The sequence below is a fragment of the Monodon monoceros genome, unplaced genomic scaffold, assembly GCF_005190385.1.
Source record: "Monodon monoceros isolate NGI ecotype Baffin Bay Population unplaced genomic scaffold, NGI_Narwhal_1 Super_Scaffold_3, whole genome shotgun sequence".
NCBI classification, from domain to species: domain Eukaryota; kingdom Metazoa; phylum Chordata; class Mammalia; order Artiodactyla; family Monodontidae; genus Monodon; species Monodon monoceros.
In genome coordinates, this window is record NW_021703780.1 from 63,435,747 (window position 1) to 63,550,641 (window position 114,895).

At 53.3% G+C, this 114,895-nt stretch overlaps 5 protein-coding genes and 1 non-coding gene across 12 annotated transcripts in view; 1 reads left to right on the top strand and 5 right to left on the bottom strand.

Moving 5' to 3' along the window:
- The window catches only part of SHISA5 (shisa family member 5), an 18,937-nt gene extending 7,451 nt beyond the window's left edge, over nt 1–11,486 (bottom strand). Inside the window, exons 1-2 of the mRNA XM_029243240.1 lie at nt 11,346–11,486; nt 7,742–7,898 (exon numbers count right to left, since the gene is read on the bottom strand). Of these exons, the coding sequence (XP_029099073.1) occupies nt 7,742–7,898; nt 11,346–11,415 (227 nt within the window). The 5' untranslated portion in view covers nt 11,416–11,486. The remainder of the gene's footprint in view (nt 1–7,741; nt 7,899–11,345) is intronic.
- A 9,660-nt stretch (nt 11,487–21,146) lies between these two features.
- On the bottom strand, nt 21,147–58,122 carry PFKFB4 (6-phosphofructo-2-kinase/fructose-2,6-biphosphatase 4). Of its 4 annotated transcripts, XM_029243888.1 has the most exons (14): nt 57,978–58,122; nt 52,273–52,389; nt 52,017–52,113; nt 45,915–45,981; nt 43,195–43,269; nt 42,777–42,833; nt 42,240–42,361; nt 40,329–40,536; nt 39,636–39,782; nt 28,258–28,362; nt 26,424–26,553; nt 26,256–26,318; nt 25,310–25,374; nt 21,147–23,513 (listed from the first exon to the last, which is right to left on the bottom strand). In XM_029243888.1, the coding sequence occupies exons 1-14, from the start codon at nt 58,072–58,074 to the stop codon at nt 23,454–23,456; spliced, it is 1,410 nt and encodes a 469-aa protein (XP_029099721.1). In that variant the 5' UTR covers nt 58,075–58,122; the 3' UTR covers nt 21,147–23,453. The 4 variants fall into 4 exon arrangements, 3 of the variants coding, with proteins under 3 accessions (XP_029099721.1, XP_029099718.1, XP_029099720.1); XM_029243885.1 differs by having other exon boundaries at nt 21,147–25,374; nt 57,978–58,120; XR_003796794.1 differs by having other exon boundaries at nt 23,497–23,513; nt 25,310–26,318; nt 57,978–58,120.
- A 5,248-nt stretch (nt 58,123–63,370) lies between these two features.
- UCN2 (urocortin 2) lies at nt 63,371–63,709 on the bottom strand. The gene has a single exon (XM_029241732.1). The coding sequence runs from the start codon at nt 63,707–63,709 to the stop codon at nt 63,371–63,373; it is 339 nt and encodes a 112-aa protein (XP_029097565.1).
- Nucleotides 63,710–64,987: 1,278 nt separating this feature from the next.
- On the bottom strand, nt 64,988–96,861 carry COL7A1 (collagen type VII alpha 1 chain). Of its 2 annotated transcripts, XM_029243631.1 has the most exons (119): nt 96,740–96,861; nt 96,558–96,643; nt 95,911–96,091; nt 95,100–95,259; nt 94,921–95,014; nt 94,668–94,829; nt 94,339–94,502; nt 94,132–94,261; nt 93,913–94,029; nt 93,664–93,810; nt 93,462–93,578; nt 93,237–93,386; nt 93,026–93,154; nt 91,878–92,021; nt 91,664–91,789; nt 91,419–91,562; nt 90,693–90,812; nt 90,394–90,537; nt 89,907–90,032; nt 89,660–89,806; nt 89,275–89,400; nt 88,781–88,927; nt 88,420–88,554; nt 88,188–88,334; nt 87,970–88,106; nt 87,566–87,692; nt 87,334–87,480; nt 87,074–87,246; nt 86,941–86,976; nt 86,830–86,856; nt 86,691–86,735; nt 86,555–86,617; nt 86,043–86,114; nt 85,912–85,947; nt 85,732–85,767; nt 85,478–85,549; nt 85,299–85,376; nt 85,024–85,050; nt 84,888–84,941; nt 84,684–84,746; nt 84,533–84,592; nt 84,380–84,415; nt 84,136–84,180; nt 84,021–84,056; nt 83,619–83,663; nt 83,502–83,537; nt 83,348–83,380; nt 82,965–82,997; nt 82,740–82,793; nt 82,604–82,663; nt 82,473–82,508; nt 82,295–82,375; nt 82,159–82,194; nt 81,917–81,961; nt 81,606–81,677; nt 81,317–81,361; nt 81,019–81,045; nt 80,803–80,832; nt 80,592–80,672; nt 80,480–80,515; nt 80,369–80,404; nt 80,206–80,286; nt 79,913–79,948; nt 79,441–79,503; nt 79,133–79,177; nt 78,475–78,510; nt 78,367–78,402; nt 78,160–78,255; nt 78,016–78,051; nt 77,895–77,930; nt 77,731–77,778; nt 77,364–77,399; nt 77,110–77,232; nt 76,832–77,032; nt 76,707–76,742; nt 76,573–76,626; nt 76,321–76,389; nt 76,201–76,245; nt 76,023–76,085; nt 75,830–75,874; nt 75,468–75,503; nt 75,297–75,332; nt 75,105–75,149; nt 74,855–74,887; nt 74,715–74,777; nt 74,589–74,624; nt 74,429–74,509; nt 74,221–74,289; nt 74,043–74,078; nt 73,922–73,963; nt 73,722–73,766; nt 73,588–73,632; nt 73,023–73,058; nt 72,880–72,939; nt 72,631–72,738; nt 72,380–72,451; nt 72,190–72,225; nt 71,914–71,973; nt 71,747–71,791; nt 71,480–71,515; nt 71,337–71,372; nt 71,206–71,262; nt 70,998–71,069; nt 70,369–70,440; nt 70,090–70,125; nt 69,720–69,800; nt 69,417–69,470; nt 69,275–69,328; nt 69,138–69,200; nt 68,042–68,104; nt 67,821–67,937; nt 67,559–67,636; nt 67,415–67,468; nt 67,196–67,244; nt 66,483–66,515; nt 66,248–66,334; nt 65,931–66,020; nt 65,645–65,848; nt 64,988–65,333 (listed from the first exon to the last, which is right to left on the bottom strand). In XM_029243631.1, the coding sequence occupies exons 1-119, from the start codon at nt 96,859–96,861 to the stop codon at nt 65,308–65,310; spliced, it is 8,952 nt and encodes a 2,983-aa protein (XP_029099464.1). In that variant the 3' UTR covers nt 64,988–65,307. The 2 variants fall into 2 exon arrangements, with proteins under 2 accessions (XP_029099464.1, XP_029099465.1); XM_029243632.1 differs by lacking the exon at nt 65,931–66,020.
- Nucleotides 96,862–100,852: 3,991 nt separating this feature from the next.
- Nucleotides 100,853–109,510, bottom strand: LOC114908133 (cytochrome b-c1 complex subunit 1, mitochondrial). Of its 3 annotated transcripts, none has more exons than XM_029244458.1 (13): nt 109,397–109,510; nt 109,003–109,146; nt 107,364–107,450; nt 106,129–106,258; nt 105,739–105,937; nt 105,078–105,157; nt 103,372–103,487; nt 102,990–103,133; nt 102,689–102,849; nt 102,481–102,566; nt 101,908–101,996; nt 101,486–101,561; nt 100,853–101,045 (listed from the first exon to the last, which is right to left on the bottom strand). In XM_029244458.1, exons 1-13 carry the CDS (start codon nt 109,463–109,465, stop codon nt 100,981–100,983), a joined length of 1,446 nt encoding a protein of 481 aa, XP_029100291.1. In that variant the 5' UTR covers nt 109,466–109,510; the 3' UTR covers nt 100,853–100,980. The 3 variants fall into 3 exon arrangements, with proteins under 3 accessions (XP_029100291.1, XP_029100292.1, XP_029100293.1); XM_029244459.1 differs by having other exon boundaries at nt 109,003–109,143; nt 109,397–109,506; XM_029244460.1 differs by having other exon boundaries at nt 109,415–109,480.
- Nucleotides 109,511–112,117: 2,607 nt separating this feature from the next.
- TRNAE-UUC lies at nt 112,118–112,189 on the top strand. Its single transcript has one exon. It is a non-coding gene; the product is annotated as a tRNA-Glu (tRNA).
- The last annotated feature ends 2,706 nt before the right edge of the window (nt 112,190–114,895 follow it).

A 114,895-nucleotide genomic window follows, 5' to 3' on the forward strand; every position in this document is an offset into this window, starting at 1 on the left:
CAGCCCCATACTGGGCCAGAGAAGTAGCCCCGGGGGCCTCTGGAGGACAGATATCACACACACCAAGATCTCAGGCTACAAAGCCACACATCCTTCTAAAGTGCACATCGAACATTCTCTAGGACAGACCACATGTGAGGCCACAAAACCAGTCTCAAGAGATCTGAAAAGACAGTTATCATACAAAGTATCTTCAATCACAATGGGATGAAGTTATAAATCAGTAACAAAAGACACACGCTACAAAGTTAAAGAAAAAAATCCCAAAAAAACCCCCTCATACCTTGGGAAACTAACATATTACAGCAACAACAACAACAAAAGAGCTGTGGCTTAAATAAGAAATCATAGAGGAAATTAAGAAATCTGTAAAACTGAATGATAATAAAAATACCACTGGTCAAAATTTGTGAAACACAGCTAAAGGGTTCTTAGAGGGAAATTATAGCTTTAATACTGAGATGGTAGTAAACTGAAGAAGATGGGGAAAATGTAATAGAACAAACCCTCCAAATAAGGAAGGAATTAATAAAGATAACTGCAAAAATAAAAGAGAATAGCAGCCGTGGAAAATAAGAGAAGATTAACAGAACCAAAGCTGGTGGACCTCTGGCAAGACAAATCAAGAAAAGGAGAAAAGACGCAAAAAGATAAAAATACAGAATGAAAAGGGGTAAACTACAGACACAAGAGAGATTTTAAAAATAATAACTGTCTGGGAATTCTCTGGTGGTCCAGTGATTAGGACTTGGCGCTCTCACTGCCGAGGCCTGGGTCCAATCCCTGGTCAGGGAGCTAAGATCCCACAAGCCTCATGGTGCGGCCCCCCTCCCCAAAATGATAATAACTGTTTGAATTGAACAAACCACCTGTGAAAAGGCATTTTTGAAACAAATGGAGGCAACTGAAGACAGACTAGTACAGAAAGCTATTAATGAACTGCTGTTAATTGTGCCAAGTGTGTTCCTGATATATAATTATATTTCTTTTTAAAGGACTCACTTCTGCAGATAACTAATATTTAAGGAGAAATTTTTATGCCTGGGATGGGTTTTAAAATAATCCAGAAAACAAAAGTAGTGGGAGGTATATGGAACACTAATGTCAGAGTATTGATAACTATGAGAGCAGGTGATGGATATATTATTCTCTCTGCTTTTGTATGTATTTGAAAATTCTCAAAATAAATTCTCAACAAATTAACAAAATAAAATTCAAGAAACAAAGAAAAAAATGCAAGAGCATTAGGAACAACTATACGGTACTAAATCTGAAGGACAAGTAAAGCTGAGAAGAAAATATTCTTTAAAACTTCAGTGTGTGTGCTTTGGCAAGCAATAACAAGAGTAAAGCACACCAAGCTGGGATGCAGGGAGGGCGGGGGGAGTGTGTGGCTGGGAAGAGACTTCCATGGAGGTGGGCCTGGCATCTGAAGCCCCTTTTCTCCTGGGGGCATTAGCCTATTTCAGAGGGGCAGCTGAGAGCAGCATTTCTGAAAACCTCAGGTGGCAGAAATTATATCCAGAGGCCAGCAGGTGGGCAAGCCCTGATGATTCCCACTCACTTGGGCTGGGTCCTGAAAAGCAAGGAGAAACTCAGCATGAGTTTCTCAGCTCAGCTCTGCAATTAGGCCAAGGTGACCTTAGAGTGCTCATGTCCCTGGCAAAAGCAATATCAATCCTCCCTGGAGGAAGTCCTAAGGTCCAAATGTCTACAATCAATTTTGCAAATGCAATGTTTGGCACACAACTGAAGATTTTCAGGAACACTAGGACACTAGACAACATGACTAGAAAACAACAGAAACAACTGAAATATCCACAAGGGCTTTAAATATTGAAGTTATCACACCCTAACATTAAAACAAAACATACTTTAAGATAACTAATAAGAACCTGCTTTATAAAAATGAAATTAAGTTTAAAAAAAATACTTTGGGACTTCCCTGGTGGCACAGTGGATAAGATTCTGTGCTCTCAATGCAGGAGGCCCTCATCAGGGAACTAGATCCCACACACATGCTACAACTAAGAGTTCGCATGCCACAACTAAGGAGCCCGTGTGCCTCAAATAAGAAGCTCACATGCCACAACTAAGGAGCCCACCTGCTGCAACTAAGGAGCCAGCGAGCTGCAACTAAGTAGCCCACCTGCCACAACTAAGACCCAGTGCAACCAAATAAGTAAATAAATATTAAAAAAAAAAACAAAACATACTTTGTTCAAGGAGATGAAAGGAAAAAAATTAAGCAGTTTAGGAGAACTTGAAATATAAAAAAGAAACAAAAATTCTAGAACTAAAAAATTACACAAAAAAATAGTAATTTATGGGCTTCCCTGGTGGCACAGTGGTTGAGAGTCCACCTGCCGATGCAGGGGACGCAGGTTCGTGCCCCGGTCCCGGAAGATCCCACATGCTGTGGAGCGGCTGAGCCTGTGCGTCCAGAGCCTGTGCTCTGCAACAGGAGAGGCCACAACAGTGAGAGGCCCGCGTACCGCAAAAAATAATAATAAAATAAAATAATAATAATAATTTATTAGACACAGTGCAAGATATAATTAAACAACTGGAGGATAGGCCCAAACAAATATATGTACACTAAAGCCTGGAGACACAAAAAGATGGTAAATGTAAATACAAAAGAGAGTAGGTAAAATACGAAATACAATTTACAAAAGGTCTTACAGGTGTGTAACTAGAGTCCTAGAGGGAGAAGTGTGAGAATGGGGCAGAAGCAATATTTAAAAAGATGATGGCTGGAGTTACTCAGTTTTCCTGGATATCTCCCATAAATGCAGGAGATATACATGCTATTAAAATTGTTTGTTTTTCTCCTAGCAAAAACAAAAACAAAAAAAACAAGCCAACAATTCCAGAAGTACTGTGAACCCCAAGCAGCAAAAATTCAAAGAAAAGCACACTTAGGCACATCATAGTAAAACTGCTGAAAACCAAATACAAAGAGGAAAAACTTAAAAATTAGTCAGAGAAAAGATATGTTGCTTGCAAAGGAGCAATAATAAAGCCATCAGCTGATTACTCACCAGGACTTAATGGAATGAGGGAACTTCCCTTGTGGTCCAGTGGCTAAGACTCTGCCTTCCCAATGCAGTGGGCCTGGTCAGGGAACTACATCCCATATGCCACAACTAAAAGATCCCACACGCCACAATGAAGACCCGACGCAGCCAAATAAATAAATAAATATTTTTTTTAAAAAAAAGAAGACAATGGAATGAAAGCTTCAAAGTGCTGAACTTTGGGGCTTCCCTGGTGGTGCAGTGGTTAAGAATCTGCCTGCCAATGCAGGGTACATGGGTTTGAGCCCTGGTCCGGGAAGATCCCACATGCCACAGAGCAACTAAGCCTGTGTGCCACAAATACTAAGCCTGCACTCTAGAGCCCGCGAGCGACAACTACTGAGCCTGCACGCCTAGAACCCATGCTCCACAACAAGAGAAGCCACCATAATGAGAAGCCCACAGACTGCAACGAAGAGTAGCCCCCGCTCGCCACAACTAGAGAAAGCCCGCGTGCAGCAACGAAGACCCAATGCCGCCAAAAATAAATAAATAAATTTATAAAAAACAAATAAATAAATTGATCTTTAAAAAAAAAGTGCTGAAATTTGATAACTTCAAAGTGCTGAAAGTTAATAACTGCCAACCTAGAAATCTATAACGAGGAAAAATATCCTTTAAGAAAGAATGTAGGACTTCTCTGGTGACTCAGTGATTAAGAATCCGCCTGCCAGGGCTTCCTTGGTGGCGCAGTGGTTAAGAATCCTCCTGTCAATGCAGGGGACATGGGTTTGAGCCCTGGTCCAGGAAGATCCCACATGCCACAGAGCAACTAAGCCTGGGCACCACAACTACTGAGCCTGAGCTTTAGAGCCCGCAAGCCACAACTACTGAAGCTTGTATGCCTAGAGCCTGTGCTCCGCAACAAGAGAAGCCACCGCAATGAGAAGCCCGCGCACCGCAATGAAGAGTAGCCCTGGCTCGCTGCAACTAGAGAAAGCCCACACACAGCAACGAAGACCCAACGCAGCCAAAAATAAATTAATTAATTAATTTTTTAAAAAATCACTTAGACAATATTGAAGAATATCAAAGATTATTATAAAGACACAGTAATTGAGTCTGCTTTAGCCCAGGGATAGACAAACAGACCAATGTAACATAATAGAGAACCTAGAGACAGACACGCATATGTGGACACTCAATCTGTAACAAACTTGGCACTGTAGAGTGACAGAAAAAAAGGATAGTTTTCTCAATAAGTGGCACTGGGTCAACTGAATACCCAAATTAAAAAATGAAATTTGATCTCTACTTACATGCACTACTACTACTAGGCATACTTAAAAGAAATCCATATACATGTGCACTAAAAGATATGTACAAAGATGCTCAAAGCAGCATTATTTGTTATAGTGAAAGGAAGGAAGGAAGGAAGGAAGGAAGGAAGGAAGGAAGTGAGGGAGGGAGGGAGGGAGGGAGGGAGGAAAGGAAGAAACAATCCAGATGTCCATCAACATTAAAATGGATCAACTGTGGTATAAAACTTAACATACACCAATGGAAATGAACAGACAACACAACATGGATGAAACTCACATGTTGAGAGAAAGAAACCAGATAGGAAATAGATGTATGATGTCATGTGTATGTCTGTGTGTGTGTGTGTTTGTCTGTGTGTGTGTGTGTGTGTTTAACAGGTATAGCAGTTTAATGGTTACCTTTGGGGATAACAGAGGGAATACTGATTGGTAAGTAACATGAGGGGGCTTCTGGGATGCTGTGATGTGCTAATTCTTGCCCTGGATAGGTGGTGGTTACGTGGATGTGGATGTGTTTACTCTGCAGTAATTCACTGAACTGTACACTTTATATTTGTGTACTTTTATGTATGTATGATATATACTGCCCCCAACCCCAATAAAAAAACTAAACTATAGAACTTAGGGATGCATGTTTGGGTATTACAGCTCTAAAGAAAAGCAAGGCTATATAAAAGTTAAGAATTATCACTATCTTAGTGGGATGAGAGGAGAGACAGTGATTGGGAGTAAGCTCAACAGGACTTCTGATGTCTTGACCTGCATAGTGGTCATGCAGATATTTGCTTTGTGATAAATCACTGAGTTGTACATTTATTTTAATGCAGTTTTCTGTATGTGAATTATATGTTACAACATAACAGAACATAAAACAATCTCAAGGAATGAGTTTAACAGCAGATTAGACACTTGAAGAATTGAATGAACTGAAAGGTTAGAAGACATTATCCAGAATGCAGCCGAGAGATGAAAATATGGAAGAGAGACTAGGAGATGTGGACACTGGAGGAGAAGATGCAGCATGTATAAATGGAGTCCCAGAAGGAAAGGAGAAGGAGGAAGGGCAATACTTAAAGAATAGCAGATTATTTTCTAGAACTAATGAAAGACACTAAACCACAGACTTAAGAAGCTCAAACATAACATCATAAATTTTGAAAAATCTATACCTAGATATATCATAGTGTAACTGAAGAATACCAAAGACAAGAAAAGAAAAATCTTAAAAAGCTGTCATAAGGAAAGAAAAAGATTTCTTTTAAATGATGGACAACTGACTATTGAGCTGATGTCTCAACAGAGATAATGGAAGTCAGAGAAAATAACCATCAACTTAAGTCCTGCTCAGATAAAATATTCTTTAAGAATGAGATCAATATAATTTACCATATTAACAGAATAAAAATAGAAAAATCATCCAATTATCTCTAAAGATGCAGGAAAAATATTTGACAAAATTCAAGATCCCTTCATGATTAAAACTCCAAGCAAACTGGGAACAGAAGGGAACTTCCTCAACCCAATAAAGGGCACCTATGAAAAAGCTACAGCTAACATCATACCTAATAGTGAATGCTTTCTCCCTAAAATTGAGAACAAGACAGGGATGTCTGTTCTCACCATTTCTATTCATTATACTGGAGGTTCTGGCCAGTGTGATGAGACAAGAAAAAATAAAAGTATACAGATTGAAAAAGAAGTAAACATGGGACTTCCCTGGTGGTGTAGTCATTAAGAATCTGCCTGCCAATGCAGGGGACACGGGTTCAAGCCCTGGTCCGAGAAGATCCCACATGCCTCAGAGCAACTAAGCCCATGGGCCACAACTACTGAGCCTGCGGTCTAGAGCCCACAAGCCACAACTACTGAGCCCACATGCCACAACTACTGAGCCCACATGCCACAACTACTGAAGCCCATGCACCTAGAGCCCGTGCTTCACAACAAGAGAAGCCACCGCAATGAGAAGCCCGCAAACCTCAAAGAAGAGCAGCCCCCACTTGCCGCAACTAAAGAAAGCTCGCACGCAGCAACAAAGACCCAATGCAGCCAATAAATAAATAAAGAAAACGAAGTAAACAACAGAAGAAAAAAATGGAATGAAAACAAACCAAAACAATACAGTAAGTGAAAAAGAAAGAAATATAGAACAAGAGAGACAAATATAAAGCACAAAACAAGATAGCAAATATTGAATGTAATCCCAGAAATACCAATAATTACATTAAACTTAAATGGAATAAATCCTCCTGTTTTTTAAAGCTACCAGAATAATTTTTTTTAAAAAAAAGAAAGAAAGAAGACACTTATAAAATGTAAAGACAGCAAAAGGGTAGCAGTAAAACGGTAGAATATGATCCATCAGGCATACAGCCTGGTGTCGCCATTCCCCAGGGAACTTTGCAACTCCTTAGTCAGTAACTACATGCATGTCTCTGACCTGGCAATTCGCTCCACTGTACTTGGCAAGAAATTCTCACATGGCTCTGTAAAGGAGGAAGTATATGAGGATGCCCACCACAGTAATCTATGACAGCAAGTTCTGGACTCACACCACAAAGAATACATGGCAGTGATGGGCACAGGCCAGGTGTACACACAGCAATGTGGATGCGTCTTACGAACACTGCACTGACTGCAAAAAGTAAGAGGGTTCACTGTGCCCACAGAATATAAACTTTGCAACACAAATAATCGAAAGAATACAACAGACTGACTGGTTGCCTACAGAATAAGAGGGGAATGGAATGGTCATGGTAGATTAAAATAACATGGTGTAAGATGGTGGAGGGCTGGTCTTGCCCAGACCAATGATGGTCACCTGCCATGAGCTGAGCAGTGTGACTACCTCAACCCTCTATACCTGTGGCCGAACACAAACAAAACACACAGTGTGGCAAAGGGAGACACACACAGGGTCCTAGAACCTTGGTTCCAGCCTATGAAACAGTTTAAACCCAAGATGCAGTGTAAATCCACGGGCCATGGCAAGAGGACAAAGGCATGGCCCACAGTGGGCTACACACCCATGCACTATGCCCTCCAGGGTCCACAAGATGATACCTGCACAAATCACGTACAACCCCCCACCAGGTGCACACACACACTGCGAGGTACACTCATGCCAAGGTGTCCACCCTGAGGACACGTTGGTACAAGTACACGCCCAGGGGTGAGCCACAGGGCCCGCTGAGGCCACCAACCCCTGAGAAACCTGCTCAGCCCTCGAGAGTGGGGGAGAGAGGAACAAGGGACTACCTGAGCAGGGTCTGGGGAGTCCAGCCCAGGACAAGGACTCCCCAGTCCCCCACCCTCAGTGATCTGCCACCATCTCGAGAGGGCTGAGAGGAAAGATGGGCAGGCTCAGGCTGCCTACCTTGTGACCTCCGATGCACCCACCTGGCCTCCGGAACACCACATTCTTCCCCATTCCACACAAATTTCTTCAGCACATCAGAGCAGCAGTACTGGTCATAACAGGTGCCACAGCAGAAATCAGGACAGAACTTGGGGAAGAGGTTGTGTCCAGCGGAAACCATACACACCTCACTGTGGGCTGAAACAGAGAAACACACCGTTCATCTGTGGCCATGGGGCCAGGCCTCCGCCCTGTCCCAGTCAATACAGCCCCTTCCCCAGCAAGGCCAGCAGGTCCCAGCATACCAAGCCATCTCTGAGCCATCCCACTCATTGGCCACCTCTGGCCACTGCCCCAACCAGCCTTTCCCTCTCCCCTGGGCCACAGCAGAGGTGCCAACCTGGGCTCCCTGCCTCTCCCACCAGTCCACTTGCCCTCCAGATGGGACAGTGAACTTTCTACGTGTGAGTCTGACTGGGCCACTCCCCACTCTCAGGCCATGGGATCAAGCCCAGAGTCCACAAAGCAGGGTCCAGACTACAAAGGACCTTGAAGGTCACCCCCTTCTCTGCCAGTATTCTACCTGTTTCCCATCCTCCACCTTCAAATCTACCTACCCATCAAGGCCTTACTCCAGGCCCCCTCCTACAGAAGCCACCCAAGCCCAGCAGTCCCAGTTGCTGGGGACCAGGCCCTGGACTGACCTGTTCTTTTTATTTTTTTTGGCCACACTGCATGGCATGCGGGATCTTAGTTCCCCCCTATATTGGGAGCGCGAAGTGGACTGACCCGTTCTTTTTTTTTTAATATTTTTTTTATTAATTTATTTTATTTACTATTTTTTATTTTTGGTTGCATTGGGTCTTTGTTGCTGTGCACGGGCTTTCTCTAGTTGCGATGAGCGGGGGCTACTCTTCGTTGCAGTGTGCGGGCTTACTGTGGTGCCTTCTCTTGTGGAGCACGGGCTACAGAAGCACAGGCTTCAGTAGTTGTGGCTCGTGGGCTCAGTAGTTGTGGCTTGAGGGTTCTAGAGTGCAGGCTCAGTAGTTGTGGCGCACGGGCTTAGTTGCTCCACGGCATGTGGGATCTTCCCGGACCAGGGCTCGAGCCCGTGTCCCCTGCATTGGCAGGTGGGCTCTTAACCACTGCGCCACCAGGCGAGCCCAGACTGACCCATTCTTAATCCTCACTCCCTGTCCCTACCGCTCAGCCGCAGCAGCCTCAGTCCCTGCTGGACACTACGACTTCAGGAGCCGGCCCTCACAGACTATAGCTTTACAGCAGGCTGCCTCCTGACCAATTCACCATGGGCCACAGTCACTCCCACCACAGAAGTGTCCATGCGGTACTTAGCCCTGGGCTGGGCCTGCAGTAGGCACCTAAGAAATGTTTGTGCCCTCAGAGGCCAGGGCTCTGAGGCAATGGCACCATGTGGAGCCCCAGAACCATCACAAGGCTCTTAGTCAGAGGTGGGGTCTAAGTATACCTGGCTGACAAGTGTGGAAAATGACCACAAAGTTTGCAAACTTCCAGGAAGATGTTACGGCCAAATGTTCCCACGCATCCTTTGGCTACATTAGCACAGATCTAGTGCCCACCAGCAGGAAAGAATGGTCCTGGATTCTGCCTAGACAGGCCCCAGATGGAACACCCAGTCCAGGAAGGCCCAGATGACTATGGTAGGCTGGGGATAGTCCTGATAAACCCTGAGGTAGAAAGTCCTGGCACAGCACTGGGACTCTAAAGACCCAGCCTGGTCATGCCCCCAGGGCAGTGGGCAGTGTCTAGAGACCCAGCCTGGTTGGTATATTGAAAGGGAAAATTTGTCACCCCTAAATATTTCTCTTTGGGGACTTCCCTGGCAATCCACTGTTAAGACTTCGCCTTCCAATGCAGGGGTGTGGGTTCGATCCCTGATCGGGGAGCTAAGATCCTACAGGCCTCGTGGCCAAAAAACCAACACACAAAACAGAAGCAATATTGTAATAAATTCAATAAAGACTTTAAAATTGGTCCACATCCAAATAAATAACTAAATAAATATTCCTCTTTGGCCTAGGGATTATTTTAAGCAGATTAGTTTTAAGAAACTGCAGACATAGGAGAAGCTCTGAAAACTAAGAAGTTACCCTTTTGCAATAGACATTTGTAAGTATAAAGGAAATCTCCATTTGTAAGTGTATCTCCTCGCTGTACTAGGAAGAGGGGGTTGACCTTATCTCTAGAATCAATGCTGAAGGCATAGATTTAAATCTGCATAACAACCTTACCCTTGTTTACTGGGCTATTCCTGGTAACTTCCCATAACTGACCCCCAATATCCTTTTTTGCCTTTAGCTCAAGATGGTACTTAAGGTGAGGGCTTCCACCATTTGGGGGAGTTACTTAGTTTTCCTGTGTCTCTCTCATGCATACAGGAGGTATGCAGTTAAACTTTTGTTTTTCTCCTGTTAATCTGTCTTACATCAATTTAATTATTAGACCAGTCAAAGAACCTAGATGGCAAGAAGGGAAAATGTTTCCTCCCCCACAGTATCATGCACCCTGGGGCCACTGACAGAGCAAGGTCCAAAGACAGAGGCACTGACTGACCTCCTTGAGAAGGGACAACCAGGAACGGGGTGGTTGGTGGGGGAGATGCTTTATTCCTGGCAGCTCCAGGCAGAACCCTGCTCTGGGCAAAGCTGCAGGGCAGAGCATGGGACCACCAACAGGCCCAATGTAGCCAGCTGTCCACCTGCCAGCAGGTACGCTCAGCATAGCCCATGCTACTGGGAGGCTCGGGCAACCTACCTCCAGCAGGGCCATTACAGCCTTTACAGCCACAGCCCAGCCCAAGCGTCTAAGCTGGGCCTGAAGATACATACAGGTGAGTCTGTTTGAGCCAAAAGCCCATGACACAAATGTTCTTCTGATGCCCAGACGCTCTGAACCAGGCTGTCCAGACCTCCCTGGACCAGAGAACAGGGCTCTACCTTCTCACTTTCCCAGGTCCTCCAGATTCGTCCACAGTCCCAAGGAAATAAAGTCCTTCCCTTGGAGGAAACCACCCACCCCAGAAGGATTTTTGGCTTCCTATGGAGGTGGGTGGGGGCAGTGCGCTTTTCCAATCCCTACCCCTGAAAGGCCCCCAGCCTTGCTTCCGCCGTCTGTGATTCATCCGTCTACAATCAACACACACAGTTAGTGTGTCTCCTCCAACCCTGGGGGCCAGCTTCAGCAGTCTCCAGGAATACCAGGGCCATGGAGGCAGAGTGTGGAGGTTCCCAGCCAATAAACAGAGGCTGAGGGAAGGCCTCTGATGGAGAGGCCAGGCCTCCCTGCTGCCACCATGCCCCGCTAAGGGCAGGCAGGGAATCCTACCCACCCCCTTGGAACACTCTAGGACAGACACCCCCACCCTCCCCATTCTAGGACAGAACAATGATGGCAGCTGCCTGGGGTCTGGGCAGTGTCAGTGCTGACGGGAGGGAGGCTGAAGTGGAGGAGAGACCAGTCGTGGGGTCCGCTAACTGCCTCGAAGTTATTAGGGCTCGTTTGGGGTCACTGCGGGGACGGCGCTGCCCGGGCTCCTACCAGGGACGGCGCGGACGTGGCCACCCCCCATGCCTGCCAGGGATAAACTCCCCCACCGCCAAGACTCACCACCCGGAGGCGCTGGTAGCAGCAACAGCAACAGCAGCAGGATCCGAGGCGCTGGGGCCGGCGCGGCCATGGCTGGGCGGGTGGGCGGACGGACTGACGGTCGTAGCGCGACCGTAGCCTCAGCGACCCGCGCGGCCACCCGCTTCCTCGCCTCGCCTCGCCTCGCCCCGCCCCGCCCCGCCCCTGCCCGGCCCGGCCGTTCCGGGAACCCCGCCCGGGAAGGAGGGGGGGGGGGAGGGCGAGAGAGGGTAAGCGGACACCCCTCCCAGCCTCGGGGCTAGGCACGGTCCGGTGTCGGCTCCTCGGTACCGGCTCTCAGACACAGGCGACCACCGAAGTTGACTTCGACTCTCGGGGCCCTGTCCGCCCACAACCCCAGTCCCCACCCTGGGGCCCGGAGGGGGTCTCTGAGGGGATCTGCTTCCTAGCACTTGAGTGCCTGTTGGGTCCTGCTGGCAGGCGGGACACAGCCCCTCCCCGCTCCTGGGGTTCCTCACTTGCCCCGGGCATCCTCACTCCCCGGGAGGTACCCGAGGACCAAGTGGGGTGGCTGGGGGACAGCGCCCAGAGCAGACCTCCGCACACAGTAGGCCCCTAACAGACGCTGGTTCCCTTCTGAAAGCCTAGTTTGGAGGCTTCGGGGACCCCATCTCTGAAGACACTCTATCACCCTGCCTCCTGCCACGACACCCACGACACCCCTAGCCCCGTGGTCACTCTACCCTGAGTCCAGGCAGGCTCACTCCTGCCTCAGGGCAAGTCTGGCTCCCATGGCCTGGTCTGAGGGAAAGGAACTGGCAGTTTCCAGACACACATTAAACCATCACCTGGCTCAGGATTGGGCCAGCAGGATTGGGCCATCCTTGTCTGCTGCCAGAGCAGGGTTCTCACAAGGCACCCTGAGATGCGGCCACGGCTAACAGGCCTCCACTGCCCCCTCACTGTGGGTCAGGGCATAAGGGAGCAGGACCCTATGGGGACTTCCCTGGACAGACCCCTCCCCCATATCCTCTGCTGTAGCTCCTCTCAGAAGTACCTAATCAGAAGTATCTGATGCACATTTCCTGAGTTGTTTTATAGATGCTAAAACTACCAACAAATGGAAGAAATTAACTACTTGATGATCATGAGCACCTAGCCCCAGGATTGATAATGTTAACACCTGTGACATGGCCCTGTTACTTCACCATCAACCAATCAGAGAATTGTGCACATGCTGATCACATACCCTGTGACTCCCCTCCTTCACCTGGCCTTTAAAAACACTTTGTCGAAACCCATGGGGAGTTGGGGTGTTTTTTTTTAAGTTTTTTAAAAAAATATTTATTTATTTTTGGCTGCATTGTATCTTAGTTGTGGCACACAGGCTTCTCTCTAGTTGTGGTGTGGGCTCAGTAGTTGTGGCACACAGGCTTAGTTGCTCTGTGGCATGTGGGATCTTAGTTCCCCGATCAGGGATTGAACCCATGTCCCCTGTATTGGAGGGCAGATTCTTAACCATTGGACCACCAGGGAAGTCCCACTTGGGGTGTTTTGAGCACTAGCTGCCCTGGACTCCTTGCTTGGTGCCCTGCAATAAACGCTGCACTTTCCTTCACCACAGTCAGTAGACTGGCTTTACTGCACTCAAGTCAGCAGACCCAAGTTTGGTTCTCAGTAACGAGTCCCCACAGAGTCAGGGATGGGGAGATGGACTACTGTCTTAGTCCCTTGGGGCAGCTATAACAAAACATCATAGATTCAGTTATAAATGACAAACATTTGTTTCTCTCAGTTCTGTAGGTTGGGAATTCCAAAATCAAGGTATCAGCTCATCTGTGTCCATTTAGAGCCTACTTCCTACCTAGTTCACAGATGACTTCTTTTCCCTGTGTTCTCAGGTGGCAGAAGAGGCAAAGGAGCTCACTGGGGCCTCTTTTATGAGTGCACCAATCCCATTCATGAGGGCTCCACCCTCATGGTCTAGTCACTTCCCCAAGGCACCAACTCCAAATACCACCACCTTGGGAGTCAGCAGTTGAACATGTGAATCTGGAGGGACACAAATATCCAGTCTATGGCAAGCATTCTTTTTTTGCCCAGAGTTTCTGACCTGCTGCCCACTCTGCACCTGCCACAGTTAAACTCATTACACTTAAGGCAGAAAACATGAAGTATCACACTAACCAGGCCCCTGAGCCAGTGTGTACATCCGGCATGCCACCACGTTTCTCACCTGAGGGCGGGGGCTTCACGTAACAAGGAGTGAGGCCCAAGGAGACAACTCGGGATGTCCTCAGTGCAGTTTCCCAGACCTAGGAGGCTAGGGTCCTCCTCTGGGCCTGGGTCCTCCATGGTCCCCCTCACCACTGGCCAGAGGGACTCAAGACTCAGCATGCTGTGCTGGGCACACTGTGGGGGCAGAGGGGTGACTGCCCCCAGGCAGGATGAGGGGCCCTCCCTGACACAGCCCAGCCTCATCCCAACCGGCTGCCTCTGCCCCCTCAGCTCCACAGTCTGAAGCTGAACACCGCCCAGGTCCCCCTTCCCCACGCACAGTGGCCACCACACACTCCCCTCCATGTCCACCTCGCCAGCCACCTTCTGAGGCCTGTTCCACACCATGGGTGCCCCGCCTTCTGCCTCCCACAGACTTGGTTTCGTTTCATAACTCAGTCCCTGCCCCCAGTCAAACTCCTAAGAGTTGTCCTTTTTTTTCTTCTAATTTTTACTGGGGGACTTCCCTGGCTGTCCAATGGTTAAGACTCCATGCTTCCACTGCAGGGGGTGCGGGTTCAATCCCTGGTCAGGGAACTAGGCTGCCGCATGCCACGTGGCCTAAATAAATAAATAAATTTGTATTGGAGTATAGTTGATTTACAAATGTTGTTTTAGTTTCAGGTGTACAGCAAAGTGAATCAGTTATACATATATCCACTTTTTTTAAGATTCTTTTCCCATATAGGCCATTACAGCTAAGAGTTGTCCTTTCTCACCTCCCATCACATGCCTTTGGCCTCTCATCCCCATCTAGGGGCTTCGCTCCTGGCCTAGTCCTCCCTGACTTTTTCAGTATTGGGTTCCCTCATGCCCCCTCATCTTCCCACACCTCAAAGACACCTGTGTTAAACCTTCATGGTTGAGCATAGTGGTGGCTCCAGGACCCACCCAGAGCTGTGCATGTGCAGGAGGGGGTGAGGCCAGGAAAACCCAGCGGCTTGGAAGTCACAGCCATACATCCAGCATGCATGTGCCCATGTGTGTGTTCCGGGGGAGGGGGGGAGGGGGGGGCAGAAACAGGCAGGGGTCCTTGTGAACAAGGCCTGTGAACTGGAAACTGTCACTTCCACAGGTTGCCTGAGGAAATCTGCTTCTCCCGGACAGAAACCAATCTCCCTGTGCCAAACTTTGGGGTCTCAACAAGACTAAGGAGTCCCACGTCCATTTAAGGACCCAGACCAGCTGGACTAGCTCAGCAAAACCATGCCAGGCCACAGGCGAGGGGCCGGCAGCTGGGGACCTTTGTGCTTGGCTCCACCCCCTCAGACAACCTTTCTTATCAGCCCCCGCCCCACCCCCTTTCATTCCAGTAGGTGCCCTCCCCTCCTGCTTGAGGCAGACCCTGCCTTAAATTCTGCCCCTTCCCCATCTGGCCTACCTGAAAGGCTCACACTTTATCTCAGGGCACAGCCCCCTGTGCCTCTTGTCGTCCTGTCCCAGGCCGGTGGCACCTCAGGCCCTCCCCTATGTCCTCACCCTCTCCCTCTGTACTTCTCCCTCACACTGCGTGCTGATGTCCTGGACCATCTGTTTGTCACCTTCCTTACCTCCCACCCACACCTCTCCTCTGGCCCTCCCCACTGCTCACATGCTCACCACCCACCAGCATCCCAAGGCACAGTGGACCCTGCCCTGTCCTCCCTCCCAGCCCTTTTGGCCTCCAAGAGTCTGCGCCCATCCACCACCATACTTGCCCTGAGGACTCCCAGAACTCCATCTCCAAAGACCTCCTCGGCTTCCACGGGCAACTCACTGTCCCCAAACCTCTGTCCCCATCTCTGCCTGGTCACCCAGGCATGCTGCCCAACTCTCTCCACGCTCTGCCACTTTCACCTCCAGAACATTCGTTTACCCACCACTGACCCAGCTCTGAACTCACCTGCTCCCCCCAATGCTTCCTGTGTGGATCTCCCTAGAGTACAAATCAGTCACACACCCTCGCTCTAAACCCTGCAATGGCTCCCTGTATCTCTTAAGACAAAGTCCTGATTTCAGTCCCATAGCACTGAATGGGGCTCCTTGTGCTTCCTTGCTCTCAGCACGCACCACGTGAATTCCGCCACCCTTTCTGGCTCCCAACTTAAACACCTCCTCCTCCAGGAAGCCTCTCAAGATGCCAAGTCTGGGTTAGGGCTCCCCTCAGTGTTCCCACAGCCCTTGTGAACCCCCAGCCCAGCACCAAACCTTGGGTTATGTGGGTGTCTTCTGCTACTTTGCGGGCTAAGTGAGGCTGGGACTATGTTTTCTGTATCCAGCACAGGGCCATGCACACAGCAGGTGCTAGATAATAACTGGAAAAGGAAATAAAGGATCTCCTTTAGCCCATTGACCACTTTCCCCTGAGCACCAGCCCGGAAACCACTCCCCCTGGGGGATGGGCTGCCTCAGCCTCCCCAGTCCCCTCTGTGGGTTCCACCCCACCCCCCACTCCCACTGCCCTAGCACGCATTATGCTGGACTATAGCTGTCTGTGCATCTACCTCCCTACCAACCACATCAACCTTAGTGCTGATGCCCATAGTAGATGCCTGTCCAGGCCCATCTTCTACTTTTCCCTCCACATCCACCCCCTATCCCACTCTGTCCTGGGGTTCCCTCTTTCTCTTTCTCCCTTCTCGTAGTCAGTCGTCAGGCTTAGTCAACAGAAGGCAGTTAAGTTGCAGGAGATCCGTCAGAGGGTGGGAGGAGAGTGCATGAATGGCACTGTTCCTTCCCTATTCCTTCCCCAAAGCTCCTGTGGGCCTTCAGACACACCACATCCCACCGCCAACACCACCCGCTCCACCTTCACAGCCACAGCTCGCCAGTCCCTCCATTCAGGGCCATAATGCTGAGAAATTATCTTGAGAGCCCCAGGGAGTGACTGATTTAAGAGATCCCTCTGGTAGACAGATTACAGTAGAAACTGAACAGGAGTGGGGGTCGGGGGTTGGGTTCCACCAGGTTCCACTAACCCTTCCCCTCCTGGGCCTTGACCCTGTGGGTTGTGGACAGGGAATGTTGCCTGACTTTCCTGTAAACAAAGAATGTTGCCCGCTATCCCAGTTCTACAAGAATCAAGCCATTAGCTACTGCAGCAACCCACGGATGGTGCACCTGAGGGGAATTCAGGATGGAGAAAAACAGGAAGCGTTCTGTGCTTTGGATACTGACCCTAGATAGTTAAGATGCATATCAAAGGAATAATTTCAATGAACCCAGGTCATTGCATGTTCCCATACATAGAAAAACATTAACTTGTCTGTTCTTTGTGATTAGTAATCTTGGTGTTCAACTACATATTTTTGTTTTTGTAGATCCTGGCTCCTCCCTTATCTCTTCAGAGCAATTCCTCAGAGCTTTCTGAGAGGCTGTCTTCTGGGCTTTAGTCCTCAGTAAGGTCCCACACAACTTTTAGGTTGTGCATTTTTCTTTAGTTCACAAGGCCTAGGGAAGGAAAGTGCTCCCAATGTTAGCCCCAGGTGCTGACACCCGAATTCACCCACGGCCCTTTTATTGGACTCTCCTCAAATACGCATAGTGTTAATAATGACTCTTTTCTGGGACTTCCCTGGTGGCTCAGTGGCCAAGACTGCGCTCCCAGTGCAGGGGTCCCAGGTTCGATTCCTGGTCAGGGAACTAGATCCCACATGCATGCCTCAGCTAAGAGTTCGCATGCCACAACTAAGGAGCCAGTGAGCCGCAACTAAGGAGCCCACCTGCCACAACTAAGACCCAGTGCAACCAAATAAATAAGTAAATATTTTTTTAAAAGACTATTTTCTGCTGGGACCTTTATGTGGCAGTCAAGCTGCATATGGGAACTCTGCATGGGGCCAAAGCAATACCCAATGATGCTCAGAAAGCCCAGTGTCCCACGGTGTGGGTGGCAGGGTGTGGGTGACATCAGCCCAGGACTGACCCACAGGGCCAGGAGTGTGTGAGCTAAGTAGAGCACAGCTCTCCTGCCATTCCTCTTCACCAGCACCTGGGCTCCCTTCCTCCATTTCAGAAGGCAGAAATGCCAGACATCCACTTCCCAGCTTCCTTTGCCCAAGGCCCAGCCAATCAGATGTACCCTCCTTGGAATCAGATGTACCTTCCCTAGAGTCAGACATACCTTCCCTGGAGTGTGCCTAGTGGGCTGGTGACCAGAGCCTCTGCAGTGGTGGGGGTCACAGCAGCCGGGTAGCAGCATGCAGTGTCTGCCAAAGCAGAACTGTGACTTGGGCATGGCCTCTTTGTCTTGTCCTCCTGTGCCCTTGGTGGTTCTGGGAGCTACACAAGTTCATTTTCATAAATTCCATTTCTGATTATGTTGGGCAGAGTCAGTTTCCTCCAACTGATAAAGTTGTCAGCAGGTGACCAGGGAAATGGGGGTGCATCCGGAGTGGACGTTTGCCTGGTTGGAGTTAAAGGCAGTGGAAATCCAGCCAGGATGAAGGGAAAGCCTTTGGCAACCCCAGCAGGCTGAGGAGACAGAGCTAGTACAGCCATCACTGGTGGTGTGGTACAGATCTTCCACGACTTACGATGGGGTTACTGATAAATCCCCTGTAAGCTGAAAATATCGTAAGTTGAAAATGTATTTAATACATCCAGGACATTGGTCGCCTCCTCAGTGAGGACTTCATACAACCCTGAACCACGCCCTCGGCTCTGTCCCAGCACCCTCTAATACACTACTTACCTCTTTACTGTGTCTTCCACCACTAGAATGTCAGCTCTGTGAGGGAGGGAGTTTGCCCCTGTGCTTACTGCTATATTCCTCCTGCTTAGCACATGGTAGGCACTTAATGTGTTGTTAATGAATTAAGTGAAATGAAGATGCATATGAAAGAATTAGAGGAATCAGATTGCAACCAACCTCCAGCCCTTCTCCACCTCCCTTGCCCACTGAAGCAAGGTGTCCTCCCATAAGACCTCGTGAGGGAGTTACTTTGCAAGGGGAGTCAACTCTTCTAATGCCCCTCCTCCCCAACTCCTTAAACTAGAGATGGATACCAGCATGTCTGGAGACCTTATTACAAAGTCAGACCCAGAGGGGATGGCTTATGTATCAAAAGAATTTAAGACTTTGGTATTTTACATTAGCTAAAATATACACACTATGTGGTGGGGGGGGGGGGAGACTGAGGCCCTAGACCATGGAGATAAGAACATCAGCTTAGTTAGGTTGGACTTCATCAATGCAGGTGAGCTTGCCAGGAACTTTGGATTCAATGTGCAGGCTTAAGCTACTGGGGGTTGTTCTGCCTGTCTGTTTGGTTGGCTGAAATGAAAACTGGGTCTCACTAAATGCAGTTGAGATGCCAAATGCTCCCTGGTGTAATGTAGAGGAAAGAACCCAAGGCCTCAGGAAGATTCACTCATTCATTCAAAACAAGTGTTGGACTGAATTTATCAGGGACAACTCACCTTCTCCCTGAGTCCCTGGAGACGACCCAGAACATAGTCCTTCACCAAGGCCCTAGGAAGTTCATCGCTGAGAAGTTTCCATTTGTCAGGGCTGCTGTAACAAAGTACCACACCCTGAGCGGCTCAAACAACAGAAACTTACTGTCTCATAGTTCTGGAGGCTGGAAGCCAGGATGTCAGCAGGATCCATGCTGTCTCTGAAGTTGCTGGGGAATTTTGGATTAGGGGCACACCCTACTCCAGTATGACTTCATCTTAATTTATGACACCTGCAACCACCCTATTTCTACACAAGGTCACATTATGAGGTACCGGGGGTTAGGTCTTCAATGTATTAATTTGGGGGACACAATTTGACCCATAAGTACCATAGTCACAGCTGTCCATGAGTCAGAGATTCTGGTTGGAGACACTATAGTTGAAATGCCTCCTTGATTTCAATGCAGATACCAGGATCTTTGGCAGGATCACCAGGCCCCTAATACAAAAACTGATGGGGAGGCCAGCAGAGCCCTACTGGATGTGTATGACAAAAGAACTAGAGGGCTGACCACCAGAGACCTGACTGCAGAGGATAGGATCTCTCACCAATTTTCCAGATAAGATCAGTTCACAAACCCAGGGGCCCTTGACGGAAGTGGGGTGGGTGCCCTTTAAGGTGGGCCCTGTGAAGACAGCCCAGCTTCATGCTGGTACTTTCCCCACAACCCTTCCCAAAGAGACCTGTGGCCATTAGCCAGGGTTTGACAGGTACCACTTCTGGTCTACCCCATTTTCCACTTTTAATAGAACAGTTTTTGTTTAAACAACAATGTGCCCAGTCCCAGGGGATGAATAATGATTGGTCTAAACCAAACATGGCAACTCGCCTTTACAGGTGATAATTATATTTTATTAATATATAATATACAACCATATTATAAATATAATTCAAATGTTGCTGAAACCTATGTCTTTGTAACAATATTTCATTCTATCCAAATATCCTCTGATCCTACCTGATGGCCACTGTTTCCTAGCAACCCAAAATGCTACAAAATTCTTCAGCCTAACCATATATAATCGCTCTTTCTAGGTTGTGGTAGAACAGTGAACCTGAAGAAAAATTCTGATAGTGTTATATTTCATTCCTTCTGTTGTTGCTTTGCTGTTGAAATCTTCAAAACCTTCTTCAGAAAGTGCAAGGAAGCCTCTAAGGAAGTCAGGTATCCACTCCAGGAACTCTGCCCGGAGACAGGGTGGGGACCATTCAGCGGTCCCCCAACCTCACCTACCAGGAAGACAGTCATAGCTGATACTACTCTGAGCCTGGGGATGAAGCCCAAGGGGTTCCTGTCATCCACTGTGACACAGCCACCCTCTGCCCTGACACACTAGGAAAGGCAAATGCCAGCAATGTTATGTCCATGGACGAAGACCCCTGCAACACCCCAGCCCCACGGCAGAAGGTGTAGAAAAGTCCAACAAAATTCTGAGGCATGGGGAGGAGGAGGGATAAATTAGAAGCTTCGGATTAACATATACATACTACTATATATAAAATAGATGACAAGGACCTACTGTATAGCACAGGGAACTCTACTCAATATTCTGTGATCACCTATATGGGAAAAGAATCTGAAAAAGAATGAATACATGTATACGTATAACTGAATCACTATGCTGTACACCTGAAACTAACACAACATTGTAAATCAACTATACTCCAATAGGACACGGGTTCGAGCCCTGGTCTGGGAAGATCCCACACGCCGTGGAGCAACTAAGTCCATGCACCACAACTACTGAGGTTGTGCTCTAGAGCCCATGAGCCACAACTACTGAGCCCGTGAGCCACAACTACTGAGCCCACATGCCACAACTACTGAAGCCCGTGCGCCTAGAGCCCGTGATCTGCACCAAGAGAAGCCACGGCAATGAGAAGCCCACGCACCACAAGGAAAAGTAGCCCCCGCTCACCACAACTAGAGAAAGCCTGCGCATAGCAACAAAGACCCAACACAGCCAAAATTAAAAATAAATAAATAAATAAATTTATTTTAAAAAAAACAACTATACTTCAATAAAATTTTTTTTTAAATGCAAAAGGAAAAAAAAATTCTGAGGCATAGGAAAGGGTGTCTCTTGTCACCACCTTCCCCACGCCAGAAGTAACAAAGAACACCAGAGAATCAGCCAGCACGCTCCACCCACAGCCTTATGCAGGCCCTCCATCCTCGACCCAGCCTCTGGTTCCCCTCTCCAGGGATGCCAGTATTTGGGACCCACATTTCCAGGGACCCCAGATCCCCCCCTATGTCTGTTTCTGTCTCAGTGGTGAGGGCCCAGCAACCTTGGTCAGCCCAGAGAAAACCCGGGCCCTGCCCAGGGCTCACTCCAGGGCAAGACAGTTTCCGCTCCAGGGATGGGTAGTCATGGGGGTGGGAGCTGGACCAAGGGTCCATACAGACCTGTTGGGAGGGAGCACAGCACAGGGGTTTGCAGAGCCGCTGGAAAGAACCTCACCAGTGGCGAGCTGGCCACACAACACCTTAGATTGTTCTTTTTTAAAAAAGTATTTATTGCAAAGAATGTTGGACACAGTGTGATATGTGGCTGAGATCCAACAACATCCATTCCAGGGCGAGCAGGAAACATGTCTGCAACAGGAGCACATCAACCGTCCCGGCTACAACCGGGCAGCCAGCCAGGTGGATGGCTGCCCATGCAGAGCTGGCTCCGGGTGAGCCCTGCTGGGATCCCAGACTTCCCTCTGCCCCATCCCAGTCCTTGTGACACATCTCCAGTAGCTCCTGGCTGCCCTCTGGACAGAGAGAAAAGGCCTCGCTGGTCTCACCTCAGCTAGCCTGAGGTCTTGGAGAGGTGGTGACATCTAGATGTACGTGCCGCTGACCAAAGGGACCTGCTATGGCCAACAACTGAGCATGACCAAAAGTCATCAATACTCTGGCGGACATGGAAGCAAAGGCTGCAGTCCCCACATCCCAAAGGCAGTAGCGTGGTCCTCTGGCCCTGGGTCTAAGGGGCCTGGGGCTCTGACAGGAGATAAGTCCAGAAGGAGGGTACTGCCACGGCTCTGTCCTGGATCTCTCTCCACCCATGTCTGTCCGTAACTGCTGTGGCACTCGAGGCCGAGAGATCATCAGCCTGGGCCAGGGACACAGGATCCTGGGGCCTGACTTCACCAAGGACCACCACCTGTGGACAGCAGCGCATCCAACTACAAATCCACACACTTCCTCACCCAGCCTCACAACTTGCTGGCCAGCCTGTTCTCCCAGCTACAAAATGGAGCCGGAACCCGCGGCCCAGCACAACTCCCTGGGCCCAAAAAAACTCAGGGGCGTGACAGATGGCAGGCTTCCCGAGGTCGTTTTCATCAGGCTCCTGTGTACAAGAATCAGAAGCTGGGAAATTCCTGCCCTGGCCGGAGGCTGCCTCCAGCTCTGGGCTTTCCCGTGCTTAGTTCCGTGGGTAGAGGTCAACAAACGCCAGGACAGGCTTTGCAGGACCATGCAAGCTTTTCCGAATCCTTCACAGCAAATGCAGGTCCCTGCCACCAGTGTACACTCTTGTGTGGACACAGGCAGCAGCGGGCAAGGTAGCCCAGTGGCATGGCTGGGAGAGGAAGACGGGAGGGCAGCCTCTCCCTCGAGCACTGGGAAGGGCGACTCATACAACTGTCCCGTCTTCACGTCTTTCTTTACGTGTTGCACCATGAGAGCAGTTGGAGAGGGGTGGCCTTGGCTGCCAGCTCCCACGAGTATTCCAGTGTAGGCATAATTGGGAAGGGGTAATCGCAAACACCCCGCTCCCTGCATGTTTCTGTGCATTCCCATGTGCTGAAGTGAACACACTGCTTTCCTGAGCATCCACAAATGCAGACGCACGGACTCAAGGGTCTGGCCAGTGGAGGTGGCTGCCTTGGCGGAAGCTCTTCAGCTCCTGGCGAGGCAGGATGGGGATGGCTCTTTCCCGCTTACTGAGGCAGCAGCAGCTCATGAACACCTTGCCTCTGGCTCAGGAAGTGGCCAAAGAGAGGGCAGCAGAGCCCTGGCAGGGGTCCCCAGGTCTACCCAGGCAGCTCGGCCTCAGTGGGTGGAAACATCACAGCAAGTGCTTTCCGTTTCACATTTTTGGGTTTCATACTTCACAAAGCCCACCAGCCCGGTGAGAGAGAACAGAAGGATCAGGGGCTGGGAAACCTCTCACCGGCCCGGTGCAGACGCAGTCAGGCCAAGTGGTTTATAGCAGCAGGTTGGGCACCGCATACAACCCTGACACTGTCAACAAGGAAACAGGTGGGCTGGGACTGGGATTCTGGGTGCCACCAGCCATGCATGGCTTTGAGGGTGTTCCTGTGTGGTGACTGTCACACAGACCAGAGGGCCTGGAATGACCTCGTCCACAGAGATCAACACCTGCCCGGGGGTTGCAGTGGACGACACACGGTCACTGGTGAGCAGGCACCGTGACAAGGGCTTCCTCCGGAGGCCGAGAGATGTCTACATTCTGCACAAAATTAAACACACAGAACACTGACCATTTGCCAAGGACAGACAGTCACCACTACCTGCTTCGCTCATCGCTATAGCCGCTGGACTCACATTCTCAGCCCGAGGAGCCCCGGCCACAGGACTTAGACCCCGACCTTTCCTAAGAGCCAGGGGTCAAGAGTTTCTTGACACGTGGTGGGTGACAAACACCAGAACAAAGGTGGGGGATGGAGGACACCTCCGGTTCCTGCTTGCTCCTTGCAGGCAGGTCAGACATTACCCAGAGTGAGGCCATCCCCGCCTCCTGCCTCAGGTCTGGGTCAGGTGGGGAGAAACAGCTGGCTGGGAAGGGGACCAGCTCCTGAGGGTGCCCTCCTCCCGGCTATGTCGGTGTGTCGGTGGACAGGTGTCAGATATGGCCCCAGCTGCCTGTGGACACCTCCTGTGTCTGAGAGCTGGGGCACCAGGCCCCTTGCACCTCCCGAACAGCACCCCTCCCCTGCCTCAGCTGCAGAGCCCAGTTCTGTCCATAGCTGGCTGAGTTCAGGGCATCTCAGGCCTAAGGGATGGGGGTCAGAGACTCCCCTCAACTCTGTAAGACTATGTGATCCTATGTGATCCCTGATCTTGGTGGCCCAATGGAGCAGGTCACCAATGACCTGGGCCACAGCCCAGATCTTCAGGGAGGGAATCATGTCCCCTATGGCCACACTCCTGAGTTCACAGGGCTGGCCACTGGAATTGTAGGGGCAGGTGCAATTCTCACTGGGGGCAGGCTTCCCAAGGGCCCCTTTCTCACCACAACCTGTCCCCAAGGATGGGCCAGGACCTGGAGATCCTGCCCACCTTAAAAGGAACCATCCCAGAACCTCTGGCCAACAGAAGTTTGCCTCTCAGAAGTGCCTACCCAGAGGCAGGCAGGGTGCCTGCCAACTACCCCATGGCCATGTTGGCTCCTGCAAATGGACCGGGGCACCAGCCCCTGATGCTTGCTGGGTCCAGGGGCCTCTTTCACCATCACCCCGTCAGTGCTGGGGGCCCAACACCTTCTGGGCTTTCCTCAGTATGAGGGGCCTGTTGGGACATCTTCCCCTGAGACCTGTGTGTGCCAGACTGGGCCTTCATCGGACTCTCAGGGCAAACAGGGAAGAGGTTTACACAATGACTGGTTCTGGTGAGGGGAAGCAGCCTTAGGAAATAGGAGGACACATCCACACACCTCAGCCTGTGGGGCCCAAGGCCTGCACCCTGGGCAGGGACCCAAGGCCCAGCACGTCCCACTGTGGGTGGCAGCAGGCATGACTAAGGTCCCAGGAGCCTTCCTGGTGCAACAGACTCTGGGAATGGGGCCCAGAGGGGCGGTCCTGCTCTTGGCCTTAGTGGGAGAGGAAACCAACATGGCAGAAGGATCCCACACGGGCATGAAGTGCTTCTGGGCAACACTTCAAGGAGCTTCTATCTTTAACGCTGGGGGAACACAGAACAGAGACGTGTCCTTCTGCAGGAAGGTCTCTACGCAGCACCGAGACACCCTCAGCCTCTGCATGGCCCTTTCCACAACAAAGCAGGACATTTTTCATTTTTACTTTTTAAAGGTGCTCAAGTTGGACAGGTGCTCATGAGGCCTGGGCTGGTGGGACATGGAAGCGCCTGCCCCCTGTAGGCCTCTAGCCTCTGTTCTGGCCACAGCGTCACCCTGACAGAGAACTCAAGCTCACTCAGTAGATGCCCCAGCTGGGCCTGGCCCTGGTGGTTGCTGTGTCTGGACCCCCAGGAACGTGCCCACCACCCCAGCAGTGACCCGGCTGCTACCTGAGGCCTGTCTCGGTGCGTGTTCACGGCCGCCACATTCAGGAATATGGACTCCACTTTACAACCTGCCAAAGGGAAGATGCAAATCCATTCCCCCTCCTGAAAGGCAGCAGAGCCACAGGGGTAGAAGCTTCTCCCAGGAGGAGGCTTTCGGTGCTGTGGGGCTGAGCAGACGCCTCAGCCTCACTCCAGTCTTCCCACCTTGGGCAGCTCCGGAGGCCCCGTGAGGAAGCACTAGGCAGCGTGTCAGGCCCGAGCCTCTGGGCCACTGCCCAGCGCAGGCTCGCCAAGGAGCCCGGGCACCAGGCAGAGCCACAGTGAGGATGAGCAGCCCACCTCGGGGGCTGAGGGCGGTCTGAGAAGCAACAAGCCTAGCTCAGTGAGGGGTCACTACACTGAGCAGACCCTCACCCAGCCCTGTCTCACACACGAGGCGGGATCACCATGGTGCCAGGCGCTCAGTGCAAAGGGGGACGAGGCGATTAACATGCACTGGGATGACTTCAGCTGCCACTGAGCTATACAGTTATTGTCCCGAGGGCACAACCATGTGAGAGTGCCTCGTCCAGTGTTGAAGGGGAGGAGTCGGGACCCAGGAGGTTAGGAAGTTGCGTGAGGCCTCTGCTGGCAGAGCCCAAGGCAGAGGCACATATTTTCAGGTCCAGGTCCTGGGGGCCGTGAGGCTTTCTGGGGGATTTTGGAGAAACCAGTAGAAAAGCCCCTCATGTGGGTGGGTGATGGTTAAGGAAGGATCATTGGGGAGGCTTCCTGTGGCCACAGGAATTAAAACAAAAAAAATTTTAAAGCAAATTGGGAAAGGTGGTGGGGTGGAAGGAGGAGGAATGAGCCTCTAATGAAATTTTCAAGGGAGGGGTTTGCAGAAAACCACAGAACCCTGCAGACAGCCAGTCTGGCAACCAGGTAAGCATGCGGGAAGCTTCTTTACCATAAGCCACGGGGGTCAGCTTCAGGACCGTGTGCAGCGGACACTTGAGGTAAGGCAGCTGTTCTGTGGACACAGGCAGAGAGGGTTGGCACCAGGGATGCCCAGGTGACAGTCCCCTTCGATCTCTCTCACACACACATCCCACCTCCCCAGGGGCAGCGTCCGCACCTGCTGCCTTGTCAAGGAAGTAGGCCAGGAGGCAGCGCATCACAGCCTGGTGGCAGATGACCAGCACGTTCTCTTGCCGCTCCAGCTCCATGATGACAGGCTCGAGTCGCTGGACCAGGTCCTCATAGGACTGCAAGGGCAAGTGGGAAGCGTCCTCAACCCAGCTCTGGGGGTAGGGATGGAGACCTTCTGGGTGGTGGGCTACCTTCTCCTGAACTCCTCACCATTCTGGGAGGTTGGTGAGGACTGGCAGTCTGACAAAGGGATCACCTCCCCTATCCCAGGGCCAGGTCCCAGTAGGACCGCGAGGGCAGGGCTGGGGCTTAGGTTGCATCCAAGGGGCCGCCTCCATGCCCATCCTGGGCCCTTTGCTGAACCCTCAGCTGCTGGAATTCACATGCTGGCAACTGATGACAGGTGGAGAAGACACGGCTCCCTTCCTACCCGCCACACGTGGAGTACACAGAACGAGGCTTGTAGGGAGGGGAAGCAAAAACCTCCCAAACTTCCCAGCGTGCAAACTGTCAGAATGCCTGAGCTCCCAGGAAGGATCCTCACAGTCGGCCTGCCCTGTACGTCCCCTGGGTGCCGTGAGGGAGCCCTTGGACCAACCCCGGTGACTGGCAGGTCTAGAGCTTTTCACTGGGAGACCCAGCCCTGGGGGTTCACCCCTGTTTGCACACAGTGAGCCGTCCTTCAGAAAAAAAAAAAAAGGCCTCAAGCTTGGAGCTGAGTTTGCCCCATGATTTGGTTGGGAGTAAAACCAACATGACTTGTGCTAGCCCCTGGTATTTCTGGGGAAATCCTAGATTGCCTCTTTTGGCAACTACCTTCCCTACCAATTTCCCCCCTGTATTCTCAAGTTTGAGCAGCCAGCTGCTTTGTTTCTTTTTACTGTTATCTGGTTTGGTTCTAAATCTGGGTTCTCCCTCACAGTATGACGTGGGGAAATATCAATGCTACCCGAAGCTGTCCTATTCCCGAGGACAGCACAGCATAGGCACCTGTGAGCCTGGCATTTGGGCGGGGGGTTTTGACATGTGTACGTGTATGTGTGTACGCAAACCTGTGTGTCTGTGGGAGGTATTTTTATTTGGCCACTGCCTCAGGTCACATCCTAGAATTGGGAGATACATGAGTCAAAGGTGACACTGGGGGCTTCCCTGGTAGCGCAGTGGTTGAGAGTCCACCTGCCGATGCAGGGGACACAGGTTCGTGCCCCGGTCCGGGAGGATCCCACGTGCCACGGAGCGGCTGGGCCCGTGAGCCATGGCCGCTGGGCCTGTGTGTGCGGAGCCTGTGCTCCGCAATGGGAGAGGCCACAACAGTGAGAGGCCCGCGTACCGCAAAAAAAAAAAAAAAGGTGACACTGTTTCTACCCGGGGCCTGGGCTGAGGCGAGAGCCAGTCTGAGGGGAGGTGACAGTGCAGGTGACTTATGGTAGTCACGACTCACCTGGGGAAAATGAATCCCTAGGTCTGGATTCAGGGCTAGGGATGGTGTCTGGAGCCACAGGGAGGATGGGGTCACCCTATGACACTCCCAGGGATGGGGAAAGTAAAGATGGGGAGTGATGGGAAACAGGGCTCCAGTAGGCCTCAGGGTTGGGATTCCTGGGCAGCACTGCTCACCCACCACCCAAGGAGGGGCCTGCAGCCTGGGCCACGGCTGAGAAGTGGTGGAGGTGACACACACACCCAGCCTGCCTACCTCTGAGGCCAGGCCCCTCCTGCTGCCCACGGAGCCTCTGCAGAGCCCCTCAGGGCCCTCAGTCACAGGCGGTCCTCCCAGGCAGGCAGCAGTGGCTGGGATTAAGCCCCCATATCCCACCTACCTCCCCCTTGGGGTACCGGTACCGGTACTTGTCCTGGTCTCGCAGGGCAAATTCCAGTGGATAATGATCCTGAATTTCCTCGTAAGTCATTTCCTCACAGACGCCCTAGGGAGACACCGCAGTCATCACACCACCCACATCAGGCCCAGGGATCAGCCCTGTGTCAGGGGGAGGGCATTTGCTGGGCCACAAGGCCTCTCCCAGCTGGGAAGAGCAGGCACCCTGGGAACACTAAGCAGGGGCAGCCTCACATTTGGAAAAAGCTATCACACGTCTTTTCCACCCACCCATCATCCATCCATCCAGTTTATGCCATAAAATTAAACACAGAAATGTTAACTATGTGTCTTTTCTAATGTGTCTTTTTGTCTTCTGTGCTATGGAAATACTACAGCAGAGTATGTATTATTGTACAGGCTATAAAGTAAGAGTTCCCTCATGTCATTCAGGATACACACACACGCACAGCACAGAGTATTGTACACAAATGCCATTTTAAAACAAAACAAAAGAGCCCAGGACAATGTGTGGACTGACCAGTGTCAGTCCTTCCAAGGCTCAAGCCAAGAACCAGCACACAGGAGGTGCCCAGAGAGGAAGCAATAAAACGCCCATAATAAAAAGCTGCTGGACTATTTACAATAGCCAGGTCATGGAAGCAACTGAAATGCCCATCAACAGACGAATGGATAAAGAAGATGTGGTACATATATACAATGGAATATTACTCAGCCACAAAAAGGAATGAAACTGGGTCATTTGTAGAGACGTGGATAGATCTAGAGACTGTCGTACAGAGTGAAGTAAGTCAGAAAGAGAAAAACAAATATCGTACATTAACGCATATATGTGGAACCTAGAAAATGGTACAGATGAACCGGTTTGCAGGGCAGAAATTGAGACACAGATGTAGAGAACAAACGTATGGACACCAAGGGGGGAAAGCGGCGGGGTGGTGGTGGTGGTGGTGTGATGAATTGAGCGATTGGGATTGACATGTATACACTGATGTGTATAAAACTGATGATTAATAAGGACCTGCTGTATAAAAAAATAAATAAAATAGGGCTTCCCTGGTGGCGCAGTGGTTGAGAGTCCGCCTGCCGATGCAGGGGACATGGGTTCGTGCCCCGGTCCGGGAAGATCCCACATGCCGTGGAGCGGCTGGGCCATCGCGCCATGGCCACTGAGCCTGCGCGTCCGGAGCCTGTGCTCCACAACGGGAGAGGCCACAACAGTGAGAGTCCCGCGTACCGCAAAAATAAATGAATAAATAAATAAATAAAATAAAATTCAAAACAAAGATGTGAGAAACTATAAAGTGGGGGTCAGGAGAACAAACTGTGACACTACAATTCATAACACACACAATAAACAAATTATTCTGAAAAATAAAAAAGAAAAGAAAAGAAAAAATAAAAAGCTGCTGGTTTCTACCTTTGTCCTCAGGGTTTTTTTCCTAGACAAAGCCTTGGGGGCAAAGTTGTCTATTAAAAAGGAAAGATGATGAGGAAAATTTAAACCTATAAATGCCTATATAAAAAAAAAAAAGATCTCATATCACTAATCCAATCTTCTACCTTAAGATATTGGAGGGACTTCCCTGGTGGCACAGTGGTTAAGAATCCGCCTGCCAATGTAGGGGACAAGGGTTCGATCTCTGGTCCAGGAAGATCCCACATGCCGCAGAGCAACTAAGCCTGCATGCCACAACTACTGAGCCCACGTGCCACAACTACTGAAGCCCGCGTGCCTAGAGCCTGCACTCCACAACAAGAGAAGCCACCACAGTGAGAAGCCCACACACTGCAACAAAGAGTAGCCCCTACTCACTACAACTAGAGAAAGTCCACCCACAGCAACAAAGACCCAACACAGCCAAAACTAACTAAATAAATAAATTTATTAAAAAAAAAAGTTACTGGAAGAAGAACAAATTAAACCCAAAGCAAGCAGAAGTAAGGAAATAATGCAAATTAGAACACAAATTCATTAAATAGAAAAAAGCAACGAAATCAAAAGTTGGTTCTTTGGAAAGATCAACAGAATTCACAAAACTTTTGCTAGACTGACAGGAAAAAGGAAAGCTCAAATTATTAAACCAGGAATGAAAGGGGGATATCACTACAAAGCTTACAGAAATAAAAAAGATTATAAGGGAATACTATACACAATTATATGCCAACAAATAAGACAACTTAGGTGAAATAGGAAAATTCCTACAAAGACACAAACTACCTGTTGTGAGTTGAATACTTCCCCCCAAAAGATACGCTGAAGTCCTAACCCCTGGGGACTGTGAATGTGACCTTATGTGGAAATAGTCTTTGCAGATATAATCAAGTAGATGAGGTCCAATGACTGATGCCCTTTTAAGAAGGCCATGTAAAGACATAGAGAGACACACACAGGGAAGAAGCCCATGTAATGAGGGAGACAGGGATTGCAGTGATGCACCTATAAGCCAAGGAATGTTGGCAGCCACCAGGAACCTGCTAAAAATATGGGCATTAAAAGGGATTGGGGGCAGGGGCTTCCCTGGTGGCGCAGGGGTTGAGAGTCCTCCTGCCAATGCAGGGGACACGGGTTCGAGCCCTCTCCGGGAGGATCCCACATGCCGTGGAGCAGCTAAGCCTGTGTGCCACAACTACTGAGCCTGCGCTCTGGAGCCCATGAGCCACAACTACTGAGCCCACGTGCCACAAATGCTGAGCCTGTGCGCCTGGAGCCTGTGCTCCGCAATACGAGAGGCCACTGCAGTGAGAAGCCCACGCACTGCAACGAAGAGCAGCCCCCGCTCTCTGCAACTGGAGAAAGCCTGTGCGCAGCAACACAGCCAAAAGATAAATAAATAAATTTATAAAATAAACGTGATTGGGGGGGACTTTCCTGGTGGCACAGTGGTTAGGAATCCACCTGCCAATGCAGGGGACACGGGTTCAAGCCCTGGTCCAGGAAGGTTCCACATGCCACAGAGCAACTAAGCCCGTGTGCCACAGCTACTGAAGCCCATGTGTGCCTAGAGCCCGTGCTCCACCACAAGAGAAGCCACCTCAATGAGAAGGCCACACACCACAATGAAGAGTAGCCCAAAGCCTGTGTGCAGCAACCAAGACCCAACGCAGCCAAAAATAAATTAATTAACTAAAAAAAAAAAGATTGGGGGATTCCCTGGCGGTCCAGTGGTTAGAACCAAATGCTTTCACTGCTGAGAGCCTGGGTTCAATCCCTGGTCGGGGAACTAAGATCCCACAAGCCACAGTGTGGCCAAAAAAAAAATGATTAGGGTGATGGCTCAGAAGGAAGTGAAGGACAGTAGAGCAAGCCTCTGTTGCCTTAGAGAATACGTATATTATCATGAACAGAATGTTGCTAGAAATATGAATGTTTAGGGACTCCTCTGGGGGTCCAGTGGTTAGGACTCCGTGCTTTCACTGCCATGGCCCCAGGTTCAATCCTTGGTCAGGGAACTAAGATCACGCAAGATGTGTGGCGCGGCCAGAAAAAAAAGAGAGAGAGAAAAGGCAATCTTTATCATAAAGCAGCAGAGAACTTGGCTGAACTGTGTTCTAGTGTGGGCAGCTATAACAAAAAAGGCAGATAGGGGCTTCCCTGGTGGTGCAGTGTTTGAGAGTCCGCCTGCCGATGCAGGGGACACGGGTTCGTGCCCCGGTCTGGGAAGATCCCACATGCCGCGGAGCTGCTGGGCCCGTGAGCCATGGCCACTGAGCCTGCGCGTCTGGAGCCTGTGCTCCACAATGGGAGAGGCCACAACAGTGAGAGGCCCGCGTACCGCAAAAAAATAAAGGCAGATAATGACAAGTGATAAGGAGGATGCAGAGAAATCAGAACCCTCACACACTGCTGGTGGGAATGTAAAATGGTGCGGCCACTTTGACAAACAGCCTGGCAGTTTCTAACAAGCTTAAATGGAGTTAACATGGGGGACTCCCTGGTGTCCCAGTGGTTGGGACTCTGTGCTTTCACTGCCAAGGGCCTGGGTTCAATCCCTGGTCAGGGAGCTAAGATCCCACAGGTCACACGGCACAGCCAAAATAAAAAAACAAACAAAAAAACGTAGAGTTAACATATGACCTAGCAATTCCACTCCTGGCTATCTACCCAAGAGAAATGAAAACATGTCCACACAAATCTTGTACATTCAGAGCAACATCATTCCTAAAGCCAAAAAATGGCAACTACCCAAATGCCCATCGACTGGTGAATGGATAAATAACATGTGGTATATCCATACAATGGGATATTATTCGGCAATATACAGGAACAAAATACTGATACATTCTACCACAGGAGGAATGAAATGTCCAGAATAGGCCAATCTATAGAGACAGAAAACAGATTGGTGGTAGCCTAGGGCTGGGGGGAAGGACTGGAAGGAAATGGGGGTATGGGTACAGGGTTGCTTTTTGGAACAACAAAAATGTTCTAAAATTGATTGTGGTGATGGTTGCATAACTCTGTGAATATACTAAAAACGATTGAATCATACAATTTAAACAGGTGAACTGTATCATGTGTGAATCATATCTCGATAAAGCTGTTGTTTTCAAAAAAGGAAAAATAAGACAGTAAATTGTGGATTGGGCTAAGAAAAAAATCACAACGTTAAAATAGAAGACTAGCCCAAGGCTGTTTACCAGAACAGAGGAAAGAACAAAGATAAACATGGAAAGATGACTAACAGATCATAGATACTAGAATAGTTTCCAAACTAAAGAAAAAGAAGGGAATCCAGTGTATCTAGGAAAATAATCGGATTAACCTCAAAAAAAAAAAAGATCAGGGCTGCCAAGGCTTCTCTGAGAAACCAAATGCTCCAGCCATATCCATGCCCTTGGAAGGCAGACACCAGACCCCTAACCTGCGTCAGGGAGCTGCTATCTGCACGAGAAAGAAATCAGGGCTGGAAACCTCCTGTAACTCCCACCAGCCACAGCTGATGAAAGCCCACAAAATGGGTTAAATGAGCTATAAAACGGGTCACAGAAATTGCTTACTCTTTTGAAAGAGTTCATCAGTTCTAAAGAAGAGCTACAACAGATAAAAAAAAAAAAGACATGATGCTATACTCTGCCCAATTACAGTAAAAAAAAAAAAAAAGGGCAGAAAGGAAACAAATGGAAATAACACATCCTCATAATTCCCAACAGAATCAAGAATTATTTTCCTGTTACTAATTTTGATAAGTATATTTTAGTTATTCCTTTATTTACAAGCATTCTCCTTAAGAATGTTTTTGAAAAGCTGTAAGGTAATGACTACTGGAATAAAAACACTGCTTGCCTTCCAAATCACAGAAAAGATGATGTTTATACAGAAAAAAAAAAAAATGAGATGAAAAGAAATCTGCAAGGTACTGGGGAAAAAAAAGGACAAAGATAGCGATTGTAATAATAAATATGAATGGGTTTAGATTCCTAAATGAAAAAAGCTCTCAGGCCAAAAAATAAACCAAAGATATGTTCCTTTCATCTAAAGAAATGACAGAAAAAGGTTAAAAATAAAAGGGAGTAGGCATAACAAAAAAAAAATGGACAAAAAGCAAGGATGGCAAATTAAAGCCAAAGTGAGATACCACCTCACACTCATTAGAATGGCTACTGTAAAAAAAAACAAAAAACAGAAAAATAACAAGTGTTGGCACAGATGTGGAGAAATCAGAACACTCGTGCACTGTTGGTAGGAAAGTATAATGGTGCAGTTGCTATGGAAAAAAGCATAGCGGTTCCTCAAAAAAATAAAAATAGAATTACCATATGATCCAACAATTCCACTTCTACATAGGTACCAAAAAGAAATGAAAGAAGTGTTTCAAAGAGAGATTTATATACCCATGTTCATAGCAGCCCGATGCACAATAGCTAAAAGGTGGAAGCAACCCAAATGTCCATAGATAAATGAATGGATAAGCAAAATGTGGTATATACATAAATGGAACCATATTCAAGCTTAAAAATATGATTCTGACATATGCTACAACATGGATGGACCTTGAGGACATTATGATAAGTGAAATAAACCAGTCACAAAAAGACAAATGCTGTATGATTCCACTTATGTGACATACTTAGAGACAGAAAAATCATACAGACAGAATCAAAGAGACAGAAAGTAAAATGGTAGTTGTCAGAGGCTGGGTGGGGAGGAGAAATGGGGGTTATTGTTTAATGGGTATAGAGTTTCCATTTTATAAGGCGAAAAGAGTTCTGGAGATGGGGACTTCCCTGATGGTCCAGTGGGTAAGACTCCGCACTCCCAATGCAGGGGGCCCAGGTTCAATCCCTGGTCAGGGAACTAGATCCCACATGCATGAAGTAAAGAAGATCCCACGTGCCACAACTAAGACCCCACACAGCCAAACATAAAGTAAATAAATAAATAAATAAATAAATAAATAAATAAATAAATAAATAAATCTGCATGCCACGACTAAGGGTGCGCATGCCGCAACAAAGATCCCACATGCCGCAACTAAGACCCGGTGCAACCTAAATAAATATTTAAAAAGTAAATAAATTTATAAACATTAACATGGTTACAAAAATAAAACTATTAAAAAAAAGAGTTCTGGAGATGGATGGTGATGATGACTGCACATTCTGAACGTATTTAATACCCCTGAACTGTGCACGTAAAAATGGTTGTTAAGATGATAAATTTTATGTTATGTGCATTTTACAAAAAAAAAAATTGGAAAAAGAAAAGCAGGGATGATAATATTCAAATTCGTCAAAGTATAAATCCACACAAAAAGTGTTTTATATTGAAACAGGAAACATCCAAAATGAAGGCTGAGCCACAGTGGAGTAACTGGTACCAGATTTGCTCTCGGCCCAACATAAACAATTCAAAAGAACTAGACAAAATGTATGCAACAATTGTTTGTAGACACTAGACAACAGGCAGAGCAGGGTTGTGATCCTCCAGAAGGGACACAAGGAGTCTACGACTGCAGCAATTTACTGCAGGCACTTCCTGGACTGCAGAGCATCACAAGAAAAGAAGAAGACATAAAAAAGAACAAAACTGAACCCCTAGAGCTTAAAAACATAACGCCTGAAATATAAAGTTCACTGGATGCTGGATGAGTTGAACAAAAACAGCAGTAAAGATAAGTGAGCTTGAAGATATAGCAATAGAAACTAGCCAAACAGAAACTTGGAAAGAACAAAAGACTGAGAAACAATGAACAGAAGCTCAGTGACCTGTGGGATTATCCCATAGGTTCTATACACTATACCAAACAGTCTAACATACAAGAAGTTGGAGTCCAGGGTAGGAGACAGGGTAGCAGAAAATATATTTAAAGAAATGATATCTTAAATTTTTTTTCAAACTCATATTTAGAAACCCAGAAATCCAAGAATCTCAATGAACTCCAAGCAGGATAAACATAAAGTAAAACATACCAAAGCACATCATAATCCAATTGCTTAAAATCAATAATAAAGAGAAAATAGAGGAAAAGAAGATACATTATATACAAAACGAAGATAAGAATGACAGAAAACTCCTTGCTAGAAAACAGTGTGACCCAGAAGACAATAGAGGTGGTCCAATGGTGGTCCAGTGGTTAAGAATCCGCCTTCCAATGCAGGGGACAAGGGTTTGATCCCTTGTTGGTGAACGAAGATCCCACATGCCACGGGGCAACTAAGCCCATGCACCACAACTAGAGAGAAGCCCACGCACCACAACTACTGAGCCCGTGGCCCTTAGAGCCCGCGCGCCACAACTAGAGAAGCCCACATGCCGAAACTAGAGAAAAGCCCGCATGCTAAAATGAAGAGCCTGCGCACCACAGTGAAGACCCAGTGCAGCCAAAAAAAAAAAAAAGAAGAAGAAGAAGAAGACAACAATGGAACAGCATTTTTACATGCTGAAACAGAAGGAAGTCTGTGCTGTTTCCTCTCATTTGCCCCTCCATATCCTTCTGCTTCTCCACCTGCTCTCTGCCCCAGGAGGTTGACCTTTGTGCATGCATCTACAAGGCTCCCATGGCTACTAATGTCTTGTTGGGCTAGGCCATGGGGAACACTGGCAGGAGGTCACAGGGAGGGAGGAGAGTGAGGTAGAGATGTTTATTCTGACTCCCTCCTGAAGAAGTTGCTTTCAGTGGTCTAGGCCCTCACCCAAGGTTCCATCCCACCAGGCTGCCCTTTACTCACTGCTCCCTGTCCCCAGGTTCCTATATCCTCTCTCTCCTCTGCCCAAGGGAAGCAATGGTCCCTGTTGTTACGAGGTCCCTATATCCTGCCCATTATCTTTGAAAAAAGGTCCTTTTATAAATCCTCATTGAATTAACCTAATTGGAGTGGCCATCTGTTTCCTTTTATGTCCCACAAATTCCTAAGTCATGAACTTTACTTTATAATAAAACATCAAAATATGTGAAGAAAAAAAGGTAAAATAATGCAAAATTCTTGAAAATGCAAGAAAAATCAACAAAATTATAATTAGAGTGTATTTAACATTCAACTATTGATTTATGATGATCAAACAGAAAAAAAAGACAAAATTTGAATGATACAATTAAAGTTGAAATTAATGAGATACACAAACTTTTTCTTTTGAAAATTTTCAACCATATAGAAAAGTACAGGGCTTCCCTTGTGGTGCAGTGGTTGAGAATCCACCTGCCAACGCAGGGGACACAGGTTCGAGCCCTGGTCAGGGAAGACCCCACATGCTGCAGAGCCACTAAGCCTGTGCGCCACAACTACTGAGCCTGCGCTCTAGAGCCTGCGTGCCACAACTACTGAGCCCACACGCTTAGAGCCCATGCTCCACAACAAGAGAAGCCACTGCAATGAAAAGCTCACTCACCGCAACGAAGAGTAGCCACCACTCACCACAACTAGAGAAAGCCCGCGTGCAGCAACAAGGACCCAATGCAGTCAAAAAATAATCATAATTAATAAATAATAAATAGACTTTCTAAAAAAAAAAAAGAATATACAACAGAAACACAAGGCACTTAAACTGGGGAGGTAACAACTGGATTATCCTTATTTCAGAAGATATGACAGCTCCCTGAGATAAAGCTAAGATAATCAACTGAAAAAGTACTAGAGCAAATAAAAGAATGGTCACAGGTTTTCTGTGGACCAGCAATAACCAGACGGGGGACAAGATCTTATTCACAAAGAGGCTTCCTCCATGAGGCCAGGTGGCCCAAGCTCCCAAGGGACCCTCTGGAGATGTCCCTGGTTAACAGCCCACTGTCAGCCTTCCTGGCCTGGCTCCCTACATGAATGCTGTGCCTGTGGCCCCTCCCATCTCATAATGCCATGGACGCCCCCTTTCCCTTCCCCAATCTTTTCCAGCGGGGATGGATTCCATGGCATGCGGCTTCATCATCTTCCTCCCTACTCCTCACCTCCTCTGTCCAACTTGATTCCATCTCATCCATAGGGACACAACTGAACAAGCTCGCGAGCTGAATGAGTGTCTACCTTTTCCACAGCTGCATCCATCTGCTGGGGGTGGAGGATCGCCCCCAGAACACAGACAAGGGGGCACAGAAGACTCCTGGTCTCCAGACAAGCCAACTCTTCCCCTTTGCTTAACGCCCACTGGAAACTCCTCCTTCCTTTCACTCTTGAGTGAAACCTCCATGAAGTTCTGAGACACAGTACTCTATAGCCACCTGCACCCCTCTCCTCTACTGATACCCTGGAATCTGGGCCTCCGCCACCACTCGGGGCCTCCTGTCGTCTCATCCTCTCCCTTTCTACCAGCCCCTCACCACATCAGCTTACACACGACCAAGTCTCCCTTGACTCTGAGTCCCTTGCCCCCCACTCACTTCCCCACCCATTCCCACCGGGCACTAACCCAATAGGCTCATGCCAAGAATCCCAGTGGTCTTATGACATCCCAATGGTCAGTTTGGAGCCTGGCCTCACTCCCCCTCCCTATGGTATCTCACCCCACTGACCACTGCCTCCTCCTCTCTGCCTTGACTCCCATGACCCCATCAGCCTGGTTTCCCTTCCACCTCACCAGACACCTGTCCATAGCTTCCTCCACAGCCCCTTAAATGCCAGGGTTCCCCTGGGTTCTGTCCTGGGTCCTACTTTGCCTCCCTCAGCCACCTGATCCATTCCACAGCTTCAAGCACCATGTCTGTGGGGGGGATGCCCAAGCCCCACCTCTCTTTGGAGATCGGATTGGCTCCTGGGTATCTGCTCTTGAACATCTCCCGGGAACGTCTTCCTTTCATTCACTACATATTTACTGAGCACTTACGATGTGGTGAACAAAATAGATTAGTTCCTGCCCTCAGCTGAGCTCATCACCTTCCTTGCCCCAGAACCCTTCCCGGTGGCTGGAAATCTGGAGCCATCCTAGATCCTTTTTAGATCCCTGGTTGGGCATCAACAGCCTCTATCCTTTCATTAGGATCTTGGTCCCCAGCACCTGGCCCAGTTCCTAGCACAGAGTAGCCTCACATAAATACGTGATAAATAAATGAAGAAACATCCCTCAAGTCCATCTACTCCTTTTTCACTGCCGCCACCCAAGTTCCAGATGTCATCACCTCACCAGGCCATTGCAAGGACCTCTAACTAGTCTCCCTTCTCCGGCTTGTCCCCCCACCTCATCCCAACAAAACAATTCTATCAGTTGGGGTGATCTTTGTAGGATTCAAATCTGATCTCGAGACTTCCATATCAGGCAATGGTAGACTAGCTTGTTTTAGACTAACACTCCACTGAGAGCTACTAGAAAAGCCAAACCGAAATAAATAAATAATCTGTTTGCTATCACCCTAGAGCCACAAGGCAGAGAAGACCTGAGGGGCCAAGATCCTGAAGTGAAGGGAAGCCCAAGGAGGTGAACCTGGTATATGGCATCATTTTTCCCTTTGAGGTTTTGTTGATTTGAAAGTGGCAGTTAAAAGCATGACAAGCCAGCTGGTAGGCAAAATGGCTGAAGAGGGTCAAAAGGTATAAACTTCCAGTTATAAGATAAATAAGCCCTGGGGATGTAATGTACAGCATGGTGATTATAATTAACACCAAATTGAAAATTGCTAAGAGAGTATGTCTTGAAAGTTCTCATCACAAGAAAACTAAAATTTGTAACTATGTGGTGATGGATGTTAACTAAACTTATTGTGATAATTATTTCGCAATACATACATACATCAAATCATCACTTTGTACACCTAGATAGTTATATACAAAAGAAGGGAAGGAGGGAGGCAGGGAAGGAGGGAGGGATGAATCAGAACCCTAAACAATAATGAAATGTTAAAGAGAAAGCTCTCCCTGACCCACTTCAACACTGTCACCCTGGGTGAGTGCAGCTGTGCCCAGAGCTGGGCAGGGGAGGGAAGAGATGGTGATTACCGCATCAATCTCGTTGAGAACTTTCCACTGCTCATAAGGCACACCCAGGGCCTCAGCCGTCTGGATTGTCCTCTTCATCTGGCTTGTCCAAACCTTTAGGTCCTTGATGTTCTGATCCCTGATGAACTGGGCCAGACTCCTGGCAAACTGAAACACATCACAAGCAAATTCAGATGCACAGGTCCTGGGCTGCCCTCAAAGGGTCCATGGGGCCCAGCCTTAGAGAAAACAGTTTTGGTAAAAAACACGAACTAACTCTCGATGACACCGACACCCACACCCACAAGTGCTGTCCCTGTGCATTCTTCCGAGATCCTCAGTGTAGTTCCAGCTGTGGCTCATCAGGTCCCCTGCCAGTGCTCACCCCCCGACCATGTGCCCTAGGCTGTATGACCTTCCCACTGAGGTTTCAGTATCTCCCCTGGACTGTGGCACAGCATCAGCTACACTGTAGGGACTCAGCTCACTCCCAGAATGGCATGCCTCTCCAGGGAAAGGGAACCAGCTGGTGAGAGCTCGCGTGCAAGCCAGAGATTCAGGCATCTGCCGGGTGACCTTCCCTATAGAATGGGAACATTCCAGACTGAATGAGGTCATCCACCTGGATTGCATGTTAGCTGGAGTCCAGCATCAGCACACGCACATGCACACAGAAATAAACACACACACACACACACACACACACACGCTGACCTCCCTGCCCCGGGCGGACAGTCCTGGGTCCCCGCCAATCCGGCCCTTGAGGTTGAGTTCGCTTTCCCCGTGCCGGCAGAGGTAGATGGAGCGGGGCGTCACATGGATGTTCATGAGGTAATATACAATGCGGCTCTGGATGTGGTCAGCCACACGGTTCACGATGTAGCTCTGCCCCACGTCCATGATCTTGATGTAGGACAGATCCCTTTCCAGAGAGGGTAGAGAGAAGCCTGTGAGTATGACCGGGGTCCTTGAGGCCACGCCCTGCCAGCTCCAGGAACCATCCTCAGAGCCTTGCTTCTCTGACCCCACCAGGCTTGAGACCACAACACACAGGTCTGCCAGCTGGTACGCGAGTGATGGGGGTGAGGTGGGAGCAACACGACACGCATGACATACAGACAAACCCCGTGAGAGGTGCTCCACACTCATCATGCTCCCAAAAGGTGACATTCAAAGCGAGGGGTCAGTCCTACCACATCGGGACCTTCATCGCTGCTCTATGTCCCCCGGGCCCCTCTTGCCTACCTATGAGCTCTCAACGTACTATCTGTAAGGTGAACAAGAGACAGTTTTTCCAGGATTGACCTGGGAGTAGTTGGCAAACGCGCTTCCCCTCCAGTCTTCCTGGTCAGCCATCCATGGGCCTGGCCTTTCCTTCCCCCAGCGAACCCTCCCCCAAGAACCCAGCCCGGGTCATGTGTGTGTGCCGAGTGGTTGCCATGTCCCACACCAGGCAGCAGGTGGACGAGACAAGAAGCACAGGAGGATGGTGCTGGTGGCAGCAGCCAATAAGCCCAGCTCCGCCGCTTTCCCTGCTTTGGACCAGTGCAGCCCTGCAGCGTGGAGAACAGAGCCACAAGGAGCAATGCCATGCTGGGGGGAGACCAGGAGAAACACAGAGGCCGGGGCAGCAGCACCGGATCAGTGCCAGCCTCGCTGAGGGGACTCAGTCCAGGGACTGTCCCTCAAACAACCCAGAAAACATCCCCCCAGCAGTCACTTGACTTCTTTCGTTCGTAACTATATATTCATACGTAATTATAAACAACCCAAGTACAAGTTCATATTCCACCCTTTTCACTTAATGCTACATAACATACACTTTCCCATGTCTCTTCAGCATGATTTATAAGGACTGTGTAATACTTTATTCAGTTATTAAAGTTAACTTAATTACTTAAGCGTTAACTTAATTACTTAAGTGTTATTCACTTAACCACTGCCCCCATTTCTGCTATAATATAGGAGTTGGCAAACTATGGCCAGCAAGTCAAACTCAGCCTGGTTTTGTAAATACAGTTTTATGGGAACACAATCATGCTTATTTACTTACGTATCGTCTATGTTCCTTTAGTACTAAATGGCAAAGTTAAGTAGCTGCAACAGAGACTGTATGCCCCCAAAGCCTAAAATATCTACCACCTGAGCCTTTACGGAAAGAGCTTGCCGGTGGCTGGCTGCTGTCCCCACCCAGCACTCAGTCCCACAGATCCCTGTTCCAGAGGGAGGCGGGCGGGGCTCACAAGCACTGGTTACTGCTAGCTGTTAGTAGGCAGGGTCTGGGCACCCCTTCCCCTTCTCAAAATACAGACCACCCACTGAAAGAAGAGCATGTACTGTCTGCAAAAGCCTTGTGGGAAGACCCTCTGAATAGAAAACAGGCTTGATTTTCTGATGAAATAGCAGAAAACTGTGACTCACAGAGCTCCAGATAAAGCAGCTACGGTTCTGCAAGTCACCCCTGGGCCATGATTTCCACCCCGAGGAAAGAAACAAAAAAGGACAGACCATCTCTGCCCGCGGAGGTGGTCCCTCAGCCACCACCTTGAGGAGCCACAGGAGGCAGCCGAGTGGACCCCACCTACCACCCACCGCAGCCAAGGACACAGTGCTGCCCTGCCTCACCTGTCCAGGTCCTCGTCCAGCGACTCATATGAATTCTCATAGCACTCGATGCGCCTCATGAAATCCTCCGTGGCCTCATCGCTATCGTGGTTGACATAGTCAGGGCTGCCCAGTTTCACTTGCTGCCGGGGTCAGGCACAGAGCAAGGACACATCAGGGCCAGAGGCCAAGCAGGTCGGAGACCAAGGAGGATGCTGGGTTGGGGGGAGGCTGGGCAGGAGGATTGGCCTCCCAGGGGCACTGGTCCCATTAGGAAGAGCCCAGTGGCTCCCTGGTCCCAGCTCCCATACCAGTGCTAAGAGAGTATTACTGAACATCCTGTGATCGCAGTCCCTCATCTTTGGGGGATGAGGGACTGTGATCGGGTGGGCAGTTCCCACCCGACCCAGAGATCTACCGCCTTCCCCCCTACCCACAATGTTCAAGAAGACCAAGTTAAGGTCGGCCCAGGCACCAGCTTAACCTGGAGATGGACCTCACTGTCACAGGCCATCTTGGCTGTATTACTGCTCCCACAAGGTCAGATGCACCACTCACCACGATGTTGGCAGCTATAACCTCAGGATCCACACAGATGGACTCAACAAAAAAGGTCTGCAGCAAAGACCAGGGTGGGCAGGAGGGAAGGAACCAGAGACACATTTAGGGCCCTGAGCCTGGCTCCCCGGAGCTCCCTACCCACTGAGGGCCATGCTGCCCAGAGGCCCTTCTTCAGGGGGTGGGGTCAGGTCAAGGAGCACAGAACCAAAGCAGGTGCCGCCCTATGAAGGACTCTCCCCCCAAGACCCCCACTTCCTCAGAAAGATAACTCCAGGTGGAGAGAAAATCAATATCCCAAATCCACTCAGGAGCCCACCTGCCTGAGGCCAGTGGGCCTCAGGAGGCCGAGAAAGTGGCCCCAGAGGGCCCGAACGTGCCACAGCCCAACCAAGGAGGTAAGCCAAGGAGGCCTCACCTTGTAGCCATTCTGTTCCCCAAAATTAAAGATGGTCGCTCTCCGTTCTCGGGTGGTATTTGTTGCATCAAAAACCTAGGACCAAAATGGGGTTAACTCAGCCTCTGGTCCTGGAGAGGGTGGGAGGCCACCCGACAGCTGTAGCACAGGGACTGGATTTCTCATCAGGACCAGTTGCCGTTCGGCCATCCGCCTGGCCAATCTCCTTCAGACCTGCAATGGCTGGGCTGGTCCTCCCCTTCCTTGGGGAGCACCCCAAGGAAGCTGGAAGCAGGGCAGCAGGCACTCACTCACAAGACTTCCAGTGAAACTAGTTAAACTTGTAGAACTAAACCCATGTTTACTTCCACTCCATCCTGTCACCCCAGTAAAATGGGAACAGGAGAGGAGAGGAGATGGGAAATGTCAACACAGTTTTTTAAGATAGACACATGGTAACTGGCTCAGAGAAACAGAGAAAACCAAACACAAACCTACACCAACCAGAGAACACCTGCTTGTGCAGAACCACGGTAGTCAGGAACAGGACACAGGCATCTCTGAAAAAAGGGACAAGTGTGCAGAAGAAACGGGAGGACTGGCTGGTGGTGCAAGTGGAGCCCCAGGCCCCCTCCTTGCCTCCTCCAGGCAGGCTGTGACCCCCCCTGGGGCCTGCCCAGCACTCAGGGGCAGCCCACCCAAGCAGCTTTTAGAGAGTAACTTTTTACAAAGGGCATTTGACCAGGGCTCACTGGATGCTCCAGCAAAACCTCTAACATGAAAAACAAAGACTAAATCAAACAGAATAAAAGGAACTTCAAGAAATGAGGACAGGGAGGGACTTCCATGGTGGTGCAGTGGTTAAGAATCTGCCTGCCAATGCAGGGGACACAGGTTCGATCCCTGGTCCGGGAAGATCACACATGCCACGGAGCAACTAAGCCTGTGCACCACAACTACTGAGCCTGCACTCTAGACCCTGCGAGCCACAACTACTGAGCCTGCGCTCTAGACCCTGAGAGCCACAACTACTGAAGCCTGCAACCTTAGAGCCCGTGCTCCACAACAAGAGAAGCCACCACAAAGAGAAGCATGCGCACCAAAATGAAGAGTAGCCCCCGCTCACCACAACTAGAGAAAGCCTGCGTGCAGCAATGAAGACCCAATGCAGCCAAAAATAAATAAAAAATAAATAAATTCATTTTTTTTAAAAAAAGAAGAAGATGGGAGGGGAGTGGGGACTCAGTTGTGAGAAAGCAGCGGGGGTGGTTTAACAAAGTAAAATATATGACATTTCTCTGAGCTGCTGGAGAGGCGTTTCCTGATGGAAAGGGTCCCCCAAAGGACCCAGCATTGTGGAGAAGACCCACCATAAAGCACATCACCTTGAAGACCCCTAAAAGCTTCCCCAGAGGAAGGGGCATGAGAAGCCCCCAGTTTCCCCTAGGAAATAAAACTTTTCTTTTTTTTTTTTTTTTTTTGCGGTACGCGGGCCTCTCACTGTTGTGGCCTCTCCCATTGCGGAGCACAGGCTCCGGACGCGCAGGCTCAGCGGACATGGCTCACGGGCCCAGCCGCTCCGCGGCATGTGGGATCTCCCCGGACCGGGACACGAACCCGTGTCCCCTGCATTGGCAGGCAGACTCTCAACCACTGCGCCACCAGGGAAGCCCTTTTCTTTCTTTTTTTTTTAACGTCTTTTTGCCCGCAATGTGCAGCTTGTGGGATCTTAGTTCCCTGACCAGGGATTGAACCTAGGCCCTCAGCAGAAAGAGCATGGAGTCCTAACAACTGGACTGCCGGGGAATTCCCTAGGGAAAAAAAACTTTTAAGGAGGATCAGCAAATCAGAATGACATCAGACTTTCCCACAGCCACTCTAGAAGCCATAATACAATGGAGCAATGTCATGAAAATTCTAAAGGAAACGTTCTTTCCACCCATCCATCAAATGTGAGGATAAAGAAAAGACATTTCTAGACATGCAAAGTCTCACAAAATTTACTTCCCAAGTACCTTTCTCAGAAAGCTATTAGAGGATGTGCTCCAACAAAACAAGTCAGTAAAGCAAGGAAAAGCAAGACATGGGATCCAAGAGCAGGGCATTCAACTCAGGAGGGAAGAGAAGGAAATTCCCAGGGTGACAGCTGTGCCACAGACAGACCTAGAGGGCAACTGATCTAGATGGGGCTGGGGGACAGAGCTCCAGGATGCATGCCTTCAAAAGGAAAAAGGAAGGAAAAAATAGCCCGTGTTTGACTACATAGGGTTGGGGTAGGGCCCTTTCCTGCAGACACCCTTGCTCAGCCTTGTCCCACCTGTCCGTCTGACTGGAGGGGCCAACACAGAGGGGGAATTCCCTTGCCCAGCATTCAACTGATTCCTGGAATAGCCACCAAATGTTGAGCTGGATGCTCTCCATACCAGGAGAAATCACATTTGCTAAAGACTTAGGTAACATGACACCTCTAACTTGTGGAGTGGCCAAGAATGTGAGTATTCAGAGGGAAGTCCAGCAGGGTCAAACACAACCACAAGCCCAGAGGGAAATTCCTGGCCCACATCTGGCCTCTGGCTTCTTCCAGCACAGCAGCTGCAGACTTCTTCCCAGGGGCTGGCACCCAGGGGTATCTAGGGCCACATACACCCTGCCTTCCCCTCCAGATGCCTGATAAGTAAAGGGGCAGAAGTATGTGGGCTCCCATATGTCACTCCCAGATACCACCAGGGTGTTATACTCACCGCCACATGCCCCCCCTCCTCACTAAGGAACCGCCGAACATCTCGGAGGGCTGCCAGGGCACACTGCCTTCAGAAAAGAAAACACAGGTCAGCCAAGCACCTGACTTGTTGCTGCAGGGCAGTAGGTCAGGGATATATCCTATGCCAGATAGGAGACGGGGCAGCCCCTGGGCCCCCTTCTCTCTTCTCAAGGTTTCTCTTTCCTTGGGAAGATTTTCAGTGTTTGGCAACCCTGCTCCTGTAGGTGGAAGGCTCTGTGTTTCTGGCCATCAGGAACTTTTTTTTTTTTTTTTTAATTGGAGTATAGTTGCTTTACAACATTGTGTTAGTTTATACTGCACAGCAAAGTGAATAAGCTATACGTATACATATATCACCTGTTTTTGGATTTCCTTCTCATTTAGGTCACCACAGAGCATTGAGTAGAGTTCCCTGTGCTATACCAGTGGGTTCTCATTAGTTATCTATTTTATACATAGTATCAATAGTGTATATATGTCAATCCCAACATCCCAACTCATCCCACCACCCCCTTTCCCCCTTGGTATACATACAGGAATACTTTTTGAAATACCACTTTTCTGTACTTTCCTTCTTCATCTCATCATGTACAAATCCAGCCTACCATTTTGCCATATTCATGATTTCTAAGTGTCATGCATTTCCCCTGACTATCAAAATAAGCGCTTTTAAAACCAGACACTCCCTTGTGTGTGTGTTGGGGGCAAAGCAGGCGGTGCAGGTGGTGGGAAAGGAGAGACAGTACTGCTGGCCCCCAAGGCAGCATTAAGCTTAATGTTCAATTTTCCTTTCTAGAAGGGAGATGCGGACTAAGAATGCCACCTGGTGTATCAGCAAACAAAGGGTGTTGCAGCCATCAAGCTATCAGCCACTGCAGCCACCCCCAAAGGGGCCCCCTCAGGGGACTCAGAATGGGAAAGAACAGGACACTGGCCCCAGAGAGCTGAGGTGCATATCAAAGGAATGATTTCAATGAGCCCACACATGGCACCTACCTTACCTCTGCAGAGCAGTCCCTCAGTTATCTGAGAGGCTGTCTTCTAGGCTTAAGTCCTCAGTTTTGTTCACTGAATAAAACATAAGTCTCAACTTTTAGGCTGTTCATTTCTTTCAGTGGACCAAGAACGCCCTACATGATCCCTTCTGGAGGAGGGTGCCGTGTCTCTGCCTCTCGCACCCGGGTCCACAGGTGCTCTGGAAGGGCAAAACCCTCACCATGACTGACCACTGACTACACTGTCTGTCCTCAGACATCTCAGCCTTTCCGTTTATTGCTGCAAAATGGATTGCCACATATAAGGATCTTTCTGACTTTATCCATTTCCCCTATAAGGTCCGAAGATAGATAAATCACTTTGACTTTTTATCTATGCAGGGGAGCAGAATTTGCCACCCAAAATATGTCTCTTTGGCATAAGGATTATTTTAGGCTGATTATTTTTAAGACACTGCAGACACGGGAGCAGCTCTGAAAACATGAGTAGAAGTTACCCTTTTTTGAGAGACATTTACAAGTATAAGGGAAATCTCCATTTGTAAGGGGGTCTCCATCGCTGTACCAGGAGGAGGGAGATGATCTTTATCTCTAGAAACTATTATCACTCCTGAAGGCGCAGATTGAGTGACTGATTGATTTAGGCCATGCCAGACGTCTTGCAGAATCTTAGTTCCCAGCGATTGAACCCAGGCCCCCGACAGTGGAAGCTCCAAGTCCACAGCCAGGGAATTCCCTGAAGGCATAGATTTAAATCTGCATAACAACCTTACCCTCGTTTACTGAGCTTTTCCGGGTAAATTCTCCTGACTCCTCACCCCCAACATCTTCTTTTCTCTTCAGCTGAAGACGGTATTTAAGGGGAGGGCTTCCCAGGTCTCTCACATGTGTGTAGGAGGTATACGTGCTATTAAACTTTTTTTCTGTCCTGTTAATCTGTGTCATGTCAATTTAATTATTAGACCAGCCAAAGAACCTAGAAGGTAAGAAGGGAAAATTTTTCCTCCCAAACACTATTACCTGTACTTTTTTGATGTAAAAGTTAGATCTCCCATTTGTTTGATCTTGGGATTTTGTGTGTAAACCCCTAGTGCATCAAAGGACTGTGCCAGGCCAAGCCAGGCCAGTGTGCCCAAGCATGGAAACAGAGGCCGACCAGACTGCTGGGGTCATGAGGAAACTGGGGGCAGAGCTGAGTCCAGGTCACTGGAAGGAGCTCTGCTCTTATGCCTCCTTGTGACCCTTCTGTGCTCTATTAGGCCTTTCAATTAAGACCCCAAAGTGCTTTCTTCTGCCAAAAAACGTGAATTCTGAAAGTCCAGGAAGCTGGCATTGATAAGGACAGAGTAAAGGGACAAAGTAGGTGACTAGTTAATCCCACTAAGGGATCATAAGGAAAAAGTATGGGAGACCTCTATAAGAAAATGATCACTCAAGAAAGCAGGTTTGCTTAACCACAAAACCATGCAACAGAAGCATGAGACATGCCCCCAGACAATAAAACAATGGTGGAATGAAACCCACCTCCTGCTCAGTGGTAAGTTAATGATTCCTAGGACATGCTCCTTTGTGCTCACTAAAAACAAAAGTATAAGGAAAGGGTGACATTATACTGAAACCTGAGCTGATTTACCATGTTTTAGTATATATTACCACCTTTTTGCTCGTTTCCATTGCGCCATGACAGTCCCAGTTTGACCACTAGGGACAAGAAAACTCCGCCCCCCACCCCCACGTGGAGGAAGAGCTGATGATGGAAGCCTGATGTCTACTCAAGGATGAGGAAGCAGGTGGTCTTCTCCCCCTCCTCACTCTCCCTTTGATTATAAAACTGTAGCCTACTAAGTTCTGGGCACAGTGCCCTCCTGCCCACCCACTTGTAAACCTCACAAGTGTCCTATTCTAATAAATCACTTATCTATCACTTTGTCTCTCGCTGAATTCTTTCTGCACTGAGACATAAAGAACCAGAGCTTCTCAGAGCCCCCCACATCCCCGAGACACATTTCTACAGTTTCAGCATGGCTGGGGCCATTTCTTGCCACCCACATTTAGAGCCCCATGTTCTGGGCTAAGATCTCTGTGGGCTGCTCTGGCTGAGGCTGCACCAAGTAGGAGGGACCTCAGGGCCCAGGTGGAGATGCTTGGGGAACAGCCTGGGAGCCTGCACACGTGTGGGTGTGAGTGTGGATGGGCACACACGTGCATGCACGGGTGGATATGTGTATGTGTAAGTCTGTGAGTGAGCACCTGTGAGCATTCCTTGGGCCCCTGTGGAAGTGCAGCTGTGCACATACAAGAGGGTGTATGTGGTTTGATAAATACATTTGGTCTTTGTCCTGGGTTCTTGGCAGAGCTCCTAAGACCCCTGGAATTTCTTAAGTGATAGGAGTGATTTTTGTCATTCACAAGGAGCCCCTTCCAATCACACCTGAGTTGATGCTAATGTAGCGACTCAGGCTGGGGCCCCTAGACAGCCTCAGCATGGGGCTGATCACCAGAAAGTGATGAAAGGGTTGGAACATTCAGCCCTGCCACCATCCTCCAGGAAGGGAGGTGGGGGCTGAAGATGAATTGAATGATGAGATGAGAGTTGAAGAGCTTCCAGGTTGACGAGATGAGGTGCTGGGAGGGTGCCAGACCCCGAGACGGCTGGAAGCTCCCCGCACTGCCCCCTTCCTTGCCTGTGCACCTCTTCCACTTGGCTGTTCCCGAGTTGTATCCTTTATAATAAACCAGTAAACACAACTCAAGTATGTTCCTGAGCTCTGTGAGCTGGAACAGTAACCTGCAGAAGAGGGGGTTGTGGGAACCCCCAATTTATAGCCAGTTAGAAGTACGGGTGCCCCCCGCTGAGACTTGTCACTGATGTGTGAAGTGGGGTCAGTCTTGAGGGACTGAGTCCTTAACCTGTGGGAACTGATGCTAACTGCAGGTAGACAGGGTCAGAATTGAATTGAATTGAACTGTTGGACACCAGTTGGTGTCAGGAGGATATGCACGTGTGTGAACGCCCACGTGTGTACATACGGTATGTGTACACACCTTCCTGCAGTATGTGACTGTGTGCACATATATGAGGGTGCCTGGTGTGTATTTACACACATACCCATGTGTACATAAAGAGGGAGCACCTGCACATGTACAGATGGCTGTACATGCCCTCTTCTAGATCTTCCACTGTGCCCAGTGTTAGGGACAGACCTCCACATTGTGTAGCTCTAGGAAGCTCAACAATGTGTACGTACCTGGGCCTCTGGGAAATGCAGGCTTCTCTTCCCAGGTTTCCCATTTTTAAAAAGTCTGATCTTTCTATTTTGCCAATTATCTGTGGGACATTTGGGGCTGGTTAATGGGAAATGGCCCCATGGCCCAGGGGCCAGACCCAGGCTTTGGATACACGAGGGAGACTTTCTAGGAACAGCCAGAGGGTGTGCCTACAGAGAGGCACACGTGAATCTGCCCCCAGCTTCTACTGCTGGGGCCTCTGTTCCAGCTGGGTAACCCTAGACCAGCTTCCTTACCTCTTCTGAGTCTGGGTTTCGCCATGAGAATTAATCCCAATGTTCCTACCTTCAATGGGCAGTCTAAGCAGAATGACCAGCGAGCTCTGGGAAGGCTAGCTTCCTTCTTCTCCCCACAAACACTCTGGATTCAGACAGGCCTGGCTTCAAATCAAACCCTGAGGGATCCCAGACAATACCACCACTTCCTGACCTCAGTCTCAGCATCTAGGGGAGTGAGGCACCACAGCCCACTGTAGGGAAGATCAAAGCAGCTAATGAGTGCCCACAGCTTGAGGTTGTTGCAGAATTTGCATCTGATGCAACCTTTGATCTACAAATTGACTACTTCCGGAATGATGGACGGACAGTTTTTAGTGGTACATGGGGTTAGATTTAAGTCTGGACTCTGTGAAGTTACTTGGGATCTTGTGTGAGACTGCTGAGCCTCAATTTCCTCATCTTTAAGTTGGTGGGCAGGGGGCGGCAATGGGCATCACACACACACAGCACACAGTAGGTTCAAATATCAGTACCCTCACTTTTGTCTGGGTCGTTATCACAGAGGGCCCCCCCTTGAGTTTTACCCACAATTCACAGTTCGGCCCCAGAGGCCTGAATGTCAGACTCCACTTCCCTTCTTGGTGCAGCAGCCCGCCCTGCCCCATTGACCCAACAGCAGAGGCACGGAAGGGCCAAGCCCCACGATGGGGAACTCCTGCCCCCTGGTGGCCAGAGAGGGAGCAGGTCAACCACGGCAATAACCAGGGGCTTCTGGCCTGGGGCTTGATTTGGGAAGGTCACTAGAGCTGGGCCAACCTCTGCTCAAAGCCCTCCCACAACGGCTGGGCCCAGAACAAGGGCAGGAAGCTTCTTGATCCCTCAGTTGACACCTGCCGAGTACAGCATAGCATAGCTCCTCAGACCACAGCTGGTGCTCAGTTTTTCTGGAGAAAGCAATCAATTCAAGTCTGAATGGAGAGGGAAAGTGGGTATCATATGCAAATTTCCATCTCGTCACCCAGCAACACTGAGGCAACTTCAAAGGAAAGCCAAGGCCTACCCAACACATGCCAAGAACATGACAAGCTGCCTCCAAATATCAGTAGGAGGCTTATCCTGGGGCAAGGGAGGAAACGCCCCAGTTCTGGGTCTGGTCCTTCTGGCTTTGCGAGAAGGTGTCAGGAGGTAGTCCCAGTCCCACTCTGCCATACCCCTGAGGCCTGTATCTCTGCTTCACCTAGGGCTCCCCTCCCTATCAGAGCCCATCCCCATGGATGGCCTGGGGTAAGCCAACAGGCCCTGGCTAAGCCTCCACCATCTCCCTGAAGCTCCACGCTCCCCTCCCACAGACATCCCACAGGGCAGGGCAGGGCGAGCCACCAAGGGGCTAAATACCCACTCCCTTTGTCCCCAAACCCAGCACATCCTCACCCCCACCACATCCTGAGAGGTCAAGAAACCAGCCCTGTTACAGCCCACAGGGTAGGGCAAGGCTGGGTCTCAGGAACAGCTTGGTCATCACTAGCAACTGGGCTCCAGGGCCTTCTTCATAAACAAACACACATACGCACACAAACTCACTTCCTGATTTTCAGGCCCTCTTCATTGTCTGGAAGGAAAAACTCAAAAGACTTGTATGTCTTGACCATGTCCCGGCGATACTGGCCAACGTTGAATTCTGGGGGAAGGGAGAGGCTCAGTTTTCACACAACAGCATCCCTCCCCAACCCCTGACCTTGACCCACCCCCAGGCCCTGTGGCAGTCCAGCCTTCTCACTCCTCCCCGCTCCCCCACAAAGTCCCAAAGCCCCCTTGGAAAGCCAAGGCTGAGTCTCACCCCGCGTGGGCACGCCAATCCAGTTCAGGTAGCGGGTCAGCTTCTTAGAGATGTAGGTCTTGCCCCTGGCAGGCAGCCCCACCATGACAATGAGCGTCGGGCAGTTGGTCATGCAAACTGAAAGGCAAGGAGCAGTGTCTGAGAAGGCCGGACCCCTCCCAGTGGGCCCCTCCTTCCAGGCCCAGCATCAGATGTGCCTTCCCAGGCTCCTGGCAGCAGAGAGCTCCCTGGGCACCCACAGACCGTGGTCTCTAACCAGCGCTGGCATGTCCAGTTCCCTAGGCCTGTCAGTGCTCAGGGAGGCGCCGCGGGATCTCGCCAGCATTTACCCTGATGTGCACCATCAGATATAAAGCTGGAGCTGCCACGGCCCTGGCTAAACTCTGCGGGGGAATTCCCCTGGCAGGTGGGACAGCGCCAAAACCCAGTGGGGTATTCAATGCCTGCCTGTCATCCAGGAACCCGTCATTCAGCATTCCTGCTCACACAGCACCACTGCTTCCGCTCCCCAGGGAGAATTTCTCTTCATCTACAAAGCCCGGAAGCAGCTTCTGCAGTGAGTCCTTCCTCCAAGGCACCTGCATGCCCACCTGCTGCGCTCTCTCCCTCAACCCAGTCATCTCACCAATGAGTCTGCTCTCCACAACCGATTACTTGGGGTGAAAGCAGCCCTGCAGTGTCTGAGCCATTCAGGATCCTGAGCCCTGGCAGATTTGGTGCTCAAAAATTGTGGGCAGGGAAGGAGACGGAGGCACCTCAAAACCCACCAGGGTGAGGGCCACAGGGGGCTGAGACCAGAGATCCAGGCCAATGCCACAAGGGCGGTCCCTCTGATAGCCAGCCACTGCCATCCCATGTGCCACCAGGTCGGTGTGCCAAAAAGAGAAGCTGCCAAGGCTAGAGGCGGGGAAGAGTCTGCACCCAGCCCCCAAATCCATGGCCCGCTAAGACAGACACCAAGGCAGCAGAACTGCCAGACTATGGGATCCAGCTCCACTTTCAGTGTGGTCTCACCTCAGAAGCCTCAGGAAGCTTCCCTTTCATCGTCCTCAGGACCTGGGCCAAGTAAAACCACAGCAGACAGATGGACAGAGGTGGGGACCTGTCACTACCCCTCCTCTGCCCACATGGCTCTGCAAGTGCTTTCACCTGGTAGCCCTCCTCAGACAGACTGCTGGACCCCACCCTTCAACCTGTCTCCCTCACTGGAGATGGAGTGCAGAGGTGGTCAGAGTCAGTCAGGCCTGGGTTCCTATCTTGACTCTGACACTTACTGGCAGCTCTGAGCCTTGGTGTCCTCACCTGTAAAATGGGATGATAATCCCTCAGCGACGCCTAGCAATATCCCCATGTAAGAGCTGGAACACTTCCAGGAAGCTGTGCCCTCTGCCTGGACTTGGCAGCCCGCCTGGCTAAGGACACAGATGTATCTCAGGACTGCCCTTGGGACTTGGGGTGCAGAGGCAACTGTCTGTCTCCAGGCAGGCCCCGAATAGAAGTAAAAGACCCTGCTTGCCAGTGGGGGCTCCGTCACTCCTGTGCATGACTTTTGGGCAAATGTGACCCATTCTGCAAGTCCCAGGGGAGAGAAGGAGGGGATCCTGCAGACACAGCCTGATGGTGAGTAAGAGTGAGGAAACTTGCAGAAAAACCTCAGCGTTGGGACTTCCCTGGTGGCGCAAGTGGTTAAGAATCCGCCTGCCAATGCAGGGGACACGGGTGCAAGCCCTGGCCCGGGAAGATCCCACATGCTGCGGAGCAACTAAGCCCGTGTGCCACCACTACTGAGCCTGCGCCATAGAGCCCGCGTGCCACAACTACTGAAGCCTGTGCGACTAGAGCCTGTGCTCCACAACAAGAGAAGCCAGCACAATGAGAAGCCTGCACACCCAACGAAGAGTAGCCCCCGCTCACTGCAACTAGAGAAAGCCCACATGCAGCAACAAAGACCCAATGCAGCCAAAAATAAATTTATTTTTTAAAAAAACAAAAACTTCAGCATTGGCTAAGCTGAGAGAAAAACAAGGGCCTGAGGGCCAGGCCAGTGCTGCTGAGTCCTGGGCTGTTTGCACAATTTCTGGCCGGTTGGTCAGGGCTCCCAAGCAACCATAGCGCAGTGCATCAGCTACTCACTGTGGGGAAAACCTGCGCCCAGCCTGCTCCCTCTGATGAGGCCACCCCTTCCCATTGCTCCCTGAAGGGCTCTCCCACGACCCCAGGGCTGAGGTTCTGCATCACCTCTTCACAGCTTCCATCTTCCCAGAGATGTCCCTGGCCTCCTCCCACAGCGTTTGGTGACAGCATCCCCCCGCCCCATGCACAGCCATGGTGGGCAGTCAGGGCAGCAAATCAGGGCTGGGCACAAAACGAGAGCAATAAATTACCTATCACCTCTGCTCCTCAAGATAAGGTCCCAAGTCAATGATACAAAAGAAAATTCAAAGTACAAGTATATTCACACCCGCCCTGCTTGCAACAGCAAAACACTGGGGAAGTTCCAGCAATGGAGAAATTGCAAACCGAGGCCCACACGGAGGAAACACACTTGAACCAAGGGCAGGTAGACCAGGTGAGTGGGGGCGTGCAGTTGGAGCTGCAGATCTGGGCCCTCAGGACCTCAACATTGAGCAAAAGGACAGCAGAACACACAGTTCAGGACATGGGGCATGTGCGGAAGGAAATCTGAAGATATGTCAACTCAGCTTTTCTCACTAGTTCCTGTAAATTATCTGTAAATTTGCTCAAGGCCACAGGAGCCCAAGGAGTCGAGAGGCTGAGACAAGCCTGGTGCTGGTGACTACTTTCTGGTGGTACCTCCGCAGGGGCAGCCACAAGTCCCTGGAGTGGGTTCTAGAACTAAGTCTTGAACTGCACCTGCCCCGACTTCCGTGGGCCGGGCTGGGGAAGGGAGAGTTATTTAAAATAAAGCAAACTGGCATTACTGTCCTGTTCAGAGGGGAGAGAAAGTTGTCTCTCCTACTGTCCTGTGCACACACCAGTCGTAGCCTTACCCAGGCAGTCTTGCCACCTTTTGGCTAAGAAAAGCTATCAAATACTGTCCTTTCTGCCATGTTCCCCGAGTCCCCTTTCCATCTCCTACCCCATCTGCCCCCAGAGCTCCTCCAGGTCAATGACCAGAAAGGTAACAGCTTCCAGGCCCTCTGTGTAGCCCTGAATTCTATCAAAAGGAGGAAGAATTGCTCATGAAGAGTGGGGGAGGAGAAGGCAGGGAACATCCCTCAGCCAACCAGCCTCTGTTGCCCTGAGGAGCTCAGACTAGACCCCAAAGACAACCCACCACACAGCACAGACTAGGGTCCCTCCTCATCCTCTTCTCTATAAAGCCCTGTGATCAAGTCAACTTCCACCCACCTTGACCCTCAGGTTCCCACCTGTCCTTGTGGTCCTCCAATCTAGTTAGAAGCCCACTACGCAAAGGGTAAGATGCTGCATGAATACGGGCTTGGGACCTGAGGTGCTGGTTCCTTGTTCATTCCCTGCTTACTGCCTCCTTGCTGTGAACTGTGAGACCCTAGCCTGTGGTCCAAACCCCCACACGATTTGCAGGTCTCATCTTTAGCCTCTTGGGTGCTACCTCCAGGAAGCCCTCCTGTGCCAGGCCAGCTCACAGTCCCACCCACTGCAACACCCTGAGGCAGTGCCATGGCACGAGCCCCTCTGCTCAGGCCAGAGCCACATTTTAGTTGCATACCTGGAGCTTGGAGAAACACAGGCCTGCCCCAGGGGTAGTTAGACCTGGGCAAGTCCCCTCCCATTGGGCCTCAACTCCTTTGCCACCTGAAAGGGGGTTGGCTTGGAGCTTCAATCCCTGACTTTGAGGTATGGAGAAGCAAAGAAACAACAGTGATGATAAATTACAAAATTACCTGCTACCATTTATCAAGCACTTATCAAGAGGCTCACAGGACTTCCCTGGTGCCAATGCAGGGGACATGGGTTCGAGCCCTGGGCCAGGAAGATCCCACATGCCATGGAGCAACTAAGCCCATGCGCCGCAACTACTGAGCCTGCGTGCGGCAACTACTGAAGACCACACGCCTAGAGCCTGTGCTCCACAACAAGAGAAGCCACCGCAATGAGAAGCCCGTGCACCGCAACAAAGAGTAAACCCCGCTCGCCACAACTAGAGAAAGCCCGCAAGCAGCAACAAAGACCCAATGCAGTCATAAATAAATATATATATATATATATATATAAACTTTAAAAAAAGAGGCTCACAGCAGCTTCACAGTGCAAGGATGATGACTGTCTCAGTCTCACAGATAAGGAACCTAGAGGGTCAGCTCTTTGCCCAAGGTCACCCAGCTGAACCACGACGCAGCTTGAGTGCTCCTGCCTCCAAAGTCCATGTTCTCACTCCTTCTCCTTTATGTAACAACGGAGGCCACCCCCTAGTTAGGACAATACAGCCCTAACACGGACTGACTAGAAGCACAAGAGAAAGGGGCCTAGCCCTCCACATCTCCAGAAGTCTAGAAGGAAAACTGGCTAGGGTGTAGCCATAGTCCCTTAGGACTGAATACTGACTGGAAAGCCATGGCCCCAGGGCTAAAAGCAGGTTCACAGTTTCAGCAGCCCACCAGGACCTACATTATGGTCAGAGTAACGACCCACCAGAATGTCTGGTCAAAACCACGGCCACCCCTACCAGGTTCCACAGTGTGCTAAGAGATGCACACACTCCTCACCTAGGACTCACATCCTGGTCAAAGCCAAGGCCCCCAGGATACCCTCAAAGCAAGACAAGCACCAAGCACTCTCTCCTCTCCTATCATGCCCAAGCAGAGGTCAGGAGTGCAGGGAGACCCCAGCACATAACACAATCTCCTGACCTCCATTTCCAAATCTGTATCAGAAGCTGGACTAGATGTTCTCTGAGGACCTTGCCAACTTCCAAATTTATTACAACATTTCAGTTACTCCTAAAATAAATCTTTGTTTTTCTTGGTAATAAAAAAGTTGCAGACTCATTTAAGGACAAGCAGAAAATCAATGAAGTGGGTTTAACACCTAGGACCACAGGAAAAGTAATCCCCTTAACGATTCCTTGAATTTCAGCATATGTTCTAGATGTTTCCACCCTCCAGTTTTACCAGTCACCCACAACCCCACCTGGATGCTTACACACCCATGGACACAAAGACAGGCCCATATAACAAAGTGGTCTCACTGTCTCTATCCTGAACACATGTGCACTTCCCTGAAATTCCTCCCAAAACTCGATTTCAGGCCCAGAGATGGGCCTTCCTCCCCGCCTTGGGCCTTTGAAAGTTCTGGGCTCAGAGAGACCAAGCGAATCTCCTAGGGCCAACACAGCTCAGACCCCGGCCTGACCACCCGGCCCACGCTCTCTGGCCAGCTGAGAGGGCAGGACCGAGGCTCCAAGTCCTCCCCTGACCTGAGGCGGTGGGGACAGAGTGGTGTGGGAAGGGTCCTAAGCCCTCCCCTAGGTGATGGCGGCCAGAACTAGCTCCCGCTGAGCCGAGACGTCGCAACACACCTGTCCCCGCCTCCCGCTCTGCCACACCTGTCCCAGGCCTCCCACCTGTTCCTGTTCCCCTCCCACCAGTCACGGCTGCCTCACCTGTCCCCGGTTCCCCACCTGTTCCCGGCTCCCTCTCCACGTAAGACCAATACCCATGCCCATGCACCGCCCTCCCCCTTCCCCGCGGACCCCGCCTCACCACCGCGCTGGCAGGCGTGCAGAGCAGGCCGCCCATTGCTGTACGGCATCCAGATCTTCTTCAGGGGGTTCTGGGTCAGTTCCCGTGGGGACGCCATCCTGGGGCTAGAATGAGTCGGACTGCGCTGCTTCCAACCCAGCAGCCCGGCCACCTCGGGCCACTCGATGCCCCGCCCCCCAGTTCTGCCCCTCAGCCCCGCCCCTCCTGAAGCCGCGATGACGCCCTTCCAACTCCCCGCAGGCCCCGCCCCGGAACGAGTAGGCTCCACCCCAACTGAAGAGCGCCTGGCCTCCTACCACGCATGCTCAGCTCGCCTACTAGCGTACTTGCGCGTTTTGGACCAAGCGGGCCCGCCCTGCATGCCAGGATGGGGGAAGCGCATGCCCAGCTCCCCAGTTTCCAGGCTTGGATGGTGCAGGCCCCGCCCTGGATGCCGGAGCCCAGCACACCCAACGCGACCCTGATGATTTGCATAGACCTCACCCACGGCTTCGCCCTGGGCGTGCCAGGCTTGCCCCCAGGACACCCGAGGTCCCGCTTCCCGCTCTGCGTGACCTCAGGGCCCCCAGGAGGAGGGGTTTGCATGCGTTGGGGTAGGCCTGCGTGACGCGCAGAGCTTAGTTGGTCAGGACCAGCCTGGCGGCCTCTGCGTAACTCTCATCACTGGCCCGGTTGTCAACTCCGCCGCGCCCCACCGGCCTTGTGCCCCGACCCTCTCTTCTGCTCCGAGTCCCGGGACTCTCCACTGCCCACAGGAGCAGCCTGCTCAACCACGCTGAAAAAGCTCCTTTATCTCATGGACAGGGACAGAGGACAAATCTCAAAATTAATCGTGTTTCTCTCTTTGCCTTAGCTGCTGGGGAGCTCGGGCTAAACCCCAGCCCACCTGGAGCACGTGAGCGGCACCTAGTAACCAAGGTCCCTGGGGACTCCCCAAACCCTGACAGTATCTTACTTCTCCTTCCAGGATTTCATTTTTACCAATTAAATTTTAAATCATAAGTTTACACATTTTTTTCTTTAATGAGCCTCTGCTTCTTCATCAGGAAAATGGAATACACACTGTCACGGATCTTACAAGATTCTGGTATGTGTTAAAAGTGTCAGTGTCTGAGAAATCCATTCTAAAGCACATTAATGTTATCATTTATTATGTTATTTCTCTTCCTCCTGTCTCTAAAAATGCAGTGGAGGCAAGGGGAAAGGGAGAGAGCCTGAGTTCGGGAACACTTGGCCTACCTCCTGTCTCCTCAGCCCAACCTCTTAAGCTTTGTACACTTTCTGCCCCCGACCTTAGCTGACACTGCTCGAGTCTGGGTCACACTGCCCTCTAGCGATGTCCTCCACCACATCCCCTGGCAGGATCACTGCATCCCCAAGTTCTCTCTGCTTAATGTGTGCCCAGCCAGGATCCAGGGGCTGGGGCATGGAGAAAAGTCTCCACCCAGTGTTCCACAGGGGCAGCACCCCTCCCTCTGCCCTCCTTGTCACACCCCTGCCTTGAGTCAGTCCTCCAAGTCACAGCCCAGCCCTTCAGAGCCTGGCAAGGACCCTTAAGATGACTGATACAGATGTCTTGCCCACTTCACAGGAAATGAAGGTTAAGGAGGTCCACGTGCTAGAAGCCCACGCAGAACTTCCCTGGAAGCAGCTCAAGCTGCCTCCCCAGGAAATGCCCTGCCTCAGACAGAGTCGACCACTTCCTCCTTCTTCAACCTCCCTCTTCAGTGTCCACCGTCCACGTCCTTCCGCACCTCATGCCCAGCAGCTGGCACACCCATAGGCAGCTCCTGATGAGCAGGATGCCCCTAGTGACCTTCCACCCACTTCCTACTTCTCCAAAGCCACTCATTCTGTTCCTGACAAGTCAGCCCTCCTGTCTGTCTCCTGGCCACTACCAAGGCCATCCTGGGGCCACCCTAGCCTCAGAGACCTTGTCACCACATACCCACACCCTGTCCAACCCCCAGCAGTCATTGCAAAGTCTACCTCATCTAACATCCACAGACACCCTGCACCTTCTCAGGCCTGCCATTCTCTCCAACCCTCTCGGAATGTTAGTCAAAGGCTGGGGGTAGGGGACAGCCAGGGCAGGGCAGGAGGCCAGGGCCATGTCTGGGAAGCCATCCTCACCTCCAGAAGTCTGAGTCTGGCTTCCCAGGAAAATCAGTGGCTCTGTACCTCCCACTCTTCCTGTCTGACCCTGGGCTGACCCAGACATACCTTCCCAAGTCTCTTTATCCAGTGTGAGGCCACATGTCAACAGCAGGAGGAGCCTGGAGCCCCTCCCCAAGGCCAGGGTCTACATCTGCTCTGAGGATACTCCTCTCCCATGGCCCCATTTCTCAGGTAGGAAATTGAGGAAGGGGAGAAGGGCCCAGTGTCACCGAACCGCCAGCCCACAGTGCAGGATGGACTCAGCTCAGCTCCCAGCCCTTCAGAACCTCACCTCCCACACCTTGTACTATAACCACACATCCCACCTCCACACTTGCACTCTTGCATGTTCCCTCCATTGAAATGCTCTCCTGACTTTCTGCTCCCTCAGCGCCAATATGTCCAATAGAATAACTGGCCCTCATGGCTTTCCCTCCTTCGGGCCATCCCAGAGTGAGCCAGCTCTCCTGGCCCAAGGGTGGGAGGTGTACTAGGATGTCATTGTGCACTTGTGTGTGAACACATCCTGCTCAGCTTTTCCTCGCCGTGAACCTGCCTGGCCTGGCTCCTGTGGTGCCCTCTGCACTGACCACTGGACCTCCTCCCAGTGTTCCAGACTACAAGCTGTGGGGTGTCCTCAGTCTTCAGTCCTCAATGCTCAAACTCTTCCCAGTCCACGTATCTGCTGGCCAGACCTGGCCAAACCGACAGCCACCCTGTGCAGCATATGGGCCCAGGGACCTCAGTGCATCCCACACAGACCCACACACCACTGCACGAAAGCATGGTATGCACACAGCCACTGGTGCACACACACTAACAGGCCCTGCACCCAGGCTGGTGCAGAGACAGGCCAGCTGCAGTGAGGCCTGCTGCTCTCTGCTGTCTTCCTTCCCCTTTATTCCCTCCTCCTCTCCCCTCTGCTGTCACTGGGACGTTGGGGAGTTCCTAGGAGTTCCAGCTTCCTCTGGCCATTTCTAGCCAAGGATCATCCTGTGTCTCCCTGGGTCCAGAGCTCACACAGGGTGTGAGGTTCCAACTTGGGGGTAGAGAGCCGTGTAACCGAGCAGCCCGTGAACCCTGGTCGGCACTTGCTGATTCCAGCCTGGCACAAGGCACACAGTAGGTGCTCAAAGTGACTCAGGACCAGCCAGAGCACACAGTAAGGTGCTCAGAGAGGTTCCTGACTGGGACAGAGCACACAGTAGGTGCTTAGAGCAGCTCAGGACCGGCACAAGGCACACAGTAGTTGCCCTAGAAATGCTGGTTTAAGGGCTAAAGTAACATCACATGAAAAACTTCCCAAATGAGCCTCTGGATATGACCCCTGAGGGGGGACCTGGATAAACATGACCCCTTGGAGGCCACCAAAGGGCAGAGCAGGAGGCCCCCTGGGAAGCTCCAGCTGACTGTCCCTCCCCCTGGGCTGGTGGAAGAAGCTATTTATAGTTCCCCCTTGGCCCAGCTCCTTCTCCCCGGCAAGACGCCAGTGTTCCCCCTCCTCCATGCCACTGACAGACTGATGCCCCTAAGAGCACCCCTATTCCTGGAGAGACCCCCAACACTCTCACATCCCTTCTAGCACCACCTCCACTTTGCCCAGGTCTTTTCCCAATCCCCCCACCCTGTCCACCCTGCCCCGTGCCTACCCTGTCTGCTGCTCCCTGACCAGGGGTCCGTCAAGGAGCTGCCTCCTTCCTTGCCTCTGTTCATCCTGCAACCAAACTGGCCTGGGCCGCCGCCCCCTGCAGCTCGGAGTCGGGCAGCCCCGCCCTCCAGGCTCCGGAGAGAGCCCAGCAGGCCGGGTGGCCCCGCCTCTCCAGCCCCGCCTTGGGCCCAACCCCCAGGGCTGCTGACAACTGTGAGATCTCCGTCAGTGACCCCGGCCCTGGGCAGCCACACTTCCGACAGTGCTATCTCTTTCTCCAGCCCTCGTCTCCAGCTGGAGTTGTCTACACTACCCAGAACACCTGCCTCATCTGCAGGCAAGCCTGACCACACTCTCCAGAAGGTCAGTCCCATCCCAGCACAGCAATGGAGTTGGGGTTCTGAGATTAGGCAAAATATACGCCCTGCACACCAAGGGACAGGTCAGTGAAATTGGGGCGGGAGGAGCGGGGAGAGGAGCAGCGTAGCCAGCTATGACTCCGCCCTCGTGTGTCACTGCCTGGGTGCACACGACTGTGTGATTCTTGTCTATCCCATTCTCCGGTCACTACATGTATTGAGCGCTTTCTGCGTGCCAGAACCTTCATGTACGTTACATCACTCAGTGCTCACAAGAAGCTTGGTGGCATCACTCTGCTTTACAGAGGAGAAAACAGGCTTGGAAAGGTGAGGAGGTTTGCTCAGGACAATTCGATGAAGGAGGGGCAGTTGGGCCAGAGCCCCAGCAGCCTGAGCTCCCTCTCCCCTGAGCCATGTGTGTCCAAGGGCAGAGGCTGTGTATGCAGGGGTGTGGGTAAGACAGTCCCTGGCTATGTGTTGAGCGTGCTTCATGTAGGTTTGGGGGACAAGCTCCTGTTCCTCCCAGCTCCCTCATATGGCCTCACCTTGCTCACACGTACTCACAGCTGTTAGATACACAGAGATGCAGCCACACATGCGTGCACACCCCCCCCCCACACACACACAGGGCAAGGCTGCCACGGCCACAGACCTCCCACGTACGACCATCTCACTCTGCCTAGAGATGCCCCTGATAGCCCCATCCATCTGGGGTGGGTGCTGTCTCATGCATGTGACCCTCCGCCAGCATTTCTCTGTGTGGTGACCCGTGGGAGGACAGGGCAGACCTGTGGGTCTGGTCTTAGGTGGGCTGGTCTCCGATGCAGTGATGGTCTCTTGTGTTGAGGTGCCTGAAAGTAGCATTACAGTGACCACATGTGATGGTGTCCAGATGCTCTGTGACTGGACACAAGTGGGACCCAGACATGATAAGACTCCACGCGGTAGTGACCTTCAATGGTAGTGTCCAAGCTGTCCAGACATACTGTAAGCCTGTGGGGCTCCTAGGAGTGGCAAGACTCCACTTGGCAACCTGACACAGCAACATCCAGGCTGTCCAGACACACTGTGACTCTGTGAGGCACTCTGATATGACACCACATGGCAGTGACCCCACGTGGCGGAGTCCTGATGCACCGTGCCCAGATGTAGCACCGTCCAGCTCTGCTGCTGCCTTGCAGGTCTCCCCATCCACACTGGCTCCATCATTGTGATCCTCTCCCTCAGGCTCAGCGGCGGCCAACATGGGCCAGGATGTGGGTACTGGCAGCAGCTTGCTCCCTCACTGCCCTGGCCCGGGCCTGCTCCAGTAAGATCCGCAGGAGGCAAAGGGGGACATCCAGCGAGAGGGTGATGCGGGGGCCACGGCGGAAGCCAGGGCCGGGGCGGCCCCAAGCAGTGGAGGGGCCTGTGGTGCTGGCTGAAAGGCTCTCCGAGGTCACAGGGCGGGGAGTAGCCTGGGGAAAGTTCTGAGGGAGAAGCTGGAAGCCTGGGATAGGGGTTGCTGGGACAAGCAGAGTCCTGCCCAATGTCAGGACCATCAGCACCAGCAGAGCCCACCTGCTCATCGTGTGGTCAGGCTGCGAGGAGAAAACAGGTTCAGGGCAGGGGCCCTGGTCAGCTATGGCCCATAGACAGAGACAGATGGGGAAAGCAGAGAGACAGAGAGCGGCCAGGCCAGGGACAGAGAGAGACAGAAACAGAGATGAAGGAACAAGAAGAGAGCCAGAGTGAGACACAGATAACAGACAGAGCCAGGCAGAGAAGGGGTCAGAGGGACAGAAAGAGTGAGAAAGTGAGTGAGAGAGACAGAGATATACAAAGTGATGGAGAAACCCAGAGACAGAGAGCCACAGGTACATCTAGATATGGATATATTTTATAGAGAGAGAGATGGGGGGGAGGGAGGAAGAACAAGAACAAGAAGAAGAAAGGGAGGGAGGGAGGAGAGAGGGAGAGGGAGAAAGAGATGGAAATGAATGAGAGGGAGGCGGAGCAAATGGAGAGTGGAAGAAAAAAGAGACAGAGGGCTTCCCTGGTGGCGCAGTGGTTGAGAGTCCGCCTGCCGATGCAGGGGACACGGGTTCATGCCCCGGTCTGGGAAGATCCCATGTGCCGCGGAGCGGCTGGGCCCATGAGCCATGGCCGCTGAGCCTGTGCATCCGGAGCCTGTGCTCTGCAGTGGGAGAGGCCACAACAGTGAGAGGCCCGCGTACCGCAAAAAACAAACAAACAAAAAAAAAGAGACAGAAACTGCCCCAGAGACAGTGTGATGGAAATAAGGACGCAAAGAGAGAGAAACACAGAGGGACCAAAGGGGAGCCTGAGGTCTGAGCGAGAAAGCTTGTAGTAGATCCAGGGCAAAGAAAGGCAGGAATGGGGGTCCTTGAGGCAGAGAAGCAGCCAGAGATCCCAGGGCACCTCAGGTTCAGAGACCTCCACTGACCCAAATCCCAGATCCATTCAACCCCAAAGGCCCTGCCCACCCCCCTTGACCCCAGTCCTACCAGTAGCAGCCTCCTCTAGGATAAGCTAGGGCCAGGCAGTGCTGTGCTGTGGTCTGCCTCTCTGCCCTCTTCAGGGCCCATTTATCTCCCTCAGCCCCTGGGCTGACAGCTGGGCCCTGTCTCCTGGCTTGAGGCAGCCCCCCACCTATGATTCATCCCCTCCTGGGGAGCAGTGAGGACATATCCTCGGCCCCTACCCTGTCTTGTTTCTGGGGACAAGTTGGAGACTGAGGGTCACAGGACAGTGACCACGGCTGGACAGAGGGACTCTGTACCCACTTGGGATGGTACTGCCCCCCTGACACCCACACCTCCCCAAACAGTCACAACAGGGGCCTTAAACAGCAGCTTTAATGCCCCCCAGAATCAGCACCATGTCATCACAGGCTTGGGTCAAGGGGCAGGTCAGATGCGGTCAGATTCAGTCACATCCGCTCACTGCCCACAGCCATCCCACACTGAGTCATCTGCCGGGGAGGCAGGAGCCACAGTGGGGGTTTGTCCACAGGGGGGAAGGCTAGACCCATGGAACAAGTCACTGAAATTAATGGACACGCTCATGCACGCTCACGTGCACGCAGGCCTCTAGCACCAAGGGGAGGGACAGCAGGGTCCAGCTGAGACACCGACTCCTCCAGGGGATGCTGAGCTTCAGCTCATCATCTGCCTAAGCTCCCGGCAGCACCTGCGTGGGGCAGGTTGGGTTCAGCCATCTGACCTTACCCATCCCATCAGCCACGGGGAATGGGGAAGATGGGGGCATAGGGTGTGGAGGCTCTGCCCGCAGAGCGGGATGCTCACTCAGGTCTTTAAGGGAGGGAGCACTGAAGGGGGCCACACTGGGGACTCCACATAGAGCTGGGGTTCTCTACTCGGCTCTTTGGTCTGGGGGGATTCTGTCCCAGGTCCCCCAGTCTGAGGGGACTTCTGACCCAGGACCCTGACCCTGGACATGATCTGGGTAGGCCCCTAATGGGATGGGAGGTACGCCCATACCTGTGCCCTGGCTCTGAGCCACCCGGGGCGGGCAGCGGCGCTCACAGGCCTCACGGGTCCCAAAACGGTTGGCATTCCCTCCGCAACCACCATAGACAAAGGGGTGACAGGCCTCCGTACCACCTGCCACAGCCCGATGATACCAGCGCAGGGTGTAGGCAGTACAGGAGCCCTCGTCCAGTGGAAGCGAGCAGGGGTCCGGGGCTGATGGAGGTCAGAGAGGTCAGCAGGGATGGGCTCTGTCTGCCCCTCCCCCAATCCCTCTGGGCCCAGCCCCCTTTCTCACCATCGCCATCCCAAGGAGCCTCAGGGTCCTGGTATTCCTCCACGGAATACTCAGAGTATTCGTACTCATCATCCTCAGGGGGCACCTGGCCTGCACGCATGGTGGCGAGTGCTGTGAGCAGGGCCCCAGCAGGGCCGGGTTCATGCTGCCCAACCCTGGCCCTTGGATGGGGTGGGCAGCACTGGTCTCCCACATGTACACAAGAGTGTTCCCTGAATGTGGACCCTACATGCGTGGCGTGGGACCTGCACACATGAGCAGCCCCGTGTGTGTCTGTTCTCCCACCCGACACGCCCCACGGCTCCAGCCGTCCTCACCTTCCTCCTCTGCATGGGAGACGCGGAGAATGGGCACGGCATGGAGCTGGGGGCCAGCGGTGTCTGCAGCGTAACTAGGGAGGGGTCCTAGAGCCAGAAGCAGGGGCACAGGGCCCTGGGGTCAGCATGGTGGCCACCCCAGCCAAGCCCCTGCTGCGAGGACCCAGGTGATGGGCACAGCAGGGCCTGTGGTGAGGAAAGTTCCGGGAGCAGAAAATACCAGAAAACTACTCACGTGATCCAGATGTGATAAACTGGCCCTGGCAGGCTGGAGGGGGCAGAGAGGGGGCAGCGAGAGAGACGATAACAGAGCAGGAGACAAAGATGGAAAGAGGCAGGGAGAGAGACGCACACGGGGGCAGAGACATACAGAGAGGGACAGCAGGAGAGAGTGACAGACAGGAGAGAGAGGAAGGGAAGCAGAGGCAGAGAGAGAGAAAGAGAAAGAAGGGAAGGGGAGAAGCAAACAGAGGGCGAGAGTGAAGTTGGGAACAGGCCAACAAAGGGCAAGAGAGAGAGGGAGAGACAGCCAGTCAGGAGCCGCAGGCATGGAGACAGAGGGAAAGCAGCCACAGAGAGAGGCGGAAGGAGACCAGCTTCACTCTCTGATGCCCCCCAGGGCCACCAGAGCCCTCCACCCACACCCTGGCTCCACGTCAGGCCCTGAGGAGCCGGCTCTGCTCACACCTCCAGCCCCTCCACACGCCACCATCCTGGGCACCCAGGAACACTATGAGTCCCTCCACCTCTGCCTGGGTCTCCATTTGGGGAAGTCCCGTCAGCATGTCTGTCCTGAAACACCTGTGTGCTTTTTGTATCCATCTGTCTCCACCCATCTCCTTGACTGCTTGCCCCTTGGAAGTTCTGGGGATGCTGCCTGCCCCTGTCTAGGGGTACGGGGATGGAGTGGGGTGGTACCCAAGAGACTGTGGGCTGAGCCCCACTCACCGCAATGCTGAATCATCTCTTGACGCACAAGGCCCCGAATGTCATCCTCCTAGGAGCCCAAGACCACAAGGGTCATGAAGAACCAATGGATCACAGAAGGACAAAGGGTACATGATGCAGGGATCATGGAGGGACAGCGCTGAGTCAGGGTCCAGGGTCCAGGGGGTCGGGGGTTGGGTGCAGGAGGCAGAGCCCACAACCCCCATACCCCACACTCACTGTCAGTGCAGCTTCTCCCTTCTCGCCGCGGGGCCCCACAGGTCCTGGCCGCCCCTATGTGCAATGGATAGGACCAGGCTGTGACCTCTGATCTCACGGACACCAGAGGTCACCCCAACCCCAAGCCTAGGAATCCCCACTCACCTGCTCCCCTCTCTCTCCTGGGGTTCCAGGGACCCCAGGGGCCCCCACCACACTCTCTCCAGGGGGACCTCGTTCACCCTGTCAGACAGGACCAAGTAAGCAGGGTCAGAGGCACTGGGGGTCAGAAGTAGGACAAACTGGGATCATAAGTTCAGAGGTTGGGGCAAAGATATTGGGGGAATGGGTTGCAGAGCTAGAGGTCAATGAGGTGTGAAGGGTCAGTGAGGCTCAGGGGTCTGGAATCAGAGTCAGGGCCCCTCACCTTCTGGCCCTGAAGTCCTTCAGGGCCTTTGGGGCCAATACTGCCAGGTGGCCCGGGAGGACCACTAGAGCCATCACTGCCCCTGGGACCTGGGAAGCCCCCAATTCCTGGAGGCCCCTGAGGAGAGATAGGTCAGGGTCAGTGATGAGAACTTCCAAAGATGGACCCACTTCCAGAGAGTACAATCTCCTCAATTCACCGTGACCTTAGCCTCAACTTACCCGCTCCCCTTTCTCGCCCTGGTCACCCTTGGGTCCTGGCTGCCCATCAAAACCGCGGTCACCCTGGGAACAGAAAGAAGCATGAGAGTCCCTCTGCCTTGGCCTACCTCAGCTCAACCCCCATAAGCCCCCAGGCCCAATGGCCATAACCTCAAGTACCTGTGGCCCTACCAGTCGAAGACCCTCAATCTGCCATGATCCCCATGACCCTGACCCCACTGTGATGCCCCTTGCCCTGACTCCACCTTTTTCCCCTACACTGACACTCCAGCCTCCCCACTGACCTCCACCCACTGTAACCCCTTAGCCCTGAGGCATGTGCTGCTCCACCTCCCATCCCTTAATCCTAAACGTGCATTGTGGGGACTTCCTTGGCAGTCCAGTGGTTAAGACTCCACGCTTCGGAATTTCCCTGGTGGTCCAGTGGTAAAGGATCCGCCTTATGATGCAGGGGACGTGGGTTTGATCCCTTGTCAGGGAACTAAGATCCCACATGCTGCGGGGCAACTAAGCCCATGCGCCACAACTACTGAGCTTGCGCGCCTCAACTAGAGAGACTGCATGCCACAAACTACAGAGCCCACGCGCTCTGGAACCCGTACACCACAACTACAGAGCCCACGCGCCCTGGAGCCTGCGTGCCACAACTAGAGAAGAGAAAACCCGCATGGCACAGCTAGAGAGAAACCCGTGCGCCGCAACGAAGAGCCTGCACACTGCAACGAAAGATCCCGCGTGCCTCAATGAAGATCCCACGTGCCGCAACTAAGACCCGACGCAGCCAAAGAGAAATAAAAATAAAATAAAGAAATAATAAATCAATCTTAAAAAAAAAAAAAAAGACTCTGCGCTGCCACTGAGGGGCACGGATTCAATCCTTGGTCGGGGAACTAAGATCCCGCGTGCCACACGGTGCGGCCAAAGAAAAAATAAAAAAGCACATTGTGACCCCAACCCACCCTGAAACCTTAAGACCAGCCCCACTCCACCCCCCAATGTCCCAACCTTTCACGACCCAAAACCTTCACGACCCAACCATGCCCTTCCCTGCCCAATCCTAAACCCCCAATGTCCACTGTTGAGAGAGACCCCATACCTTGGGACCGATCAGGCCCTCCTTCCCAGGGGCCCCTGACTGGCCTGGAACACCCGGCTCCCCCTGGAGAAGAGAAGACATTAGCTAGGCCCTGGCCCACCCATCCACTCCTCATTCTGGGGGTGCCCCACTCTCACCAACTCTCCTTTGCGTCCTGCCAGCCCTGGGCGGCCCGGGGGACCAGCTTCTCCCTGCAGGGATCAGGTGGAGGGATCAGCCTTAGGCCCCAGGCCTCACAGCCCCCCACATCCCCACGCATATGCCCCATCACCCCTGTACCTTATCTCCCTTCTCTCCATCAAGGCCACAGGCTCCCTTAACCCCCCGTTCGCCCTGCGGGAGAAAAGAAGTGAAAAATGACTTCCAGATACCTCACCCTGTAACCCCTTGACACTGAAACTACTCTCCAAACTGGCCTTAGATACTCCAACCTCTGACCTTCCAACCTCTAACCTAACACCTCACATTCAACCCCAGATACCTCCACATCTGACCCCAAATACCTGACCTCTGACCCCAGATACCTCACCCTCCAACATCAGGTCCTCCTGATTAGGGGGAAAAAAGCAGTCCCCTTCTCACCTTGAGGCCCCGGGGACCCATGAAGCCAACATCTCCTTTGTCTCCTCGGACACCAGGGGCTCCGTCTTTTCCTCGGGATCCCTGGGGGGAAAGGGGTCAAGGTGAGGCCAGGGGAGGTCAGTGAGGGATCAAAGGGAATCACTTTGGATGTAATGGACAAGGAACACCATAGGGGTGAGAATCATCATTAGGGGCCAGAGCCACTGGAAGGGCAGGGTTTTCCATGGGGATGAGGGTCACCATGGGCAGGGGTCACTATGTGGGTGGAACCATCATGGGGGCTACTGTGAAGGTAGGGTCCCTGGACAACATGAGAGTACTGGTTCACTGTAAGGTCAAAGGCCACTACATGGGCGTGGGGGCATCTTACCGGCTCACCAGGGATCCCTGCAGCACCAGGCTCACCCTGTGGGAAACACAGATGGGGGAGGGCAGCCCTTCAGTGTGACTGTCCCCTATACTGGCCTGTCTGCTGCCCATGCAGCCACTCGGTGACTGCAGCCAGGGCCCAGGCTGCACAAGGAGCCCGTGTGAGCACATATGGGGCCAACAGCGAGGGAGGTAGGAAACCCTCCAATGCTCAGAGGACACCCCTGGGACAGGGGTGTGTGATGCATGGCTCTGGGTCTGTACCTGGGGCGGGACTTGCCTTGGGTCCTGTGAGTCCACGCACTCCCAGCAACCCGGCTGCGCCCTTGTCTCCAGGCTGTCCCTTGGCGCCCTGTGGGAGTGACCAGGAGAGGGACACAATCAGGACCAGACCAGGCTGCATGCTCAGAGAATGACTGGAACCTGCTGGCTGAGGTGGAGCTGGCCAGTGCTGCTCCCACGCACTTCCCCATGGTCCCTTCCCTTCCAGCCCACGCCCCAGCAGGGTGGAGCTGGGGACTGTGGCTCGTGGGGTGGCTCATTTCTCACCCCAGGACCCCCAGATTCCTGCCACTCCTCTTACCACTGGGCCCCTACCCTTACCCCTACCTGGAGTACCCCTAACAGCTAAGGAGCCCCCTTCCCATTCCCACAGGCACTCTCATAGAGCCACAGTCCACACACACCCCTTCTCACCTCCTATCCAGGCCCTTGGGCCCCCCCCATAGAGCCCCCATCCTCTCAGCCACCCCACAGAGTTGCTACAGCTGACAGAACCCCCTCCCCTCTGACCCCCAGAAAGCCCCCTCCCATCCTCCCCTCCTGTCCTCACAGACCCTCCATGGAGCCCCCAGCCTGTAGGACCCCCCTCCTCACCCTGTATAGAATATCCCAACCTCATCCCCATACCTTTTCTCCAGGGTCCCCACTGTCTCCCCGAGGTCCTTTGTCACCATCTATGCCCCGAGGCCCTCGTTCACCCTGGGTCAGGGTCAGAAATCAGGGTCAGGGGCTAAAAGTCCCTTACCCTCTGAGGGTTTGAGCTCTCAGATCCCCTGGCCCAGCCCACACAGAAGCCCCTCCCACACCCATCTGCACATGGACCAGACCCACTCACCATGTCCCCCTTGGCACCTCGTGGCCCCGGAGGCCCCATAATCACAGCTGAGTCACCCTGAGTGGACAGGGGGCAGTCAGAGGAGTCAGGAGCACCCTTAGTCCCCTGCCCTCCCCCATGCACACACTCACCTTGTCACCCTTTAGCCCTGAGGTTCCAGTGTCACCCTATTGGGTGGAAGAGTGTGAGTCTCACCCAAATAGAGAAGCCCCAAATCCTGAGTTGCAAGATCCATCCCCACCCACACTCCGGGACCTCTTCCCCATATCCTTACCTTCTCCCCACGCTCCCCCCGGCTGCCTGGGGGACCCTGTATGAGAGAAGAAAATAGTGAGCTAAGGGAATTTGTGGGGACTACTGGGGAGACAGGTCAGGGGGCAGGGGAGGACCGGGGGGCCCAGGTGAATGAGGGAGACAAAGGACCAGAGAGTAGCCAAGGAGAACCAGAGGGCTGCAGAAGGCTGCAGAGTGTCACAAGGGCACAGAGGGCACAGACAGGGGACTGAGTCACACCACTGGCTCTTTCCCCAGGGAGACCCACCACGAGTCCTCGGGGTCCCTCCAGGCCGGGGCGGCCATCTTCACCCTGGTTGGTGACAATAGATTCAGTGACTCGGTAAGTTGGAAATCAGAGGCGAGAACTGTGATGAAGGGAGTCCCAGGGTGGCTCCCTGGAATGGCCATGGCTGCAGAGCAGGACATACGTACCCGGACACCCGGCTCCCCACGCTCGCCTCGGGCCCCAGGCGGCCCTGCTCCAGTGTCTCCCTGGAGATCAACAGGACACCAGGGATCAGTGAGGGGAATTGGTGGAGGACAGAGGGTCATGGGAGGTCGGTGGAGGTTGGAGGGAGTGACAGGGGTCAGTGGAGATTGGAGAAGGTGACAGGGGTCAGTGGAGATTAGAGGGGGTGACAGGGGTTAGTGGAAGCTGGAGGGGGTGACAGGGGTGCAAGAGAGAGCCAGCAGCATTGTCCCATCTACCTTGTCTCCTTTGAGTCCAGGGGCCCCAGGCGCTCCCTGTGGGCAGAGTGAGGTGAGGCTTCTGTGCCCCTCAAAGGTACACACACATCTAGCCACACAGTGTGGCACAGTCCCCAGCCTAAGTCCCCACATGGACAGACTCCAACACACAGCAGTCAGAGACATGGGGCATTGGGGCACTTCTACTCACCACTAGCCCAAGGGGTCCACGTGGCCCCAAGGGACCTGGGGCTCCCTCTCTCCCTGGGGGGCCTGCCAGACCCTATAGTGAAAATGAGGTAAGAGAGGCGAAGGGTGACTTGGGAACCTTCCTCCCGTGCTGTCCCCACAAAACCAGGAGCCCCCTCGGCAGGGTTGGGCCCCCTTCTCCTCCTCACCCAGTACCAGATTCAGAGGTCCTCAAGTCACCAAGTCCCCATGTGCAGCCCTCAGCACACTTACCCGCTCTCCACTGGGGCCCGGCTGACCCATCTCTCCTCGAGGGCCTGTCTGACCGGGGAACCCCACAATACCAGGAGCACCACGGGTGCCGGGGGGGCCCAAGTCTCCCTGGAACAAAAATAGCAAAGGGAGGAATGGCTCCAGCAGGACCCCTTCCCAGGACTAGCCCCAGGATACCCTCTTTCTCCCACCTCCAGGCCCCCCGCCCCACCTGCTGCCCCCACTACTAGTGATGGGGCATTGTTTTACCTTTAGACCTGGAGGACCAATTGGCCCAGGGGGCCCCTGGACCCCAACTCCTGGGTCACCCTTCAAGGGAAAGAAGAGTCAGATCAGGCTCAGGGAGTCTCAGGACCATGACCCCCAGCAGGGATGCTTTAGGGCACACATACCTTGTGACCTTTGAGTCCTGGAGCCCCTTTCTGACCCTAAAACAAAGTAAACAGCATTTGAGAGTAGGAACATGAACCCAGAGCTCAGGTATGGCCCCAAAACATTCCCACGGGAGCTCAGAGGTGACCACGGACATTTGGCACCAAGGATGTGAGTGCAGGTATGTGGGAGTGCAGACAGGAGCAGGAACTCAGACATGTCCCATTCCAGGGAGCTTAGACATGACCACAGACATGAGCTCAGATACAGGAGCACAGACAGGGTGGGGAGAGGGGCAGCACCAATACATGACCAAGGAGAGGCCCACAAAAACTCCCATGTGTCCTGAGACCTGGGAGATCAGACAGGAGCACATGTGCTCAGACACAGGGAGGAACAGAAGACCTAGGACAGGCACGGGGAAGCCAGGAGGTGTGACCCCCGCATGCTCCCAGAGCAGGACCCTGAATGCTGGAATGTTCAGCCAGGCTCGGGTTCAGATGTGCCCACGCCCAGCAACGGTCCCTCACATCCGCAACTGCACTCCTCAACCCAGACTCAGACTCGCCCAGACCCCAGACTCACATCTTCACCAGGATCTCCAGGCTCCCCGGCACGGCCGGCTTCACCCTGCACAGAGAGGGTGGTGAGGGTGTCTAGCCACCCAACTGTACCCCTCCCTGCCCAATGCACAGGCCCCGCGGCCAGGCCCACCTCACCTTCTCGCCTCGCGGCCCCGGCAGTCCTCGGTCACCTTTGGCTCCCTGTGGATACAGGGGTCAGGAGGACACATGGGTGTCAGGGGCACAGACAGCTGAGACTCAAAGAGGGAGCTTGAGGCCCGGACCATGTGGGGCATATTATGGAAGGTGAGGGTCACAGGGGTGGAGGAACTATGCTGTGGAGGTTCCACACTCACCGGCTCTCCCACCAGGTCTTCAGCAAGGCCTCCAGGGGTGCCCTGATGAGGGAAAGGGGTCAGTGGGGCTCCTCAGCCCCTAACCCTTGTGCCCCCCAAACCAGGCCCCCCCCCCACTCACCTTCTCTCCCTTTGCTCCAGGGGGCCCGGCCACAGCCTGCAGGGAACTCCTGGTGAGTTGCCTCGCCTCCTGCCACCTCCCCATCCCCACCCCGCCGTCCATACGGAAGGGACAGACTAGGTTTGGGAGTGAGGCAGAGGAGCTGATGCAGAAGGTGGCGGTCAGGGTCAAAGATCACCTGTCCGGGGGTGCCCATGGGTCCAGGCTCTCCTTTAGGTCCGACAGGGCCAGGCAGACCTGGTGACCCCTATGGCAGAACGGTGGGTGGAACTCAGTGCCTCTCCACCCCCTGTCCCTACTGCCCAGCCCTCCTCTTCCTCCAGGCACACGGCGGCTGGCACAGGCCCCATCACATGCCCACAGCGAGCTCCCCTCAGAACACACACCGGCACGCCAGGGGCTCCTCTGTCTCCGTCCTTCCCACTGGCACCATCACGACCTGGCACTCCCGGCTTCCCCGTCTCCCCCTGAGAAGGGAGAGCTCTGTCAGGGGCCTGCCCCCTGACTCCTGATCCCCGGAGTCCAGCCCTGATCCCCAGGACTCACCACTTGTCCAGGCAAACCTGGTGCCCCCTGAGGACCCTGAAGGAAACAAGTCAGATGTGAGAGGGACATGGAGAGCACGGGACCCAGAGGGCAGGGACATGCTATCTCTGCAGGGGCCTCACTCACCACAAGGCCTGAGGTGCCAGGGGGGCCAGGAAGTCCCACAGCTCCAGTGGGTCCAGGCAGGCCCTGGAGGAAGAAAAAGTTCAGGGCAGTGCCAACCCCACCCAGCTCCCTGTGACTAACCCATGGGCTGGGTCACTCACCCGTCCTGGTGGTCCTGTCTCTCCGGGCTCCCCCTGCCAAAACCCCAGAGACCGCATGACCCCACAGATGAATGACAGGCCCTTCAGCCTCCATCCACAGCAAAGCCCACATGGACGGAGCACCTTGGTGCTCAGTCGCATTACAGGGCAGTGACATTCCCAGAGGTTGGCAGATGTTATCCTGGTGCAGACAGGCTGCTCCAAGCCACCACCTCCTTCCAGCCACACACCTACACAAGCCTATACTCACCTTCAGGCCAGAAGGTCCCTGGGGTCCCGCAGGGCCAGCAAGACCCTAGAAAAAAGTATCAAGGGCAGGAAACTGGGGTCAGAGTTATCCACCTGGACTCATGGACTAACACAAACAAGTTATCCAACTGAGTCATCAGTGGGGACTGATGCCTGTCCCACCCCCACTAGGCAGTGCTTCCCCATCACTCACCGGGGCACCAGGTGGTCCAGGGTCTCCATGGCCACCCTGTTGGAGAGAGAAAGAGCCAGACGAGTGGGAGCCAATCCCACCCTCCCAGGGAAACTGAGGCAGTACTGCCCATTGTAGGGGTTACCCACTGTAGGATGGGAGCAGGAGGGAGCGGGATTCTGGGATACTCACCATTGGGCCAGGGGTCCCCCTTGGACCTTGCAGACCCTGGATAGAGAAGGGGGCTTCTGAGCCTCAGTCTGGCCTCACTTGGGCCTGTTCCTGCCCTCTGGAGACCTTTGCCTGGGGGCCCCACTTCTGCACCTCTACCCCTCCCAGGCACAAATCACCCCATACCCACAGACTGCTCCACATAGACAATACACATGGGCCTGTACAGGTACACAGCTATCATGCATCTGCACTCAGACCTGGGCACCCAGTCACCACACCCCGGCACCGATCACTGGTGACACGTGCATACGGCGGCCAGCACACAGCAAAGGGTAGCTGTCCCCCAGAATCTCGGCCATGCTGTTCCTGTCATCACTCACCGGCTTCCCCTCAGGCCCAGCCACGCCACGCTCTCCTGGTAGACCCTAGAGAGAACACATTTAAGGCCACACTGTCCTTGTTCCCCATCCCAGCTTCCCCCTAGACAGCCCCAGGCAGAGCAGACTCCAGCCCGGACAACACAAGTGAGAGCCGTGTACTTGTGCACCCATGGCCTGTGGGGCAAGGACTCACCGGGATGCCATTTTGACCCCTCTGTCCAGGCTCTCCCCAGTCTCCCTTGATGCCTGGCTCACCCTGCAAGCAGAGTGTCATGCCCTGAGCCCCCATCACTGCCAGGTGCCCACAGACATGCCACCCCCGCATGCCCTCCTGCAGGGGAGGGGAAACATGGTGGGGTGGGAGGCCTCACCCTGTCTCCTTTGGGGCCTTGGTTGCCGTCACTGCCTGGCTCCCCCTGTGGGGATGACATGTCAAGCCAGGCGCTGGCGCCATGGCAAGGGTGGCCCCCAGGTTGATACCACACACTGACCTTAGCACCCTTGAGTCCAGGGGGTCCTGGTTCTCTAGAGAGTCCAGAACCTGGCTCGTCCATGGCCACCTACAAGCACAAGGTCACAGGGGAGAGGTGTGTCTGTCACAGAGGCATGGAGGGGTCATCCCAGATCACAGGGTGCCAGAGGGTTGTAGGGTCAGAGTCACCACATGGAATTTCTGGGGCTCAAGCCAATGGTGGCCTCTTGGTGACAGCAGTCACAGGCTTGGGCAGAGCTGGGGTGATCACCTTGGGGCCAGGGGGGCCAGGGGGGCCAGGAAGGCCAGGAGGGCCGTCTCTGCCCTGCAGAAAAGAAGAAAATGGGTGGCCACCCCAACACAGCCCATAGGCAGTCCCGCCCAGTAAAGCCCCCTCCAGCTCACCTGTTCTCCACGTTCTCCTTTCTCTCCCCGCTCTCCCTGAAGTGCAAATCGAGGGTGGGGGTTATGCCCGTGGGGAGTCCAGCTCCTCCTGAGCCCACCTCCCCGGCCATCCCAGCCAGGCTCACCCTCTCTCCTGGTCTCCCTGCCTCTCCCACACTCCCAGCCGGGCCTGGGAGCCCAGGGATACCAGGCTTTCCAGGTTCCCCAGCAAGGCCGGGAGGTCCAGGGGGGCCCCTCTCCCCAAAGGCCAGGCCAGGTGGTCCCTGAGGGCCGGGGTCTCCACGATCTCCCTTCGGCCCGCGTTCTCCAGAAAAGCCAGTGGGGCCCTGGACGAACAGAAGAGTAAATGCTGGTGTCAGCCACACCCTCCACAGGACATGCCCCCTGAGCAGCCAACACACACCTCCTTGCCTGGTGGGCCCCGCTCTCCTGGGTCCCCCTTGGGGCCACGACGCCGTTCAGGCACAGGCAGGAAGCTGCCAGAGCTCTCTTCCCAGCTCTCCACGATCTCCCGCAGGGCGGACGTCTGAGTGACAGTGAGGGGTCAGAAGAGCAGGGCCATTACTGCAGCCTCCCACGCCTTGGCCTGGCCCCATGGGCATTACTTGTCCCGTGGGGTTCCCACCAGCCCCCATGCCCAGCCCCCAAACAACCTACCTTGATGCCAGTATTTTCCAGCAACCGCTCCACATTCTGGGGACACAAACTGGGTGAGGGGCTGCCCACAGAGGAGAAGGCCCCACACTGCCCCCCAAAACAGCCTCCCTACCCTCTTCCCCAGGCCTCTTGCCCAGAGGACCCTTTAGTCCTTGGTTGAGGTGGCTCGAGGTCACTGGAAGCCCCTCCCTGACATGTCCCCGTTGCCCAGGTTCCCCTCAGTGTAGGCTACAGGAATCCCAACAGGGCAGGGGGCTGAGCACACAGCACAGCTCCAGTGGGGCCTCACGGCAAGTGGAAGGGGACAGAGGTGGCCGCTACAGGCGTGCACATAACAGTCAAGGGCCAGGTCCCAGGCTTCACTCACCGCCGTGCTCCCAGGCTCTCCTCTCAGGCCACGCTCTCCTGGGAGGCCCTGGAGACACCAAGAGACAAGCCGCTGGACCCAGCTTGGGGTTGGGGCTGGGGGCATGTGCGCGCATGCGTGAGTGCTATGGCTACCGGGGCAAGTGAAAAAGATGGGGGCCTCACCTGTTCCCCTTTGGGTCCAGTCTCCCCACGGTCACCCTGAGAAAAAGAATGACCAGTGGTGAAAATGCCCCCACTCTGGGCAGCCCCTGACCATACCCCCACCCAGCATCTGCCCACTCACCTTGGAGCCCGAACCTCCTGGGACACCAGGGAAACCCTGAGATATGTCAGAACACAAAGAAGTCACCCAGGATCATGGCATCCCAGGGTGACAACATAATGGCCCCTGTTGCTCCCAAGTCCTGGAACTACCCTGGACACTCACCTGGCCAGGAGGGCCAACTTGCCCTGGGATGCCCGGGGGGCCCTGGAGTCCAGGGCTACCAGGAGCTCCTCGCTCACCCTTGGGGCCATCATGACCCTGTGGAGGATGCAGCCAGCATCAGGACCCTGAGACCCCAGAAAGGAGTGGAGCCACATATCTCAGGGTCAGGGTCAGGGGTCAGAGGTTGCAGAAGACTCCAACACTCACTTCTCTCCCAGGAGCGCCGGAATCTCCCTTCTCTCCCTAAGGAAGACAAGGGTGCTTCAGACATGGCCCCAATCTGAGCCAGAGCAGACTCCAAGTGAGGGGACTCACCTTCCTCCCATCTTCTCCAGGGTCCCCAGGTCCTCCCTGCGGGCAGAGGACTCACATCAGACCCAACAGAATTAAGAATTAAGAATTGTCTGTGTGTCTTGGTAACCGTCTGCAAGTCCTGTGTCTACCTCACTATGTGTGGCCGTATGTATATGAGTGACTGTGGACACAAATGCATATGTCGGTCTGTCCCCACATGTATCACACGTCAGAGCCTTGGATATGTGTCTCACCACACCTCCACAGAGGTACACGTGCAGCCCTGGGGCCAAGCCATAGCACGTGTATGGGTGGAAGTGTTTGTGTGTCAACATGTCTTCAGTATCCCTGAATGTGGGCTTCACACCTGTGTGTTGGCACCTCTCCATCTGTGTCTGAGGCTCTTTGCCTGTGCCCGTGGCTGTGGTTATTTTAGCTTGTGTTGGCCCATCCAGGCACAGGTCGGCACGTCCACTTAACCCACTGTGTCTGTGAGGCTGCCCGTGTGTGCACATGGACGTGTGCTTCAGGATGTATCTGTACGTGTGGGCTATGTACTCGGGTGTCGGCACGTGTCAGCATGTGTCTGTGTGTGTGCCCCATGTGTATGGCACATCTGAACCATGTCCATGTGCTAACATTTTTTGGAGGTTTCACTGTGTCTACCCTGGACACTCACGTTTTTCCCATTCAGGCCAGGCTTGCCATCCTTGCCTGGCTTTCCCTGTGGGAACAGATCATTGGTCAGAAGTCAGGGTTGGGGTGAGTAACGGGGCAAAAGGATACCACAAGGGGATTTCCCTGGTGCACAGTGGATAAGACTCCGAGCTCCCAATGCAGGGGGCCTGGGTTTGATCCCTGGTCAGGGAACTAGATCCCACATGCATGCCACAACTAAGGAGCCCGCCTGCTGCAACTAAGACCCCGTGCAACCAAATAAATAATTTTTTTTTATTTTTAAAAGGGTACAATGAAAGTGGGACTCACCGGTGCTCCAAGGGGACCAGAGGGGCCAGCGGGGCCCTGTTCTCCTCGAAGGCCAGGAAGTCCCTGGAAAAAGTCTTTGCTAGGATTGAGAGGGCCACTGATATATCTCATGGGGCACATCCATGGACTTGGAGAACCCCACTAAGAACCTCCTCCCGTGTAGAGTCCCCCCAGAATTGGGAGGAGCCATTGAGGTCCCGAGGCTGAGACCCGATAGGGTAGGGGGCCCCCTGCTGAAACTTCCAAGGGAAGAACCCTCAGGATTTGGGGGTCCTACTATAGCGCCCAAGGCAGAGAAGATCAGAAAGCAGGGCTCTGCTCAAACCTGCCTGCCAGGGACTGGGACCCTCCCAAGGACAGGGCTGGACCAACTCCCCCTACTCCCGCTGGTCCTGTGACTATGAAGACCGGGCTACACAGTTCATGCTGGACCCCTGAGCCGCCCTCCATCCTAATATCTCCCCTTACTTACGTCTCTCCCTGGGTCCCCAGCCTTGCCTATAGCACCCTGAGGAGAGACTCAAGTCAGGGAGTCCGCAGTGGTCATGGGGTCAGGGGCACTGCCCACTGACAGGGCCACTAGTTCCTGTGAACCCAAGGCCTGTCAGGCAGTAACATCCCCCACCCAGGCAGGGTACTAGGAGAAGACACAGATAACCCATCTGGCCCCAGAGCTCATCAAGACCCAGAAGACTCCAGTGAGTCTGGAGCCATACAAAGGGGCAAGGGAAGGGGCGTGACCAGGCAGTGACCGCCACGACTCACAGGCAGCCCAGGGGGACCAGGGGTTCCTGGTTTCCCATCCAGTCCACTGCGGCCATCCAGGCCAGGGGGGCCCCGGTCACCCTGAGGAAAACAGAATGGTAAGAGGCCTCGAAGGATGAGATGGATCTGAGAGCCCAGCCGGAAAACCTCCATGCCCTCTCACCTTTTCTCCTCCTGGGCCTCGAACACCTGGGTCCCCCTGAAGGGAACAAGGTCAGTGAGAGGTGAGGGCAAGATGGGAACTTAGGCTGATGGGGCAAAGTGTGTCACTCACCTGCGGGCCTGGGGGACCCCGAAGTCCACTGATGCCCTGAGGACAAGGGGAGGAAGAAATCAGAGCAGGCTCTCCCAGGCCCACATGTTCCCATGGGATAAGCCACACTCACTCTCTCCCCAGAAGCTCCAGGGGGGCCGGGGTCACCCTTGGGTCCTCGAGGACCCTCCTGTCCACGGTCCCCAGACTCTCCCTATGGTAGAGACAAACGTGTTGAGGGAATAGCACTCGGGCCACAGGCATGCCCGAGGCAGAACCTGTCATGGGGGTGCTGGGATGCTTTCTTATGCTCACAGCTTCACTCCACCCACGGAACATGATACCTTCTCTCTGACTCCAAGTCCCGTGTCCACCTGTGGAGGGAATGGCCAGTGAGAAGAATAGTTCAAGTAGGGGAAGAGGAGTTGGTGAGGATCAATAAAGACATCAGGGGGCAGTGTGGGAAGTGGGAGTCAGTGGAAGGGATGAAGGGATACCGTGTGGGGCTAACAGGGGCAGGTGAGGGAGATGACAGAGAATCAGACCCAGGCAACCCTTACCAGCCGTCCAGGGGGTCCTGGGGGACCCTAGGAAAGGAAAGAACTGTAGTCAACAGGAGCCCTGCGGCCCCACGGTATGGCTCAGGTTTGCCTCAAGCTCAGCTCTGCTCCCAGATTCCCTGCACCCCAGTGCCAAACCCCAGAAGCCAGGTCAGGCCTGGAGGTGGCCACCAGGGCTCCCGACCTTGACCTCCAGGCCCTTAATGGAGGTGCTGACCAGACTGAGCACCAGAACCCTGTATCCCTCCAGAGTCCAGAACAAGAGCACTACTGAGCCCAGAACACCAGCACTACTCACTGGCTCCCCACGGTCACCCTTTGGTCCAGATGGCCCAGGGCTCCCCTGCAGAAAGTCAGAGGGTCAGGGTCAGTGAGGAGAGGCAGCAGTTTGGGGGAGCTTTGGAAACACCCTAAGGATTCATGGGGATCCTGGTGGCCTTTGGGGGTTGTGATGAAGAGGTCAAAGGAAATGAGGACTCTGAGGGTTTAGCGCTGCAGGGTCGGGGTGGCAGGGTCAGAGGCTGGGAGCTGGATGGTTGGAGATTGAAGTTGAGGTTAGAGTTCAGGGATCAGAGGTCAGGACTCACGTTTCGTCCATCCTCTCCAGGATCTCCCTGGTCTCCCTTCTCACCCACAGGCCCCCGAGTTCCAGGTGCCCCCTGAGAAGAGTAGCTGGTGTGAGACAGACCCTCCCAGCATTTTGCAGATTCCCCCATGACCCCCATACTGCCCCAGTTCTCCATCACCCTGAAAACCATGTCAGAGTTCCCCATCACCACATGCCTCCCTCCAGACTCTCCCACCACCCTTTCTCCCCTCAGAGTTTCCCACAGCTTCATGCCCACCTCCTATAAGTTCTCTCATCACCCCCCCCTTACTTCTCCCCGCAAAGCCTCACCCGAAGGCCACGCTCGCCAGCTTTTCCAGGCAAACCTGGTTCACCCTGGTGGTGGAGAGAACGTCACATCAAACAGGTGAGTTAGGCTCAAACTAACTCAGGGAGTGGCGACAGAGAAGGGCCTGGGAACCAACTGGACCAGAGGCAGGGGGGTGGACTGGATAACCTGGTGGAGCCCCAGCCCCCCAGGGATCACAGTTCAAGGGTAAAGGATCAGAAACCACAGTGGGAAGGAATCTCACCGGGGGACCCTCGTCACCTTTCTCTCCAACTTCACCCTGTGAGACATGAGAGTCAGCCTTGGTCCCCAAACCCCCAGGGAGGCCAGCAGTACCTTACTCCCCATCCCCCAGCACTCCCCCAGTCCAGTCCTCTTACATCTCGTCCTCGGGGGCCGATGGGTCCTGGGGAACCAGGACGACCAGGGTCTCCCATCTCTCCGGGAGGCCCTGAGTCACCCTGTGGAGGAGGCAAGAGTGATGTAGCACGTATAGCCAGCCCTTGAGGGGAGGTGACCCCAGAAACCTTGATGTTACCCAAGGTCACAGGCACTCACCGGCGGTCCTGCTCTGCCAGTGAGGCCAATGGGACCCTGCAGGGCATAGGGAGGGAGGCACGACTTAGTTGGGGCTCCCAGGCACCACCTCATCTCCTTCTGTCACACTCCCCATCCCCACATTTACTCACCTGGACTCCAGGGTCTCCCTTGGGGCCAGGGTCTCCAGGAAGAACCAAGCCAGGTGGGCCCTGGGGGAGGAAGGATCAGAGGTCAGGGGACACAACCATCACCTGTCCTAACCCCTAAACACTTCCCCACACTTACCCGTTCCCCTTTGACTCCGGTAGCTCCTTTGGGCCCAGGGAGCCCTACGTCTCCCTGGAGGTGACAAAGACCATCAGCATCAGCCACAGGCTCCATGAACCCACCACCCAGCGATCATGCCACAACTGTCACGACCTCCAGGGGCCTCCAGGCAGGCCCCGAGGCAGGCCCTATGACCTTGATCTCAACCCTGTAACAGCTTCCCTTCACTCTTACCAGACTTACCTTCTCTCCTTTAGCTCCAGCACCCCCAGGTCCCTGAAAACAAACAGGACAGACACGGCTTGGCCCTGCCTAGGGATCACACTACGACAGGCTTGATTGGAGTTGGGGTTATATAGAATCAGAAGTCTCTGCCCAGAGGTCACAGGGTCACCGCTGGGAGCAGGGCAGGGGTTACACAGGGCTCACGACCTGTATGGTGGTCATGGGTTCACAGGATCACAGCCAGGAGTTGGAAGGCGTGTTACAGCATTAGAGTCACAGAGCTCTGAGCCAGTCCAGGGTCCCAAGGTTATGGGGTCACAGCCTGGAACGCTGGTTTTCAGGCGGGTCACACTGCTCAAGGGCCTGTGCGGTGATCGGAAACACACCCTCCCTTCACTCACCACTGCGGGGTCCCCAGGGCGACCAGGCTCCCCCTGTAGAGAAAGAATAGGGACAGGGATGGGTTAGGGACCCACCTAGGAACTCAAGGCCCCAGTATCCCACCTGCCACAATCCCTGGTATCGGGGGCACTTGACTCCCAGCCCATGACCCACCTTCTCTCCTCGGCGGCCAGTGGGTCCTGGTGGCCCCTGCACATGGAGAAAGCATGAGCCCAGGATGGGGAGGAACACATGAGAGCCCTACTCCTGATCCCACAGTCACATACTTACTTCAGGACCCTCAGGTCCAGGACGCCCAGCAACTCCTGGTGGACCCTGGGGAAGAGGAGCAGAAATGCTGACCCAGGTGGGTGGGGGCAGGGGGATTATGGCAGGTAAGGGCTAGAGGTTCAGGATGGGGGTCACAGAAGATCAGGATTTAGGTCAGCAGGGGTCAAACTCGGCAGGAAGACAGAGACCAGGTCAGTGGAAGTCAAGGTCAGTTCAGCAGGGTCAGAAAGCTAAAAGCGGGTCCCTGGGGTTGAGGGTTAGAGCCTGCATCAGCAGAGATTAGGAGTCATGTGAGGAGGGGTGGAGGGCCAGGGGCAGTGGAGGTCAAGGGCAAGAAGTCAGAACCAGGAGGGGTACGGAGCCAAGGTCTGCTGGCACCGGCAGTGGGGTCAGTGGGCTCACCTTTGGTCCCGCTGGGCCAGGGGATCCACGTTCACCCTGATGGAGCAGAATGGGTCAGAGCTGAGTCTGGCTCCAGATCCTCTGGGGCCCTGAGGGCTCCCCAGGTTGCACTTACCTTTTCTCCAGTCTCACCGACGGCCCCTGTTAGTCCTTGGTCACCCTGAGGGGAGAGAGAGAGGAGAGGGGCCTTTACTGTCGAACCCCAGACAAAGTGTCTCAAACTCCAATCATCTGTCTCTGAAATCACAGCCTCTGACCTGGGGAGAACCCTTATCTCCTGATCCTCCTGCCTCCCCTAATCCTATAGGGGTCCCAGTGTGTCACCTCTCATACCTGACCCCTCACAAAATGGCACTTACTTTGGGGCCAGTGTCTCCAGGAAGTCCCCGTAGGCCCTGAAAGGGGTTCAGAGATTTGGGTTTGGGAATAAGGATGGAGTAGAGGGTTGATGGCTGAGGGTGAGGGCTGGAGCTATGCCCACCACGCTCAGAATCCCTGGCCTCTACACTCACCGGCTCACCCGGGGTCCCAGGTTGTCCTGGGAGGCCTGGGGCTCCATCTTCACAGTCACCCTGAAGGAGAAACAGGTCGGTAGAAGACCCTGCTCCCAGCACCCAGAGGCCTCACCTCAGAACTGGGACACCAAGAAGTCAGATCTCCCACCTTTTCTCCTTTTTCTCCAGGGGGGCCAACTGAGCCTTGGGGTCCACGGCTTCCAGGAAGACCCTAGGAGGAGGTGAGTAAAAATGTGAGCCCCAAACTGAGGTCCAGCACCCACCCACTGCCCCAGAAGAGCCCCCAGCTCCTCTATCCACATCCCAGAGCATGGGCCACAGGGTCCCCAGCAGAGCCTCAAGGCTCCCTCACCGGCAGCCCAGGCTCCCCTAAAGCAACGCTGCCATCACCTGGTCCAGGGGGACCCTGGGAAAGAACAGCAGGTCAGGGGATGGCCGGGGGGAATCAGACTCCAAGCCACCCCCAGCATAACTTGCCCCTCACTTACCCGCTCCCCACGATCACCTTTCTCACCCTGGAAGAGAGATCATGACACGTGACCCTGGACTACACCTCCACACCCCAAGATACCAGGAGGAATGAGAGTCTTGGGGTCAAACTGGATTACAAAGTTCATGGAGGAACTGAGGAGTCATGGGTGGGGGTGGTCAAGAGGTCACATGAGCTCAGAGTGACCAGCAGGGGTTGTGTGGGTTTGAATGAGGTCACCAGGTCACTGGATCACATGGAGGTGATGAGACCATATGGCGGTCATGCCCTCACCTTCACAGCTGTTCCAGAAAATCCTGGGGGACCACGGGGTCCTGGGTCTCCCAATGGGCCACGAGATCCAGGGGGACCCTGATGGAAGAGACAAAATATAAAGTACAACCCCATAGACCCACCCCACTGGTTCCCCCATCACACATCACTCCCCCCCCACACCATACTCCAGAACTTACTGGAGGTCCAGGGTCCCCTTTCTGCCCAGGAAGCCCTGGGCCCTCGCCTCCAATGACTCGTCCAGGCTCTCCCTGCAGGACAGAGAACAGCAGAAAGGATTCAGGGTATGGGAGCCTTGAGGTAGGAGAAGCCCCTAGAGGTCCCCAGCTATTCCTCATCATGCCTTAGGCCCCACACAGTGTCTGTCCTGGGGCAACCCTGTTCCTCCCTTGGACATCCTGGCTTGGTTCCCTCCCCTCCCTCCTTCACCTACCGGCTCCCCCTTTGGGCCTCGAGGTCCTCGCTCTCCCTGAGGACAAAACAGAGCAAAGGGTGATGCTTGGTCTCAGTGCATTTCAGGGTGGGCCCCTACAAGCCAACCCCGCTCCACCACCCCAGCTCGCCACCCTGCAGAAAGGGCTCTGGGAAGACACTGTGGGGCAGAGCAACTTACTGGTTCTCCACGAGGACTGGGCCACCCTGGGGAGCCCTATAAATGGAGGCCAGAGTCAGACCGGTCAGACCACCCCACCCGCTCAAGCAAAGCATCCCACCATGTGAACTGTGAGGGCAAGGCTTGCTCACCTTCGGGCCGGGGGTTCCAGGAGTACCAGGGCGGCCAGGGCTGCCTGGAGGCCCATCTGCCCCAGGGAAGCCCTAAGGAGGCAAAGAGGTTAGGGCAGGAAGGGACCCTCCCTCAGTGCCCCTGGTTCGCTGGAGGAGCCCTGACTGACTATTCTTCACCTGAACCCCTCACCCCACAGGCCCCTGAGCGTTGTTGGGGGTACAGCAGTGATGTATGTACCCTGTGAGCTGAATGGAGCCAAACCCCAGGCACAAGGGCAGTGATGAGGCCAGGGCCTTCCCTGCCTCTTGGACTTGGAACTTCCACCCGGGCTCTCCAGGGGATCTCAAAACCCCACTGGTCCCCCCTAATTCAGATCCTTCCCCAAAGTCTCTGCTGTGGTTGATAATGTCCACTTAGGCTTCTAGGAATACTCTGTGTTTCTAACTCTGTTTTTTCATTCCCTCTTGTAAAAACCCTAAGGAAGCTTCGAGGATTGTCTTAGGGGAACCTCAATGGTCTCTACACTCACCCTCTCACCCTTCGCAATGGTACTTCCAGGAGGTCCCTGGGGGCCAGGAACACCCATCCTGCCCTGAGAGAAGAGAGCAGGTGAAGAGGCAGTACACCGGTCAGGGGACAGAGGACAGGTATGGGGTGGCACTCACCGGGAGGCCAGGGGGACCAGGAGCCCCGGCTTGTCCTTTCAGCCCCTAGGAAGAATGATCGGTGAGCCCTGTGCTGCTGACCTCCCCCTGACCCACTGAGCCCCCAACCCATTCTCTACCCCCCACCAGAGCCACTCACCATCTCTCCGGGTTCCCCCTTCTGGCCCTGGGGAAAGATGTGTCGGGTGACGGTCAGAGTGGCAAGTTCCAAGAGTGGCCCTCACCCACCCTCTCAACTCTGGACACTTACCTTTGGACAATGCACCGAGCAAGGCTCTGGCTGTAGCTGTGGACACAGGGTCTCCTGGAGGTCAGCCGTTCTACCAAGAGCCCCCAGACCCTCTGTTTTTCACCACCTAGTCCCCCAGAGGCCCCTTCCAAACCTGGGTGGTCAAAGCCGTCTGACACAGGGCTGTTGCCAGACTACTGACTGCGTGGTCCAAGCTTGGACCATCATCCACGGTGAAGAAGGTCTGGGCAGAGTCCATGCCCGGCACCAAGCGACGCAGCTGTTCTGGGTCAGCTCCTTCCAGGCCCAGCATCATCACTTTGAGCCCTAAGGAGGGGTCCAGCAGCTTGCATGACGACCCTGCTGGGGCCAACCCTATTCCCAGGCCCCATTCCCACCAGCCCTGCTCCTCACCAGCAGCCTGGGCCTCACGGATAGAGCTGAAGATGTCACCTCTCAAGGGCTCATCCACCAGTAGAACCATCACCCCCGGCACATGCCGGCGTCGTCCAGGGGCATCTGGTGCCAACAGGTATCTGTGAGCTGTAACCACTGCTGTGCCTGGGAGAAAGGTCATGTCAGAACCCAGGGGCACCAAGCTCCCAATGGGAAAGCCCCAAGAATCCATGTCCACTGTAGTCCTTACCCAGGTTGTTCCCACTTGGGTCCGTGTAGGGGATGTTGCGGATCTTCTGCCGGATGACACCAAGGTCATAGGAGCTGTTCAGCGAGAACAGTGGGGAGGGCCGGTGACTGTAGGACAGGAGGCCAACCTAGGGTGGGGAGACCACAGAGTCTGGGGAGGATGACACAGCAGGGACAGGGGACACAGAGCCTGGTGGGAGACACAGAGCCCAAGGTGTGTAACTAAACCTGATCTATTAGGGGGTCAGCAGTGATGGTAGGATACGGAGCCAACCAGCAAGTGAGGCGATCTGGAGCCTGGGGAAGGGCAGGGAGAAAGCCTGGACCAGTGGTGGGACAGGGAAACGGTGTGGGACCAGGGGTGGGCAGGGACAGGTAGGAGTCTGGCTGCCTCTGGGGCCAAACCTGGATGGCCTGTGGCCCAAGAGGCCCAAGTGCAGACACCAGATGCTCCAGGGCTCGCTTCACAGCCTCTGCGCGATGAGCATTGTCTCGAGTGGTATGCAGCAGGAACACCACGTCCATCAGGCCATGGGGACACACTGCAGGAAGGGAGCTGAGTTACTGAAGCAGTCAGCCCATCTAGCTACTCTCTTGGGCCCCTCCCACTGGGCCCACCATACCTGGGGTCTGTGTGACCGAGGCCTCAGGACCCTGTACACCCTCCCGGACAGGTGTCAGGGAGAATATGTAGGAGATACCAGGCTCTAGCCCTGTCACCCGCTGGGAGCTTGAGATCCCCGGAAGTGTCTGTGAGGCCCCAGGCAATTCTGCAGAGGACAGAGCTCAGTTAAACAGGAGGCCCTCCATGGAGCCCCCACTGCCAGCCCACCCGAACACTAGCCTCCCCATCACCTTGGCCAGGGCCTCTGAGTGGCTGCCAGGATAGGATGTAGCTGGATACCCCAGACACCGGGGTCCAGGCCAGAGTCACTGAGTCGACTGAGGTGTCTACAACACGCAGTTCAGTGCTTGGGACACGAGGTGACTCTGAAGGAGGAATCAAAGACTAGGGATCCGAGTATGTGTCCCGAGAACCCAGAGGAGAGAGATCTAAGGAGATCCTGGGGCAGATTCATCTTAGTGAAGAAAGTCACCGGAGGTCATGCTGGGATCACCCCGGATCAGGAATGGTAGGGGGGGCTACAGGAGGAGTCACTCAGGGTCATGGGGTACAGGAAATCAGGGTGGGTCATCGGTAGGGGTAAGAGCACACCAGTGTATGCAGTTACTTCTGAGGGGGGCCCTTCTCCAGCTGTCCCCAAGACACTCAGCCATATACGGTAGTGGGTCGCTGGCTCCAGCCCGTCCAGTTCGTAGCTGCTGAGTTCCGGCCCCAGGACCTGAGACTGTTCCTGGCCACCTGGGGCAGGCATGAGATGGGGGCAGGGGCACGTAGGAGGATGCTACAGACCAGCATTTATGGACACGCCCACCTCACTGACCCCCACGTACCTTACTGACAATGACCCCGCCAGCCTCACTGACTGATCCTGCTGATGGGGTCCACCCTCCTGACTGATCTTATTCTCGCTGACCCTGCCCGACTGACCCTCATTGATCCCACGCACCTAGGTGACTGATACCAGGTACCTTCAGCGATCCGCAGACCCCCACTGACAGACCCTGCCCACTCTCACTGATTTCACCGACCCCACCCCCAACCCCGCCCCATTGGTCCCTAACCTCCCTACCGGGGGCACCTCTCACCCTCAGGTTGCCAACGCAGACGGAAGCCGCGTGCCCCGGGCACCGGCTGCCAGCGTAGCCTCAGCGAGTGCTCCCCTCGCTGCACTACACGAAGTGTCTCCAGGGCTGGTGGAGCCTCCTCAGGTGCTAGAGAGAAAGCACAAAAATCAAGGAGGCTCCGTCCCCAGTTAATCTCTGTGCCAATCCCAGACCAACCCTGGAACACGCACCGCCCCCAACAGGCCCCACTGCCTATCCCAGGCTACATCCCTCCTCCCCCCGAAGACCCCGCCCCCACAGGTTCACTACCAATCCCTGGACCCTCTTCCATTCCCGAGAACAAACCCCGCCCCCAAACCGTCCAGGGCACCAATCCAAGGCTCGCGCCAGCCCGAGCTCTGCCTACGCGTGGTGACGACAATGGAGACAGGTGCGCCCTCACGATCCCCCACAAGTGCAGTCACTCTCACTGAGTAGCTGACTCCGCCTTCGAGGCCCCGTATCTCTGCGGAGTCCGTGTTTCCTGGGAGCATCTCCTGTCTCGTGGGGCCACCTGGCCAGGCGAGCATAGGGCAACGGTCAGGGATAGGGGTGGCTGACCAAAGGGGCCAATCCCAGCCAGGAAGGGCAAGGGCAGGGTCAGGGAACCATACCCTCGCTCCGGCCCCAGGCCAGTCTGTAAGCTGTGGCTCCAGTGACCCCCACCCAGGTGACCCGGAGAACATCACTGGAAGCATTGAGGATCTGCAGCTTCGAGACACTGCCCACGGGCTGAGGGTCTGGGGGAAGACGCAGGGAAAAGGATCAGGGGCCACTGGCAGAAAACAGGGCAGAGAATAGGGTGGCAGAACAGGCATGTTCAACGCAGGGAGGTCTATCTGAAGGTCAGTATGAGGTTACTGTGGACGGGTCAGTGCAGGCAACTTCTGAGTGGGAAAAGATCAGTGCCTCAGAGTGGGCAGTGTGGAGCAGCCAGGAGGTCACTGTGGGTGGACTCCTAGTCAATGTGGGGTACGTCAGTGTGGGGAGAGAAGTCATGAGAAGAGCTGTGATGGAGCAGGCAGCTGGAGCAGTCAGGAATACGCAGCAGGACAGGGTAGCCAATGAGATGTGGTTGGCAGATGGCCAGGGTCCACTTACCAGTCCTTACAACCACAGAGGCAGGGGTCCCATCCACACCAGCCATACGGGCCCACACATGCACTGTGTACTCGGTATCTGGCTCCAGCCCATCCAGCTCAGCCACTGTGGCCTCCCCAGAAACCAACTGGGATTTCTCTGGGCCTAGGAGTGAGGATGAAGGTAGCTCTAGGACTAGCCAGACTCTGCCCCCCAATGTCCCACCTGGACCCCGAAGAAACGCCTGCTCCCATTCCACCCAGGCCTGCCCCCGACAACCTCCAAAACCTCTGGTCCCTTCCCAAACCCCTGGTGCCCACCGTGGCCTGAGTGCCAGGAGACCCTGTATCCTGTGGCACCAGGAACCCTGTTCCAGGTGATGGTGACAGATGAGCTGCTGACTTGAGTCACACGGACTGTCTTCATTGGGCCCAGTGGGTCTGGTGGGGAGAGGCAATGGGGAGTCTGATGGAAGAGGCAGTGGAGGGTCTGATGGGGGAGGGATTGGGGGGGACATCTAATAGAGGAAGGCAATGGGAGTCTAAAGGGAGGCAAGGATTTGATAGCGGATGCAGTGAATGGGTCAGATGCGGAAGGAGTGGGGGTTCTGACAGAGGGGATAGTAGAAATCTGAGGTGGCAGGTGACAGGAATCTGGGAGACCAGAGGGTCTGACAGAGAAGGTAATAGGGTTCCGACGGAGGACTAGGAAGCAGTGAGGGGGTCTGACAAAGAAGAAAAGTGTAAGTCTAAGAGGATGGTCAAGTCTGGCAGAAAAGGCAATGGGGTCTGAGCGATGAGGTGCTGGAAATCTGAGGGCAAGAAGAGCGGGGTGTTAGGGGACAGGCAGAGGAATCTGAAGAAGGCAGGGGCTTAAAAGGAGGCAAGGGAGACTGAAGGGGGAAGCAGGGCCTCTGAGGGAGGAGGCAGTGGGGATCTAAAGGGGGAGACTGGAGTTCTGTGGAGAAGCAAGGGTCTGAAAGGGAAGGCATGGGGTCTGAAGGGCCACTGGAGAGAGAGAGCCAAGGGGCTGGGTCAGGCCCTGACCTGTTCGAGCCACGGTGATCGCAGGTGGGCCCTCCTCTCTCCCTCGCAATGCCGACACAGCCACCTGGTAGGAGGTTCCAGGTCTCAGCCCCATGATATCTGTGGCAGTAGACTCTGAGGGCAATGTCTTGCTGGACTCCAGACCTAACGTCAGAGAGAAATGTTGGCATGGCTCCTGCCTGCCCCTTGGTCCCCCATACCCTGATCGTTCCCTTCAGCAACCCTCCCGCACATCCCACACTGACCATTGTCTGTCCTCCAGCTAACCCGAAATCCACTGGCTCCAGGCACAGGTCCCCAGGCCACCCTCACTCGTGTTGCATCTGACGCCACTACTTGCAGCCCTGGGATGGCAAGTGGGGTTTCTGGCTCTGGGGATTAAAGATAGAGGTCAGGGATCAAAACCAGGACCAGAGTGAGTCAGGCAGCTGTCCCCCACAGCCCTCCTGCAGTGCTCACCCCTGCGAACAGTGAGGACGCTGGCACCACCCTCTCGGGTGCCTACTCGAGCTGACACCCACACTGTGTAGCTCAGCCCAGCCCGGACGTCATCCAAGTCAAAAGCTGTCTGACTCCCGGGAAGCACCAGGCTCCGCTCGACCCCTAAGGGAGAAGGCAGGATAGGCAGGCAGGAGTCAGTGAGAGATGGGAATGTGGGATGAAGGTGCTCAGTGATGGACAGAGATACAAGATGAAAAGGGTCAGTGGGGGCAGGACAGGAATAAAGATGCAGACATAGAGAATGGACTTAAGGACACGGGGAGGGGGAAGGGTAAGCTGGGACAAAGTGAGAGAGTGGCATGGACATATATACACTACCAAACGTAAAATAGCTAGCTAGTGGGAATCAGCCACATAGCACAGGGAGATCAGCTCGGTGCTTTGTGGCCACCTAGAGGGGTGGGATAGGGAGGGTGGGAGGGAGGGAGACGCAAGAGGAAATGGGGACATATGTATATGTATAGCTGATTCACTTTGTTATAAAGCAGAAACTAACACACCATTGTAGAGCAATTAAATCCCAATAAAGATGTTAAAAAAAAAAAAAAGAAAAGGGTCAGTGAGGGATGGGACATGGGACAGAAAGGTGTGAGAGATAAGGACAGGGGTAAAAGGAGTCAGTGATGGACAGCGACACAGGATAATGGGCCAGTGATGAATGGGGACACATAATGACAGGAGTCAGTGGAGAAGGACATAAGATGTAGGATGTGAGAAGTCAGCGGACAGCGACATGAGTTGACAGGTCATCGACAGACAGTGAGGTGGAGTCAGTATTGGATGGGGACATGGGAGAACAGTGGTCACAGCTAAGGTTATAGAAGGGCGGGGGTTGAGCTTGTGGTTGTGGAGAAGGGTGAAAGCCATGGCCAGGGAGGTGGGACAGGGAGTGGAGACAGATCCAGATGAAGAGACAGGCAGGGTCAGGGCAGGGAGCAGACAGACCCTGTGACGGGGTCTGGTTCAGTGCCGTCTTGGGAGGTGGATGGACAAGGAGAGAGGAGGAGGCTGTAGAGACCCCGGAGTGGAGAAGGGCTGGAAAGGCTGGAATGGTTTGAAAGGCTGGAACTTTAGTGTGTGTACGGGTCTTGCTGTGTTCCCCTCACCCTGGATGCTGCGCACGGTGATCCGATACTCGGTGGCGCTGGGAACTGGCCTCCAGGACACTCGCACCCGCTGCCCAGGCAGCTCGGTGGCCTGTAGGTCTGTCACAGGGCCCACGGGCAGCTCTGGCCCTGTTGGACAGCACAGCCTGAGAGGCAGCCTGGGGCCCCTGTACCTTCCCCTCTCACTTGGCCGGGCCCACAGAGCCCTCACCAGGGGGGACCACAGTTGCAGGCGTGGCCACCTCGCGGCCCTCTAGCAGCGTGTAGAGTGTGAGGCGATACTCAGTGCCTGGCTGCAGCCCATCCAACTGGTAGCGGGTCACGTCAGAGGGCAGCACCACCTTCTGTGGCACCTCCAAGCCTGCAAGATGACAGGGTCAGGCCAGCTGAGGCCAGGTCCAGACCCAGCCTGCCCACCCCACCCTCCGGCACGGACCACTCTCACGCCGCCACTCCAGCCGGTAGCCACGGGCCTCAGGCACCAAGTTCCAGGAAAGAAGGATGGATGTGGGGCCCAGGATGATGGGACGCAGGGTCTGCTCAACAGAAGTGTCTGCCCAGGGCACATGGGAGGTCAGTGGCCTCTGTGCCCTGCCAGCCTGCCCACCCAGCCTGAAGAAAGCACCCAGCCCTCTCACCGGTGCGGGCAGTCAGGGAGGTGGCAGGCCCCACGCTCCGGCCAAGCAGGGTGCTCACGGTCACCTCATAGTCTGTGCCAGGCTCCAGGTCACGCAGCAGCACTGACCCCTGCCCAGGGCCCAGCTCCTGCTGCTGCGTGGCCCCACCTGCACGGGGGGCACAGAGGGGTCAGTGGGTCTTGCAGACTCAGCACCCTACAGTCCTGTCTGAGGTGCAGGGACTTCCTTCAGCCCACACCTCTGACTCACCACTGAAGACCCGCCATGTCATGCGGTAGCCAGTGGCGCCTGGCACACCCTGCCAGGCTACCAGGAGGCTGTGGGCTGTGGTGTTCTGGATGGTCAGCTCCGGTCCCTCCAGAGCAGCTAGAGGAAGGTCCCACCAGGGATTAGTGAGTCCAGAGTGGGGAGGGGTTACTGGGATGGGTGGTTAGGTGAGCAGGGTCAGAGGTTAGCAGAACTGCTCACTTGTCCGAGCTGTCCCACTCACGGCCTCCCCGATGCTGTTGGCGTAGAGGGCAACCACCGTCACTTGGTACTCAGTCAGTGGCCGGAGACCCTGCAGCCTCATGCTGGTCTCACCTGCTGGGACGTTCACCTGCCCAGGGTCAGAGGTCACTTCATCTTGGCCAGCTAAGTCCCCAGCCCTCCACCTACCACTGCTGACATCCTTACCTCCCGCCGTTCACTCGACAGTGGCTGTCCCAGCCCCGTCAGGGGTGTGTACTGGACCTTGTAGCCAGTCACAGGGCCACTGGCCGCTGTCCATTGTACTCTCAAGGATTGACTGCCTGGCTCAGACAGCACCAGGTCTCGTGGACCAGAGGTTGAGTCATCGGCTGGGAAAGGGGCAGTCAGGCAACCAGGCAAGAGGATCAGGGGTCAGCACTTATGGTACAGCACCGGGCTCAAGGGTCAGGAGCACATGGGATGGAATCAGCACTCCCAGGTTGGGGTTTGGGTCAGCGTCCAGGTCAGGGCACACAGGGTGGGCAGGAACTCACAGGGCAAGGCCACAGGCACGCCACCTGCAGTTGTGCACACCCTCCGGGAAACAAGAGGCAGTAGCGTCCTCAAGATGTTGAAGTCGTTGACGAAGAAGAAGAAATCGCTGGCCGGCTGTGAGGCGATTCGCTTCAGCTCCTCAGGGTCGGCATTCTTGATTCCTGAGGTGATGCCCAATCAGGGCTCAGCTGCCCACATGCCCTCTGACTCATCCCTGCCCCAGCTGACCTGTCACCCCAGCTTGGTACTCACCCACAGCAAACAGCTTGACTCCCTGCCCCTTCAGCCTCTGGGCAGCTGTGTCCACCAGGTCCTGGGACTTCCCATCTGTGATGAGGATGCAGACCTGGGGCAGGTGCAGGGTCAAGTCAGGACTGCCTCATACACTTACTTGGGGTCACCTTGGAAGGCATGGTAGGGTGAGAGATCACCTTGGGGACACCAGGTCGGGCCAGCTGGGGCAGAAAGACACGGTCAGCCACGTGGAGAATTGCAGCTCCTGTGCGCGTGTTGCCTCCCTTGTAGCTGATCTCTCGGATTGCATGGATCACATCACCTCCTGAGCCAAGCGCATCCAGGCCAAATTCTGTCCTGTGGGGAGGGGGGTGGCAGCAGGCTAGGAGTAAGGGCTTTTTCTGGTCCTGGCCTCTAAGAGGCCTCTGGAATGAGGGTTGTATCAGGCCCCCTTGAGAGTCCACTTGGTTCTGTGATTCCTACCTTCCATCTCCGAAGCTCCCAAGCTAACAAACTCCTTAGGTACCCAACTGTGTCGTGCCTGTGGCTGGGCCTGGGCAGGCCTGGACCCCTTGGGGCTCCCAGGCTCAGGTACCAGGATGTCTGGTTAATTAAATAATGGTAGGAAGAAGGGCCCAGTTATAAGCAGGTGGACACTGGCCAGACAGGGAGGCCCTCTGCTGAGTGAGAGAGGCTGAAGGCATCAGGAGGCTAGAACAAGGAGAGTCCAGCAGGCACAGGGCATCTCAAGCCATGGGTCCCCTTCTAGGCCTCTCCATCTCTAGATCAGAAAACACAGCTCCTATCTTTGGCAAGGCACTATTCAGAAGGGGTCTCAGATGTGAGGGCTGTACCTAGGAGATCCCTGCTTCTGTCTTAAGAAGATGTCCTGGCTGGTGGGAGGGGGGATCCTCTGGGTTCCCTAAAGCCTAACCTAGGGGTTTGGGGGCTCTCTGCTTCTTTCTGGGGGTGGGGTCCTGGTGGGTCCAGCTGTGGGGAGCCACTCACCGTGGGTCATCGCTGTACTGCACGGCAGCGAAGCGCACACCCTGTGCACCGGCTGCCCCGGAGAAGGGCAGCACCAGCCCCTCAAGGAAACCCCTCACTTCGCGGAAGTTGCTTCGGCCAATGGACGAGGAGCCGTCGAGTAAGAACACGATGTCAGCGGCGTAAAGGCGTGTGCAGCTCACTGGGGCAGGGAAAAGCGATCACGATTTTTTCTTGGGGCCCACCCACCCCCTACCCTCACTGTGGTCCCCTGGGGCTGGGGAGGGGAGTTGGCCTCATCCACTGTGCAAACGGGCACAGGCTGGCTTGGGCCTGGGAGCGGTGGAGGCAGCAGAGGTGGGGCCTGGAGCGGAGTCTCACGCGGAGGACTAGTGGGGAGGGAGAGTCGCCGAAGCAGGTGTGGATCTGGGACTGAAGTTGGCGTCTGGGGACCAGCGCGGAGTGACATAGGGTAGGGGACCCACGCACAACTGGATGCAGTTTTGGAGCTGCAGTGTGGGTCGCGGAGGGTTTGGGGAGTCCAGGGAGAATTAGGAGAAATGCATAAGTCGAGGAGGGTGGGAGGCGGGATCCAGGATGAAGGTCGAGTGGAGTCGCGGGTGGCAGGGTGCAGTGCCCTGGATGGGGTCCTTCCCTGCCGTACCCACCTCTCTCCCTGTGCTGGGCCCACACTCGGGGAGCCCCTGCCAGGATCCCCGCGCAGAGCGCAGCCACCAGGAGCCGCAGCCTCATCCTGGGTGAGGGAAACGGTCAGCCAGGACCCCGCCTCTGTCCCTCAGCCTTGGCGGGTCCGAGGCCAGCGTTCTCCCACCCCCAGTCCCGGTCTTGCCTGCCGGTCCGCCGGCTCCGATCGCCAGCCGCTGCCGCAGTCCCGCCGCCACGGCAGAGAAAAGTCCCTGATCCCGGGGGCGGAGCAGCGGGCGGGGACCCAGGCGGGCCACCCCCACCCATCGTCCCAGAAGTCGCCGCCCCTGCCACTCCTCCCCTGGACAGATGATCTGACTCCACTTAAGTGTAAAGACCCCCACCTCCCGTGGCTTCTGGGATTTCCCCAGGAGGTTCTCTACAGATGGATGTTGAGGGATCCCTCTCCAACCCCATCTAGGGTCAGAGATCTTGGCTGCTTTAGGTCAAACAGACTAGAAGTGACTGCTGGAGACCAGACTTCAGACAGGTTCCCGGGGATGAAAGACGCAGCAGGATGTTGGTGGGGTAGAAGATGCAGCTGGAGATGACTCACCACCCCCCTCCCCCCACTCCACCCCCACCTCCGACTGGGCTACCCAGACAAGCCCTCAGGCCATGAGTCCCAGCTGGCCTCTCCTGTGATTCAGCCATCCCTTTGTCTGTCGGGTCTCCTGTGTCCCACCCCAATCCCCTCAACAAGCAGAGCAGCCCCCAGCAAATGAGGGGCTCTAGGCTCATGCCAGGGAAAGCAAGGCACCACTGGGCTGCATCCAAGTAATGCCCACCCCTACTTTGGAAGGGGAAGCCAGGAGGAGAAAATCTGTATTGTACTCATGCAGACATGTCCATCCCAGTGTCCTGGACCCCTTCCTGTGCTCTGAACCAGCCCCAGGCAGATGCCATCCAGCTGTGCCTCCAGGGAGGGGTTATCCATGTGTGGAGGGTAGACCACCCACAGTGACAGCTCATCTCTCAGGAATCCACCCCCTCCTGCCTATGCCCCCACTGGTGCGCCCGTCCTGCTCCAGCCAGGCTCCCCTACCCACACATTCTCATTTTGGCCCCTCAGAGTCCCCTCCTCCAACCTACTCTTCTTCTGCATTGGGTCTTCGTTGCTGCGCGTGGGCTTTCTCTAGTTGCGGTGAGCGGGGGCTACTCTTCGTTGTAGTGCGTAGGCTTCTCATTGCGGTGGCTTCTCTTGTTGCAGAGCTTGGGCTCTAGGTGCGCAGGCTTCAGTAGTTGTGGCATGCGGGCTCATTAGTTGTCGCTCGCGGGCTCTAGAGCACAGGCTCAGTAGTTGTGGCACACAGGCTTAGTTGCCCCGTGGCATGTGGGATCTTCCCGGACCAGGGCTCAAACCTGTGTCCCCTGCATCAGCAGGCGGATTCTTAACCACTGCACCACCAGGGAAGTCCCCAACCTACTCTTCTTGAAGACCCCCTTCCACCCATCATCTCTGCCAGGCCCAGAGGTCACCCTGGGCTCCTCCCTCCCTTCCTCACGGCCCTCAAGGTCCACCTGTGGTGTCCACCTTCATAACTACTCCTTCCTCACTCCTCTTCCCTTAACCAGGCTGAATTCCCGCCCGTCTCCCTCAGCTGGCTTCTGTGATTATGGACAGTCCCCTCAACACACCTGCAGGCCAGGGACACTCTTTGTATATACGTATGTGTTCATTACAGGGGTTGATACTGAAATAGAGAGATCCTCCCAAGAGCAGGTCCCTTGTTTTTTTTAAGCCTGGAGAATACTTCTAGACTCACCACTGCCATAGGGCCCCTTCCAACGTGCCTGGCCCCCAGCCTCTCCTGGGGCTCCACAGGCTAATGGGGGACAAAAGGGGACAGCACTTCTGTTAAACTTGTCTGCCTTGTCCTCTTCTAGGTATGGCCAGGTCTCTGGTATGGCCAGAGCTGGGGGCAGTGAGAACCATCCATACTGCCTGTTTTCCTATTGTCCAATAAGGCTTGAACTACAGGGACAGCCCCAAATTATCATGAAGTACAGCACTGTGATCCGTAGGGCCCAGAACCTTTTCCCTAGGTCAAGGTCTCTTCAGCCATGTCCCAGGACCCCCCCAACCCTTTGAAATCTGTCCTTCACGTGAGGGCTGCAGAGAACCAGTCGTGCTCTCATTACAGAGGCAGTCCCTGCCTGCAAGACCCTCACCTCTTCTTGTACAGCAAGGGTGGGTGAGAGCAGGGCAGACATACATACACATTTGGGTCTAGCCTTTAGGGGAGACTGGAGGCCCAGCTGAGAGGGTGTTCAGGCAAACCTCATCAGAACCATGAGGGGTCCCCCAAAAGAAATGGCTGCCTGCTGTGAGGGGGTCACTCAAAGCGTGCTACGGGAGGCTGTTGGAGGCAGAAGCAAGGTTGAGGATGAGCACAGGTCTGGCGCTCGGGGGAGGCTCATGAGCAGGGGTGTGGCCTCCTGGCAGGCACAGTTAGGGACCAACCCCAGACACCAGCTCCCTCCATAAACACACTGGGGCCCTAGAGTTTTCTTTCTCCCTCCCATACTCCCCTGGACATTTCCTCCTCTGGCCTCGGTCACCACCTCTGCTGGATGGCACCATGTCTCCAACTGGGGCCTCTTTTGGGGATTCCAGCCCCACACATCTGTCTTGAACACCTCCAAATTTCTCAGAACCGTGGCCAAAGCTGGGCAGGTCATCCCCCTCCAACCTGCCCCTCCCCTGTGGTACCCCAGCCCTGCTGGGGATGCTGCCCTGCTTGCATCCCCTGAAGCCCACTCCAGCTCTTACTATAGCTGTGGTATCTGCTCTGCCACAGAGCTGCTCACCAGAACCGCACAGAAACCCACCCTGAGTCCCCAGGCTAACTCTCAGCTGACCAAGTCACTTCTCTTCCCGTTAACTTCCAATACACCTCCCCCAGCACGCCTCCAAAGTAAAGATCAAATTCCCTGGCTAGGCATGCAAGGTCCGTTAGGACCAGATCACCCGCTCGAGCACTCTGTGTCCAGCACACCTGTAGCCTTTGAGAGTCAGGCCTGGCCTCAGCGGAGAAATCAAGCCCCATCCTCCAGGAGCTCAAACTTGGGACAACACGCTTGGCACTTGCTGTTCCCCAGCCTGGATATGCTGTGTCTATAACCATCCAGGGGTGGGCCTGTCAGGGTTCTGCACTGTCCAGCAGCTTCTCTCCAGCTGTTCACAAAGTAGGATGACCTGAGTCCCCCAGCCTTGGGTTCTAGAAAGCACTTGACAGTTATTTCCTAATTGACAACTTGTGGCAACAAACAGAGCTGAAAGGAAAAGCACTGGGGTGGAGTGGGAGCAAACTGAGGGCTGTTTTGGCCACTGCAAGGCTGGGATGCTGGGGCACTTCTGAATAGCCATCTTCTCAAGAAACCTTGTCCCAGAGCCCTGTCCACAAGTGCCAGCAGCACCTCCCTCACAGCAAAATTGGGCCCCACACTTCCATTCCCCCACTGGGATCCCAGGGAACCTGACTGTGGAAGGGTTGGGGGGCACAGGAATAGGGGCCTATCTGCCCACCTGCCTTGGGGACCATTGCCCAAAGGTGGCAGGGGGACTAGACAGTTGAGAGCTCCACCAGGTCCTCAGGGAGATGAGGAGGGGACTGCCAGGCCAGCAGCTCAGACTTGCCTGGGACAGACCAAGTCTAGGGAGGGGGCTCAGGCCCCACTGAGCTCAGGGATATTCTTGGAGCCTGAGTCAGCGGCAAATCAAGGCAAAGGATTCTTGCCTTGCCTGTCCAGGCAGCAGTTAGAAACCAAATGGGAACACTATGCCCCAGGCTATCCTCCTCCCAGAATCCAGAGTAAACATATGAAGGAGGCTCCCTCAGGGACATTCCTTGGCCTCTCCTGGTCTGTCTGGGGTACGAGGGTCCGCCGGAGGGTGACCGCACAGGACCCACAGCAAGGGGCTTCCCACCTGAGACCCCTGAGTTCCCAGGCTGGGACCTCTACCAGGGCAAAGTCTGGGCCTGCAGTTCCCATGGCCTCCCACACCTCACACTTGGGACAGATTGGCTAAGAGCATCGCCCATGTGGCTAAATGGAAACAGCTGGCCTCAGCTCCCTGCAGGCATCAAAGGCTTCCGGCCTCTGTGCTGCAGCCCCACGCTTGCCCCTCGCTAAGGACACATCAGCCTGTGGGAAGGCAGAAGGATCTAGGAGATACAGAACCGGGAGGAAGTCCCTGCTCCCCAATCCACTGCCCAGTGGACCCCATGCCAATGCCAAGAGAGGGACGCGGCAGTTCTCAACACAGGACTTTATTGGTTGGTGGTTATCTGCAGCACAGGTTTGAAGGACTGAGGTGGTATGTTTGTGGTTGGGGGGACCACAGACCCGGGCCCCGCCCTTTCGCCTGCACAGGCTTCCTGCCTAGAAGCGCAGCCAGAACATGCCGCTACGGATCCGGTTATAATCTGGAAGCTGTTCAATGGGCCCTGTGGGGATAAGGTGGGGCGTCAGGGTGAGGTACCTGGCCTGTACAGAGACACCTGGCCCTGCGCCGCACCCCATCCAGAGCTGCCCAGAGCAGCACATGACAGGCTTGGAGTGGAAAGAGGGAAGAGAACATTCCTCCAGGGGGTGCTGAGCCTGTCCCTTCATGCTCTGGCCTTTGGAGCTCCACCCCACACATGGAGGTGTCCATTACCTGGTGGGTGTGGGGTACTGATGGAGGCACCTTGGCAGGGAGTCAGGGAGCTGCTAGGACAGGTTTTCTGAGCAGGAACTCCCTGGCAGCCAGGCTATTGGGCAGAGCCTCTTAGGGGCCTCAACGTGCTGCTCCCCGTGAAAGCTGGGGGATGGGGGAGCAGGGGCAGAGGGGAGGCCAAGACAACAGACTGCGAAGGACAAAGAGCAGACTTTCTAGGCCACTCACCCAATCCAGCCACTGCTGGACATTGATCATAGAAGTACCTGGAGCAGACCTCACGCATGATACTGGCATCCACCTCCTGCAGGATGAAGCAGAGGGCACACTGAGTGACAGGCACCGGGGGACCACCTCTGCCAGTCAATATTATCCAGACGACCAAGATCTTCCACACGTACCATGGAGCTGCCCCTCAACCAAAAGGGGAAATGCAGCAGGGCTCTCCCTGCTGTAGACTTCCTCAGGCCCCACCCATCCCTACAGCCATCAGTGCCTCTGCCCTGCCCTCCAATTACACCACCGAGGCAGGTGACGCTGCCTAGGACACCAGGGTTGCCTACAGGAGCAGTCTGCACTGCCTCAACTCTCCACCCTCTGGGAGTCTGCCAGGCCAAGACTCCAGAACCTCTCCCAGGGGCCCTTGTTACCGCAATCCGGCTTTCCCACTCAGCCAGGGGGATGCGGCGGCCATATGTCAGAAGACTACGTCCAATGTCCTCACAAACAGGAGTGGTGCCTGCAAGGGTTGGGGGAAGTTTACAGGTCCACATGGTCCAATCCACGTGGGTCCAAGCCAAGCATGCGAGGGTGCCCCCAAGAAGCCCCGGCTGAGAGCACTACCCCCACCCACCAAGCAGCCCACCTCGCTGCCAGTGAAGCAGCACGGAGTGAGAGTGGGAGCAGCGTCCTCGGCATATGTCCCAGAGAGGCTGCCGAAGTGCTTCACGGTACACACAGAACCTCCAGCGCTCTGGGCTGACCTGGACCTTGGTCTGACCTAGACCACAACCCTCACTTGTACAACCACCTGTCACTGTATCCATGGGGCTGTTGATCTAGCCTACCCACACCTGTACCTAAAACCCCAGGCCCCTGTGAGAGGGGTGGTGGTGGGGTATGGTGTGACCTTCGAAGTTTTCTTTTCCAATCTTGGTTAGGAACACTGGGACTGTCACTGCCAGTATGCACTCTACCCCTTGCCACAGGGCTGCAGGACTCACCGATCAGATGAGACACCAGAGCATTTCTGAGAATGTTTTTGCCCCGGACCACCTCGCTCTCTGTGGCACTGGTGCAAAGGCGCATCCTAGAGCAGGGGTGGGGCGGGATTCATCCTGAGAGACGGTGCTGTCTCTGAGCCTCCCACGGTCCTGCTCAAAGGGCCCTATTCCCTCCCCACCTCCCTGGCAGCACTAGGCCGCCACTCACCACTGGCCCTGTAGGAAGAACATCATGTCGTCGATGCTCATGTGGTCGCAGACAAAGTGTGCGCCCAGCAACCCCGTCTCTGCATAGCAGATGTTGAAGGTCTGGAAACTCTGGCACAGCTTCTTGGTTGCAGCAACTGCAGCCAGTGGGCTGGACAAGTGCTACCAGGGATGAGGGTGGTCAGCACCCACCCTCCTGTCTGCAGTCCACACCCCAAACCCCACAGTACAAGCGCCCACAGCCCAGCTCCCTCTCTTCCCTGAAGACAAGGTCCCATCCCATGCCCACCCCTGGCACTCACCGTGCCACCACCGTAAGTGCAGTCATAGTGGCCAATGATGGCATTGGCCACCTGGAGGGCCACATTGTCCGGGTTGGCCCAGCCAGGCCCCTCCACTGCAATGGCCACATGGGCCAAAGGCAGGGCATCATCACGGTGGCGGATCTGAAACAGTACATGGCAAAGCTGAGGGACAGCCAGATTTCCCAGGTGACCAGCAAAGGTGCCAAGTGTGGGTGGAGAGTGTGCATGCAAGTGTGAACACGTGTGCCTGTGAGGCAGCAGCCACAGGACACCTGGCCAACTCGAGGCATCTCCGGAGTCATGAAGATAGCCATGCACATGAGGGTGCCCCCAAGAGGTCCCGGCTGAGGGCACTACCCCCGCCCACCAAGCAGCCCACCTCGCTGCCAGTGAAGCGGCAGGGAGTGAGAGTGGGCACAGCATCTTCAGCGTATGTCCCAGAGAGGCTGCAGAAGTGCTTCTGGGCGAGGTCTAGCAGCTGCCGGTGCTCCACCCCTGCCGAGACAGACAGCAGAGTTACTGGCCAGCCAGGGCCCAAGGCACAGGGTAGGGGAGATCACACACAAGCAGAGGACCCCATGTCCTGCCTTGGTGGGAAACACCAAAAGGAAGACGTGACATCAGGACAAGGTGAGGAAAGAGGACCCTTCACAGACACACCCTATCTCACGGGCAGGGCAGGCACCTCAGGGTCAAACAGCTTCCATCACCTCAGCCACAGGGAAGCAGCAGCATGCTGAGCTTAAAAAGGGGTTCCCATGTGACACATTCCCACCAGCACCAAGGACAAGACTGGTACTCCCTGGGCATAAGGCCACCTGCCCTGCCTTCTCCCTCTGGCCCTTCCTCAAGCAGATCCTATGGAGGCTGGCAGGTGAGAGGGCACAAAGAGGTGCTATGCAGGGCTGTGACTAGCTCCGGGGTCCCCTGAGAGCTGGGGACGTTTACTAGTAACGTTACAAACTCACGCCTCAGGACCCCTCCTGGACCTCACCTCTGCAAGAGGAGGCCGTTGCTGCCATAGCGCCTTGACCAGTGGGCGCTGTGGTAGTAAGCAGCCTCCCCCAGGTACGGCCTTCTAGGTGCCTCTGCCGTTTATTCTTTCCTTCCCTGAGCTCAGATCCTGTTGGACTTAACAAAGTCTGATGCGTCAGTAGCTCAGACTGCTCCTGGTCCCGAGGTTCACTGGCCCCAAGGCCACCAATCATGTTCTTCCTATCAATTTTTCTTGCCCAGTCAGCTGTCACGACCTAAGTTGGGAAAGCACCCTGGCCCTGCTCCCGTCCCCTCCCTGCCACATCCCCTCCTCTGTCAGGTGTGTCTACCTAAAAAGCCACCCTGAGTCCCCGCACTTCTCTCCCAGCTCCTACCATCCCCCACCAGGCACCTGCAGCAAGCACTCCCTGCGCCTGCCCACTTCCGCTCTGGCCCCTACACGGCAGCAGAGCAAGCCTCAAAACACACCAGCCCGTGACACTGCTCTTCCCCTCTGCACAGACCTCCCACTCCCCACCGAATTAAATCCCACCTCTCTTTAAGCCTCTGTTCAAATGACACATGCTTCAAAAGCACCTCCCAATTCAAAAAAACAAACAAACAAACAAACAAACAACCACCTCCCTACCCTCTAACTCTGAGTCCCCCATTAAAGTGCCCCTACCACTGTATGCCTTCCTTTCAAGGCACTTCCTATCTGTCATGCAATGTCTGGTTTGCCCACTGACAAGGCCAAGAGAAACAGGCCTGAGGCCTTGAATCTCCCACCAGCCTACAACCTGGATCTCCTACGACCAGGTGGGGCTGAGAAAACCCTGAGGCCTGGAGAGGCCAACAGCCCAACTGAGGCCTGTACTAAAGAGCGGAGTAGCATCCCTGGGCGGCCAGTTTCAGTGGCGGTGGCAGAGGAGAATCCCACCCCACCTCAAAGAGCATGGAAGAGAAGTCACTCCCCTCAAGGACAGGGTGGGAACAGTGTCCCCAGGAGTGGAAGATCCCTATGGTCAGAACAGGGAGACTTGGCCCTGGTAACCAAGGCCACAGCCCACCCCCCTATTACCACAGGGCTTCAATGAGCCCATCGCTCACCTCCAGCTGCTGCTAAAACCATTCGAGAGGCCTTGTAATGCCGGCTGAGGTACTCAGTCAGGTCTGCCCGAGACAGCTTCCTGCAAGACATACAGCCAATTGGTCAATACCGCTCCCAAACCAGAATGATCTGGGTCACACAAAACGGGGCTGAGGAGACAGACCAGGAGACATGGCTTCTCTGGAAAGCAGGACTCCACACATTAATTGGTCCTTTCCCCATTTCTGCCACCCACCACTCTGGGGCCCAGAGGGCAGCCCTCATTGGGCCCCCCTCACATCCCACCTCAGGACAGGCTTGTAGTCCCCTCTGAGGAGGGTGAGAACTGACGGTGGGGGCTCTTGAGGGGCAACAGCAGAGCTCATCCCACCAGAGGACAAGAAGCCATGTGGAGGGATACCCAGAGCACCCTCCCTCAGGCTGGCAGGACATGCATGGAAACGTACCCTAAAGCAAAGCCCGAAATTCAAGTGAAAACCACACAGGTGTTAAAAAAGACTCACAGGGACCATGTGGCAACATAGAAAATGTCTCCAGTTGTGTGAATTAGGAAAATAAACAGCACAGACAGCAGATCAACTAAAAACAAACTCATGTGGACATGGCCTGGCCATGCCAGAATGAGGGGACGAATTCCACCCCAGACCAGCCAACACTCACCTGACATTCTCATTGGACCCCTCCACGGCCTGGGCTAGAGGTGTGCCCTGGAATGCTGTGGCATGCAGGTAGTCAAAGACCACGTCCCGCATAGATGCATCATTCTCCTGCAGCTCCTGCAGGATCACATCACGCTCCTTCTCAACCTGGGAGTCTTCTAGGCTGCAGTTCTGCACAATGTCGGCCAGGAGCTCCACAGCTGCATGCAAGAAGGACAGGTTTGGTGACCAGTAACAGGACAAAACCCCAGGCCTGACACCACTGGTTGCTTTGTTGCAAGGCCATACTCTAAGGGTAACCCCATTCTTCAGCCAGGCCAGGAGCTCCTGAGTGCCTGTCCTCTGCACTCCTGGGGTCCTACTGGTGTCCCGGCCCCATCCTCCAGTGTACCTTTTGGCAGGTCCTTAGACAGTGCCTTGATGTAGTAAGCTGTGTGCTCCCGGGTGCTGTAGGCATTAAGATGGGCCCCCATGCTCTCTACCTCCTTCTCCAAGGCAATGCCAGGCCGATTCTTTGTTCCCTGGAACCACACATCAACAGGACAAATCAGGAGCCACATGGGAGCCCAGGACCCCATCCTCACAGGCTAAAGTCCCAGCAGGACCACTGGTCCACAGATATCTCCCTCAGCAAAGACTCTGGGGTTATACAGCCCAGAGGCTGTGCTCACCAAGTGCTTAGCAGGCCTTAAGCCAATCAACGCCACAGCATCGAGGACCAAGAGAATGAAGACATCCAGGGGCCAGGAAAGAAGGGCATGGCCAAAGCAAGTGCTACCTGAAATCCAGAGCTCCCATACCAAGAGGGGGTATAGCATTTGACTGAGAGCTCCCATACCAGCCTGATCTTACCAGCACTCCCTCTCCTCTTACTGACAGTCATGGTCAGGTAAGCTCACACCTGTGCTCAGGTGATGCTACCACTACCCATTCTCCCTCATACCATTTATATGACTCTGTGTGTGTGCTATGGCCTCTGTAGGACTCAACCTTAGTCCAGTGTGTGTGTATGTATGTATGCGTGTGTATGGCAGTGCTGCTGTCCAATGACACACACACGTATCAATGTGTTGAGACTGACACACATAACTGTGATGCTGGACCTGGCTAGCTGCCCATTCCTGCTCCACAACGCCACCTATCCCGTATCTTCTCCATTTTTTTCATTCATTTAAGAACTCAGTCTCCACTCCATGCGAACACGAGGTGGCTTAGGAGCTGTTCCCATCCTCAAGAAAGCTCCTACTTACTTCTATAAACAAGAGATGCACAGCATTTTACAAAAACTAAATCTGTGGGTTTGTTACAATGCACGTGTACATCCACAATTCTATATCCGTGCATGCACACAACACAGGCCTGGCCTCTGGTGAAGAGCAGGGCTCCTATGGCTCCCTGGGGTTTTTCTGGCTCTGGGGGCCTTGTGCAGGGGTTCACCAGATAGGCGCTCACTCAGAAGAGGCCAAGTCCACATGACTCCTCCCAGAAAAGCCATCCAGAGATCTCTTTCCCCTGCTACCCTGCTAAAACCCATAACTGAGGAGGCTGACTTTTCTGAACTGCATCCCCAGGAGGACAGCAGGAAGCCCTAAGCCCAGGGGAGATGCAGGACTTTAGGAGCCTCACCTTGAAAGCCAGATGCTCCACAAAGTAGCCTGCCCCGTTGTTCTTCTCAGTCTCATAACGGCTGCCAGCATCAATCCACACCCCCACCTGGACAAGAAACCACCAACAAAGGTAACAAACAAACCACCTCAGCCCCCCTTACACTCCACCCTGCAAGACTCAGCACAAGCCCCAGACAGGGGCTCACAGTCCCACGCTGGGGAAAAACTTCTCAGCAGGACCCCTGTGCTTAGAGGCACAGGGCACCAGCTGAATGACTGCAGTCACACTGCATCACCTCTCCTCCCTGCTCTATTTCCTGACTGGTTATCGAGACTCGCAGGGAAGCTTCAAACCAGGCACGTTCACCTGTCCCATCACCACAGGAAATTCTTAAATTCAACCTCACTTTTCAGTTGATTCTTTGTTTCTTCTAGGCAAGCAACTAATCATTTGAAAACAACTTCTTTTCTTCTTCCTAAAAATTATACCCTGCCTTTTTTCTGGTGATTGTGTCCTTTCGCCATTAAAGGAGAGGCTATTGGCTTAAACACTGAACATTTTATCGTAAGTAGCCTTCGTTCACACTTTAAAAAAAGTTTTAAACAGAGCTGGACACCTAACACTGCCAAGTGTCTCCTTGGCACCCAACGAGAGAATCTTATAATTTTCTTAATAGCCTCCTGGTGTGCTGTGAAACACAAACCACACTACTCACCCCCATGGTGACATAGACCTAATCTTTTAATTTACTATTTGTTTCATAGCTGACTTAAAATGTTCACATTTACTTTCCTAAGAGATGTTGATACACGTACCATACGTCATAAATTCTTTACATGAACATCTATTACATCTATAACATCTTCGAAAGATACATTTTACAATCCATGGTATCCTTTGATTATAACTGGCAGCATTCTTTTCCTGCCACTAGAGCACAGTGATGCTCCTTACAATCTAGAGCATCTTAGTGTCCATGAAATACAGCATCCTCTACCAAGCTTTCTTAACAGGCTGTGGGTCGGCTTACACAGGTGCCATGTAATAAGGAAGTTGCCCATCACCTTTTGTTGTGTTCAGTAACAACTTATATCACAGGACATTATTTGTTCCTGGAAAACTGAAAGAATTTACCAATAAAAGCACCTGAAGTTTGGGGTGGGGAGGAGACGGTTCGCTTCTTGAGAATCTTCTCTGTTTATCTAGCCAAGATTTCTATCTTTGAGTGAATTTTGAGGAAAATTATCCATTTAACTGGAATTTTTTAGTTGATTTCTTCTGCAATACATTTCCAGTCTAGGCAAGGGATTATGACTTTGGGCCGTGAGGCTGGCAGTCACCTAATGTCTCTGAACCCCATTTTCCTCATTGAAGGATCACTTCTCTCATATGGGCTGCTGAAGAAAAAGCTGAAAAAAGACTTGGCCTCCTGATTGGCAAGCATCACACGCTAAGTAAGTGTTGGGTACGGTGAGGATTGCCCCCAAGAAGTCAAGGCGTGGCTTGGGTAGGCAATGGGGTAGGAGGGTCAATCCTGAGGTGGCTGGGAGGAGTCTGATCCAAACCACAGAGCACTTGAGCCCAAGGTCACACCCCGACTTGGGAAAGAAGACCATGCCCAATATTGAGGTGCACTCCCGACAGCGGACCCACTCACCGTGCAGGTAGGCTGGGAGGACTGCTCCGAGGCCACTCGCAGCCCGTTGTCCAGCTGGCTGACCTGCGTCTCCGGCACGCTCTGCAGGGCCTGGGCGTAGGTGGCGATGCCCCGCAAGACAGGCGACCTCAGCAGGGCCGGCTGCTGGAAAGGGGCGACCAGGACTGAGGATTAGATTGGAGGATCGCCCCTTAGCTCTCAGGCCTGCGGTGGGATCCCCGTCTCCGCCCCCAGGCCAGCCGCGAGACTCCCATGCGTGCCCTCGGCCGTGACCTTCCCACGGCCCTGACCCCGCGACCTCCCCATTCTCGACCCGCCACCGCTAACAGCCCGCTCCCTGTCTGCTTTCCAAAGACCCGCTCCCCATAGCTCTGCACTCTCGCTGACACCTCACCGAGCGGCGGCTGCGCACCAGCACTCGCGTCCCAGCGCTGGCCGCCCGGCAAATCGCGGAAGCCGCCATCTTCTGGCTCCAGTGGACGCTGAGCCGCGCCACGCATGCGTAGAGTGGACGCAGCGGCGCGCGAGGCGCAGGCGCAGTACCGCAGACTTGGCGCTCGGCTGCTCCCTGGCGGACGACGCCGCGGGTATTCATTCTCTGCTGGTCGTTAGTTCTTGTCTTCGCGTCCCTGGGTAACAGTGCGCATTAATCCCTCTGGCTAGTCATCGTCTTGTGCGGGTCTGTTCAGGATCCAGCCCATCTTCCCTCTTCACCCGTGGTGGTGGCATTGGGGACAGAGTGCGCGATGTTTCTCGCGAACAGTGGGCGCCTCGACTCTACTGAGTGCTCAGAGCGGCCGGGCGGGCGGGGAGCGCAGCCACAGCAGGTTTGCGAATCGCAACCCCAGGGCTAAACCACCAGGGTGGAACCTGGGGCTACGAGGCTGCTGCTGAAAGTCACGGTTTTCTCTTTAAAGGAATGGAGAAAGTTCAGGCGGTTGACATGGAAAGAATTTAGCAATATATTGCTAAGAAAAAAGGAACAGTTTTAGAGACTAATTTGTGAAAAGGATTCCTTGTTTGGAAAACAAAACACACACAAAACAAAACGAAGTGCTTTTTCTAATAGGCTACATAGAAAAAAACCCAGAGGAACTCACTCTAAACTCTCATTCAGGTGACTTACAGAAAATGAATTCAGGGGAAGGGGAAAGAGGCTACCATTTTTACACTTCTGTATTATTTTAGTACATAATTTAAAATTTTTAGGGAATTCCTTGGCGGTCCAGTGGTTAGGACTCTGCGCTTTCACTGCAGTGGCCCGGTTTCAATTCCTTGTTGGGGAACTAAGATCCTGCAAGCCGCGGGTCTCAGCCAAAAATAAAAAAGTAAAATAAAAATAAATTTTTTACAAAAGATGTTTGTTGCTTTTGAAATAATAGCATATTTCTGAACTGTACTTCCTTTTACAGGTATATGAGATTTTCTGTGATCTTTCAAAATATCACTCAGAACTTTCTTTTATAAAATCAGACAGAAGATGCTTAAGTGTGCACTGATAAATATTTTGTGAACTAAAATTATGTTATGATCTTGACATGAAAAAATAAAGTGAAATAGAATCTCCTAATTAGTTTTTTAAAAACTAGTTTTTAGAACCGTCTTATATTTACAGAAGAATTGAGCAGATGGTACAGAATTTCCCATATATCCCTGCCCACATACAGGCATGCACAGTTATTGCTATTAATAGCTTACCTTATTGTGATACATTTGTTACAATTAATGAACCAATATTGACATTATTATTAACTAAAGTCCATAGTTTATTCAGATTCCCTTAGTTTTAGTTTTTACCTAATATCCTTTTTCTTTCTAGGATCCTATCCAGGATACCACATTCCATTTCGTTGTCATGTCTCCTTAGACTCCTCTTGCCTGTGACACAACCTCTTCCAGTGACCAGCGCATTGTGCACCTTCCTTCTAGCAGAGCTCCCCCAAAGAGCTCACTGCCTCCAATTCCTCTCCTCCCACTCTTTCCCAAACCCACTCCAATCCCATCCCCAATTCATTCCTCCAAAACCACACCTGTAAAGGTAATCAATGAGCTCCATGTTGCTAAATCTAATGGCCAGTGCTCGGTCTTGTTTAAAGTGATTGGCCACTTTTTCCTCCTTAGAGCCTCATCCCTTCTCCACCTTTAGTTTCCCATGCTCTCCTGTTCTTGTCCTACCTCCCTGTACATCTCAATTAAACATGCTAAAGCTGGGACTTCCCTGGCCGTCCAGTGGTTTGCACTCCGCACTTCAACTGCAGGGGGTGCGGGTTCGATCCCTGGTTGGGGAACTAAGATACTGCATGCTGTGCAGCACGGCCGGGGTGGGGGGAAAAATATGCTAAACTTGAACTCTTTACTTTGCCTCCCAAACCTGTTCCTCCCATAATTGTCTTCATCTCAGTAAATGACACTTCCATTAACCAAGTTGCTCAGGCTAAAAATCTAGGAGTCATCCTTGACTCTTCTCTCTCAAAATCCACACCCAATCTTTTAGCAAATCCAATAATTTCTAATCCAGTTACCGAACCCCCCCCTTTCCCCACCCCACTGCTACCCTGGGGTGAGAAGGGAAGGACAATGAGACAACCAGGAAGTGTGATGTGGTAGATGCCCAGGGACGGATATGTTTCAAGAGATTGGTCAAAAAGGAAATGCTGCTAAAAGGTCAAGTACAAGCAGTGGTCATTGCAATGATTTGGCAAGAGTCTTTGATGACTCATTGATCTTCTGGAATTTACTTGGCCTATGGGGTGAGGTGAGACCAAAATACCCTTTTTCCCCCTAAATTGCAAACTGAATTTTGTAACAATTCTTGACCAGGCCTCATTTCTCTATCCATCTCTGAGACTCCCTTTATTCCCCCCAGAGAGTCTCAAAACTGTAAAAGCAGGTCCATGCGGGCTGCCTGAGAGGGCTCTGGCACTCACCTTACTCTCCTCACTCAATATTTGATATACACTTCAGCTTATTCTTCTAGATATTTTTTCTTTTATTTTAATTTTAGTTTTTAAATTGTGCTAACATATACATAACATTTAGCACCTTAACCATTATTACATCTTAACATTATACAGTTCGGTGGTATTAATTACATTCAAAATGTTGTGCAGGGAATTCCCTGGCAGTCCAGTGGTTAGGACTCAGCACTTTCACTGCTGGGGCCCAGGTTCAATCCCTGGCCAGGGAACTAAGATCCCGCAAGCCTCATAGTGCAGCCAAAAAAAAAAAAAAAAAGTTGTGCAACCATTATCACTATCTAGTCTACTTTCAAAACTTTTTCCTCATCTCAAACAGAAATTCTATATCCATTAAGCAATAACTCGCCATTTCCCCCTTCCTCAAATCTCTGACAACCTCTATTCTACTTTCTGTCTCTATGAACTTGACTGTTCTAGGTACCTCATATAACTGGGATCATAGAGTTTTGTTGTTAAAAAAATAAAAGGCCCAAAATAGAGTCGCTTATGCTAAGCCCCATGCCACCAAACCAAGTCTTAATTTTAGTTGGGCTCTCCCAGAAATGGAATCTTAAACCAGTCAGTCAGGAATCTTCTGATCAACACTATTTGATCAGGTCATCTGCGTGTTATACTGTGACATGCCCTAAAGGAAAGTAACTTTGCAATAACCAACCTGCTTTTTCTGCCTACTATAGTATCCTTGTTCCCACTCCCTTTTGCCTATCAAAATCTTTCTTTCTTTCTTTTTTTTTTTCGGTACGCAGGCCTCTCACTGCTGTGGCCTCTCCGTTGTGGAGCACAGGCTCTGGACATGCAGGCTCAGCGGCCATGGCTCACGGGCCTAGCCGCTCCGCAGCATGTGAGATCTTCCCGGACCGGGGCACGAACCCATGTCCCCTTCATTGGCAGGCGGACTCTCAACCACTGAGCCACCAGGAAAGCCCAAAAGCTTTCATTTTTGTTCAGCACCTTGGAGTTCTTTTCTACCTGCTAGATTGGATGTGCCTGATTTGAATCAATTTTTGCTCAAATAACTTAAAATTTTTAAACATGCCTCAGTTTATCTTTCAACATTGTCCTTTTATCGTTGGTTTATTTCACTTAGCATGATGTTTATCTATTTATCTGTTGGTGGACATGGGCTGTTTCTACCTTTTGGCTATTGTGAATAATGCTACGACGAACACTCACTGGCATACAAGCATCTGTTTGAGATGCTGCTTTCAATTATTTTGGTATTTACCTAGAAGGGGAATTGCTGGCTCATATGGTAATTATATTTTTAGCTTTTTGAGGAACCACCAAGCAGTTTTCTGTAGTGGCTGTACCATTTTACATTCCTGCCAGCAATGCAAAAGTGTTCTAATTTCTCTACATTCCCACCAATATTTGTTATTCTCCAATAGCCATCCTAATGGGGGTGACATGATATCTCGTGGTTTTGATTTGTATTTCCATAATGACTAGTGATGTTAAGCATCTTTTCATGTGGTTATTGGCCATTTGTATATCTTCTTTAGACAATGTCTATTCAAGTCCTTTGCCCATTTTTGAATTTGTTTGTTTTTTTGTTGTTGAGTTGTAGGAATTCTTTAGGTATTCTGGATATTAGTCCCTCCTCAGATATATGATTTGCAAATATTTTCTTCCATTTTGTGAGCTGTCTTTTTACTCTCTTAATAGTGTTCTATGATGCACAAATTTTTTATTTTGATGAAGTACAATTTATCTATTTTTTCTTTTGTTACCTGTTCTTTTAATGTCATACTTAAGAAATCATTGCCTTCTCCAAGATTATGAAGATTTCCATCTATGTTTTCTTCTAAAAGTTTTATAGTTTTAACTTTTAAATTTAAATCTTTGATCTTTTTACTTAATTTTGTATATGATGTAAGGTAAGGGTCCAACTTCATTCTTTTGCATGTGGATATTCAGTTTTCTCAGCACCATTTTTTGAAAAGACTATCTTTTCCCCATTAAATGGTCTCTGCACTCTTGTTGAAAATCAACTGAATATATATGTGAAGGTTTATTTCTGGGCTTTCTATTCTATTTCATTGGTCTATATGTCTATTCCTATGCCAGCACCACACTGTTTTGATTACAGTGCCTTTGTAGTACATTTTGGAAATCAGAAAGTTTGAGTCCTCCAACTTTGTTCTTCTTTTCCAAGATCGTTTTGGCTATTCAGGGTCCCTTGAGATTCCATATAAATTTTAGGATGGGTTTTTCTATTTCTCTTATAAAACACCATTGGGATTTTCACTGGGATTACACTGAATCTGTAGACCACTTTGGGTAGTATTGCCATTTTAACAGTATTAAGTCCTCCAATCAAAGAACATGGAATGTCTTTCTATTAGGTCTTTTAAAATTTCTTTCAGCAATGTTTTTCAGCAAGAAGAAATCAGGTGGCACCTTCAGCACTTCACTTGGAAATTTTTTCTGCTAAATATTAAAGTTCATCATTTACAAGTTCTGCTTTCCATCCAAATACGGGTTATGATTCCACTAAGCTTCCCACAACTATTTAACAAAGATTCCTTTTACTCCTGGTTTCCAATAACATGTTCCTAATTTTCTTCTGAGCCCTCAATGGCAGCATTCTTAATGTCCAAATTTCTGCTAACAGTTGTTTGAAGGTAGTTTTGGCTTTTTCTGTTATGCTCCCTGACATTCTTCCAGACTTTGCTCACTGCCCAATTCCAAAGCCATTTCCACATTTTTAGGATTTGTTACAGCAGTACCTCTCACTCTTGATACCAATACTTAGTAGTTTTCTATTGCTGCCATAACAAATCACCACAGACTTAATGGCTTAGAACAAAACAAATTTATTATCTCACAGCTCTGTAGACCCAAAATCCAACATGGATGTCATTGGGCTAAAATCAAGACATTAGCAGGGCTGTGTTCCTTTCTGGAGGTTCTAG

Coding starts and splice junctions, on each gene's coding strand:
- PFKFB4 (XM_029243885.1), bottom strand. CDS start 58,074: ATGGCGTCCCCACGGGAACTGACCCAGAACCCCCTGAAGAAGATCTGG. Junction 45,982..52,016: donor GAGGGCCTGAAAATCAGGAA/GTGAGTTTGTGT, acceptor TCTTTTCTGAAG/GCAGTGTGCCCTGGCAGCCC. Junction 28,363..39,635: donor TTCTCAACGAGATTGATGCG/GTAATCACCATC, acceptor GTGTCTCCCTAG/GGCGTCTGTGAGGAAATGAC.
- UCN2 (XM_029241732.1), bottom strand. CDS start 63,709: ATGAGCAGGTGGGCTCTGCTGGTGCTGATGGTCCTGACATTGGGCAGG.
- COL7A1 (XM_029243631.1), bottom strand. CDS start 96,861: ATGGGTGGGGGTGGCCCGCCTGGGTCCCCGCCCGCTGCTCCGCCCCCG. Junction 91,563..91,663: donor TAGCTGGAGGACAGACAATG/GTCAGTGTGGGA, acceptor CTCTGACGTTAG/GTCTGGAGTCCAGCAAGACA. Junction 88,107..88,187: donor CTCGGTCACACAGACCCCAG/GTATGGTGGGCC, acceptor CCCTTCCTGCAG/TGTGTCCCCATGGCCTGATG.
- LOC114908133 (XM_029244458.1), bottom strand. CDS start 109,465: ATGGCGGCTTCCGCGATTTGCCGGGCGGCCAGCGCTGGGACGCGAGTG. Junction 107,451..109,002: donor CCTCCCAGCCTACCTGCACG/GTGAGTGGGTCC, acceptor TTTCTTGTCCAG/GTGGGGGTGTGGATTGATGC. Junction 106,259..107,363: donor TGGAGCATCTGGCTTTCAAG/GTGAGGCTCCTA, acceptor GTGTGGTTCCAG/GGAACAAAGAATCGGCCTGG.